This window comes from Spermophilus citellus, assembly GCF_964194105.1.
Source record: "Spermophilus citellus genome assembly, chromosome: 3".
Lineage (NCBI taxonomy): Eukaryota > Metazoa > Chordata > Mammalia > Rodentia > Sciuridae > Spermophilus > Spermophilus citellus.
This window is the reverse complement of record NC_138184.1, coordinates 4,283,636-4,427,814: the sequence shown is the minus strand read 5'-3', so window position 1 is coordinate 4,427,814 and position 144,179 is coordinate 4,283,636. Positions and strand designations below refer to the sequence as shown.

Here is a 144,179-nt window from a genome sequence, read left to right as displayed (position 1 = left end):
AGCTAAGCATCTTTATCAGGAGATAGAGATTATAAAAAATAATCAAACAATAATTCTAGAAATGAAGGAAACGATAAACCAAATTAAAAACTCAATTGAGAGTATCATTAACAGAGTGGAGCAAGTAGAAGCCAGAACGTCAGATAATGAAGACAAAATATATCACCTTGAAAAGAGTCTAGCCAACTCAGAAAGGCTGGTAAAAAATCATGAGAAAAACATCCAAGAGTTATGGGATAACATAAAAAAACCAAACTTATGAGTCATCGGGATAGAAGAAGGTACAGAGATTCAAACCAAGGGAATGAGTAACCTGCTGAATGAAATAATTACAAAAAACTTTCCAGAAATAAAAAAGGAAACAGATATACAAATTGAAGATGCATACAGGACACTGAGCACACAAAATCACAGTAGACCCACGCCAAGACACATTGTTATGAAGATATCCAATATACAGAACAAAGAGAAAATATTAAAAGCTACAAGAGAAAGGAGGCAGATTACATTCAGGGGTAAACCAATAAGGTTAACAACAGATTTTTCATCACAGACGCAGAAAGCGAGAAGATCCTGGAACAACGTATTTCAAACACTGAAAGACAATGGATGCCAACCAAGAATTCTGTATCCAGCAAAATTAAGCTTCAGGTATGACAACGAAATAAAAATCTTTCATGATAAACAAAAGTTAAAAGAATTTGCAGCCAGAAAACCAGCATTGCAAAGCATTTTGAGCAAAACACTACACGAGGAAGAAATGAAAAACAATAACCAAAACCATCAGTGGGAAGTGCCTCGGTAAAGATGGAGGGCGAGGGGAAAGATAATCATGGAGAAACAAACTAATTTTTTTTTAAAAAGGATAAAAAATCAAACATGGCTGGAAGTACAAACCATATATCAATAGTAACTCTGAATGTTAATGGCTTAAACTCTCCAATAAAGCGACATAGGCTGGTATCATGGATTAAAAAAACAAATCTAACAATATGCTGCCTCCAGGAGACACATCTGATTGGAAAAGACATACACAGGCTGACGGTGAAAGGATGGGAAAAAATATACCACGCACACAGTCCTCGTAAGCAAGCAGGGGTGGCCATCCTCATATCGAATAAAATCGACTTCAAGACTAAGTTAATCAAAAGGGATAAGGAAGGACATTATATACTGTTAAAAGGAAACATTCACCAATAAGACATAACAATTATCAATATTTATGCACCAAATAATGGTGCTGCGACATTCATAAAACAAATTCTCCTCAAGTTCAAGATTCAAATAGACCACAACACAATAATTATGGGTGACTTCAACACACCTCTCTCACCATTGGACAGATCCTCCAAACAAAAGTTGAATAAAGAAACTATAGAACTCAATACCACAATCAATAACTTAGACTTAACTGACATATATAGATTATATCAACCATCATCACATGGATATACTTTTTTCTCAGCAGCACATGGATCCTTCTCAAAAATAGACCATATATTATGCCATAGGACAACCCTCAATAAATATAAAGGGGTGGAGATAATACCATGCATTTTATCTGATCATAATGGAATGAAACTGGAAATCAATGATAAAAGAAGGAAGGAAAAATCCTACATCACATGGAAAATGAACAATATGTTACTGAATGATCAATGGGTTACAGAAGACATAAAGGAGGAAATCAAAAAATTCTTAGAGATAAATGAAAATACAGACACAACATATCGGAATCCATGGGACACAATGAAAGCAGTTTTAAGAGGGAAATTCATCGCCTGGTGGTCTTTCCTCAAAAAAAGAAAAATCTCAAAGCCCTAGAAAAGGAAGAGCAAAGTAACAGCAAATGTAGCAGAAGGCAAGAAATAATTAAAATCAGCAGAAATCAATGAAATTGAAAGAAAAGAAACTATTGAAAAAATTAACAAAACTAAAAGTTGGTTCTTCGAAAAAATAAATAAGATCGACAGACCTTTAGCCATGCTAACGAAGAGAAGAAGAGAGAGAACTCAAATTACTAACGTACGGGATGAAAAAGGCAATATCACAACAGATGCTACAGAAATACAGAAGACAATTAGAAATTATTTTGAAAACCTATATTCCAATAAAATAGAAGATAGTGAAGACATCGATAAATTTCTTAAGTCATATGATTTGCCCAGACTGAGTCAGGAGGATACACACAATTTGAACAGACCAATATCAATGGATGAAATTGAAGAAGCCATCAAAAGACTACCAACCAAGAAAAGCCCAGGACCGGATGGGTATACAGCAGAGTTTTACAAAACCTTTAAAGAAGAATTAATACCAATACTTTTCGAGTTATTTCAGGAAATAGAAAAAGAGGGAGCTCTTCCAAATTCATTCTATGAGGCCAACATCACCCTGATTCCGAAACCAGACAAAGACACCTCAAAGAAAGAAAACTACAGACCAATATCTCTAATGAACTTAGATGCAAAAATCCTCAATAAAATTCTGGCGAATCGAATACAAAAACACATCAAAAAAATTGTGCACCATGATCAAGTAGGATTCATCCCTGGGATGCAAGGCTGGTTCAATATACGGAAATCAATAAATGTTATTCTCCACATCAATAGACTTAAAGATAAGAACCATATGATCATCTCGATAGATGCAGAGAAAGCATTCGACAAAGTACAGCATCCCTTTATGATCAAAACATTAGTAAAACTAGGGATAACAGGAACTTACCTTGACATTGTAAAAGCTATCTATGCTAAGCCTCAGGCTAGCATCATTCTGAATGGACAAAAGTTGAAGGCATTCCCTCTAAAATCTGGAACAATACAGGGATGCCCTCTGTCACCACTTCTATTTAATTTAGTCCTTGAAATGGCGAGAGAAAGGGATTCAGTTTCATTTTGTTCCATATGGATTTCCAGTTTTCCCAGCACCATTTGTTGAAGATGCTATCCTTCCTCCATTGCATGCTTTTAGCCCCTTTATCAAATATAAGAAAGTTGTAGTTTTGTGGGTTGGTTTCTGTGTCCTCTATTCTGTACCATTGGTCCACCCGCCTGTTTTGGTACCAATACCATGCTGTTTTTGTTACTATTGCTCTGTAGTATAGTTTGAAGTCTGGTATCGCTATACCACCTGATTCACACTTCCTGCTTAGCATTGTTTTTGCTATTCTGGGTCTTTTATTTTTCCATATGAATTTCATGATTGCTTTCTCTATTTCTACAAGAAATGCCATTGGGATTTTGATTGGCATTGCATTAAACCTATAGAGAACTTTTGGTAATATCGCCATTTTGATGATGTTAGTTCTGCCTATCCATGAACAGGGTATATTTTTCCATCTTCTAAGATCTTCTTCAATTTCTCTCTTTAGGGTTCTGTAGTTTTCATTGTATAGGTCTTTCACCTCTTTTGTTAGGTTGATTCCCAAGTATTTTATTGTTTTTGAGGATATTGTGAATGGAGTGGTTGTCCTCATTTCCATTTCAGAGGGTTTGTCGCTGATATACAGGAATGCCTTTGATTTATGCGTGTTGATTTTATATCCTGCCACTTTGCTGAATTCATTTATTAGCTCTAATAGTTTCTTTGTAGACCCTTTTGGGTCTGCTAGGTATAGAATCATGTCATCTGCAAATAGTGATAATTTAATTTCTTCTTTTCCTATTTTTATGCCTTTAATTTCTTTCATCTGTCTAACTGCTCTGGCCAGTGTTTCGAGGACTATGTTGAACAGAAGTGGTGAGAGAGGGCATCCCTGTCTTGTTCCAGATTTTAGAGGGAATGCCTTCAATTTTTCTCCATTCAGAATGATGCTAGCCTGTGTCTTAGCATAGATTGCTTTTACAATGTTGAGGCATGATCCTGTTATCCCTAATTTTTCTAGAGTTTTGAACAAAAAGGGATGCTGTACTTTGTCGAATGCTTTTTCTGCATCTATCGAGATGATCATATGGTTCTTATCTTTAAGTCTATTGATGTGGTGGATAACATTTATTGATTTCCGTATATTGAACCAGCCTTGTATCCCAGGGATGAATCCTACTTGATCATGGTGTACAATTTTTTTGATGTGTTTTTGTATTCGATTCGCCAGAATTTTATTGAGGATTTTTGCGTCTAGGTTCATTAGAGATATAGGTCTGTAGTTTTCTTTCTTTGAAGTATCTTTTTCTGGTTTAGGAATCAGTGTGATGTTGGCCTCGTAGAATGAATTTGGAAGTTCTCCCTCTTTTTCTATTTCCTGAAATAGCTTGAAAAGTATTGGTATTAGTTCCTCTTTAAAGGTTTTGTAAAACTCTGCTGTATACCCATCTGGTCCTGGGCTTTTCTTAGTTGGTAATCTTTTGATGGTTTCTTCTATTTCCTCAATTGATATTGGTCTGTTTAGGTTGTCTATATTCTCCTGTCTCAATCTGGGCAGATCATATGACTTAAGAAATTTATCGATGCCTTCACTATCTTCTATTTTATTGGAGTATAAGGATTCAAAATAATTTCTGATTATCTTCTGTATTTCTGAAGTGTCTGTTGTGATATTGCCTTTTTCATCCTGTATGCTAGTAATTTGAGTTCTCTCTCTTCTTTGTTAGCATGGCTAAGGGTCTGTCGATCTTATTTATTTTTTCAAAGAACCAACTTTTAGTTTTATCAATTTTTTCAATTGTTTCTTTTCTTTCGATTTCATTAATTTCAGCTCTGATTTTAATTATTTCTTGCCTTCTACTTCTTTTGCTGTTATTTTGCTCTTCTTTTTCTAGGAATTTGAGATGAAGTATGAGATCATTTATTTGTTGGTTTTTTCTTTTTTTAAGGAATGAACTCCATTGTAATTGGATCTTACCCATCATTGACTACCGTTCCAGTCTACAGCCACACCTGTGGAGATTTCTTTGTCATGACAAGCAGAAGGGAGGAAGATACACCAAGCCAATTGACGGCTCTTGTTGGAAAAATTGTACAACCGATGACATCATCAGTAAAAATACTCCAACACTACCACAAGTCACTGCACCAACAGATAGTTCACAATGCATACAAGTGAGTTCACAATGCATACAAGTGACACATAGTTTAGGCAAGTTCTGCAAGCAGTTCAGTGATGGCTATTGCAGAAACTGTAGATTAGTTTTATCTTTGTCTTCACCGGCACTTGGATGAAGATAGGAATTCTAGCAATAATGGCTAAAGAAAAAATTATGTAACATTCCAGAAGGCACTAAAAGAAAACAATTTTCTTAAAAATTTACATTATCTTGAAGAGAAAAGAAAACAATTTTCTTAACAATTTACATTATCTTGAAGAAAATTATTAAATATAATGAAAAGGAAAGGTGAAAGTAAACAAACAGATCTGTTAACCTTCTTTTTTGTTTACATATTAAAACAATTCTTAACAGTTATTTACCCAATTTAAATTAAACCATTTAAATCATGTGAATAAAAAAATGTTTGGATCCATTTTTTCATGAGCGCTCATCATATATGATATATGGACATACGTACATTCAAACATATAACACAAAACACAAGTGTGCACACATAATATAATACATACAACACATAACATAATAGTAAAGGCCTTGTAACTTTTTACATGTGAAATCTCCATTGCAATGTTTAAAAACTCTATAGTCAAAAAAAAAATAGAACTGATCATAAAACATTAACCTAGGTCTGTATGAGCTCAAAAAACAAAATAGAACTTCATGATATGGGAAAGGGCAATAATAAAATAGATATTGAAAAAAGCATCCTGGTTCTGTCGCAGATGTAAGGATAGCCAAATTGGAGTTTTGGATATCAGCTGTTATGGATTTGAGCCAAATCATCTTCTTTTTGGTCTGTAGAAATCGCTTTAGTTAATCTCTCTGGAATCCAAATCGGCTGGTGTTCTCCCTGTGGAAATACACAAACAGGCCCCTGACTCCAGACAATCACTGGGTCAGGACTTTAGTTAATCTCTCCGGAATCCAAATCGGCTGCTGTTCTTCCTGTGGAAACACACAAACAGACCCCCGACTCCAGACAATTACTGGATCAGGACCTTTCCATGGTCCTGTTAGAATATCTTTCCAAAGTACCTTGGGCTTATGTACATTTTTTGGACACATATGCCTTTCTGCAGCACTAAGTCCTGATGAATCCAAATTTAAAAAGTTTAGAGTAAAAAGGGTTATTTTAAGTTTATCTTTGGGGAATATATACCCCTTCCCAATTCCGTCTTTTTGCTTTAATAAGTACATTTTAATAGTTTGATGAGCTCTTTCAACTATGCCTTGTCCCTGTGGATTGTATGGGATTCCTGTTATATGAGTAATGCCAAATGATGAGCAAAATTGTTTAAAAGAGGTAGAAGTATAACCAGGGGCATTATCTGTTTTTAACTGTTTTGGAATGCCCACAGTGGCAAAATTTTGTAAGCAATGAGCTATAACATCTTTAGTTTTTTCTCCGGCATGAAGGGAGCCCATCAAAAATCCAGAAGAAGTATCAACTGTAACATGCAAATATTTTAATTTTCCAAATTCTGGCAAGTGTGTGACGTCCATCTGCCAAATATGGTTAGGTATCAATCCTCTAGGATTGACTCCAAGATTAACTTGTGGTAAAAAGGTCACACAATTTTGACATTGTTTTATTATTTGTCTAGCTTGTTCCTTAGTTATTTTAAAACGCTTTTGTAAAGTATTAGCATTGACATGGAACCTTTTATGAAAATTTATAGCTTCTTCTAGTGTAGAGAAAATATGTATGTCATGTGTAGTTTTATCTGCTAAATCATTGCCCAAACTAAGGGCTCCAGGTAATCCTGTATGTGCCCTGATATGTCCTATAAAGAATGGATCTTTTCTGTCCCAGATTAAACTTTGTATAGTGGAAAACAAAGAGAAAACAGTAGAATAAGGGGAAATCCTACCAGCATCTTCAAGGGATACTATAGCATTAACTATATACTGACTATCAGAAAATAAATTAAATACAGAATCTTTAAACATCACAAAAGCTTGTAATACTGCATTAAGCTCTACCTTTTGAGCTGATTGTTTGGGTACTAAAAATGTAAAAGTTTGATCAGGTGTAACTATTGCTGCTGTACCATTATTTGACCCATCAGTGAATATATTTGGAGCATTCATGATAGGTGTTTTTCTTGTCATTTTTGGAAAAATTGCAGGATGCAATGACCAAAAAGACAATAAAGGATTAGATGGTAAGTGGTTATCAAATGAAACATTAGATTTGCACATGATTATTGCCCAAGTATTTAACTCATTAGCTAATTCATCAATTTGATTCATAGTATATGGAGTAATAATTTTATTGGGAGAAATTCCAAACACTCCCTTTGCTGCTTTTATTCCTTTGAGTATTAATTGTCCTACAGCCTCAGGATACCTAGTAAGAATAGTGTTAGGAGAATAAGATAAATGTATCCACAATAATGGACTTTCTTGCCAAAATACTCCTGTAGGAATATTTTTTGTTGGTAGTACAATAAATAATAAAGGTAAATTTATATCAATTCTATACAAATACATATTTTCCATATATGTTTCAATGATTTTTAATGCCTTTCTTGCTTCAGGCGTTAACATTCGGGGTGAATTTGGATCTGATGGACCTTTTAGGATATCAAATAAAGGTCCCAATTCTCCTGTTGGAATACGTAGATAAGGCCTTATCCAATTTATGTCTCCTAATAACTTTTGAAAGTCATTAAGTGATTTGAGTAGATCTACTCGTATTTGAATTTTTTGTGGACGGACCATGGTTGAGGATAATAGAACTCCTAAATAATTAATTGGAAAATTTAATTGTACTTTATCTATTGCTATCTCTAGATTATAATTTTTTAATAAATTTGTAAGTGTGGCATAACATTCTAGCAATGTGTTTTTAGCTTTGTGTGCTAATAATACATCATCCATATAGTGAAATATTTGTAGTTCAGGATTTTGATTTCTAAGTGGCTGGATTACTTTGTTAACATAAATTTGACACATAGTTGGGCTGTTAGCCATCCCTTGAGGGAGTACTTTCCATTCATATCTCTGATCAGGACCTTCATGATTTAGTGCAGGGATAGTAAATGCAAAACGTGGACTATCCTCAGGATGAATTGGAATTGAAAAAAAACAATCTTTAATATCTATAACTAAAACATACCAAGTTTTTGACAAAGCAGACAATTGAGGAATCCCCGATTGAGCAGGTCCCATAATGACCATTTCATTATTAATGGCTCTTAAATCTTGCAATAATCTCCATTTACCAGATTTCTTTTTGATGACAAAAATGGGAGTATTATGGGGAGATACAGAAGGTTGTATATGTCCTTCCGCTAATTGTTGTTTGACCAGATCATGGGCTACTTGTATCTTTTCTTTAGTCAAGGGCCACTGAGGAACCCATACTGGTCCTTCTGATTTCCATGTAATTTTTATTGTCTCAGTGGCCCTTTGTGAAAATCCAACCCATGTCTGTCTGTTCCTTGATCTATTTGTATTGGTGCTGCTATACCTTGTTCTTGTTTTTCTAATCTTTTTCCTTTCCTAAAACCTTGTCTAGCCATAATAGTGGATGCATTTTGATTGATATTATTTGTTAATGTCAAACCTAATTGATCTAAGACATCTCGTACCCATAAATTTACGGGAAGATGATCCAATACATATGGCTGTATAGTTCCTTCACATCCTTCAGGATCCTTCCAATCTAATACCATTGCGCTTCTCTCGGGATTAGTCGCCACTCCTAGGCCTCGAAGCGTTTGAGTGGCTTGTTGTAATGGCCAATGTTTTGGCCATTCTTGACGAGAGATGATGCTAAGGTCTGCACCTGTATCCAGTAGCCCATTAAATTCATGTCCTTGAATATTTAGTTTTAGCATGGGGCAAGAATCTAAATTTAAAGAAAGCATAGCCCAATCTACACCTGTGGAGCCCAATCCCTTGGAACCTCTTTCTACAGCACGACTGGAAAATTTATCATGTAGGCTTGGTATTATTAGTAACTGTGCTATTCTATCTCCTGGCGAAATTACTGATATACCCTTTGGAGAACTGGCTATAATTTTTATTTCACCTTCATAATCGGGATCAATTACCCCAGGACTTATCAAAAGTCCTTTTAGAGTAGAAGAGCTGCGTCCCAATAATAAGCCTACTGTTCCTTTGGGAAGAGGTCCTTTTACCCCTGTGGGAATGATTTGAACTCCCGTCTCTGGAGTTAGTACTGATCTGGCGGAGGCGCAGATGTCCAACCCTGTGCTCCCTCTGGTTTGTCTGATGAGGGATCTGATGGACAATGTGTCCTGGTCACTACCCTGATGGGGTTGCTGGGTTCCTCCAGTGCTCCGTATATTTGTGGTTTGGGGCCCCGGAGCATTGGGGCCCCCTGTCCATTTTTTGGCAACGGAGCCCGATGCCTTTCTCCACGATATCGTGGATAAACACTTGGTCCTTGTTCGTTTTTTGATAATGGAGTACCCTCTATGGTGGTTTGAGAACGCAATTCATTAGCCCAATGTAATGGAGTACCCTCTATGGTGGTTTGAGAATGGCATTCATTAGCCCAATGTCTCCCTCTATGGCATCATGGGCAAATACCCGGTATTCTACTCCTTTGATATCTAGTTTTGTTAAACCCTCCTCCTATGGGGCAATTCCTTTTAAAATGTCCTGTTTGTTGACAATTGTAGCATGTTCTTGGCCTGGCATATAAAGCCTGTTTTACTGCAGCTGCCACAATTTGCCCTTGTTCATTATTGTCTCTGGCATCTAAAGCCTGTTTTACTGCAGCTGCCATGACTTGCTCTTGTTCATTAATGTCTCTACATAATTTAATATATGTGTTTAAATCTTCCTGTTTCCATGGTCTAATGATATCTCTGCACCAACGATTCGCTTGGTCATAAGCCAGTTGTTTTCTTAATGGCATTGCTTGTTCTGTATTCCCAAAAACTCTGGTAGCTGTTTGAATAAGCCTATCTACAAATTCAGCATAAGGTTCATTAGCTCCTTGTATTATCTTAGATATTTGACCTTGTAAACCTCCATTTCCTTGTAAAGTCTTCCATGCCTTAACTGCATCTACAGCAATTTGAAAATATACACCAGGATCATATGCAATTTGTTGCTGCCGATCCTCATAAGGTCCCTTTCCTAACAACATATCTAGATTTCTGTGAGAATAACCAGCTGCTGCATTTCGCCTAGCCGTCTCCTTGCAAAATTCCTCATTGGCAACCTTCCATAACAGGTATTGTCCTCCATTTAGCACAGCTTTACAAATATTAGCCCAATCTGCTGGTGTCATGTTTAAGTTGGTAATGGATTCGACCAAGCTTACAGTGAAGGGTGCTTGGGGACCATAGGTTGTTACAGCCTCTTTTAGCTCCTTCACTGTTTTGAAATTTAAACCCTGGTAAATTCGCTGCCCTCCTACCTCAAATACAGGGCATACTTGAGATCCTGTCTCAGGATCCCAACTATCAACTGCGGGGGTTGGGAGTCTCCTAGCATATGGAGGTGGTGCTGTTGATTGGACACTTATGCCCTCTGGTGATAGAATGCTGTTAGTAGCAGTCTCCTGTAGAGGTGGCGCTGTTGGTTGTACACTTACGCTCTCTGATAGAAACGTGTTATTAGCAGTCTCCTGTTGTAACTTTTTCCCTGATGGCTTTTTCTGCTCTAAACTTCCTTCCTCTGTCTCACTAGCTCGAAAGACCTTCTCTTTTCTTTGAATCAATATGTCTTCTCCTTCCTCTACCTTTGTCTGAACTGAAGGCTTTGGACTAAGCAAACCAGATACGAACGTCCACAATGGCAATGTGCCAACTGGCAGAGTCCCTGGGTTGTTCTTTTCTATTCTTTTTAAATCTTCACCATGATGGTCCCACTGTGATATATCTAACAACTCCTCCTTAAAAAGCCATGGGCTACATTTTTGTATTGTATCAACGTATGCCCTGACTGCTCTTGATTTTACTGGGAAGCCTCCTTCCTCTAATAATTTACTTAACAGTCTTTCGGTTTGTTTTTTACTAATTTCTGATCCCGTATTTCTACTATAATACAACCCAACAAGATGACGCCAAACAAAACCGAGACAGAATGCAATAAAAATGGAACAATAATTCATTATATCAGCCTTTCTATCCTCCTGAAATGTGTATCCGTCCTTTCTCCCTATCTGTTCCTCAGACGCAAATAGTTTTTCCTCAGATGTGAGCGGTTTTTCTTCCCTCTCACTCATCTCCAGGGACAGGCAAGTTAAAACAAAAATGAAGCAAAACAAGAGGAAACTTAGAATGGCTACCCATCCTCTCGCCCTGCCCTCAGGGGCGAGCAGTTTACTTACCCTCAGTCGCTCCCCGTGCGAGCCACCAAATGCCGCAGTCTGGCTGGGCACAATTCAGGAGCCACTTGTCAAAAGAAACTAACTTTATTTTTAGAACTACAAACGCCAAACAAAACAGCTCCTCAGGAAAAAACCCTCAGAGCCCAACTGCCACCACCGGCTTCCCCAAGCCTCTCACCCCCACACAAACCTCACCACCTCCCACAATCCTCCTGCTCTTGAGGCTGATTGGCTGGGTCTTGTGGGCAGAGCCAAAGAAGTCCCCTAATGAGCAGCTCCGTGGTGGAGCCAATCAGCTAGATGTTGCTGGGGCCGCTGTGAGCCAATCATCAGCTGGCAGTCTGAAGGGCGGGGAAACAGCCCAATGAACATCACCGCAGAGGAGCCAATCAGCTAGATGTTGCTGGGGCCGCTGTGAGCCAATCATCAGCCGGCAGCTGGAAGTTTGCTGGCAGCTGGAAGTTTGCTGGGGCCCATTTGGCTGTGGCTCTCAACAGAAACCAACTAGCGTGAAGGCCTACACAAGTATAATTATGGGAACAGGTGACCTTATCAGTTGTTTGAAGTCCTCATCAATCAGATCACAGGACTTCTGCTCCTCCCGCTGTTCCTCTTCACCCCTCTATCTTGTCTTCCTTCCCACTCTTCTACGTTTCTATTTTGGACTATAGTAAAACAGTTTATTATGTCAGAGAACAATGACAATTTCTTTGTGCTGGTTTGAGGCTTGTCCCATTATAAATGGGCCATTTTATTTATAATGCTGAATTTTGACTTTCTGCAACTTATTGAATAAATTATTCAATTATTTGATATTATTTTAGCCCCCTCTCCATCACTGATGTTTTGTGTTTGGAATTTGCCTGGTGTCTCTTTGTACTATCTGCCATATCTTGACTTTGGAATGTTCCATGTGTTTTTTATTTCACATTTCTTTTTTACAAAGAATTGACTTAAAATTGTGATTTCTCCTCTTATTTGGCAATCTGTATTTAACTGAAGAATTATTTCCATTTGGGATTATAAATGTCATCACTTTTCCACATCATTTGTATTTTACATTGTATTTTCCTATCACGTGTTTTGCATTCCTTCTTTCTTTCTGCACACCAGACCACACTCTCTGATGCGGATGCATTATCTCATCTGCTGTGCAATTTAGACTCTTTTATTTAGGCTGCCATTGAGACTTATTATTAAATGGACATGCTTTCCTTTCCTCTTCTCCCTCTCCTCCTCCCTAACCTGGGGAAGGAAAACAGGATTACTTTTTTCCCATCCTAGGCAGAGCACACACCCACCACAGGGACCAAGCAGTTCAGATTTCAGGGATGGCAGGATCTAGGGAATGGCTGTCTCCCAAACTGGCACATGAATCCTCCCCCAACTCAGGGGACACTTGGAATGAATCCCTTCCTTAAAATCCCTCTGTTCTCCCTGATGGGCAGAATCAGGACCTCTAGGACAGGAATCCCCTGTGCTTCTCCTTTACTAGCAAAGCAATCAACCCTCCTTTTCCTTTTTCTCAAAACAGTGTCTTCCTTATTGAATTGGCAGTGAGGACAAGGACCAAGCTTTTTGTAACTCTATATTCATAAAGAGAATTGCTCACAATATAGCACAACTAAAAATAAGTACTAAATATTTATGTGAATGCTCAAACACATTTATCTCAACGTGGAAAGCATTAATAAAAACAAAATTAGTATAAATTGAAAATGTTAAGCTCAATAATATAGTTTTATATGTAAACCATTAGGAAATATTCATTTGACTATACCTAACGACAGCCACAGTAAGACCAAACATCAGAGACTCTCAGATTTTGACTGAAAAGTGCCAATACAGGGGTTATGTATATTGTTAATCTTAACTTCTTACATTTTTTACCAGAAATATATAATAAATTACAAATTAAGCCCTCCCAACAAGCCAGTGTTTATTTATATGTCTCACGTCTTATGCCTGTGTCAGTCAGTACTGTACAAAATACGTGAGATGATCAACGTAAAAAGGGAAGATGGTTTATGGTTTTGGAGGGTTTAGTCTGTGGTTGGTGGCCCACTGCTTCTGGCCACGGCAGCGCAGTACGTCACCACTAGAGCATTTGACGGAGCAGAGCACCCACTCATGGCTGGGGCAGGAAAGAGGAAGGAAGAGGAAAGCCTGGGGTCCCACAACTCCAGTACCCAACTCTCCTGCAGGACCCCACTGCTTAAAGCTCCCACAACCTGCCAAGCGGAGGACCAAGTGTTTAACACATTGCCTCTGACGACATCCTAGATCCCAGTTATAGCAATGCCCTTAACAGAGAGGAATCCTGTAAGTGTGAACAGGCTTCTCTCTTACCACCAAGCAAATCCCCATCCCAGCAGGTTTCTAAGTCACCAGGAGAGAGAGATCTTGGGTCAGCACAGAAATACAGTGAGCAGGCACATTTGAAATTCAGTGTGTTAAACCACACACTAAGGAAACTTCTCATTAAATACTGAAACTTCTCATTAAATACTGAAAATATTTTTAGCAGGTCAGTGTACAAACCAAAAAACATCTTCATGAAATTATTTTGAAAGGAAACAAAACCAATGATTCGAAAGTCATAGCCAGGTACAGAGACAGAGAGGGAGGGGAGGTCTGAGGCGGGTGAGAACTTCTGCTTGAAGAGAGGGAGTCTCAGCATTAAATTTCTTGAACAGAAGGTAAAAAAAAAGAACACACGAATGTGAGTTACACGTGAGTGAAAGAGAAGAAAATTATGCCGGAAATAGTTGAGAATAAGAATGCAGATGAAAGGGAATGGGTGGGGGGACACCTCCAGTGGGTCCAAAAGAAAAATAAACAGCAGATCTGGCACCTCGGAGAGATCCACGGGTAGACACGAATGCGAGGAGTCGAATGAGGAAAACTGCTGTAGGAAAAAACATTAGCAACATTTCATAAAAGGCAGAGATTATGAGTGAAGTGACGCAGGTCATTTAAAATCCATTCCTTTGACTACAGGAAAAAAGGATTTTTTTCTTTCTTTTCAGAGGAAAATATAGTAACCTGAATATACTGAATTATGAACTAGAGAGCATGACACGAATAGTACTGCATGGTTTCCACAGATGCTTTAGGAAATAAAAGTCCAAATATACATCAGAACTGAATGGATTTACAGATAAATTATATCTGCAACTTTAGAACAGATAATCACTCTACCATAAAACTCTTAAATAAAACAGAAAGTAAAAAATAAGAAACATATCTGTATTTTAAAAACTCACCTGTACTCCTTACAAATATCCAACAGAAAATATGAGCAAAGACTCATTCAAAACGGGATATTAGATGATCTTTTAAAATCCTTACATTAAATGTCTCTATATTTCTGCAAGGCAAAAAACGAAAACAAACACCTCACAGCAAACTACACTGCATTCATCGAAGCATATAAAGCATTTCATATAATTAAACATCCATTTCTGAGGAAACATTAGTTTTGCCAGAAGACACTTCCTTGACATTAGTTAACAAAACAAAACAAAACACAGATAGTAGCCCTGTCCTAGTGCATCCCTGTCAAGAAGTAGCTGAGATGATAGTTAATGGCTTGATATAATCACTCCAGGATGACCTCAAGTGTCAAAATGCTGCATCACACCATAAACATATATAGTATTATTTTCCAATTAAAAATGAAACAAAATAAAACCTAAACCTCTTTCAAATAAAACCTCTTAGAGGTTCCATGAGTGACAACTATAGGAGCGCGATGGCGGATGCAGGTCACACTCTGCAGGGTGCTCTGCACAGGCAGGCTCTGCACCCTGGGCAGATCTGCAGCTGTGAACACCCAGTCCCACGCTCCTCTGGCTGCAGTGGGATGAGATGCTTAAACAACCTGTCCAGCACGTTTCCATGAAACCAGACAAAGAATTTCTGGTAGGACCAGGTTGTTTAGTTCTTGACTAGGATTCCTAAGCTATTGAATATGCCATAAAATAGCAGACGAAAGAAGACTGGAGGAGAGGAATAGGCAGAGCATTTGTTCACCTGGAAAATGCCTGGTGAAGAAATCCTATGACCAATGGAGAAATGCAGTATCCAACCAAGTACACAGTAAATACCGATTATCAGTGACTTTTCAAAATAACAGCAATGATGGAAAGCGTTAGGAGTAGACCAAACAGCAGTTGTCTTGGGGGAAAATGGAACATTCTACTAAAGAATATAAAAGCACATTAAAAACAATGTTGCATAGATATCAACATTGCCCCAAGTGCTACCGAACTTAAAGCAAATCCAAAGTTGCAAGAATTTGTTTTAAATAGTGCTGACAAAATTAGTTGAAAGGTATTATTAGAGTAACATTGAAAAGTTTAGAAAAAGAATGAAAAGAATTCAGAGTAATAAGGAAAGAATGTGACTTTCACAAAGTTAATATTCACTGCTAAGTAACTAGAATATTGTTAAATGATGGTGATGTACCAGAAGATACAGACAGATGATCAGGATAAAAGAGAAAATGGAGGAGTAACCTGGGTATAAGTGTTTTGTGCATCACAAAGACTACTAAAATCAGTAGAGAAATAGTAAAATACCCCCTGACAGTGAAAGTAAATAATCATGGAACCTAAAGGTAGGTGTATTGACTCATCTAGGATGCATATTGACTCTCATGGGAAAGGAAATAAAGTACTAGACTCAGCCATGTCCATTAATGCCCTTGCAGACGGGGGACCTGAGGCTGAAGGGCAGAAACAGTGAAATGAAAGATGATGAGACTCCACGCTGCCTGAAAGTTCAAGTGCTTTTATCCTTTAGATGTGCCACACTCAGGATGCTTAGAGAAGCAACAGCCCAAACACGTTAACAGTACTTAACAACCAACACAGGTTCTCCTCGAAATGCACAGTGTTCTTCAAAAAATAAAATGCCTGCACTTGAATGGATACATCAGCACACAGCAAGCCACTGAATGCTTCAGAGCACATTATAAATAGGACCATTACAAGCATTAATTGATCATTGTAAATATGACCAATGAGAAAACAGTTGTACACATCTAATGAAGCCCCCCCAATTTTTCATTCAATGTGAAGGAAATATGACCAAGGAGACCAAGGAAACAATACTCTTCTGAAGAGCACTGACCACTCCAGAGGGTTCTTTAGCAAAAGCCTAATAATATTTTCAAACATAATTAATCTTCGAAAAAAACGATAATTATTTTAGGTGAGGAATACATTATTTAGTTTGATTTGATCATCCCCCATTATATACATACATGAAAACATCACTTTTTGCTCTCCCAAAATATGAAATTATGATGTGTCAATGCAAGAAAACGAAATATAGCCTTGTACCCAGCTATTTTACTCCCACACATACATTGGCTTTAATCAGACTCTTCAGGTATATGCGCTAGAATCTATCAAGAAATTAATTTTTGTTTGAAAAACTATGGATAAATGGCAAACAGATCAATTGATGGAGGGAGTAGGGGGCAGGGGTGGGCAGAGGAAGGGGAGGTGCTGGGGTCTGCACTACAACAAGACATAGTCCATGCTCCTGGAACTATGTCGAAATGGATTCTACTGCCATGTGTAGCTACAATGAACCAATGAAAATGTTTTTATTCATAAAATATTCCCCAAACCCCAAGTGTCCATCGTCCATCTGCTGTGTACATAAGGACAGCAAATGAAACAAGAGAAAAAGTGGGAGATTATGATCATCCAAATACTGTCCTGAAAGAGCATTTTGCTAGCTCTGTGTGTTGCATAGGATTGTGCAGGCACTACACAGGAATATGAAGAGCTCACGTCAATACAAACGCGCTTCCAATGTTTTGTTATGGAAGGAAAAAAGGTTGAGACGATAATCCCACTCTGTGACATATTTATGTGGAGAAAAATGCAGTGCGTGGCCAGGGCCGGGTTATGACTTCTGTGGGTCTGAGGCACTCGGGCCCACTCGCCGTGGTGTTGATAAAGAGAAGTATGTTAAATATGCCTGAAAGCAGGTTCCGTGCCCTAAGTCGCATCTGCTTCCTTCAGCATTCTCCTGGGCCCCTGACTCCTATGCTAGGACACCTCTGCAGGGCATGATGGTCACCTGGTGGCATGGAGGGTCCTTCAGGCCCGGGAGGGTTTCCAGGCTGTGGTCTGAGACAGCCACTTGCTGAGGCTCACTGAACTCTGAGCTAGGAGGGTGGAGAGCAGGGGACAGAGCAGGGTGGCCTGGCCTTGTCTCCTGTGGAGAGAGACCCAGTCTTCCTCTACACTCAGGCTACCCAGGCTGTGGGGACATAGAATATGCCCTGCCTTCAGCCTGACAATGATTTACTCTGGGACTAAATTCCGTCATCTTCCCCTTGATTCTTTGTCAGCTCAGACTTAATGTCTGGACTTCTGCATCCATCTCCTCACTGTTCCCTTCAGCGAGAATCTGGCCATGTTGGCTGAGCACCTCAGACAGCTGGCCACCCCCAGGATCCCGTCAGCTCCTCGCACAGCTCCCTCCAGCTCCGCGGAGTGCTGTGTGTTCACCCTGCCCAGCTTTCCACACAGACCCCTGCCATTCTGTTCACCCAGGAACCACCCTACTCCTGTTCCCCTCAGTCACTCTCTATCCACTGACCATGGGTCTGCTCCTGGGCTGTGGGTTCAGTCCTCCTTTAGTGTATTCAGAGTTGGCCTGAGCCCTCCCTGGATGGAAACCCCACTGTAGTGTCCCTACACCTATGGCAATGACCCCACTTGAAGAGTCAGTGTTGTCATCCTTGAAAAGTTTAATTTCCGAACGTCCCCTGAATGGCTCCCAGGGAATTCAAGCACAAACTTCCTCATTCAAATTCCAAATCCTACAGACCTGACCCTAGCTCAGAATCTATAATCAGCTGCAACCATCCGCATCCAAGTGTGTATATTAGCACATTAGTAAGTGGATCTTGGAAACTCCTGAAATTCTGCTTCATTCATTTATAAATAAATATCTGACTACATTGTCACTGACCTTGATGAGATCCCAAACCTGAGGGTGTGCATGTGTCCAAGTGAAGAAGAATCAAACGGGAACAGAGTAAAATCTCACGGATGGTGTGTGTCTTCTTGCTGGCCTGACTTCAGCTCCAAGAGGCAAGGAGAAATGATTTGAAAGAAACATTTCCAGTAGGAAGTCTGCCTGAGCAGATGGGGAATGAACACTGGTGGCCCCCTGTAGGGGTATCAGGGACTATATGCTGAGGGAAGAAGCTTCAGCAGACCCTCTGCTCTGTGGAAGTGACAGTTTATGGCAGTGTCTTAGTGCTGAGCCCAGGCCAGGACTCGGGCTGCTTTTCTAAGGGATGTCACTTGACTCCATTCCCTGGCAGCTCTCAGGAGGGACAGAGATGATGAACCAAGGTGGAGACTGCTGTCCCTCTCACCTGCCAGGCATGAAAAGGGGAACTAACAGGAACAAAAACACCTCTACCCCCTTGCATCTTTGAAAGAAAATAAAATAATAAAAAAAAGAAAATAATCCTAAGTGTGTCCTGGGTGGTGGGTTGGGAAGAGCAGGAGAACGGCTCTATCCTTCCAGACTCCTGGGCACCACTCATCCTGATAAACACTCAGAAAGAGAAGGAGAGGAAACAGCACTTACTGCAGGGAGAGGATGGTCTGGCCAGGCCCGCGGGTGTCTTTGTTGTTCTGGTATGTGAACAGGGGGAAGAACCCCCTGATCTCCATGTCCCCGTCCTTGGACACCTTGTGTTTCTTTCTCAGTAAGCACTGAGGAGTGGTGGAAGTGCAGGAGAGGAGGGGGAGCTTTAGGACCAAGGAGACGCAAATCAAGGCCAGCATCTCAGAAGTGTCTGCCAAGCCCTGAGCCCAGCAGAGGGGACCTGCGGTGCCAGGGAGGTCAGCCAGGTGTACATCCACCACAGGGGCAGGTGCCTGGGTCTCTGAGGGCTCATTAGGGTGTTGGGTGGAGAGGCCACTTATGTGCTCCGACTCCTTACCTCCCTGGAGGAATCGGGAACACCTTCTGCCCTGGGGCTCGGCATCTGAGGTCCTTGTCCAGGTGAAAAACACAAGTTGGAAAACATGTGTATCACCCTCTCCACCCGCAGGTGCCATGATTTCATCCAAGTCCACAGACAGCAAGGCCCCAGGGACAAATCCCTTTGGGACAACTTGATCCCAAGCCTGGGTCAAGGACCCTTTGCACCAACTCCAGTTGCAGTGATGAAAGTGGATTGCTCCAGAGGAGGCCAAGCAAGAGGTGAGGGGGAAGGCCAGAGGGCGCACGCCAGGCAGGGCTCCTCAGAAATACTCAGGCATGGCGTCCCCCACTGCCCAAGATGGGAGGGGCAGCCTCCCATACCAGTGTCCAGGGCAGCCATGGAACATCCCCTGTGTGGCCCAGCGTGTCTGCACACCAGTCCCCCCTGCAGAACCCCCAGGAGTGCGTGTGCTCCTCGTTGCCTGTGGAGCCAGTACTCACGCTGAATCCAGGCCTTCTGAGCCAGAGCCTCAAAGCCAATGCAGAAGCCAACTCACGTTTAGGTTCTAGTACACGATTTCCTTCCCTGTTTCTCAGTTCCTGTGGATTAATGTACTGTGATCATCTATTTCTCTCCTTATAGGTTGAGATTTTTCCATTATTTGTGCTTCTATTAGAGTAGGACAATAGCCAGGATGCAGCCCAGTATATGTCCTGCAAATTCTGCTTGTTCTCTTTTAATAAGAGACTGGCTCCTGTGCTGGGTTCTAGAATGTGTCTGATTGTGGGTGTGTTTAGGAATAAGTGTGAGATGAGGAGTTTCATGACTCCAATGTGGGGCTGTGGAAAATGCTGTGTCCATGGAGAGAGTGCTTTGGTCTGAGAGGTGGTAGGTCCTAGATCTTGAGCTGCGGAACCCTGGGTTATTCTTAGTCTGGTTCAGCATATTAAAACTGTATTGAGCACTCACATAAGTCCAATTGTGGGATGAAGTTTCATGGAGGCTGGTGAAAGGTAGATGCAGCAGTGCTATATAGGAGGAGGGAGCCTCGAACATCCTCCACTGGAGCTGGCAAAGGAAGGCAGAGGGCTGGGGACGCAGCTCAGTGGAGCAGCACTTGCCTGTCACACATAAGTTGATGGGTTTGATCCCAGCACTGCAAAAGATAAAGCAAAACAAAATTAAATTAAGATCCATTGTAAGGAAAGTCAAGCAATGAACAGTTGAGAGGTGATTTTACTGAGAGAAAATAAAACAACCAATCGAGCAATCTCAAAGTGGATTCACATGAAGTATATTTAAGCTCCTCAGAGAAGGCAATGATATATGAGGAGAATAAAATATTTTTTAAAAACATGCCTAATTGCAAATCAACAAGAGATAGAGATGATACATAAAGAATTTGAATCATGAAAATAAAAAGACATGCTATTTGAAACAAAAGATAGAATTTTACCAAAAAAAAATGCTTGGACAAGGACTGAGCACTGTAATCAGAGAATTAGCAAATTATAGAGTATGGCAAGGAGTTTACCAAGAAGATAGGAGAGTGGTGAGAAAAAGAGATGGAAACCAGAAAAGGAAGGGGACTGTGGGGAAAACTGCAGGCAACTCGGAGCCAGCAACCAGCTGAAAACCAAAATCATTTGTTTCTGGAAGACAGTTGATACCAGCAACAGTCAGAGGCAGCATCCTGGGAGTGGTGACTCAGAGCAGGAGATGCAGCTACCCCCCAAGGCACCCAAAGAAAATTCTCCGCTGAGTTTAAGAGAAACAGACACCACTGTGCAGCAGGTCTCACTCCAGGCAGAATGGGCTCAGAGACAACCAGTGAACCAGTGCAGGAGGAAGCCCTCTCTCCCAGCAAAGCTAGAGGGGAGATGCAGAAATAGCCAACAGCTTACAAAGAATGTTTGGAGACCCCAAGCAGAAGACTAGGAATCCCTGTAATCTACCTTCATTTTCTGCATTTCACTCTCTATTTTTTCTTTCTTTTTCTGTTTTCACCTGTCCTTGGCACACTTGAATTGAGAATACCAAGGACCAAGCAGTTAGATTCCATCTTTCCATGAGTCATGGAAACATTACAGTGAACACCATTAAAACATCATATAATCTAATTCCTCCATATTCTCACTTCCTACTTCATAAACATGTCAGACAACCCTTTAGTCCCTCCTTCCACCATCAGAAACTGTAAACCATTATGCAAACCTATTGATTATACGGGTGAAAACAACTTAACTCATCATTTCTGTTTATATGAGTGCTATAATATTGATCTCTCCCTTAAAAGTGAGGTATTGGTAACCTGTAGGTACACTATAAGACAATAGGGCAGAAGCTATAATATCTCAGATCTATACTGCAAGAGAGGAAGACACATAGACATCATGAAAAAACAAGGGGGGAAATTGCCCCAAACAAACCAAGATACTACAACAATAGAATCCCTAGATAGTGAAGTAGGTGAAATGTCAGAGAAGGAGTTTCAGAATATACATAATTAAAATGATTTGGGAATTAAAGAATGACCTGAGTGAGCAGACACAGGCAAAAATTGATCATACCAACAAAGAGAGCAAATATAGGTTGCAAGAGATTGCTTCAAGAAAGCGATAGAGATACTGAAAAAACCAACCAAACAGAAGTCCTTGAAATAAAAGAAATAATAAGCCAATTAAAAAACTCAATAGATAGTATCACCAACAGACTGGACCACTTGGAAGACAGGACCTCAGACAATGAAGACAGAATATACAATCTTGAAAATAAAGTTTACCTCACAGTGAAGATAGTAAGAAACCATAAACAGAACATCCAAGAATTATGGGATGCCATCAAAAGACCAAATTTAAGATTTATTGGGATAGAGAAAGGTTCAGAGATTTAAACCAAAGGAATGCATGATCTCTTCAATGAAATAATAGCAGAAAATTTCCCAAGCATGAAAAATGAATTGAACAATCAAATACAAGAGGCCTATAGGACACTAAATGTACAAAATTACAACAGATCTACACCAAGATACATTATAATGAAAATGCCTAGCATACAGAATATTAATAGAATTTTAAACACCACAAGAGAGAAAAATCAGATTACCTATAAGAGAAGACCAATTCAGATCTCAGCAGATTTTTTAACCCAGACTCTCAAAGTTAGGAGATCCTAGAACAACATATATCAAGCTCTAAAAGATAATGGATGCCAACCAAAAATCTTATATCCAGCAAAATTAAGCTTCAAATTTGATGATGAGATAAAAAGTTTCTCTGATAAACAAAAACTGAAAGAATTTACAGCAAGAAAACTTGCACTACAGAGTATTCTTAGCAAAATATTCCACAAAGAGGAAATGAAAAACAACAATGAAAATCTGCAAAGGGAAGGACTACAATAAAATAAAAGCCAACCAAAGGAGAAACCAAGTCAAGCTAAATACCAAAAATAAACAAAAATGACCGGTAATACAAATCATATATCAATAATAACCCTAAATGTTAATGGCTTAAACTCACCAATCAAAAGACATAGGCTGGTAGATTGAGTTGTTTTTTTTTAAAGACCCAACAATATGCTGCCCTTAAGAGACTCATTTCATAGGAAAAGACGCCCACAGACTGAAGGTGAAAGGTTGGGATAAAATATAACATCCGCATGGCCTATGTAAGTAAGCAGCGGTTTCCATCCTCACATCAAGGTTAATCAAAAGGGATAAAGATTAACATTTCATACTGCCTAATGGAACCATACATCAACAAGACATAATAATTATAAATATATGCCCCAAACAATGGACCATCTATGTTCACCAAACTCTTCTCAAGTTCAAAAGTCAAATAGATCACAACACAATAATTCTGGGTGACTTAAACACTCCTCTTTCACTACTGGATAGGTCTTCCAAACAATAGCTAAACAAAGAACTATAGAACTCAATAATATAATCGATAACTTAGACTTAATTGAAATATATAGAGTATATTATCCATCAACGAGCAAATACACTTTCTTCCTAGCAGCACGTGGATCCTTCTCTAAAATAGACCATATGTTATGCCACAAAGCAAATCCTAGTAAATACAGAAATGTAGAGATAATACTCTGCATTCTATCAGACCACATGGAATGAAATTAGAAATCAATAATAAAAAAGCTACTCCAACATCTACAAACTAAATAATACACTATTGAATTAACAATGGGTTGCAAAAGATATCAAGGAGGAGATTAAAAAATTCTTAGAAGTAAATGTCACATAATGAAATCTCTGGGACACTATGAAGACAGTTCTAAGAGAAAAGTTCATTGCTTGGAGTTCATTCTTTCAAAGAAGAAAAAGTCAACAAATAAATGACCTAACATTAATTCTCAAAGCCCTAGAAAGAACAAATCAACTCCCAAAGCATTAGGAGACAGGAAATAATTAAAATTACAACTGAAATTAATAAAATTGAAACAAAAGAAATGATTGAAAAAATTGACAAAACAAAAAGCTGGTTCTTTGAAAAAAATAAATAAAATTGTTCAACTGTTAGCCATGTTAATGAAGAGAAGGAGAGAGAAAACTCAAAAACTCAAATTACTAACATCTGTGATGGAAAAGGAAATATTATGATGGACACTACAAAAATACAGAAGATAATTAGAAATTATTTTGAAAATTTGTACTCTAATAAAATAGAAAATATCAAAGGCTTCAACAAATTTCTAGAGGCATATGATATGCCTAAACTAAATCAGGATGATATACACAATTTAACAGATCAATTTCAAACAAGGAAATAGAGGACACCATCAGAAGTTTACCAACCAAGAAAAGCCCAGGACTGGAAGGACACACAACTGAGTTATACGAGACCTTTAAAGAAGAAAAATACCAATACTTATCAAACTATTTCATGAAATAGAAAAAGAGGGAACACTTCCAAACACATTCTATGAGGCTAGTATCACCCTGATTCCAAAACCAGACAAAGACACATCAAAGAAAGAAAACTTCAGACCAATATCTGAATCTAGATGTAAAAATTCTCAATAAAATTCTGGCAATCGAATACAAAAACATATGAAAAAGATAGCACATCATGGTCAAGTAGGATTCATCCCAGGAATGCAAGGTTGTTTTTTAACATATGTAAATCATTAAATGTAATTTATCACATCAATAGACTCAAAGATAAAAATCATATGATCATCTCAACAGATGCAGAGAAAGCATTTGATAAAATACAGCATCCCTTCATGTTAAAAACACTTGAAAAACTAGGGATAACAGGAACATACCTCAACATTGTAAAGGCTATCTATGCTAAGCCCCAGGCCAACATCATTCTAAATGGAGAAAAATTGAAGGCATTCCCTCTAAAAACTGGAATAAGACAGGGATGCCCTTTGTCACCACTTCCATTTAACATAGTTCTTGACACTCCAGCCAGAATAATCAAACAGATGAAAGAGAGGATTACAGGTATGAAAAGAAGACCTCAAATTACCATTATTTGCAGATGATATGATTCTATACCTAGAAGACCAAAAAACATTCCACTAGAACTAATAAATTAATTCAGCAAAATAGCTGGATATAAAATCAACACCCATAAAGCAAAGGCATTTCTGTACATCAGTGATAAATCTTCTGAAAGAGAAACTAGGAAAACCACTCTATTTACAATAGCCTAAAAAATACTTGGGAATAAATTTAACAAAAGAAGTAAAAGGCCTCTACAATGAAAACTATAATACACTAAAGAAAGAAATTAAAGAAGAACTTAGAAGATGGAAATATCTACTTTGTTTTTGGGTAGCAGAATTAATATTGTTAAACTGACCATATTACCAAAAGCACTATATAGATTCAATGCAATCTCAATCAAAATTTCAATGGCATTCCTTATAGAAATAGAAAAAGCAATCATTAAATTCATCTGGAAAAATAAGAGGCCCGGAATACCCAAAGCGATCCTTAGCAGGAAGAGTGAAACTGGTGGCATTACTATTCCAGACCTACAGAGCAATAGTAACAAACACAGCATGGTATTGGCACCAAAATAGACCTGTAGACCAATGGTACAGAATAGAGGACACAGAGTCTAACCCACATAACTTCAGTTATCTTACATTAGACAAAGGCACCAAAAACATACATTGGAGAAAAGATAGCCTCTTCAACAAATGGTGCTGGGTAAACTGGAAATCCACATGTAATAAAATGAAATTAAACCTCTATCTCTCACCATGCACAAAACTCAATTTAAAGTAGATCAAGGACCTAAGAATTAAACCAGAGAGCTTGTGCCTAATGGAAAAAAGCAGGCCCAAATCTCTATCATGTCGCATTAGGCCCCAATTTCCTTAATAAAACTTCCATAGCACAAGAATTAAAACAAGAATCAATAAATGGGCTGGATTCAAACTAAAACTTCTTCTCAGCAAAAGAAACAATCAGTAAGGTGAATAGAGAGCCTACAGAATGGGAGCAAATCTTTACCATAAGCACATCAGATAGAACACTAATCTCTAGGATATATAAAGCACTTAAAAACCTTAATACCAAAAAACAAATAACCCAATAAATAAATAGGAAAAGGAACTGAACACACACTTCTCAGAAGAGAATATACAATCAATCAACAAACATATGAAAAAATGTCCAACATCTCTAGCAATTAGAGAAATGCAAATCAAAACTACTCTAATATATCATCTTACTCCAGTCAGAATGACAGCTCTTAAGAATACAAACAACAGTAAGTGTTGGCGAGGATGTGGGGGGAAAAAGGCACATTTATATATTTCTGGTGGGACTACAAATTAGTGCAGCCAATCTGGAAAGCAGTGTGGAGATTCCTTGGAAAACTTGGAATGAAACCACCATTTGACCCAGCTATCCCACTCCTTGGTTTATACCCAAAGGACTTAAAAATAGCATACTACAGGGACACAGCCATATCAATGTTTGTAGCAGCACAATTCACAATAGCTAAATTATGGAACCAACCTAGATGTCCTTCAGTAGGTGAATGAATGGAGAAACTTTGGTATATATACACAATAGAACAGTACTCAGCATTAAAAGAGAATAAAATCATGGCATTTGTGGGAAAATGGATGGAGATGGAGAATATAATGCTAAGTGAAGCAAGCCAATTCCAAAAAAACAAAGGGTGAATGTTTTCTTTGATATGAGGATGCAGACACATATTGGTGATTGGCAGGGGGAGCATGGGAGGAATGGAGGAACTTTAGATAGGGAAAAAGGGTGGGAGGGGAAGGGAGGGGACAAGGTGGTAGGAATGATAGTGGAATGAGTTAGACATCATTATCCTAAGAACATATATAAGATACAAATGGTGTGAAAATACTTTGAGTACAACCAATGTGTTGAAAAATTGTGTTCTATATGTGTAATGTGAATTGAACTGCATTCTTCCATCATGTATAACTGCCAATGTCTTGGCTTGGCACAGAATCACGAGCCACCACACAGCTTTGTAGATTCAAACAGCAATTCTTTATTCCCGAACTCACACCGGCCTCCACACACGCTCTGGGGCAATCCCAGTTCTCCTCCCCCCAATTCACCTGCTCCACGAGGCTTTTTTTCCAATATCCTTTGAATCTCACGAGAACTCAACGGGAACAAGCAGCAGGAACACCCTAATCCCGGCAGCAATAATCTTCAACCTCCAACTTCCCTAAAACCTCTATTGTCTTAAACCGGGAACGCCCTAAACCCAAGGACCGGGATACTTCCTCAAACCTGATCAGCTCTAAACCCGGATCCACCTTCCTTGAGCAAGGTCACCTTACATGCAATGTCAACAGCGAAATCCATTTAACATGGGGTACGCTAGCAAGGAAATTTCAATGCGTCATTTCTACTTGGCAATGGCCCTTAGCATATAACAAATCAGAATAAATAAAAAACTAAATCCAGCTATATTTTACTGTATCATGACAAAAATTGGTTTATACAATTTAAGACAGTAGAGATAATAATCTTAATACCTGCAAGACTAACAAAACTCAATACCAATTCATTCTATACAAAGCAACAAACCTTAACAAAGAAGTAAACATGGGAGCTGTTTTAATCCTATCAAGAATATTTGTAGAATGCTAAAGCAAACCTCACATCTTACGGTGCAATGTTAAAGGTGAGAATGATACAGAAGTTCATATCAATTCTGTTAGCACATTGAATGTCCTCCCAAATGGATATCATCAGAAAAAATATTAAAAGGAATGAATAAAAATTGTGTTTATCCAGATGATATTGTTGCATAAATAGAAAATCCAAATAAATTTATGAAACAGAAATTAATTTTAGAGGCAACTGAATGAAAGTTTAATAGAAAATTATTATTCTACTTACTAGTTGTGCTGTATTTGGAAAAGAAACTTTAAAGATGACATTTACAACATTTAAAAATGTGAAATAACTAGAAATAATTTTGTTAAAAATTTTTTGAAAGAGAAAAATGAAAGGCTGAAGTCAATGGACAAGTAAGACCATTCCTGGCGGGAAATACATGGCATTAGGAAGGTGTTGGTACAGTCAGAAATGAATCCACTCTGGATTCCTACGTGTCCTGGGTGGAAATGACAATGTGGGGTGGCAGGACTTACTCCTAGTTGCCGCAGTCTGCCTGGGCACAAAATAAGCAGGAGGTCACAAGCCACTTGTAGGTTCAAACAGGAACTACTTTATTGCCTGAACCCCACGGGAACACAACTGGAACTCCACCAAAAAACCACGAGAACCAACAGGAACTCAACGGGAACTTTGCGAGAACTCAACGGGAACTCAAAAGTAGCAGGCACCCGAGGTAGCAGGAGCCGCCCCACTGCCGGACAGCAGAGGTTTTATATACACAACTGAATACACAGCCTGTTTCAATCTAGCATCATCCAGTTATAGCAATCAGTCATCATCTTAATAATTATACACAGCTTAACTTAATTATCATCATCCCAGTGGCTCGATGGCGCCACCTCTCAACCACTCCTTCTGGCAAAATGCCAGGTGCCATCCTGACTTGGTTGTGGCTCTCAACATCTCCCCCTCTCTGTTTAATTAAACAACAAGTATGTGGCCTAGGGACCATGCCTGTCTAAGGTTGTCCAATACTACCTATGGTTCTTACCCATCATCGGATGAGCTGACCTCAAGGCGTCAGTCTCCTGTCTTAGGTTGGTACCATTGCAATTGGATCTTACCCATCATTGATTACTGGCCCAGCATTTAGCCATACTTATGGATAGTGGTTTTTACACAAACACCATAAACAACCTTCTACAAGCAGAAAGGGGAGGATACAAAATGCCACAATATCAAGCCATTGATGGCTCCTTTTGGAAGAATTGTACCATCGATGACACCATCAGCAAAGATACCCCAGCACTACCACAATTCGCTGCACCAACAGATAATTCACAATGCATACAAGTGATACATAGTCCAGGCAAGTTTTGCAAGTAGTTCAAAGCAGAGGAATCCATTAATATGTCCATTTCCTCCCAAAGTAAGTCGACTCCTTGATAGAGTATCACTTGTTGAGTTACATTATTCATTGATGCATCAGTTTATACAGTTTGTTGCGATAGCTATCGCAGAAGTTGTAGTTTGGTTTTATCTTTGTCTTTACCGGCACTGGGATGAAGATAGGAATTCTGGCAATGATGGCTAAAAAACAATTATGTAACATTCCAGCAGGCACTAAAAAAAATAAAAAGCAATTTTCTAAACAATTTAGTTTCCTGACTAGAATTAGATATAATGAAAAGGAAAGGTGAAAGTTAACAAACAGATCTGTTAACCTACTTTTTTGTTCACATTTTAAAACAATCTTCAACAGCTGTTTACCCAATTTAAATTAAACCATTTAAATCACGTGAATAAAAAATATTTGGATCCATTTTTTCATGAGCGCTCCTCATATATGATATATGGACATCGCACATACAGACATACAACACAAAATACAAGTGTGCACACATAACACAATGCATAGAACACATAACATAATAGTAAAGGCCTTGTAGCTTTTCACAGGTGAAATCTCCATTGCAATGTTTAAAAACTCCACAGTCAAAAAATAGAACTGATCAGAAAAACATTAACCTAGGTCTGTATGAGCTCAAAAAATAAAATAGAACTTCATGATGTGGGAGAGGGCAATGATAAAATAGATATTGAAAAAAAGCATCCTGGTTACCACCTGGGTTTGACTCTTCTTTTGATATCCCATCCTTCTTCCTGTAACTTGCATATGGATCTGAAGGTATTCCCACAAGCAAGCCCCAAGGTTTTTTTTTTTTTTTTTACATTTGAAATAGGCCTTAATGGTGTTCATTATTCATTAGCCTCCAGGTGTGGGAGAACCACTGTCGCAGATGTAAGGATAGCTAAACTGAAGTTCTGGAAATCAGCTGTTATGGATTTGAGCCAAGTCATCTTTTTTTGGTCTGTAGAAATCGCTTTAGTTAATCTCTCTGGAATCCAAATCAGCTGCTGTTCTCCCTGTGGAAACACACAAACAGACCTCCGACTCCAGACAATCACTGGGTCAGGACCTTTCCATTGTCCTGTTAGAATATCCTTCCAAAGTACCTTGGGCTTATGTACATTTTTTGGACACATGTGCCTTTCCTCAGCATTAAGCCCTGATGAATCCAAATTTAAAAAGTTTAGAGTAAAAAGGGTTATTTTAAGTTTATCTTTGGGGGATATATACCCCTTCCCAATTCCCTCTTTTTGCTTTAATAAGTACATTTTAATAGTTTTTTTTATTGTTGGTCGTTCAAAACATTACATAGTTCTTGATATATCATATTTCACAGTTTGATTCAAGTGGGTTATGAACTCCCATTTTTACCCCGTATACAGATTGCAGAGTCACATCAGTTACACTTCCACTGATTTACATATTGACATACTCATGTCTGTTGTTTTCTGCTGCCTTTCCTATCCTCTACTATCCACCCTCCCCTCCCCGCCTCCCCTCTTCTCTCTCTACCCCCTCTACTGTAATTCATTTCTCCCCCTTGTATTATTCTTCCCTTACCCCTCACTTCCTCTTGTATGTAATTTTGTATAACCCTGAGGATCACCTTCCATTTCCATGCAATTTCCCTTCTCTCTCCTTTTCCCTCCCACCTCTCATCCCTGTTTAATGTTAATCTTCTTCTCATGCTCTTCGTCCCTACTCTGTCCTTAGTTACTCCCCTTATATCAAAGAAGACATTTGGCATTTGTTTTTTAGGGATTGGCTAGCTTTTAGCATAATCTGCTCTAATGCCATCCATTTCCCTCCAAATTCTATGATTTTGTCATTTTTTAATGCAGAGTAATACTCCATTGTGTATAAATGCCACATTTTTTATCCATTCATCTATTGAAGGGCATCTAGGTTGGTTCCACAATCTTGCTATCGTGAATTGTGCTGCTATGAACATTGATGTAGCAGTGTCCCTGTAGCATGCTCTTATTAGGTCTTTAGGGAATAGACCGAGAAGGGGAATAGCTGGGTCAAATGGTGGTTCCATTCCCAGCTTTCCAAGAAATCTCCATACTGCTTTCCAAATTGGCCGCACCAATTTGCAGTCCCACCAACAATGAACAAGTGTACCCTTTTCCCCACATCCTCGCCAGCACTTGTTGTTGTTTGACTTCGTAATGGCTGCAATCTTACTGGAGTGAGATGGTATCTTAGGGTGGTTTTGATTTGCATTTCTCTGACTGCTAGCAATGGTGAGCATTTTTTCATGTACTTGTCGATTGATTGTATGTCCTTCTCTGAGAAGTGTCTGTTCAGGTCCTTGGCCCATTTGTTGATTGGGTTATTTGTTATCTTATTGTCTAATTTTTTGAGTTCTTTGTATATTCTGGATATTAGGGCTCTATCTGAAGTGTGAGGAGTAAAGATTTGTTCCCATGATGTAGGCTCCCTATTTACCTCTCTTATTGTTTCTTTTGCTGAGAAAAAACTTTTTAGTTTGAGTAAGTTCCATTTGTTGATTCTAGTTATTAACTCTTGCGCTATGGGTGTCCTATTGAGGAATTTGGAGCCCGACCCCACAGTATGTAGGTCGTAGCCAACTTTTTCTTCTATCAGATGCCGCATCTCTGATTTGATATCAAGCTCCTTGATCCATTTTGACTTAACTTTTGTGCATGGCGAGAGAAAGGGATTCAGTTTCATTTTGATGCAAATGGATTTCCAGTTTTCCCAGCACCATTTGTTGAAGATGCTATCCTTCCTCCATTGCATGCTTTTAGCCCCTTTATCAAATATAAGATAGTTGTAGTTTTGTGGATTGGTTTCTGTGTCCTCTATTCTACACCATTGGTCCACCCGCCTGTTTTGGTACCAGTACCATGCTGTTTTTGTTACTATTGCTCTGTAGTATAGTTTGAAGTCTGGTATCGCTATACCGCCTGATTCACACTTCCTGCTTAGCATTGTTTTTGCTATTCTGGGTCTTTTATTTTTCCATATGAATTTCATGATTGCTTTATCTATTTCTACAAGAAATGCCGTTGAGATTTTGATTGGCATTGCATTGAACTTATAGAGAACTTTTGGTAATATCGCCATTTTGATGATGTTAGTTCTACCTATCCATGAACAGGGTATATTTTTCCATCTTCTAAGATCTTCTTCTATATCTCTCTTTAGGGTTCTGTAGTTTTCATTGTATAAGTCTTTCACCTCTTTTGTTAGGTTGATTCCCAAGTATTTTATTTTTTTTAAGGATATTGTGAATGGAGTAGTTGTCCTCATTTCCATTTCAGAGGATTTGTCACTGATATACAGGAATGCCTTTGATTTATGCGTGTTGATTTTATATCCTGCCACTTTGCTGAATTCATTTATTAGCTCTAATAGTTTCTTTGTAGACCCTTTTGGGTCTGCTAGGTATAGAATCATGTCATCTGCAAATAGTGATAATTTAATTTCTTCTTTTCCTATTTTTATGCCTTTAATTTCTTTCGTCTGTCTAATTGCTCTGGCCAGTGTTTCGAGGACTATGTTGAACAGAAGTGGTGAGAGAGGGCATCCCTGTCTTGTTCCAGATTTTAGAGGGAATGCCTTCAATTTTTCTCCATTCAGAATGATGCTAGCTTGTGGCTTAGCATAGATTGCTTTTACTATGTTGAGGTATGATCCTGTTATCCCTAATTTTTCTAGAGTTTTGAACAAAAAGGGATGCTGTACTTTGTCGAATGCTTTTTCTGCATCTATCAAGATGATCATATGGTTCTTATTTTTAAGTCTATTGATGTGGTGAATAACATTTATTGATTTCCATATATTGAACCAGCCTTGCATCCCAGGGATGAATCCTACTTGATCATGGTGTACAATTTTTTTGATATGTTTTTGAATCCGATTCACCAGAATTTTATTGAGGATTTTTGCATCTAGGTTCATTAGAGATATTGGTCTGTAGTTTTCTTTCTTTGAAGTGTCTTTGTCTGGTTTAGGCATCAGGGTGATGTTGGCCTCATAGAATGAATTTGGAAGAGCTCCCTCTTTTTCTATTTCCTGAAATAGCTTGAAAAGTATTGGTATTAGTTCCTCTTTAATGGTTTTGTAAAACTCTGCTGTATACCCATCCGGTCCTGGGCTTTTCTTAGTTGGTGGTCTTTTGATGGTTTCTTCTAGTTACTCAATTGTTATTGGTCTGTTTAGGTTGCCTATATCCTCCTGACTCAATCTGGGCAGATCATATGACTTAAGAAATTTATCGATGCCTTCACTATCTTCTATTTTATTGGAGTATAAGGATTCAAAATAATTTCTGATTATCTTCTGTATTTCTGAAGTGTCTGTTGTGATATTGCCTTTTTCATCCCATATGCTAGTAATTTGAGTGCTCTCTCTTCTTCTCTTCGTTAGCATGGCTAAGGGTCTGTCTATTTTATTTATTTTTTCAAAGAACCAACTTTTAGTTTTCTCAATTTTTTCAATTGTTTCTTTTGTTTCGATTTCAGTAATTTCAGCTCTGATTTTAATTATTTCTTGCCTTCTACTACTTTTGCTGTTGTTTTGCTCTTCTTTTTCTAGGATTTTGAGATGAAGTATGAGATCATTTATTTGTTGGTTTTTTCTTTTTTTAAGGAATGAACTCCAAGCAATGAATTTTCCTCTTAGAACTGCTTTCAATGTGTCCCATAGATTCCGATATGTTGTGTCTGAGTTTTCATTTAACTCTAAGAATTTTTTAATTTCCTCCTTGATGTCTTCTAAAACCCATTGATCATTTAGTAACCTATTGTTCATTCTCCAAGTGATGCATGATTTTTCCTTCCTTCTTTTATCGTTGATTTTCAGTTTCATTCCATTATGATCAGATAAGATGCATGGTATTATCTCTACTCCTTTATATTGTCTAAGAGTTGCCCTGTGACATAATATATGATCTATTTTTGAGAAGGATCCATGTGCTGCTGAGAAAAAGGTGTAACTGCTTGATGTTGGGTGGCATATTCTATATATGTCAATTAAGTCTCAGTTGTTAATTGTGTTATTGAGATCTATAGTTTCCTTATTCAACTTTTGTTTGGAAGATCTGTCCAGTGGTGAGAGAGGTGTGTTGAAGTCTCCAATGATTATTGTATGGTGGTCTATTAGATTCTTGAACTTGAGAAGAGTTTGCTTGATGAACATAGCTGCTCCATTGTTTGGGGCATATATATTTATGATTGTTATGTCTTGTTGGTGTATGGTTCCCTTGAGCAGTATGTAGTGTCCCTCTTTATCCCTTTTGATTAACTTTGGCTTGAAATATATTTTATTTGATATGAGTATGGACACTCCTGCTTGTTTCCGCAGTCCATATGAGTGATATGATTTTTCCCAACCTTTCACCTTCAGTCTATGTATATCTTTTCCTATCAAATGCGTCTCCTGTAGGCAGCATATTGTTGGGTCTTGTTTTGTGATCCATTCAACTAGCCTGTGTCTCTTAATTGGTGAGTTTAAGCCATTAACATTTAGGGTTATTATTGAAATATGGTTTGTTCTTCCAGCCATATTTGTTTATTAATGTTACTAAACCTGATTTGTTTTCTTCTTTGATTATTTTCCCCCCTTTATTGTCCTACCTCCCACTGTTGGTTTTCATTGTTATTTTCCATTTCCTCTTCCTGTAATGTTTTGCCAAGGATTTTTTGAAGAGATGATTTTCTAGCTGCAAATTCTTTTAACTTTTGTTTATCATGGAAGGTTTTAATTTCATCTTCCATCCTGAAGCTTAATTTTGCCGGATACACGATTCTTGGCTGGAACCCATTTTCTTTCAGTGTTTGAAATATGTTATTCCAGGATCTTCTAGCTTTCAGAGTCTGTGTTGAAAGATCAGCTGTTATCCTGATTGGTTTACCCCTAAATGTAATCTGCTTCCTTTATATTGTAGCTTTTAAAATTCCCTCCTTATTCTGTATGTTGGGCATCTTCATTATAATGTGTCTAGGTGTGGATCTCTTATGATTTTGCACATTCGGCGTCCTGTAGGCTTCTAAGATTTGGGATTCTGTCTCATTCTTCAAGTCTGGGAAGTTTTCTCGTATTATTTCATTGAATAGATTTTTTATTCCTTTGGATTGGACCTCCATACCTTCCTGTATCCCAATGACTCTTAAGTTTGGTCTCTTTATGTTATCCCATATCTCTTGGATGTTCTGCTCATGGTTTCTTAACTGTCTTGCTGAGCTGTCTATGTTCTTTTCAAGTTGAAATACTTTGTCTTCATTGTCTGATGTTCTATCTTCTAAGTGTTCTACTCTGCTGGTAGTATTCTCAATTGAGTTTTTAAGTTGGTTTATTGCTTCCTGCATTTCTAGGATTTCTATTTGTTTGTTTTTTATTACCTCTATCTCCCTGTATAATTGATCCTTTGCTTCTTGGATTTGTTTATGTAATTCCTTATCAAAGTGATCTTTCATTGTCTGATTTTGCTGTCTCATGTCTTCCTTGAGACTCCAGATTATCTGAAGCATGTATATCCTGAATTCTTTATCTGACATTCCATCCATTTCAGCTATTACCTCTTCTAAAGTTGAGTTGACCTGCATTGCTTGTGGTCCTTTCTTGCCTTGTCTTTTCATATTGCTCGCGTTTCTTTCTGCTTAGTAAAACTGTTGTGTTTTTGAAATTTTCCCCCTATTTATTTATATTGCTCTTGTATAGTTGAAAAATCTCCCTTGCAGTGCGGGTAGTGGCTGTGCTCCTCCTCCAATTGGGGTGATCTGTCTACCATGCTGGCGGGCCGCTAGGCCTGCTCTGCCGGTCAGTCGCAGGTCTGCCCACCCTGCGGGCGCGGGTGGCAGCTCTGCTCTGGCCCCACACCAATTGTGGTGATGTGACTACCACGCCCACGGTCATTGGGCCTGATCTGGATGCGGGCGGCGGCTCTGCTCGGCCCCTACTCCAATTGGTGTGATGTGTCTACCACGCTGGCAGGCCTCTGGGCCTGTTCCGCCAGTGGGTCGCAGGTCTGCCTACCTTACGGGCTCGGGCGGCAGCTCTGCTCGGCCCCCACTCCAAATGGGGCTACCTGACTGCCACTCCGGCGGGTCGCTGGGCCTTTTCTGGACATGGGCGGCGGCTCTGCTCCGCCCCCACTCCAACCAGTGTGACGTGTCTGTCTCACCGGCTGGCCGCTGGGCCCGTTCCGCCTGTGGGCCGCCGGTCTGCCTACCTTGCGAGCTCGGGCAGTGGCTCTGCTCGGCCCCCACTCCAAATGGGGTGACTTGACTGCCATGCCAGTGGGTCACTGGACCATTTCTGGGCACAGGCAGTGGCCCCGTTCAGCCCCCACTCCAATCGGTGCGACGTGTCCACCACGCTGGCAGGCCACCAGGCCTGTCCCGCTGGTGGGTCGCAGGTCTGCCTACCTTGCAGGCTCGGGCGGCGGCTCTGCTCGGCCCCTACTCCAAATGGGGTGACTTGACTACCACGCCATCGGGTCGCTGGACCTGATCCAGGCATGGGCGGCTGCTCTCTTCGGGCCCAGCTGCAGTTGGGGTGACATCATACCACACCGGCGGGTCGCTTGGCCTGTTCTGGATGCAGGCGGTAGCTCCACTCTGCCCCTCTGGCCCCCACAGCACCCAGCAGGACCCGGACCAAGAGGCAGTTTCCGCGGGATCCCCAGCCCTGGGCCAAAGCAGCTCCGGGAGCCAGAACCCGGCCGCCCCGAGCTCGGTGCATGCTCTGCTGGGAGCGGGCTCCAAGAAGCAGACTCCACGGGTTCCCCCAGCCCTGGGCCAAAACAGTTCTGGGAGCCAGAACCCGGCTGCTCAGAGCTCGGTGCACGGTCCTCTAGGAGCAGGCTCCAAGAAGCAGTCTCCGCGGGTTCCCCAGCCCTGGACCAAAGCAGCTCTGGGAGCCAGAACCTGGCTGCCCTGAGCTCGGTGCACGCTCTTCTGGGAGCGGGCGCCAAGAAGCAGACTCCGCAGGTTCCCCCAGCCCTGGGCCAAAACAGTTCTGGGAGCCAGAACACGGCTGCTCAGAGCTCGGTGCACAGTCCGCTAGGAGCAGGCTCCAAGAAGCAGTCTCTGTGGGTTCCCCAGCCCTGGGCCAAAGCAGCTCCGGGAGCCAGAACCCGGCTGCTCAGAGCTTGGTGCACGCTCTGCTAGGGGCGAGCTCCAAGAAGCCGTCTCTGCGGGTTCTCTAGCCCTGAGCCTGATCTATCTGTCTGTGAGACACAGGCAAATAACAGCCTGAAATCACCTGCTCCATAGCTGAATAAGCTGAGATCAGTAGAAAACAGGGATGATTACATCAGTTCTCCAAGATGGCGGCCGCTGGCCTCCTCCGTGGACCGACCGGTGTGGAGAACCAAACTGGACCGCTTCCCTCCTCCGTCTCAAACCCAGAACTAAGCTCTGAGCGCAGCCATTGCACCACTGGCCGGAGCCCACAGAATCCGCAGTGCTGCACCTCCTTGCCGCCACCTCGCCGCTTCCCAGCATGCGCTGCAGACTCCCGCCGTGGGGCAATCCGCTGAACAAGCCGTGCGACCCTCCATGTGGAGAAATCACCCGCGACCAAGCCCCCGCCACCGATCCTCACGCGGTGAAAATCCCTCCACTAGATTCTGGAGCACCTCAATTTCACTGGAAATTCCCAACAAGACAGCCTTCATCTGTTTTAACTCGTCATTCTCCCGCACAGTGATGCGGCACACGGGGGAGATGCACTCCCTTTGCCGCCATCTTCCTACCCTCCATTTTAATATTTTGATGAGCTCTTTCAACTATGCCTTGTCCCTGTGGATTGTATGGGATTCCTGTTATATGAGTAATGCCAAATGATGAGCAAAATTGCTTAAAAGAGGTAGAAGTATAACCAGGGCCATTATCTGTTTTTAACTGTTTTGGAACGCCCACAGTGGCAAAATTTTGTAAGCAATGAGCTATAATATCTTTAGTTTTTTCTCCAGAATGAAGGGAGCCCATCAAAAATCCAGAAGAAGTATCAACTGTAACATGCAAATATTTTAATTTTTCAAATTCTGGCAAGTGTGTGACATCCATCTGCCAAATATGGTTAATCAGTCCTCTAGGGTTGATTCCAAGATTACCTTGTGGTAAAAAGGTCACACAATTTTGACATTGTTTTATTATTTGTCTAGCTTGTTCCTTAGTTATTTTAAAATGCTTTTTAAAGTATTTGCATTGATATGAAAGGATTTATGAAAATTTGTAACTTCTTCTAGCGTAGAAAAAATATGTGTGTCATGTGTAGTTTTATCTGCTAAATCATTGCCCAAACTAAGGGCTCCAGGCAATCCTGTATGTGCCCTGATATGTCCTATAAAGAATGGATCTTTTCTGTCCCAGATTAGAATTTGTATAGTGGAAAACAAAGAGAAAACAGTAGAGGAAGGAGAAATCCTACCAGCATCTTCAAGGGATACTATAGCATTAACTATATACTGACTATCAGAAAATAAATTAAATACAGAATCTTTAAACATCACAAAAGCTTGTAATACTGCATTAAGCTCTACCTTTTGAGCTGATTGTTTGGGTACTAAAAATGTAAAAGTTTGATCAGGTGTAACTATTGCCGCTGTACCATTTTTGACCCATCAGTGAATACATTTGGAGCATTCATGATAGGTGTTTTTCTTGTCATTTTTGGAAAAACTACAGGATGTGAAAACCAAAAAGACAACAAAGGATTAGATGGTAAGTGATTATCAAATGAAACATTAGATTTGCACATGATTATTGCCCAAGTATTTAACTCATTAGCTAACTCATCTATTAGATCCATAGTATATGGAGTAATAATTTTATTGGGACAAATTCCAAACACTCCCTTTGCTGCTTTTATTCCTTTGAGTATTAATTGTCCTATAGCCTCAGGATACCTAGTAAGAATAGTGTTAGGAGAATAAGATAAATGTATCCATAATAATGGACCTTCTTGCCAAAATACTCCTGTAGGAATATTTTTGTTGGTAGTACAATAAATAATAAAGGCAAACATATTAATTCTATCCAAATGCATATTTTCCATATATGTTTCAATGATTTTTAATGTCTTTCTTGCTTCAGGCATTAACATGCAGGGTGAATTTGGATCTGATGGACCTTTTAGGATATCAAATAAAGGTCCCAATTCTCCTGTTGGAATACCTAGATAAGGCCTTATCCAATTTATGTCTCCTAATAACTTTTGAAAGTCATTAAGTGATTTGAGTAGATCTACTCATATTTGAATTTTTGGTGGATGGACCATGGTTGAGGATAATAGAACTCCTAAATAATTAATTGGAAAATTTAATTGTACTTTATCTATTGCTATCTCTAGATTATAATTTTTTAATAAGTTTGTAAGTGTGGCATAACATTCTAGCAATGTTTTTTTATCTTTGTGTACTAATAATACATCGTCCATATAGTGAAATATTTGTAGTTCAGGATTTTGATTTCTAAGTGGCTGGATTGCTTTGTTAACATAAATTTGACACATAGTTGGGCTGTTATCCATCCCTTGAGGGAGTACTTTCCATTCATATCTCTGATCAGGACCTTCATGATTCAATGCAGGGACAGTAAATGCAAAACGTGGACTATCCTCAGGATGAATTGGAATTGAAAAAAAACAATCTTTAATATCTATAACTAAAACATATCAGGGTTTTGGTAAAGCAGACAATTGAGGAATCCCCGATTGAGCAGGTCCCATAATAACCATCTCATTATTAATAGCTCTTAAATCTTTCGATAATCTCCATTTACCAGATTTCTTTTTGATGACAAAAATGGGAGTATTATAGGGAGATACAGAAGGTTGTATATGTTTCTCCACTAATTGTTGTTTGACCAGGTCATGGGCTACTTGTATCTTTTCTTTAGTTAGGGACCACTGAGGAACCCATACTGGTCTTTCTGATTTCCAAGTAATTTTTATTGTCTCAGTGACCCTTCCTGAAAACCCAATCCAAGTCTATCTATTTCTTGATCTATTTGTATTGGTGCCACTATACTTTGCCCTTTTTCTCCTAATCATTTTCCTTTCTAAAACCTTGTCTAGCCATAATAGTGGGGACATTTGAATTGATGTTATTTGTTAATGTTAGTCCTAATTGATCTAGGAAATCTCATCCCCATAAATTTATAGGAAGACGATCCAATACATATGGCTGTATAGTACCTTCACATCCTTCAGGATCCTTCCAATCTAATATCATCACACTTCTATGGGGATTAGTTGCCACTCCTAGGCCTCGAAGCATTTGATTGGCTTGTTGTAATGGCCAATGTTTTGGTGATTCTTAATGAGAGATAATGCTAAGGTCTGCACCTGTATCCAGTAGCCCATTAAATTCATGTCCTTGAATATTTAGTTTTAGCATTGGGCGAGAATCTAAATTTAAAGAAAGCATAGCCCAATCTACACCTGTGGAGCCTAATCCCCTGGAACCTCTTTCTATAGTACAACTGGAAAATTTATCATGTAGGCTGGGTATTACTAATAACTGTGCTATTCTATCTCCTGGTGAAATTACTGATATACCCCTTAGAGAACTGGCTATAATTTTTATTTCACCTTCATAATCGGGATCAATTTCCCCAGAACTTATCATAAATCCTTTTAGAGTAGAAGAACTGCATCCTAATAATAAGCCTACTGTTCTTTGGGGAAGAGGTCTTTTTACCCCTGTGGGAATGATTTGAACTCCCATCTCTGGAGTTACTACTGCTCTGGCAGAGGCGCAGATGTCCAGCCCTGCACTCCCTCTGGTTTGTCTAATGAGGGATCTAATGGATAATGTGTCCTGGGCACTACCCTGATGGTGTTGCTGGGTTCCTCCAATGCCCCATATATATGTGGTTGTGGGCCCCGGAGCATTGGGTCCCCCTTGTCCGTTTTTTGGCAGTGGAGCCCAATGTTTTTCTCCACAATATCATGGGTAAACACCTGGTCCTTGTCCATTTTTTGATAATGGAGTACCCTCTATAGTGGTTTGTGAACGACATTCATTAGCCCAATGTCTCCCTCTATGGCATCATAGGTAAATACCCAGTATTCTACCCCTTTGATACCTAGTTTTGTTAAACCCTCCTCCTATGGGGCAACTCCTTTTCAAATGTCCTGTTTGTTCACAATTGTAGCATGTTTTTGGCATGGCACTCAAAGCCTGTTGTACTGCAGCTGCCAAGTCTTGCCCCTGTTCATTAATGTCTCTACATAATTTAATATATGTGTTTAAAATCTCCATGTTTCCACAGTCTAATGGCCTCCCTGCACCATCTATTTGCTTGTTTGTAGGCTAGTTGTTTTATTAATGGCATCGCTTTTTCTACATCCCCAAAGATTCTGGTAGCTATTTGTATAAGCCTATCTACAAATTCAGCATAAGGTTCATTAGCTCCTTGTATTACCTTAGATAATTGACCTTGTAAATCTCCATGCCCCTGTAAAGTTTTCCATGCCCTAATCGCAGCTGAAGCGATTTGTGAGTATATGGCAGGAGCATATCTAATTTGTTGCAGCTAACCCTCATAAGGTCCCTCTCCTAACAACATATCTAGATTTCTCTGAGGATAACCAGCTGCTGCATTTTGCCTAGCCGTCTCTGCAAAATTCCTGATTGGCAACCTTCCATAACAGATATTGTCCTCCATTTAGCACAGCTTTGCACATACTAGCCCAATCTGCTGGTGTCATGTTCAAGTTGGTAATGGATTCGACCATGCTTACAGTGAAGGGTGCTTGAGGACCATAGGTTGTTATAGCCTCTTTCAGCTGCTTCACTGTTTTGAAATCTAAAGCATGGTGAATTTGCTGCCCTCCTGCCTCCTCAAATACAGGGCATGCTAATATTTGAGGTCCTGTCTCAGGATCCCATCTATCAACTACAGGGGTTGAGGGTCACTCAGCATATGTTGTCTCCGTATACATAGGTGGAGCTGCTGGTTGAATACTTACACCCTCTGGTGATAGAAAGGTGTTAGTAGCAACCTCCCATTGTAACTTCTCACCTGATAGCCTTTCCTTCTCTAAACTTTCTTCCCCCGTCTGACTAACTTGAGAGACTTCCTCTTTTACTTGATCTAAAATGCCTTCTCCTTGACTAAACAAACAAGATTGTACCAACGTCCATAATGGTAATGTGCCAACTGGCAGAGTTCCTGGGCTTTCCTTTTCTATCCTTTTTAAATCTTCACCATGATGGTTCCATTGTGATATATTTAACAACCCCTCTTTAATGAACCATGGGCTACACCTTTGTATCATCTTAACGTATGCCCTAACTGTTCTTGATTTTACTGAGATGCCTCCTTCCTCTAGCAATTTACTTAACACCCTTTTGGTTTGGTTTTTACTAATTTTTAATTCCATATTTCTGCTATAAAGATAATGCAACCCAACAAGATAACACAAAACAAAACCGAAAAAAAACCGAAACAAAAACGGAACAAAAATTCATTGTATCAGTTTTTCTATTTTCTTGACATGTGTATCCGTGGTCTATCTCTATCTCTTCCTCAGGGCCAAACAACTTTTCTAGCATCCTATTTATTTCTAGGGGCAGGCAGCTTGAAACAGAAACGTAACAAATCAAAATAAGAACACATTGTTTTTTGAAATGGTCACCCATTCTCTTGCTCTGCCCTCAGGGGCGAGCAGTTTCACTTACCCCCACGCTTCAGGCGTTCCCCGCATGGGCCACCAAATGCCGCAGTCTGCCTGGGCACAAAATAACCAGGAGGTCACGAGCCACTTGTAGGTTCAAACAGGAACTACTTTATTGCCTGAACCCCATGGGAACACAACCGGAACTCCACCAAAAAACCACGAGAACCAACAGGAACTCAAAAGTAGTGGGCACCCGAGGTAGCAGGAGCCGCCCCACTGCCGGACAGCAGAGGTTTATATACACAACTGAATACACAGCCTGTTTCAATCTGGCATCATCCAGTTACAGCAATCAGTCATCATCTTAATAACTATACACAGCTTAACTTAATTATCATCATCCCAATGGCTTGCTGGTGCCACCTCTCAACCACTCCTTCTGGCAAAATGCCAGGCACCATCCGGACTTGGTTGTGGCTCTCAAAACCTAGTGACATCAAGCATTGTTTGTCATCTCTATTTCCTTAAAACCAAAAGATCATCTTGCTCATGGTGGTTCCTAGATTAGTACTTGCCCCTCAAGTGAATTTAGCCAGGCAGTTGTTTATAGGGGTACAGTGTAGTGAGATAGTCAGGTGTTCTCTGTCCTACCAAAATTCTTATGTTGGAACTTAGCCACTAAGGTGACGGTATGAAGATGAAGGTTTTTTGGTGGTAGTTAGGTAATGAGGACTCACCTTCACTAATAAGTTACATGTCATTATAAACAAGGGTTGGGGTAGTTTGTCCTTATAGCCAGGTGCAGACACAGCAATAGGAACCAGCCCTGAGCAGAAGATCCCCTTTGCCAGACCATGTATGAACTGACTCTTTGATCTTGAACTTCAGGTGGCAGAACTGTAAGTCACAAATGTTGTGCATTCATGAATCATGCACTCTAATGTGTTCTATTTTTCATATTGGGAAAAAAATAACACAGTAGGTCTTTTGGCTTTGCTTGAGATAGCAAGAAGTTCCCATAAATATTCAAGATAAGATAAAAGAGGAAACAGTAGCTTTGTGAGACAGAAAGAACTCTTTGAGAATCATTCCTGCTATGAATTCATCAATTCACTGTCTATAGCAACAGGAAGGAAAATTTGGCTAAGCTTGTCCAGTAAAATTCTATGAGGGTGCCTTGGAGCAAGAGAGAATTACTGACCCAGGACTGTTGACACTCTGCATTTCTCACCAGACATGGACCAGTGTGTGAAGTGTCCGGCTCCTCAGTATGCCAACACGGAGCGAACCACCTGTCTCCAAAAGGCCGTGACCTTCCTGACCTGTGAAGACCCCTTGGGCATGACTCTGGCCTGCACGGCTCTCTGCTTCTCTGCACTCACAGCTGCTGTCCTTGGGGTCTTTGTGAAGCACAGAGACACCCCCATAGTCAAGGCCAACAACAGGGCTCTCAGCTACATCCTGCTCATCTCCCTCACCTTCTGTTTTCTCTGCTCTTTGCTCTTCATTGGCCGTCCCAGCACAGCCACCTGCATCCTGCAGGAGACCACATTTGGACTGGTGTTCACTGTGGCAGTATCCACGGTCCTGGCCAAAGCTGTCACTGTGATTCTGGCCTTCAAGGTCACTGTCCCAGGGAGAAGGATGAGGCGGTGGCTGGTGTCAGTGGCACCTAACTTCATCATTCCCAGCTGCTCCCTCATCCAGCTGACTCTCTGTGGAGTCTGGCTGGGTACCTCTCCTCCCTTTGTGGACACAGACACACACTCTGAACATGGCCACATCATCATCACGTGCAACAAGGGCTCAGTCACTGCCTTCTACTGTGCCCTGGGATACCTTCATGGTGGCCTTCCTGGCCAGGAACTTGCCTGACTCCTTCAATGAAGCCAAGTTCCTGACCTTCAGCATGCTGGGGTTCTGCAGTGTCTGGCTCACCTTCCTCCCTGTGTACCACAGCACCAAGGGCAAGGTCATGGTGGCCGTGGAGGTCTTCTCCATCCTGGCCTCCAGTGCAGGGCTCCTGGGTTGAATCTTTGCCCCCAAGTGCTACATAATTCTCATAAGACCTGACAAGAACTGTTTGAAAGATCTGAAGGACAGAAGAAGTTCTATGGGAAATAGGCATTCTGAAAGTTAGCTCAGATGTCTCTGTTACATTTTAACAGTTCTGGGAAAGCACAGAAAACCCAACCTGACTTTGCATTTCTGATCTTATACAGTAAGTAGAGCCACTTAATTTTTTCATCAACAAGATCTGTCTCCTTTTCAAAAAGAGTGATGCATAAAAGTAACCACAAGCAGCCATTTATGTTCCCAAACAGAATATTATCTCAATGTAGTGGCTATTCCTGAACAGGTTTACTTAGAATTATTTGATGTATTTAATTTATTTATTTGCCAACTGTAAAGATTAATATTTAGATAAAATGTTTAATATTTAATGCTTATTTTCTGTTTCCTTTTTACTTCTTCTGTCGTGTGTGTGTGTGTGTGTGTGTGTGTGTGTGTATCAATGTAAGTTCTGTAAAATATTCACTATTTTTTCTGAGTGCATTTTTTAGTCAGTGAAATTCTTTTACACCCATAGAATACATTATCCACAGCTTCTTTTTCTCACTTCTTTATGTTTTTATTCATGCACTAGAGTCACTCCTACTTTGGGGCTCATTTGGACATACTCATACATGGAAGGAATATTAATTTGCTTAATTTCAGTCCCCAGTACCTCCTCTTTCCTTTCCCTCCTGTCTCCCCATTTCCCTTCCTCTATTCTACTGGTCTTCTTGCTTTATGTCTATAGATTTTTCTAATTAGTGCTTTATAGATGTACATAAAGGTGGAACTCTGTGGAATATTCATGTATGTACGTAGCACGATGTGGTCCATTTCGCTCCACAGCCCTCCCCCTCCCCTTGCTCTGCTCCACTGACCTCTCTTCTCTTTTCCTGGGACTCTCCCAACTCCTTTTCCCCTGTGGTTGACCTTCCTTCTGCACGTAAAGAAAACATTCGACCCTGCCTTTCTGGGTCTGGCTTATTTCACGAGGTGGGATGTTCTCCTGCTAGAGATGTCAGCGGCATCTGTCCCTCTCTTCTTTATGCAGAAGTGTCTGCCTGGGCTTCTGCAGGCTTGGGTAGTGGCTCGAACTGGACTTCATAGTCCTAGAGCTGAGACTGCAGCTCAGAGGCAGAGCACCTGCCCAGTAAACATACGTTGGATCCTTAGCACTGGAAGCAAAAAAAGAGAAAGAGAAAACAACACGTTTTAGTGAAAAAAAAACATAAATTTTAAAATAGAAATAGGAAATGAAGGAGATGATCATGTTAAATGAGATAAACAAGACTCAGAAGCACAAGTGTCACATGTTTTCAGTCATATGAGGAAGTGGAGGAAGGGGAATGAAGAGGACATGAGCATGTGGAAGGGACACTATTAGTGCAGAGGGAGGCAATCCAAGGAGGGTGCGTCAAGGGAGATTCTCCAGGAACAACAGCTGACAACCACCTACTACTTATTTTTTGGAGAAATGGACAGGAGGAGTGCACATGCTCCAAACATGAGGAAATGATGCGAAGGTAGCAATGCTAAGTACTCTAAGTTGGCCATTACCCATTGTGCACACGAATGGAATTATTACTATACCCCACAATATATACAGTCATTACATTTCAGTTGGAAAGAAGAAAAATTCAAATAACTAAAATTGCATAAAGTAATCAAAAATCTTTTCATAAAACTCAAGATCAACCATCAGACTTCTTCCAAATAATTATTAAAATGAAAAACAATAATAGAGAGAACCTACAGAATGACAAAAAACTCAGAAATGTCACCCCAATGCAATATGTTCACTGTATTTGGGTCCTAACACAAGCAAAACTAAGTGAGGAAATATAAGAAATTTGTTAAAATTAGTATAAGAAATGACTATGTGATGGTATTACGGATTCACTGAGTTTTTATGTGCGATAGTGTTTTGTGATTATATGAGGAAAAGGTTTGGGTAAAAAACTCAGTTATATTTATACAAAGTAGGGTACTTAGAGGTGAGATATTAGAAAAAAAGGATGATTATGCAAGTCCCAGGTTAAGAATCAGGAAAAGGCAATGCAGTTCTTGTTAAGGCATAAGGTTCATGGGAAAGGAGAGATGCTCACCCGGGGCCAGGTGTGGAAGAGGCTTTAATGCCAACCTAAGAGTGGGTGCCCGGGCTTCAGCTGGATGGGAGTTGTATGTGAATATCAAAGATGATGTTGCACATGACAACTGCATGCAAAATGCAAATGTAAAACCAGACAAGTGGGATAATATCAAACTAACAGGCTTCTGCACATCAAAGGAAGCAATTAGCAGAGAGAAGAGGCAACCTGCAGAAGGGAAGAAAATATTTACCAAGTGTTTGTCTGACAAAAAACTAACATCAGAGATCCACAGGAATAAAACAACAGAACAGCCAACAATCTAATCATATGACTAAAAATGGGTAAATGATCTGCAGAGCCATTTCTCAAAAGATGATACACAGAGGATCAAAGAACATGACACCAGAGTTTCAAAGAGACACCTGTACCCCAATGTTGATTGGAAACTGTCCACCACAGTCAAGATATAGAATCAAGCAAGGGATCCGGGGACAGACAAATGGATAAGAAAATATGGTATATACAAACAGAAGAGTATTATTTATCCAAAAAAAAGATTAAAAGTGAGTCATTTGTGGTACCATGGATGGCACTGGGGACATTTTAGTCATATTTACAATGATCAATTAATGCTTGTAATGGTCCTATTTATAATGTGCTCTGAAGCATTCAGTGGCTTGCTGTGTGCTGATGTATCCATTCAAGTGCAGGCATTTTATTTTTTGAAGAACACTGTGCATTTCGAGGAGAACCTGTGTTGGTTGTTAAGTACTGTTAACGTGTTTGGGCTGTTGCTTCTCTAAGCATCCTGAGTGTGGCACATCTAAAGGATAAAAGCACTTGAACTTTCAGGCAGCGTGGAGTCTCATCATCTTTCATTTCACTGTTTCTGCCCTTCAGCCTCAGGTCCCCCGTCTGCAAGGGCATTAATGGACATGGCTGAGTCTAGTACTTTATTTCCTTTCCCATGAGAGTCAATATGCATCCTAGATGAGTCAATACACCTACCTTTAGGTTCCATGATTATTTACTTTCACTGTCAGGGGGTATTTTACTATTTCTCTACTGATTTTAGTAGTCTTTGTGATGCACAAAACACTTATACCCAGGTTACTCCTCCATTTTCTCTTTTATCCTGATCATCTGTCTGTATCTTCTGGTACATCACCATCATTTAACAATATTCTAGTTACTTAGCAGTGAATATTAACTTTGTGAAAGTCACATTCTTTCCTTATTACTCTGAATTCTTTTCATTCTTTTTCTAAACTTTTCAATGTTACTCTAATAATACCTTTCAACTAATTTTGTCAGCACTATTTAAAACAAATTCTTGCAACTTTGGATTTGCTTTAAGTTCGGTAGCACTTGGGGCAATGTTGATATCTATGCAACATTGTTTTTAATGTGCTTTTATATTCTTTAGTAGAATGTTCCATTTTCCCCCAAGACAACTGCTGTTTGGTCTACTCCTAACGCTTTCCATCATTGCTGTTATTTTGAAAAGTCACTGATAATCGGTATTTACTGTGTACTTGGTTGGATACTGCATTTCTCCATTGGTCATAGGATTTCTTCACCAGGCATTTTCCAGGTGAACAAATGCTCTGCCTATTCCTCTCCTCCAGTCTTCTTTCGTCTGCTATTTTATGGCATATTCAATAGCTTAGGAATCCTAGTCAAGAACTAAACAACCTGGTCCTACCAGAAATTCTTTGTCTGGTTTCATGGAAACGTGCTGGACAGGTTGTTTAAGCATCACATCCCACTGCAGCCAGAGGAGCGTGGGACTGGGTGTTCACAGCTGCAGATCTGCCCAGGGTGCAGAGCCTGCCTGTGCAGAGCACCCTGCAGAGTGTGACCTGCATCCGCCATCGCGCTCCTATAGTTGTCACTCATGGAACCTCTAAGAGGTTTTATTTGAAAGAGGTTTAGGTTTTATTTTGTTTCATTTTTAATTGGAAAATAATACTATATATGTTTATGGTGTGATGCAGCATTTTGACACTTGAGGTCATCCTGGAGTGATTATATCAAGCCATTAACTATCATCTCAGCTACTTCTTGACAGGGATGCACTAGGACAGGGCTACTATCTGTGTTTTGTTTTGTTTTGTTAACTAATGTCAAGGAAGTGTCTTCTGGCAAAACTAATGTTTCCTCAGAAATGGATGTTTAATTATATGAAATGCTTTATATGCTTCGATGAATGCAGTGTAGTTTGCTGTGAGGTGTTTGTTTTCGTTTTTTGCCTTGCAGAAATATAGAGACATTTAATGTAAGGATTTTAAAAGATCATCTAATATCCCGTTTTGAATGAGTCTTTGCTCATATTTTCTGTTGGATATTTGTAAGGAGTACAGGTGAGTTTTTAAAATACAGATATGTTTCTTATTTTTTACTTTCTGTTTTATTTAAGAGTTTTATGGTAGAGTGATTATCTGTTCTAAAGTTGCAGATATAATTTATCTGTAAATCCATTCAGTTCTGATGTATATTTGGACTTTTATTTCCTAAAGCATCTGTGGAAACCATGCAGTACTATTCGTGTCATGCTCTCTAGTTCATAATTCAGTATATTCAGGTTACTATATTTTCCTCTGAAAAGAAAGAAAAAAATCCTTTTTTCCTGTAGTCAAAGGAATGGATTTTAAATGACCTGCGTCACTTCACTCATAATCTCTGCCTTTTATGAAATGTTGCTAATGTTTTTTCCTACAGCAGTTTTCCTCATTCGACTCCTCGCATTCGTGTCTACCCGTGGATCTCTCCGAGGTGCCAGATCTGCTGTTTATTTTTCTTTTGGACCCACTGGAGGTGTCCCCCCACCCATTCCCTTTCATCTGCATTCTTATTCTCAACTATTTCCGGCATAATTTTCTTCTCTTTCACTCACGTGTAACTCACATTCGTGTGTTCTTTTTTTTTACCTTCTGTTCAAGAAATTTAATGCTGAGACTCCCTCTCTTCAAGCAGAAGTTCTCACCCGCCTCAGACCTCCCCTCCCTCTCTGTCTCTGTACCTGGCTATGACTTTCGAATCATTGGTTTTGTTTCCTTTCAAAATAATTTCATGAAGATGTTTTTTGGTTTGTACACTGACCTGCTAAAAATATTTTCAGTATTTAATGAGAAGTTTCAGTATTTAATGAGAAGTTTCCTTAGTGTGTGGTTTAACACACTGAATTTCAAATGTGCCTGCTCACTGTATTTCTGTGCTGACCCAAGATCTCTCTCTCCTGGTGACTTAGAAACCTGCTGGGATGGGGATTTGCTTGGTGGTAAGAGAGAAGCCTGTTCACACTTACAGGATTCCTCTCTGTTAAGGGCATTGCTATAACTGGGATCTAGGATGTCGTCAGAGGCAATGTGTTAAACACTTGGTCCTCCGCTTGGCAGGTTGTGGGAGCTTTAAGCAGTGGGGTCCTGCAGGAGAGTTGGGTACTGGAGTTGTGGGACCCCAGGCTTTCCTCTTCCTTCCTCTTTCCTGCCCCAGCCATGAGTGGGTGCTCTGCTCCGTCAAATGCTCTAGTGGTGACGTACTGCGCTGCCGTGGCCAGAAGCAGTGGGCCACCAACCACAGACTAAACCCTCCAAAACCATAAACCATCTTCCCTTTTTACGTTGATCATCTCACGTATTTTGTACAGTACTGACTGACACAGGCATAAGACGTGAGACATATAAATAAACACTGGCTTGTTGGGAGGGCTTAATTTGTAATTTATTATATATTTCTGGTAAAAAATGTAAGAAGTTAAGATTAACAATATACATAACCCCTGTATTGGCACTTTTCAGTCAAAATCTGAGAGTCTCTGATGTTTGGTCTTACTGTGGCTGTCGTTAGGTATAGTCAAATGAATATTTCCTAATGGTTTACATATAAAACTATATTATTGAGCTTAACATTTTCAATTTATACTAATTTTGTTTTTATTAATGCTTTCCACGTTGAGATAAATGTGTTTGAGCATTCACATAAATATTTAGTACTTATTTTTAGTTGTGCTATATTGTGAGCAATTCTCTTTATGAATATAGAGTTACAAAAAGCTTGGTCCTTGTCCTCACTGCCAATTCAATAAGGAAGACACTGTTTTGAGAAAAAGGAAAAGGAGGGTTGATTGCTTTGCTAGTAAAGGAGAAGCACAGGGGATTCCTGTCCTAGAGGTCCTGATTCTGCCCATCAGGGAGAACAGAGGGATTTTAAGGAAGGGATTCATTCCAAGTGTCCCCTGAGTGGGGGGAGGATTCATGTGCCAGTTTGGGAGACAGCCATTCCCTAGATCCTGCCATCCCTGAAATCTGAACTGCTTGGTCCCTGTGGTGGGTGTGTGCTCTGCCTAGGATGGGAAAAAAGTAATCCTGTTTTCCTTCCCCAGGTTAGGGAGGAGGAGAGGGAGAAGAGGAAAGGAAAGCATGTCCATTTAATAATAAGTCTCAATGGCAGCCTAAATAAAAGAGTCTAAATTGCACAGCAGATGAGATAATGCATCCGCATCAGAGAGTGTGGTCTGGTGTGCAGAAAGAAAGAAGGAATGCAAAACACGTGATAGGAAAATACAATGTAAAATACAAATGATGTGGAAAAGTGATGACATTTATAATCCCAAATGGAAATAATTCTTCAGTTAAATACAGATTGCCAAATAGGAGGAGAAATCACAATTTTAAGTCAATTCTTTGTAAAAAAGAAATGTGAAATAAAAAACACATGGAACATTCCAAAGTCAAGATATGGCAGATAGTACAAAGAGACACCAGGCAAATTCCAAACACAAAACATCAGTGATGGAGAGGGGGCTAAAATAATATCAAATAATTGAATAATTTATTCAATAAGTTGCAGAAAGTCAAAATTCAGCATTATAAATAAAATGGCCCATTTATAATGGGACAAGCCTCAAACCAGCACAAAGAAATTGTCATTGTTCTCTGACATAATAAACTGTTTTACTATAGTCCAAAATAGAAACGTAGAAGAGTGGGAAGGAAGACAAGATAGAGGGGTGAAGAGGAACAGCGGGAGGAGCAGAAGTCCTGTGATCTGATTGATGAGGACTTCAAACAACTGATAAGGTCACCTGTTCCCATAATTATACTTGTGTAGGCCTTCACGCTAGTTGGTTTCTGTTGAGAGCCACAGCCAAATGGGCCCCAGCAAACTTCCAGCTGCCAGCAAACTTCCAGCTGCCGGCTGATGATTGGCTCACAGCGGCCCCAGCAACATCTAGCTGATTGGCTCCTCTGCGGTGATGTTCATTGGGCTGTTTCCCCGCCCTTCAGACTGCCAGCTGATGATTGGCTCACAGCGGCCCCAGCAACATCTAGCTGATTGGCTCCACCACGGAGCTGCTCATTAGGGGACTTCTTTGGCTCTGCCCACAAGACCCAGCCAATCAGCCTCAAGAGCAGGAGGATTGTGGGAGGTGGTGAGGTTTGTGTGGGGGTGAGAGGCTTGGGGAAGCCGGTGGTGGCAGTTGGGCTCTGAGGGTTTTTTCCTGAGGAGCTGTTTTGTTTGGCATTTGTAGTTCTAAAAATAAAGTTAGTTTCTTTTGACAAGTGGCTCCTGAATTGTGCCCAGCCAGACTGCGGCATTTGGTGGCTCGCACGGGGAGCGACTGAGGGTAAGTAAACTGCTCGCCCCTGAGGGCAGGGCGAGAGGATGGGTAGCCATTCTAAGTTTCCTCTTGTTTTGCTTCATTTTTGTTTTAACTTGCCTGTCCCTGGAGATGAGTGAGAGGGAAGAAAAACCGCTCACATCTGAGGAAAAACTATTTGCGTCTGAGGAACAGATAGGGAGAAAGGACGGATACACATTTCAGGAGGATAGAAAGGCTGATATAATGAATTATTGTTCCATTTTTATTGCATTCTGTCTCGGTTTTGTTTGGCGTCATCTTGTTGGGTTGTATTATAGTAGAAATACGGGATCAGAAATTAGTAAAAAACAAACCGAAAGACTGTTAAGTAAATTATTAGAGGAAGGAGGCTTCCCAGTAAAATCAAGAGCAGTCAGGGCATACGTTGATACAATACAAAAATGTAGCCCATGGCTTTTTAAGGAGGAGTTGTTAGATATATCACAGTGGGACCATCATGGTGAAGATTTAAAAAGAATAGAAAAGAACAACCCAGGGACTCTGCCAGTTGGCACATTGCCATTGTGGACGTTCGTATCTGGTTTGCTTAGTCCAAAGCCTTCAGTTCAGACAAAGGTAGAGGAAGGAGAAGACATATTGATTCAAAGAAAAGAGAAGGTCTTTCGAGCTAGTGAGACAGAGGAAGGAAGTTTAGAGCAGAAAAAGCCATCAGGGAAAAAGTTACAACAGGAGACTGCTAATAACACGTTTCTATCAGAGAGCGTAAGTGTACAACCAACAGCGCCACCTCTACAGGAGACTGCTACTAACAGCATTCTATCACCAGAGGGCATAAGTGTCCAATCAACAGCACCACCTCCATATGCTAGGAGACTCCCAACCCCCGCAGTTGATAGTTGGGATCCTGAGACAGGATCTCAAGTATGCCCTGTATTTGAGGTAGGAGGGCAGCGAATTTACCAGGGTTTAAATTTCAAAACAGTGAAGGAGCTAAAAGAGGCTGTAACAACCTATGGTCCTCAAGCACCCTTCACTGTAAGCTTGGTCGAATCCATTACCAACTTAAACATGACACCAGCAGATTGGGCTAATATTTGTAAAGCTGTGCTAAATGGAGGACAATACCTGTTATGGAAGGTTGCCAATGAGGAATTTTGCAAGGAGACGGCTAGGCGAAATGCAGCAGCTGGTTATTCTCACAGAAATCTAGATATGTTGTTAGGAAAGGGACCTTATGAGGATCGGCAGCAACAAATTGCATATGATCCTGGTGTATATTTTCAAATTGCTGTAGATGCAGTTAAGGCATGGAAGACTTTACAAGGAAATGGAGGTTTACAAGGTCAAATATCTAAGATAATACAAGGAGCTAATGAACCTTATGCTGAATTTGTAGATAGGCTTATTCAAACAGCTACCAGAGTTTTTGGGAATACAGAACAGGCAATGCCATTAAGAAAACAACTGGCTTATGACCAAGCGAATCGTTGGTGCAGAGATATCATTAGACCATGGAAACAGGAAGATTTAAACACATATATTAAATTATGTAGAGACATTAATGAACAAGAGCAAGTCATGGCAGCTGCAGTAAAACAGGCTTTAGATGCCAGAGACAATAATGAACAAGGGCAAATTGTGGCAGCTGCAGTAAAACAGGCTTTATATGCCAGGCCAAGAACATGCTACAATTGTCAACAAACAGGACATTTTAAAAGGAATTGCCCCATAGGAGGAGGGTTTAACAAAACTAGATATCAAAGGAGTAGAATACCGGGTATTTGCCCATGATGCCATAGAGGGAGACATTGGGCTAATGAATGCCATTCTCAAACCACCATAGAGGGTACTCCATTACATTGGGCTAATGAATTGCGTTCTCAAACCACCATAGAGGGTACTCCATTATCAAAAAACGAACAAGGACCAAGTGTTTATCCACGATATCGTGGAGAAAGGCATCGGGCTCCGTTGCCAAAAAATGGACAGGGGGCCCCAATGCTCCGGGGCCCCAAACCACAAATATACGGAGCACTGGAGGAACCCAGCAACCCCATCAGGGTAGTGACCAGGACACATTGTCCATCAGATCCCTCATCAGACAAACCAGAGGGAGCACAGGGTTGGACATCTGCGCCTCCGCCAGATCAGTACTAACTCCAGAGACGGGAGTTCAAATCATTCCCACAGGGGTAAAAGGACCTCTTCCCAAAGGAACAGTAGGCTTATTATTGGGACGCAGCTCTTCTACTCTAAAAGGACTTTTGATAAGTCCTGGGGTAATTGATCCCGATTATGAAGGTGAAATAAAAATTATAGCCAGTTCTCCAAAGGGTATATCAGTAATTTCGCCAGGAGATAGAATAGCACAGTTACTAATAATACCAAGCCTACATGATAAATTTTCCAGTCATGCTGTAGAAAGAGGTTCCAAGGGATTAGGCTCCACAGGTGTAGATTGGGCTATGCTTTCTTTAAATTTAGATTCTTGCCCCATGCTAAAACTAAATATTCAAGGACATGAATTTAATGGGCTACTGGATACAGGTGCAGACCTTAGCATCATCTCTCGTCAAGAATGGCCAAAACATTGGCCATTACAACAAGCCACTCAAACGCTTCGAGGCCTAGGAGTGGCGACTAATCCCGAGAGAAGCGCAATGGTATTAGATTGGAAGGATCCTGAAGGATGTGAAGGAACTATACAGCCATATGTATTGGATCATCTTCCCGTAAATTTATGGGTACGAGATGTCTTAGATCAATTAGGTTTGACATTAACAAATAATATCAATCAAAATGCATCCACTATTATGGCTAGACAAGGTTTTAGGAAAGGAAAAAGATTAGAAAAACAAGAACAAGGTATAGCAGCACCAATACAAATAGATCAAGGAACAGACAGACATGGGTTGGATTTTCACAAAGGGCCACTGAGACAATAAAAATTACATGGAAATCAGAAGGACCAGTATGGGTTCCTCAGTGGCCCTTGACTAAAGAAAAGATACAAGTAGCCCATGATCTGGTCAAACAACAATTAGCGGAAGGACATATACAACCTTCTGTATCTCCCCATAATACTCCCATTTTTGTCATCAAAAAGAAATCTGGTAAATGGAGATTATTGCAAGATTTAAGAGCCATTAATAATGAAATGGTCATTATGGGACCTGCTCAATCGGGGATTCCTCAATTGTCTGCTTTGTCAAAAACTTGGTATGTTTTAGTTATAGATATTAAAGATTGTTTTTTTTCAATTCCAATTCATCCTGAGGATAGTCCACGTTTTGCATTTACTATCCCTGCACTAAATCATGAAGGTCCTGATCAGAGATATGAATGGAAAGTACTCCCTCAAGGGATGGCTAACAGCCCAACTATGTGTCAAATTTATGTTAACAAAGTAATCCAGCCACTTAGAAATCAAAATCCTGAACTACAAATATTTCACTATATGGATGATGTATTATTAGCACACAAAGCTAAAAACACATTGCTAGAATGTTATGCCACACTTACAAATTTATTAAAAAATTATAATCTAGAGATAGCAATAGATAAAGTACAATTAAATTTTCCAATTAATTATTTAGGAGTTCTATTATCCTCAACCATGGTCCGTCCACAAAAAATTCAAATACGAGTAGATCTACTCAAATCACTTAATGACTTTCAAAAGTTATTAGGAGACATAAATTGGATAAGGCCTTATCTACGTATTCCAACAGGAGAATTGGGACCTTTATTTGATATCCTAAAAGGTCCATCAGATCCAAATTCACCCCGAATGTTAACGCCTGAAGCAAGAAAGGCATTAAAAATCATTGAAACATATATGGAAAATATGTATTTGTATAGAATTGATATAAATTTACCTTTATTATTTATTGTACTACCAACAAAAAATATTCCTACAGGAGTATTTTGGCAAGAAAGTCCATTATTGTGGATACATTTATCTTATTCTCCTAACACTATTCTTACTAGGTATCCTGAGGCTGTAGGACAATTAATACTCAAAGGAATAAAAGCAGCAAAGGGAGTGTTTGGAATTTCTCCCAATAAAATTATTACTCCATATACTATGAATCAAATTGATGAATTAGCTAATGAGTTAAATACTTGGGCAATAATCATGTGCAAATCTAATGTTTCATTTGATAACCACTTACCATCTAATCCTTTATTGTCTTTTTGGTCATTGCATCCTGCAATTTTTCCAAAAATGACAAGAAAAACACCTATCATGAATGCTCCAAATATATTCACTGATGGGTCAAATAATGGTACAGCAGCAATAGTTACACCTGATCAAACTTTTACATTTTTAGTACCCAAACAATCAGCTCAAAAGGTAGAGCTTAATGCAGTATTACAAGCTTTTGTGATGTTTAAAGATTCTGTATTTAATTTATTTTCTGATAGTCAGTATATAGTTAATGCTATAGTATCCCTTGAAGATGCTGGTAGGATTTCCCCTTATTCTACTGTTTTCTCTTTGTTTTCCACTATACAAAGTTTAATCTGGGACAGAAAAGATCCATTCTTTATAGGACATATCAGGGCACATACAGGATTACCTGGAGCCCTTAGTTTGGGCAATGATTTAGCAGATAAAACTACACATGACATACATATTTTCTCTACACTAGAAGAAGCTATAAATTTTCATAAAAGGTTCCATGTCAATGCTAATACTTTACAAAAGCGTTTTAAAATAACTAAGGAACAAGCTAGACAAATAATAAAACAATGTCAAAATTGTGTGACCTTTTTACCACAAGTTAATCTTGGAGTCAATCCTAGAGGATTGATACCTAACCATATTTGGCAGATGGACGTCACACACTTGCCAGAATTTGGAAAATTAAAATATTTGCATGTTACAGTTGATACTTCTTCTGGATTTTTGATGGGCTCCCTTCATGCCGGAGAAAAAACTAAAGATGTTATAGCTCATTGCTTACAAAATTTTGCCACTGTGGGCATTCCAAAACAGTTAAAAACAGATAATGCCCCTGGTTATACTTCTACCTCTTTTAAACAATTTTGCTCATCATTTGGCATTACTCATATAACAGGAATCCCATACAATCCACAGGGACAAGGCATAGTTGAAAGAGCTCATCAAACTATTAAAATGTACTTATTAAAGCAAAAAGACGGAATTGGGAAGGGGTATATATTCCCCAAAGATAAACTTAAAATAACCCTTTTTACTCTAAACTTTTTAAATTTGGATTCATCAGGACTTAGTGCTGCAGAAAGGCATATGTGTCCAAAAAATGTACATAAGCCCAAGGTACTTTGGAAAGATATTCTAACAGGACCATGGAAAGGTCCTGATCCAGTAATTGTCTGGAGTCGGGGGTCTGTTTGTGTGTTTCCACAGGAAGAACAGCAGCCGATTTGGATTCCGGAGAGATTAACTAAAGTCCTGACCCAGTGATTGTCTGGAGTCAGGGGCCTGTTTGTGTATTTCCACAGGGAGAACACCAGCCGATTTGGATTCCAGAGAGATTAACTAAAGCGATTTCTACAGACCAAAAAGAAGATGATTTGGCTCAAATCCATAACAGCTGATATCCAAAACTCCAATTTGGCTATCCTTACATCTGCGACAGAACCAGGATGCTTTTTTCAATATCTATTTTATTATTGCCCTTTCCCATATCATGAAGTTCTATTTTGTTTTTTGAGCTCATACAGACCTAGGTTAATGTTTTATGATCAGTTCTATTTTTTTTTGACTATAGAGTTTTTAAACATTGCAATGGAGATTTCACATGTAAAAAGTTACAAGGCCTTTACTATTATGTTATGTGTTGTATGTATTATATTATGTGTGCACACTTGTGTTTTGTGTTATATGTTTGAATGTACGTATGTCCATATATCATATATGATGAGCGCTCATGAAAAAATGGATCCAAACATTTTTTTATTCACATGATTTAAATGGTTTAATTTAAATTGGGTAAATAACTGTTAAGAATTGTTTTAATATGTAAACAAAAAAGAAGGTTAACAGATCTGTTTGTTTACTTTCACCTTTCCTTTTCATTATATTTAATAATTCTCTTCAAGATAATGTAAATTGTTAAGAAAATTGTTTTCTTTTCTCTTCAAGATAATGTAAATTGTTAAGAAAATTGTTTTCTTTTAGTGCCTTCTGGAATGTTACATAATTTTTTCTTTAGCCATTATTGCTAGAATTCCTATCTTCATCCCAGTGCCGGTGAAGACAAAGATAAAACTAATCTACAGTTTCTGCAATAGCCATCACTGAACTGCTTGCAGAACTTGCCTAAACTATGTGTCACTTGTATGCATTGTGAACTCACTTGTATGCATTGTGAACTATCTGTTGGTGCAGTAACTTGTGGTAGTGTTGGAGTATTTTTACTGATGATGTCATCGGTTGTACAATTTTTCCAACAAGAGCCGTCAATTGGCTTGGTGTATCTTCCTCCCTTCTGCTTGTCATGACAAAGACCTCTCCACAGGTGTGGCTGTAGACTGGACCGGTAGTCAATGACGGGTAAGATCCAATTACAATGGTACCAACCTAAGACAGGAGGCTGATGCCCTGAGGTCAGCTCCTCCGAAGACGGGTAAGGACCATATGTAGTATTGGACAACCTAAGGCAGGCACGGTCCCTAAGCCACATGCTTGTTGTTTAAACAGAGAGGGGGAGATGTTGAGAGCCACAGCCAAATGGGCCCCAGCAACCTTCCAGCTGCCAGCAAACTTCCAGCTGCCGGCTGATGATTGGCTCACAGCGGCCCCAGCAACATCTAGCTGATTGGCTCCACCACGGAGCTGCTCATTAGGGGACTTCTTTGGCTCCGCCCACGCAACCCAGCCAATCAGCCTCAAGAGCAGGAGGATTGTGGGGGTGAGAGCCTTGGGGAAGCTTGTGGTGGCAGTTGGGCTCTGAGGGTTTTTTCCTGAGGAGCTGTTTTGTTTGGCATTTGTAGTTCTAAAAATAAAGTTAGTTTCTTTTGACAAGTGGCTCCTGAATTGTGCCCAGCCAGACTGCGGCAGTTTCACTGCTGTAGAACAACATACCAAATACTGGGTGACTTCAACAACAATCATCTGGTGTTCACCTTTGTCAAGGATGAGGATTCCAAGATCAAGGAATGACCTGATAGGTTGTCAGGTCAAGGTCTGCTTCCTGATTCATGAATGGACAAGGATCTTCTCGGTGTGCCTCCATATAGCAAGCTCTCTGGAATTTCCAGGGACACTGATAAGAGACACATCCTCATGACCCTATTTCATCCTAACTACCCACCAAGATCTCATGCTCTCACAGCATCACATTGGATGGAGGATTTCAACATATGAACTGGGTGTGGGGGCAAAGACAAGCATTCAGTACATACAAGTCATTGTATTAGATTTGAAGAAAATCATTGTTGGATTCTTATCCCTAAAGACCTCTATGCCCTCTATTCAGGTTGCAGTCCAGGAACTACCAGTATGTCCTGTCGTTGGTTTTTGCCATTGAAGAGATCAACAGGAACCCATATCTCTTACCCAACGTATCTCTGGGATATGAGTTCCATAGTGTCCTGCACACTGATCAGTGGACACTGGAGAGCTCTTTCACTTGGCTTACCGGAAGGGTCAAGTACATCCCTAATTACACCTGTAGAAAGGAGAGCACGTCCGTAGCAGTAATTACAGGACAAACATGGACATCTTCAGCCCAAATTGGAACACTGCTGCAGCTCTACAGATTTCCACAGGTGAGGGTGGGAGGGATGGGGAGACATGAAACCATTATCTAAGGGTGCCATTGCCAGGGGAATAAAGAGAGTGACAGGAGAAGACTGAGTTATGCCTGTTATCAGAGTGTATTGTCTCTAAGGCGGTACTCCAGCACTGGAGGGAAATTATATACACTTGGTTTGAAATATACAGGGAGAAGTGGGGGAAACATATAAAAGGGCTTCCCTGAACACAGAGATGAGTCAGTTCTTTTATAGGATACTGTGAGCAAGTAGGAGTTGATTAGAAAACTGGGACAAGAAAATCTTCACTTGTACCACTTAAAAAGGTTGTACAACACCTGTCAGTTCTGAGAGGGTGCCTGGTGCCAAGCCTCTTCCTCACATGGCTTCCATGTCCTTCCCCTTCAGCTCACCTTTGGGCCTTTTGAACCCATCTTGAGTGACAATGGCCAGTTTCCTTTTCTCTATCAGATGGCCCCCAAGGACACAACTCTGGCCCGTGGCATGGTGACCTTGATGGTTCATTTCAGCTGGAACTGGGTGGGGCTGATCATCTCAGAAGATGAGAAAGGCATTCGATTTCTCTCAGACGTGAGAGGAGAGATGGACAGGAATGGAGTCTGCATGGCCTTTGTGAATATGATCCCAGTCACCATGCTGTTGTATTTCACAAGAGCTCACCAACAATGCAACCAGATCATGAAATCCTCGGCACGGGTGGTGATCATTTTTGGTGACACAGAGTCTCTTCTGGCTGTGAGTTTTAATAGATGGGACAATGTAGTCACACAGAGAGTTTGGGTCACCACCTCACAATGGGATGTTACCAGTAGTAAGAAACCTTTCATCCTGGACCCATTCCATGGTGCACTCATTTTTTCTCACCACCATGGGGAGATTTCTGGATTGAAACATTTTATCCAGACAGCGAACCCTGCCAAATACCCAGAGGACACATACCTTGCTACATTGTGGTGGATGCATTTTAACTGCTCAGTCTCAGAGTCTGAATGTAAAACACTGGAGAGCTGTTCTTCCAAAGGCTCCTTGGCATGGTTACCACGGCGCCATTTTGACATGGCCGTGAGTGACGGGAGTTACAACATCTACAACGGTGTCTACGCCGTGGCCCACACCCTTCACGAGATGCTCCTTCAACAAGTAGATGGGCAACCAGTGAAGAATGGGAAAGGCCCAGTGTTCTCCCGCTGGCAGGTAATGTCTCCAATTGGGGGGTGTGAACTTCACCAAGGCGTCATCCTTGAAGGGCTCCACAGGGGCTGCAACCAAGAAGTGCAGGATCCTTTCCCCAAACACAAGCACTTCTGTACTCTTGTCACTGCTATCAGGTAAATCTGTGCCTGGATGGCAAGCAAGAACCAGATGCCGCTGGCCAGGGGGAAAGGAGCTAGGAATGAAGATCCGTGTTCAGTTAGAGAGCGCCTCAACGTCCTGCCCGCCCACTGCTCTCAACAGGAGAAGCCCCCTTCCAGGACACCCTTCAGGGACAAGCAGAGAACTAGCTCCCTAACTGCCTGGAGGACGCTGAGCACGATGGACAGTTTGCAGAAGGGGTCTCATGCAATTCTGCACCACTTCAGGCTCTGGTGGCCTGACCTGGCTGACAGGTGCTCTGAGGCCCAGGAGAGGAAATGGGTGTGGAATAGCATGCCCACTGACCATGCAGGTGTGCCTGTGTTTGGGCCTCTCCTCCCGAGGCTGACCAATACTGTAGAAACACTCTGACTATACCAGACAGAATTCATACCAAGTCCATGTTTTACTCCATCAGGTGCCTGTAACAAAGTTGAATTTTTAGGAAGGGATAAAAGAAAATGTGCAGCATTCAGTAATCCAGGTTTCTTATTAACACTGGATCCCTCTCTTAACTTGGTGCTTCTCTTTCAGCTGCACCCCTTTCTGAAGAACATCAAATTTAACAATCCTGCAGGGGACCCAGTGAGTATGAATCAGAAAGGACAATTGGACAGACAGTATGACATTCTTAACTTTTGGAATCTTCCGGAAGACCTTGGACATAAGATGAAAGTTGGAACATTTTCCTCTTATTTACCACAGGGACAACAACTGTCTCTATCTGAGGACAAGATAGAGTGGGCCACAGGAGATAGACAGGTGGGTTGGTCCTGATCACAGTTCTTTGCACTACACTTAGAGAACCAAAAGTATATGATGGGTCATGTGGCTCTCCAGAGGTTGTTAGTAAATGGCCACATCTGGATGTTTTTTGCATCATATTTCACCTTTCATGATTTCCTTAGTGCCTTTCTGATGGGTGGGAAACAAACATGTGCATTTGACCATGGGTTTGTAAATGTCCACATGTATCACATTTGCCATGTAGTTGGTCTTTTATCAATTAATTTTGGGTAGGTATATTTATTTTTTGAGAGAGAGAGAATTTTTTAATATTTATTTTTTAGTTTTCGATGGATACAACATCTTTATTTTATTTTTATGTGGTGCTGAGGATCGAACTCAGGGCCCAGCCCATGCCAGGGAAGCGCGTAACCACTTGAGCCACATCCCCAGCCCACAAAGTATATATATTAGTGGTCCAATACTCTAAAGCATTACAGTTATTATGGGACTGGGTCAAAGTTCTCTCTTGCCAACATGTATTTGAATTTCCTCGACTCCCAACTCAGCCTGCTGTGTGAGCTGTAGACCTGGATTCAGGAAGTTCCCTCAGGAGGGAAAGCCTGCCTGTTGTTTTGACTGCACTCCCTGCCCAGAGGACGAGATTTCCAACCAGACAGGTGAGTGCATGCCTTAGGAGAAATTCCTGGGATCTCCTATATCCCCCAAACCACACAAGGAACTTCCAATTGATATGGAAGAGAAATGCAGGGACAAAATTCTTCCTTGCTTAAGTTAAAAACTCAGGTGTGATAATCAATAATACCACCCCATGAAATAATAAACCTCCTGTCCCTTGGACCACATGCTTTGACTCCACATTCTAGACCCACCTCACACAGTGTAGTCCCAGGAAATGTCTTTTGACACTGAACAGTAGCCTAAGTTTCATTTCCACCTGTAAATTTAACACATAGTTTTATTTGTGTCCACTTTCAGCTTCTTGGAAGGTACATTTGGTTCACATTGAAGATGAGGGTCTTGCATAGCCTCACTTTCTCAGTACACAACACTGTTCTTTTTTTTTTTTGTATATTAGACTTTATTTTTTTTTATTGGATGTTCACAACATTACAAAGCTCATGACAAATCATATTTCATAGATTAGAATCAATTGGGTTATGAACTCCCATTTTTACCCCAAATACAGATTGCAGAATCACATCGGTTACACATCACATTTTTACATACTGCCATATTAGTGATTGTTGTATTCTGCTACCTTTCCTATCCTCTACTATCCCCCCTCCCCTCCCCTCCCATCTTCTCTCTACCCCATCTACTGTAATTCATTTCCCTCCATGTTTGTTATCCCCTTCCCCTCGTAAACTCTTATATGTTATTTTGTATAACTATGAGGGTCTCCCTCCATTTCCATGTGATTTCCCTTTTTTTTTCTCCCTTTCCCTCCCGCCTCATGTCTCTGTTTAATGCTAATCTTTTCTTCCTGCTCATCCTCCCTGTTTTGTTCTTAGTTGCCCTCATTATATCAAAGAAGACATTTGGTATTTGTTTTTTAGGGATTGGCTAGCTTCACTAAGCATAATCTGCTCTAGTGCCATCCATTTCCCTGCAAATTCCGTGATTTTGTCATTTTTTAGTGCTGCGTAATACTCCATGGTGTATAAATGCCACATTTTTTTTATCCATTCATCTATTGAAGGGCCTCTGGGTTGATTCCACAGTCTAGCAATTGCACAACACTGTTCTTGATGCAGGGCAGGTGCTCAGAAAGGTTGTATTTGAGTTGAGGAGTAAATATTGCTGCAATGTAGAATGGCTATGGTACAGCGTACTCCCAGTAAGTAGGCTGTACTTCCTGCTCTCCCCTAGCTCACCTGAGTGAGAAACAGCACATAGAGAGGTGAACTCAGGGTATCCGTTACACTGCACTAGACGCAATCACAAAAATTCTAGTGTGTCATGGGTGATGCCATCTACATGCTTGAAGGTTGGCATGGACTTCCTGAAAGTGGTGTAGTGTCTACTAATGATGATCACTGAGGGTGCACTAAGAATTGGTGAAGTATTAGAAATGGCTAATTACAGGGAGTCACCACTTCATCTGATAGCCAGAGAACCTAACAAACATACACAGTGCAACCTCACATAAAAAGGTGGTTGTGAGTGTTGGGAGAGGATGTGAAAAAGGAACACAAGTCTACTTTGAGCTGCTCAGATTTGACATTAAATGGTGATACAGGAACACCTAGTCTAGAGTGGGGATTTTCTACTTTTTGTGACTGATATGTAGCCTAATTTGTAACACATTTCACATTATTTCAGTTGATTTAAAGTATACTTATTCTGACAACATAGTCCAGTAAATGAGCAGTTTGAGTGAAGGTTCTCTCTTGCACAATCGGTATGTGGTAAGCTAGTTGCTGGCTCGTGTGCATAGCTCCCACCAGCTTCAATCCCTATGTGCTTGGGAATTTAAACATACTCTTCTAAACAGACCAGGGGTTATAAAATACCAACTATGTGAGAAAGACTAATTCTCTTTCAAGAAAAATTTCAAAAACCAGACAGAAAGTGGGTCCTCTATAAAGGTCTACCAAGAATTGTTAGCGTCATGAAGATTTAAGTCAACCTGAAAAGCTGCAGTGTCAAGAATGGTTGTCAAAGATGTCAAGAAATAATCTGAACAACCGCATATTTATGTCTTAGAAGTGTTTTTTAAATGTTTTACATGAACTATTGTCTAAAAACTCGAACACATTTTTTTGTGGCTAACCACTTCACTGGTGAATGCTATCAAACATTCAAGAAGACACAGCAGCCACTTAGTCAGAAGCCTCAGGGAAGTGAAAATCACAATGGCAACGGGCTGCCGTCTCACCCTAGTTAGAGTAGTGCTATCCAAAATAAATAATAGCAAACTCTGGCTAGGATGCCGGGAACGTGACCACTTATCCATTGTTGTTGGCAGGAAGTACATGAGTACAGCCAGCGTGGAAAACAGGATGGAGTTTTCTCAAAAACCTAAGAAAGAACTACAAATGATCCAGCAGCCCCAGGACTGAGCACAAGCACAAGGAAAAAAATTTAGCTTGCTTGAACGATATTTTTACTCCCATGTTTTGCACTTTTCATGATAGTCATAATATGGAGTCAGACTCACATCAGTGTGTGAATGGATAATGGAAATGTGGTACATGTGCACAGTGGAATATTACTCAGACAAAAAGAAGAAGGAAATCCTGCCTTAGAAGGAAATAGATGGAGAAGGAGGACTTCATGTTACATTAAATAAGCCAGACCCAGAAAAATAAGCATCTCATTTTCTCTCTCATTTGTGGAAACAAAACAAAACAAACAAACAAACAAAAAACCAAGAAACAAACTTGACCTGAAAATGAAACAGTGACTATTTGAAACTAGGATGGTTACCTGGAGAGACAGGGGAGAGGATTGAAGAAGGGTGGATGGATCCAGTTCCTGCAGACTGGATGCATATGAGGGAATATCACAGGGAATCCCATTAAAATACACAATTAATATGCACAGACAAAAGCAAGATATACAAAGGAGTAGGGAAATTCAATTTCTTTATGCTAATAGGTTAACTTTCGTTGTCAACACTGAAAAGCTCATTAGAAGAAAGGAAACATACAAGCCACTCTCCTTGAATGAAATTCACATATGATTAAAAACGAAAAGAAAAGAAAAGCAATCCTACCATATTGTAGAAAGGGACTATATCATGACCAAAACTGGTTTATACAATGTAAGTAGACAGAGTCCCAGAAAAAGAAACAAATTATAACCAAACACCTGCAAACGGTTAATAAAATGCAGTTCCCATTCCTTTTGCACTAAATCCAGAGAAACAACTCTTAGCACAGGAGTAAGAAAGATGGGTTTAAATCCTACCAAGAGTGTCCTGGAACAGCACAGCAGGCACAGTGCACCTGAGGTCAGGTTGAGGACAAGAACAGGACGAGGCCGCGCACCACCACACCTGCTCAACCCCACAGCAAGTCCTACCCACAGCTGGTCCCAGAGGACTGAGGCAGAAGGAAGACCATATTGGAAAGGAAGTGACTCACGGTGTTCATTCAGATGATATTGTTGCATGAACAAAAAAATCCAAATGATTAAGGAGTTAGTCATTTATTTTGGTGGGAACGGACTTTCTATTTCCTGGGTGCAAAGTGCTTGTTTCCATTACTAGTCTTGTTGTTCTCAAAAAAGAAAATTTAAAAGATAACACAACATTTAAGCTTGTGAAATATATAGAAATAAGTTTAATGGCAATCTTGAAAGAACTGAGAAGAATGAAAGAAGACTGAAGAAGTGGACAAATAAGGCCCGTCCCTGGCTGGAAAGACACAGCACTAGGAAGGTGGCCGGGCTGGCTGTCACAGCTGGTCTGCGGGCGCCATGCCGTCCACTCCACACCTGCATGTTCTGGGTGGACACTGCAGCTTTGGGCTGGGAGGACTCACTCCCCGTGAAATCGAGTACTGTCATCTCTAGATGCTTGTGACTTAGCAATTCATTTCCTTCCGATGGTCTAACAAACTTATCCAGACCATATTTGGGGAGAGAGGCAGGTGTTTTATGTCCTCCCAAACCCATATGTTGAAACTTAGCCCCAAGGTGATGGTATGAGGATGTAGAGCTTTGGGTGGTGTAGGATCATGCGGTTTCCACCTTCCTTAATAAGATCAGTGCTACCAGAACCAAGGCCTGGGGACTTGCACTGACAACCAGGTGGGGACACAGCAATAGCCACCTTCCTTGCAACAGAGACAGCCTGTGTCAGACCATGGACCAGAAGCTCTGCCAGCCTGAACTTCCTGGGTTCCAGAAGTGTTAATGGTAAATGTGTGCTTTCATGAACTGTGAGCTCAAAGTTAGTTCATTATTGTATCTTAAACACAGTAAGAAGTAGGTATGGCTTTGTTGTTAGATAAGGAAGATGGTCTCATGAACATGCAATGCAAGGTAAGTGGATGAAAGAAACAATAGCTATGTTTTCCAAACCATAAAGAAGATGGGGAGTGTTGACTGGGAATCATTCCTCACACAGCTCTTTCATTCACTATCCAAAGCAACAAAGAAGGACACTTTGGCTAAGATTGTTCAGTGCTCTACTTTGAGAGGGCCTAAGAGTAAGAGAATTACTGACCCAGGACTGTTGACACTCTGCATTTCTCACCAGACATGGACCAGTGTGTGAAGTGTCCGGCTCCTCAGTATGCCAACACGGAGCGAACCACCTGTCTCCAAAAGGCTGTGACATTTCTGGCCTATGAAGACCCCTTGGGCATGACTCTGGCCTGCACGGCTCTCTGCTTCTCTGCGCTCACAGCTGCTGTCCTTGGGGTCTTTGTGAAGCACAGAGACACCCCCATAGTCAAGGCCAACAACAGGGCTCTCAGCTACATCCTGCTCATCTCCCTCACCTTCTGTTTTCTCTGCTCTCTGCTCTTCATTGGCTGTCCCAGCACAGCCACCTGCATCCTGCAGGAGACCACATTTGGACTGGTGTTCACTGTGGCAGTTTCCACTGTCCTGGCCAAAACTGTCACTGTGATTCTGGCCTTCAAGGTCGCTGTCCCAGGGAGAAGGATGAGGCGGTGGCTGGTGTCAGGGGCACCTAACTTCATCATTCCCAGCTGCTCCCTCATCCAGCTGACTCTCTGTGGAGTCTGGCTGGGGACCTCTCCTCCCTTTGTGGACACAGACACACACTCTGAACATGGCCACATCATCATCACGTGCAACAAGGGCTCAGTCACTGCCTTCTACTGTGCCCTGGGATACCTGGGCTCCCTGGTCCTGGGGACCTTCACGGTGGCCTTCCTGGCCAGGAACCTGCCTGACACCTTCAATGAAGCCAAGTTCCTGACCTTCAGCATGCTGGTGTTCTGCAGTGTCTGGCTCACCTTCCTCCCTGTGTACCACAGCACCAAGGTCAAGGTCATGGTGGCCGTGGAGGTCTTCTCCATCCTGGCCTCCAGCGCAGGGCTCCTGGGCTGCATCTTTGCCCCCATGTGCTACATAATTCTGAAGAGACCTGATAAGAACTTTTTGAAAAATGTCAGGGATTAAATAAATCTAAGGGGACTAAGGATTCAGAAGATTGCTTCATATGTATGTATTATCATTGACAGTTCTGAGCAAGAATGGAAAAATACCACCCTGATTTTGCTTTCTGATACTATGAAGTAGCAAGGGTCACTTAACCTCTTTACCAACAAGATTCACCTCCCTTTTGAAAGGATTACTACTTAAAACCAACCATAACCAGCCACCTGAGCTCACAGATGTGAATGCTATCTCAGTGCAATGGTTATGCCTGAATGCATGAATGTTTACATAGAATTATTTCTGCCTTGTACATGCTAAGTGTCTGACACTATAAGGTTCATAGTTAGATAAAATGTCTGATTTTAAATGCTGATTGTTTTCTTCTCATATCCTTGGTGTTTTATATACATTAATGTTATCTTGGTGTTCTTCTGTATGCATAATCAATCTTGCAAAGTTAGTTTATATGTGTATAACACACAGTCCAAAAATTTTTTAACAAAAGATCATTATTAAACAATTTTGAAATACTGTCCTGGCCACACACTAAGTTCAAATACAAGTGGACATGGTTCTGAGAACATGTGTTTTTCCATTGAGTTACTGATTCATGTTATTAATTTGGCTTTAAATTTTTTTGTGACAATACTAGACTGGCACTAGTATTTTCAGGGAACAGATTTTTATCTACTGAGATGAAAATGTTGTAACAAAAATTAACTCCTTTAAAATCTACAAATCAATAACATCTGGCACATTCACCAAGTGATTCAACCACCCTTTCTAGTCCCCAAGCATTTATTAACATAAAGCCAAGGTCCTTGTGCATTGAGCACTGATTTCCAAGACTTCCTTTTCCCTGCTTGTGCAACTGCCAATCAGCTTTCTGTTTCTATTAACTATTCTGGATATTTGGCATAAATAAATTCATATACCAGTGCAACTTATAGTTTGTGACTTCTTTTCTTTAGCATAATTGCCCCAAATTCATGCATATTGTAGCAGATATTCTTAATTCCTCCTCCTCCTCCTCCTCCTCCTCCTCCTCCTCCTCCTCCTCCTCCTCCTCCTCCTCCGTGGGTAATTGCACCCAGGGCCTGGGGCATGGTAGGCAAACGACTTACCACTGAGCTACATTTTGATCCCCTCTCTTGGTTTTTTCATGTCCTAAAATTTTAATTGATTAGAATTTCAGCTTCTAAAAGACTCTACAATGGGGGTCCTGCCCAAGTTATAAAATGTATTGGAAAGGAAGAAATAAAACTGGTTGTTTCTCACTGAAAGAATTAACCCAGGCCACAGCTTATAGAGATTTAATTTAGTGAGGTGTATAGGTTTGGGATATTATATGAGAAAAGGAAAATGTTCCCATGCATATGCTGGATCTATATGGACTGGAAAGGATAGCTTTGGTCACATAATCCTACTAAAGGTGGGCAGTATTCACTGGAAGTCATTCCTTCTGTGGCATTCTTTTATGTTCTGTCTCCAGCAAGAAAGTCAGTTTGACCCAACATGCCTGCTTCTCTACTGTAGAGACCTGAGAATGACAGAAAGATAAATGACCTAGACTAAGGGCGCCATACCTTTCTTATCAGATGTGGGGTGACCCATGCTTATCGTCAAGGTACTAGTACTGAGAGAGAGCACCGCTGCCCAGGGAACCTGAGCTCTCTGACTTAAGAAGGCCACTTTAGGACACCTCTGGCCCATGTGGCTCTCTGCACTCAGCCTCTAAACATCGGGAATGGCTCCAGTGAGGCACGGAGACACTTCCATTGTCAAGGTGAAAAGCAGGCTCTCGGGGCACCTTGCTTCTCTTCTCCTCTTCTGTGTTTGCTGTTTCTTACTCTTAATGGGCCACCCCAACACAGCCACCTGCAACCGCCATCATACTGCATTAGAAGCTGGTGTTCACTATGGCTGTTCCCACTGTTTTGGACAAAATGATTCTGGCCTTCAAGATCACTGCTTCAGGGAGAAGGATGGATAGTCTCTGTCCTCAGAAGTGCCTGCCTCCGTGTCTAACATTTGACCCCTGGGCTGTCTCTGTGCAGCCTGGCTGAGAACATACCTCCCTCTATGGACACAGACACACACTCTGAACATGGCCACACCATCATCACGTGCAACAAGGGCTCAGTCACTGCCTTCTACTGTGCCCTGGGATACCTGGGCTCCCTGGCCCTGGGGACCTTCACGGTGGCCTTCCTGGCCAGGAACCTGCCTGACACCTTCAATGAAGCCAAGTTCCTGACCTTCAGCATGCTGGGGTTCTGCAGTGTCTGGCTCACCTTCCTCCCTGTGTACCACAGCACCAAGGGCAAGGTTATGGTGGCCGTGAAGGTCTTCTCCATCCTGGCCTCCAGTGCAGGGCTCCTGGGCTGCATCTTTGCCCTCCATTTCTACATTATGCTCATAAGACCTGAGAGGATTGGATCGTCTGAAAGATTTAAAGAATAATGAGATTTCCAGGGAAACAGACGTTCTGAGAGTTCATCTCATAAGTCTCTTTCACATTTATAGGATATTGAATCAAAAAGAAACCCAGTTTTGGATTCCTGATTTTAAAGGAACAGTAACTAATTAAATTAAAATAAATTGGCCCAGCTCCTTTTTAAAAAGAGTCATTTTGTGAAAGTACCCTCACTGGCCGTCAGGCTGCAAGCCACAATGCTATCCTACAATTAAGGGTGTCCTTGAAATCATAGTACTAAACTAATAGCTGTATTTTATTCATTAATTGGCTGACACTTATACATATCTATATTTTGATAAAATATCTCAATATGCTTGTGTCATTTTCTGTTTTCCTCTCTTTAGAACTGGTTATTTTATTGTTTGCATAACTTTTACCTGAATAAAACTCGATTAGGATAAGCCATAGCTAAGCAAAGAAAGGTGTTGAAAGTAGGAAAGTGTTAGAAATAATGGACATAATCAGTTTTTGAAGAAGGCAAGAAAGATTGGACTCCAGAATTGATAAAACTTGACCGTGGCCCAGAGATCCAGAGGAGAGGCCTGCCCGCCACACTGCAGCTGGAGATAGGGAGGAGGATATTGAATTAAAAAGATTCACCACACCATGACCCAATATCCAAAGGAGAGGCCTGTCCCAGGCCCAGAGATACACAGTGAGCCACTCTACGCTGGGGTTCATTATTCACCAAAGCGTGGCTCCACAGCCCAACATAAGGATACATATAGGCTCGAAACTACCACTGCCACAAAATTGGGGTATCACCACTTGTATCAAGGGACAACAATAAGGACATTGTAACAAACCACCAAGGTCCTTGTGGGCCTGACTGCACCAGAGGTTTCTCTACTAGGGAAACTGTACTAGCAGTTATCCTGTTGCTGAGGTAACAGGGAGTCTTGCATAGGGTTGCCTATCTCTTGTTTTTCCTACTAACAGCCAAATTCTTATGATTACCCCTTCACTTGTCATATAATCTAATTCCTCCATATTCTAACATCCTACCTCATAAACATCTCAGCCAACCCCCCAGTTCCCCCTTCCACCATCAGAAACTATAAACCATTATGTAAACCTTTTGACTATAAAGTAGAAGATAACCTAACTCATCATTTCTGATTATAGTAACAAATGTGTAAATATAAAAATAGAAGCCAACTGATTCATGGCTGCACGTTGGATACATTGAGTGCTGTAATATTGATCTCTCCCTTAAAAGTGAGGTATTACACTGCAAGAGAGAAAGACTCAGATATCATGAAAAAACAAGGGAGGAAATTGCCTCAAACAAACCAAGATACCACAACAATAGAATCCATAGATAGTGCAGTAGGTGAAATGTCAGAGAAGGAGTTCAGAATATACATAACTCAAAATGATTTGGGAATTAAAGAACAACCTAAGTGAGCAGATACAGGCAAAAATCTATCACTCCAACAAAGAGGTAAGAGAGCGAGTACAGGTTGCAAGAGATTACTTCAAGAAAGAGAGATACTAGAGAAAAAATAAATAGAAATCCTCAAAATGAAAGAAACAATCAGCCAATTTAAAAACTCAATAGATAGCATCACCAACAGACTAGATCACATGGAAGTCAGAACCTCAGACAATGAAGACAAAACATACAATCTTAAAAATAAAGTTGACCTCACCGTGAAGATGGTAAGAAACCACCAACAGAACATCCAAGAATTATGGGATACCATCAAAATACCAAATTTAAGATTTATTGGGATAGAGGAAGGTTCAGAGATTCAAACCAAATTTCCCAAGCATGAAGAATGAACTGGAAAATCAAATACAAGAGGCCTATAGGATACCAAATGTACAAAATTACAACAGATCTACACCAAGACACACTATAATGAAAATGCCTAGCATAGAGAGTAAGAATAGAATTTTAAAGGTTGCAAGAGAAAAAAATCAGATTACCTATAAGGGAAGATCAACTCAGATCTCAGCAGATTTTTCAACCCAGACTCTCAAAGCTAGGAGATCCTGGAACAAGCTCTAAAAGATAATGAGTGGATGCCAACAAAGAATCATATATCCAGCAAATTTTTTAATATTTATTTTTTAGTTGTAGTTGTACACAATGCCTTCATTTATTTACTTTTATGTGATGTTGAGGCTCGAACCCAGGGCCTAGCATGTACCCAGGGAGTATAAAAAGTCAAACTCAGAAACAGAGTCAAATGGTGGTTACCAGAAGCCGAGCAAGAGGGAACTTGGGGATTATGGGCTAAAGGAATTAAACTTTCATTTACACAGGAGGAATGAGTTCAGGAGATCTGCTGGAGTGCTCATTACAGCTAATGAAAAATATTTTATACTTAAAATGTGCTGAAAATGCTAGATTTTCAGTATTGGAATCTTGACTAATAAGTATGTAAGATAACATATATGTTAAAGAGCTAGATACAGTCATTCCTAAATACGTAATCTCAAAATATCTTGTGTAGAATATAAATGTATTCAGTTTGTACTTGTCAACAAAAAAATTAAATAAAAATGAGTAAATAAAATGCTATCACAAATGTTTTCTGTGAAGAATGGTATCAGGAAAACATGACCAGGGGAGACGAGTGCTGTGTGAAGAGCGGGCCGTGGAAGCTGGGCCACATGGAGCAGACAACCATGAGACTTGTGCAAGAATCCCCAGGGGCAGAGCTCAGAACAGCAGGCTCAGGGGTAAGTGGTCTCAGTTCTGTGAAGAGGTCAAGGTGAGCTTCCCAGCTTGTCCTCCATGCAGCCTATGCCCTGTCAATCATGAAGCCCATTTATTCCAGGAGGACACTGAGACCTGAGAGTGCTATTAGATGTGAGTGGCACAGGAAGTCTTCACTGACTGACCTCAGCCCTTCACCCTCTTGCTAAAGCATCATGTGCAATCACACTCCTGGGTGTTTGGTTGATTCCAACACCAGCTCATTCAAACATGCCCAATTTCTCACACAACTAGCCCTGGCCCCTGAGGTCACCGGGTTACAGGGCCCACTGTCTCAGGATGTGGTGGTCCCCAATGCCTTGTTGAAACATGATGAAATCGCAGGCCCCATAGGAGTTCCAAACATGTTTTTCAACTATAGTTTTCACCAAGTTCCAGGGTGACAGGTGCAGAGCCTCAGGGCACCGATCCCCAGAGCTCCTGGATGGACTAACGGGAAGCAGAGAAAAGACAGGGACACCAGAGCTGCCTTGACCACAGGACACTAAGGGCAGGGTCAGAGCACCAAGTCTCCCTCAGTAGTCCCCTTTGCTCCTGGTTGTGCCCAGGCCTGGCCAGCTGCTCCTGCATGTGCTTTCCCAGCCGGAGGGCATGGAGTGAGTGGGGATTTTCTGTGCCCTACTCAGGGTCTGACCCTCCCTGCAGAGCTGAGACTGTGGACATGATCCAGCCCCCACTCCTCACCTCACACTGTGCACTAGGCTCTGTCTCTGTTTGGGCAGAGCCGGGCATGGTGTTCTTTCTGGTTCTTCTCTTCCTGCTCCCACAGCCTGTACATACTTCATGGGTGGAGATTCAGAATTGTTTACAATACTTGAGGCCAGCTGTCTACAGAGATGGAGACCTGGTCCTCAGTGGGTTTTTCCCCCTTTACTACATGAACCAGGATGCAGACTTATCCAGGATATCCTTTTTACTCCAACCAAAGACTGAGGTGAGAGCTACTAGGTAAGTTTCTAGACCGTGTGTGTGTGTGTGTGTGTGTGTGTGTGTGTGTGTGTGTGTATTAGGTATGGTCATGATTTTGTGTAACTGGATTTTTTTTTGCTTGTGTGTGTGTGTGTTTCCCCCATGAGTTATGAAAACTGTGCACAGCAATGGCAGAAACATGAAACAGTGAATTCTGAGGTCTTTTCCTTCTTTTTTTAGTTTTCTTTTATTTTGTGCATTATAATTATACATAATAGTGAGGTTCATCCTGAAATATTTGTAAATGCATACAATATAATTTTCTCCATTCCACTTGTCTTTTATCTTTCCACAACCTTCCATTTTCATCTTTTGCTCTATGATACCTTTTCACATTTCTATTGGTGCATTACAGCTGTACATAATGGTGGCATTCGTTGTTACATATTCCTGCCTGCACACGAATATCAGTATAATTTGGCCACTATCACCCTCCATCACGTCTTTCTCCTCCCCTCCTCCCACCTCTTGGTCCCTTTCCTCTACTGATCTCCTTTCCATTTTCATAACATCTCCCCACATTTCTTTTCCTTTTTCCTGTCTAACTTTTAAGTATGAAAAAAATGTGACCCTTGACCTTCTGAGTTTCTCTTATTTCACTTAACATAATGGTTTCAAGTTCAATCCATTTCTCTGTAAATGACATAATTTCATTTTTCTCTGTGGTTGAATAAAACTCCATCGTGTGTATGAACCATATTTTCTTTCTCCATTAGCCCATTGATGGATACCTATGCTGGTTCCATAGTTTAGCTATTTTGAATTGTTCTGCATCACTGAATAAGAGGACTTTAGTTCTTCAGGGTAAATACCAAGGAGTGGTATACCTGGATTCCATGCCTAGTCTTTTGAGGAACCATACTGATTTCCATAGTGATTGTACAATGAACAGTCCCATCAAGAGTGTAAAGTGTTCCTTCCTTTTTCTCCCCATCCTCTCCAACATTTACTATTATTTGTGATCTTGATGACTGCCATTCTGACTAGTGTGAGATGAAATCTCAATGTAGACTTGATTTGCATTTCCATAATTGCTAATGACATTGAAAGATTTTTCATATATTTGTTGGCAGTTTGTATTTCTTTTTTTTGAAAAGTGTTTGCTTAATTAATTTGCCCATTTATCATTTGTGAGGTTTTGGTGTAAAGTTTTTTTTAGTTCTTTATACATTTTCTGTATTAATCCTCTGTCAGAAAAGTAGCTAGCAAATATGTTCTCCCATTCTGTAGGTCTGTGCTATAAAGAAGCTTTTTAAGTTGATACTATCCTATTTAGTCACTCTTGCCATTATTTCCTGAGCTTTAGGGGTCCTATTGAGAAAGTCGTTGACCGTGCCTATATGTTGATGTGTTGACTCTATGTTTTCTTTGAGAAGTTGCATATTTTCTGACCTAACTCCTAGGTCTTTTATCCACTTTGAGTTTATGGTTGTGCAGGGTGAGAGATAGAGGTCTAGTTTTGTTCTTCTAAATATGGAGAACCTGTTTTCCCAGCACCATTTGTTAAAGGCTGTCTTTTCTCCAAAGAATGTTTTCAGCACCATTGTCAGGGATCAGATGACTAGATGTGTGGGTTTGTCTCTGTGTCTTCTGTTCTCTACCATCAGCCTACCTATCTGCTTTTAGGCCACGACTGTGCAGTTTTTGTTACTATAGCTCTGTAGTCGAATTAGAAGTCAGCTATCGTGATGCCTCCAGCATTGCTTTTTTGGTTTAGAATTGCTTTGGTTATTCTTGGTCTTTTTTTCCCTCCTAAAAAAAAGACTTTAAGACTTTTTTTCTGGGTCTGTGAAGAAATTCATTGGTATTTCAAAGGTGATTTCATTGAAACTATATATTGTTCTAGATAGTATGACATTTTAACAATACTAATTCTACCTATCCGTGAACATGGGAGGTCTTTCTATCTTCTTGAGTCTTCTTTAATTTCTTCCTTCCATGTTCTATAATTTCCATTGTAAAGACCTTTCATTTTATGGTTAGTTTTGTTCTTAGGTATGTCATTATCATATATTAGGTCTTTTTTTGAGACTTGTGAATCTATACTTTTTTAAAGACATAGGATAAAATTCAGCATCTATTGAGACCACTCCTTCAGTCTTATCTCATTGATCAGGCACTGGGGACATTGGAGGGAGTTGCATTTTTTTCAAAAGGTGATCCCGTAGAAGTGGAGAATAAATCAGTTCATCAGAGGCTGAGTGAACAGGGACTGGTGAGGGGTGGGAGAGGTGGATCTATGGTGCTAAGTTACAGTTAGACAAGCAGGATTGACTGGTGTGTTCTTACCAGGAGGATGACTACAGACAACGATGATGACTGTGTCCTTGAATAACTCAGAGAAAGGGTTCTGCATGTTCTCACCATGTAAAGAGAGAGACAACTGAGCAGACATGTGTAACTGGACCTAGACACTAAACAACGCGTGCGCACATGAAAACCTCACATGGTACCTCATAAATATGGACAATTTTTATATTTTATCTCTCAGTTAAAACAATAAGTTTAATTTAAATTTAAGCCTTTGAAAACATTTCCTTCATTTAAAGTATCAGAACAAGTAAGACAAAATGCTTAAAGGTAAACAAAATTTTTGATTCATTGTTATTAATTTAATAGGACAAAGATAAAAATCAATAATTGGACAAACTCCAGCTGTAAAATTTCTCTGCTCTATGTAGCCCATATCAAAGTAGTCCTTCATGGACTGAAAAAATATTTTTATCAATTATTTATGGAAAAATAAAAACATTTGACCATATGTTTTAGTGACAGAAAATATCCTTGAATAGCAATGATACAGATAAAATTATTGGAAATAATGGGAAAAACAGATGTAATTAAAATAAAACATTGTTTCTTGGTAACTGCTTAAAAATGTTTCACCAATGAGGAAAAACACTCCATTCACAATATCCTCAAAAAAAAAATACTTGGGAATCAACCTAACAAAAGAGGTGAAAGATTTATACAATGAAAACTACAGAACCCTAAAGAGAGAAGTAGAAGAAGATCTTAGAAGATGGAAAAATATACCCTGTTCATGGATAGGCAGAACTAACATTATCAAAATGGCGATATTACCAAAAGTTCTCTATAGGTTTAATGCAATACCAATCAAAATCCCAACGGCATTTCTTGTAGAAATAGATAAAGCAATCATGAAATTCATATGGAAAAATAAAAGACCCAGAATAGCAAAAACAATGCTAAGCAGGAAGTGTGAATCAGGCGGTATAGCGATACCAGATTTCAAACTATATTACAGAGCAATAGTGACAAAAACAGCATGGTACTGGTACCAAAACAGGCGGGTGGACCAATGGTATAGAATAGAGGACACAGAGACTAATCCACAAAGTTACAACTATCTTATATTTGATAAAGGGGCTAAAAGCATGCAATGGAGGAAGGATAGCATCTTCAACAAATGGTGTTGGGAAAACTGGAAATCCATATGCAACAAAATGAAACTGAATCCCCTCCTCTCGCGCCATGCACAAAAGTTAACTCAAAATGGATCAAGGAGCTTGATATCAAATCAGAGACTCTGCGTCTGATAGAAGAAAAAGTTGGCTCCGATCTACAGATTGTGGGGTCGGGCTCCAAATTCCTTAATAGGACACCCATAGCACAAGAGTTAATAACAAGAATCAACAAATGGGACTTACTTAAACTAAAAAGTTTTTTCTCAGCAAGAGAAACAATAAGAGAGGTAAATAGGGAGCCTACATCCTGGGAACAAATTTTTACTCCTCACACTTCAGATAGAGCCCTAATATCCAGAGTATACAAAGAACTCAAAAAATTAGACAATAAGATAACAAATAACCCAATCAACAAATGGGCCAAGGACCTGAACAGACACTTCTCAGAGGAGGATATACAATCAATCAACAAGTACATGAAAAAATGCTCTCCATCTCTAGCAGTCAGAGAAATGCAAATCAAAACCACCCTAAGATACCATCTCACTCCAGTAAGATTGGCAGCCACTCTGAAGTCAAACAACAACAAGTGCTGGCGAGGATGTGGAGAAAAGGGTACACTTGTACATTGTTGGTGGGACTGCAAATTGGTGCGGCCAATTTGGAAAGCAGTATGGAGATTCCTGGGAGAGCTGGGAATGGAACCACCATTTGACCCTGCTATTGCCCTTCTTGGACTATTCCCTGAAGACCTTAAAAGAGCGTACTACAGGGATACTGCCACATCGATGTTCATAGCAGCACAATTCACAATAGCTAGACTGTGGAACCAACCCAGATGCCCTTCAATAGATGAATGGATAAAAAAAGTGTGGCATCTATACACAATAGAGTACTACGCAGCAATAAAAAATGACAAAATCATAGAATTTGCAGGGAAATGGATGGCACTGGAGCAGATTATGCTTAGTGAAGCTAGCCAATCCCTAAAAAACAAATACCAAATGTCTTCTTTGATATAATGAGAGCAACTATGAACAGAGCAGGGAGGAAGAGTAGGAAGAAAAGATTAACATTAAACAGAGACATGAGATGGGAGGGAAAGGGAGAGAACAGGGAAATTGCATGGAAATGAAGGGAGACCCTCATTGCTATACAAAATTACATATAAGAGGTTTGAGGGGAATGGGAAAATTAACAAGGAGAGAAATGAATTAGAGTAGATGGGGTAGAGAGAGAAGATGTGAGGGAAGGGGAGGGGGGATAGTAGAGGATAGGAAAGGTAGCAGAATAAAACAGTCACTAATATGGCAGTATGTAAAAATGTGGATGTGTAACCGACATGATTCTGCAATCTGCATTTGGGGTAAAATTGGGAGTTCATAACCCACTTCAATCTAATGTATGAAATATGATATGTCAAGAGCTTTGTAATGTTGTGAACAACCAATAAAAAATAAAATTAAAAAAATTAAAAAAATTTAAAAAAAATAAAAAAAATTAAAAAAATAAAAAATAAATAAAAATGTTTCACCAATATTCAGTTATAGAGTTCCTACAAAATAAATGATTAATAAAAACCGTATATAGAAAATCACAAAATCAAACCATAAGCAACAATGAATATGAACTAAAACACCAATAGTATAAAATATTAAGTCTAAATAATTCATGAAAAGGTGAATATTTAAATAAGATTGAATAAATTTGAATATTTAAATAAGATTGCAATTTAAGATATTCTAAAAAAACTAGGTCAATTCTAAACAAAGAAAAGAAAATCATAAAGATTAAACAAAATATGAATTCTGTTAGAAAAAAAAACAACAATGGCCATATTACAATTCAACAACCAATATTTTTGGAAAATCTACTTAGAGAAAAGCTTCAAATGTTCAAACATAAAATGAGAAAGAATTTACTAAAGAGAAAGGGAAATATTTTAAGTTGAGTAATCAGTTTGAAGACTATGGAAATAAATTGGATGTTCTCATCAAATATTAACTTTCAAAGAAAATATAATTGGATAAAACAGCTGTGATAAGATGAAGGAGAAGAATATAGAAAGCATCCACTCTAAGTGCCCCATGTGGAGTGGTGTAGAGGATCCTGATCCCAGTGGTTTGAAGAACTGGCAAGTGAGCCCCCCTTTGAAACACTTGCAGACACATAGAGTCCAAGTGCTTGCGTCTTGGCGTCTGCCTCTAACTAGACACAGACCACAGGTTGGGAAGCACCACGGCCTTTGCTAAAGGGTTTGCCAAGGGGAGAGTGCAGCCCTCACTCGAGTCCCCAGAGGAGGACACCTTGTTCTCTTGTGCATACACTGATGCACCTCCCATTTATAGGACACTGAGAACCAAATCTGCCCACTGGGCAACTGTATGACCCAGGCAAACGTCACCTCACCCACTCACGATGCCCTGCAAGGCTCTCAGTTTGCTTCCTGAGGGGGAAAGAGCCACTGCATGTCTTCCTGTGCTGGGAAACCTTCCTCACACCAGCTCCATCTCTCAGGGAAGGAAAATCTCTGAGGTGGATGCCTGAGTCTAACCCAGATTGTCTCTGTGCTTGACAGAGGAGTTACCCTGGATGACATGATTGGACTGTTTTCTCTAACTCTTCTTCTGTGTTTAGCTGGTTTTGGAAGAACTACCAGTATGTGCTGGCTTTCTACTTTGCCATGGAGGAGATCAACAAGGACTCCCACCTGCTCCCCAACCTGACCTTAGGTTTCCACGTCTATAATGCCTTTTCCAGTGACCAGTTCACCTTGTGGAGCACTCTGCTTTGGCTGTCTGGAAAAATACAGACTCTCCCTAATTACAACTGCCAGACACAGGGCAAGTCTGCTGCCATCATTGCAGGGACCGTGTCAGCATTCTCGGCTGAGATTGGAACCCTTCTAGAGCTCTACAGGACCCCACAGGTAGGTGGCTATAAATTCTGGAGAGAAATTTGGGTCTCTTCCAATCACAGTCCCTCACATCTCATCAAAGGGAAATTTGACTGCTGGGATTCCATATCCCATGAGGGATAAAACAGATCCCAAGGAATTGTACAGGTTGCAAGGTGCCTCCTTTTCTTCCATCTGTATTCCCACTGCTTGAGATGAAAGCACATGGGGACCTTGCGCATTGACTTTACGGGAAGTCACGTCCTTTCCCGAATGATGTGGGGCAGGACATCATGGTCTTCCCTGTGCTCAGAAGGAGGGAATTGGGCAATTTCTCCAGCATTTGTTATGGTTTAGATATGAGGTGTCCCCCAAAAGCTCATGAGTGGGATGATGCAAGACATTTTAGAGGTTAAATGATTGGGTTATGAGAGCCTCAACTTAGTCAGTGCATCAATCCACTGATGTAACTGGGTGGTGACTGTTGGCAGGAAGAGTGGCTTTTCTGCACCACACTCTTCTTCCATGATGTCCTGCCTCACCTTGGACCCAGAGAAATGGGGCTGACTGTCTATGAACTGAGAACTCTGAAACCATGAGCCCCAAAGTAAACTTTCCTCCTCTAACTGTTGTTGTCAGATCTTTTGATCACAGCAGAGAACATACTGACTGAAACCGCACTCCTTCCCTTTCCCCAGCAGTAATCCATTTGTGAGCCCTCACCTGGAAAATTCTGCCGTGCTATGCCCTAGAAAGCAACCCCATGTCCAGTTGAACTTAGAATCTTGATATCTTTCTTTGCTCATTCAGATCACGTATGGACCTTTTGATCCCATGCTGAGTGATAAAGACCAGTTTCCATCGCTCTATCAGATGGCCCCCAAGGACAGCTCTCTGGCCCATGCGATGGTCTCCTTATTGCTGCACTTTGGCTGGACGTGGGTGGCGCTCTTCATATCTGATGATTTGAAGGGAGAGCAGTTCCTGAGGGATCTGAGAGCAGAGATGGTAAAGAATGGTATCTGTGTGGCCTTAACAGAAAAGCTCCCTGTCACTAAGATAATGTATGGGACAGGGGATATCACCCTCCTGAGTAGGATCAGAGTCTCCTCTGCAAACGTGCACATACTCCACGGTGAAGCAGGGAGCCTCGTCACCGTGGACATGGCAGCAGACTTCTTTTTAACCACAGGGAAGGTGTGGATCATGGCAGCCAAGCAGGAGATCGTCCTGCACGAGATGAACCACATGCTGCACTCTTTCCACGGGGGCTTCTCCTTCTCACCTCACAAGGGGGAAATCCCTGGCTTCAGACACTTCCTCCAGACAGTGACCCCTTCCCACTACCCGGAGGACTTTTACTTCAGTAAATTGTGGTTGCACCTCTTTCATTGTTCACCGGCTGGGTCACTATGTGGACAAATTTATAATTGCCCTCCAAATGCATCCTTTGAGTTTGTGTCAGGAGTAATTGACATGATGACCCTGTCTGACTCCAGCTACTTCATCTATAATGCTGTGTATGCAGTGGCCCACGGCCTCCATAACATGCTTGTTCAGAAAACTGAAATGGGATCTTTAGAAGACCAGCTTAGGCTTCATCCCTGGCAGGTAAACCTCCTTCAGAACCAGGTCATGCATGCAACTGAGGGCATCCGTGGGTATTATACTGACATATCGCATAGCCATGTTTTCATCTTAACATCAAAGAATCAGGAAAAATGAAATATCAGTTCTTTGACACTGGATATATTACAGATAATTGTCATATACAGATAATTGGATATGTACAGATACTTGTTATCTGTATCAGGAGAATTCTGCTAGAGGAGGCTGTGGTTTCCTAAAATTAAAAAAAATGTTACATCAAAAATACTTGCAAATGTAAGATAAAATTATGTAAAGTATCCAAACACAGCCCATGACAGAACAGATAGGGCAATAAGTAATCAAACCTATACATTTCCTTAGAGTGCACACAAATGTAGAGAATACTGACATGGTGAACACATCTGTCAACAGCTGTTCCACCTAAAATACTATGTCCCAAGTCCTTTAGGAGATACATTCAGTGAAAAGAGAGATGAGAAATGGCTCCTACATAGTATCCTAAAATGACTCTGGAGAATGAATCAGGTTTTGACATCACTATTTATCAAAAATTTGGAACAAGCTTGGGAAAGGGATTATGGTTCCATTTTTAGATGTTATGCCACCAATGATGCCTGTCAGCTCAGGCTATTTCCCTGGGTCCTGTATGGATTTTTCTGAATTTCCACCTGGCTTATCTGAATTCATAACCCATTCAAGGAACACATTTATAACCTCTCATGAAAAGGGACAAATTGTTTAATGAAATTTATCAAGTAAATCAATTAAATTTCATTTACAGAGGTGGTTAAATATGTACGTGTGAAATGTTATGCCATCGAGTTTAATTTACCATCTGTATATTTTGACTAACAATAATATTTGATATGCCATATTGAGTTTATTTAGATGTGATTCTAAGAAAACTAGTTGACTTTAACAAGATAAACTCAATGACATAATTGTGGATTATTTAGAATGCTTCGGCTCCATAAAACTGAAGACTTAAACAACATTTATTTTTATTTTATTTTTTTTTAAAGAGAGAGTGAGAGAGGAGGGAGAGAGAGAGGGAGAATTTTTAATATTTATTTTTTAGTTCTCGGCGGACACAACATCTTTGTTGGTATGTGGTGCTGAGGATCGAACCTGGGCCGCACGCATGCCAGGCAGGCGCGCTACCGCTTGAGCCACATCCCCAGCCCCACAACATTTATTTAAAGAACAACAGGCATTTATCTTCCCAACATAGTGTCACGGATCCCAGAGATTCAGTGTTACCATACTCTATGAAAAATCATTATAAACTGGAGTTTCAATTTTTCTATTTTAAGGCAAAGACCACTACCTGAAATATTACAAGATGGAGACATTTTCCAAAAAAAGGTTGAGGGCGTAGAGAGAAAACAACTCACATCATGCTTTCTTAATCATTATCGAAGTATAATTGACACATAAGCAATGCTCATATTCAATGAAACATTCTCATGATTTTTGACATATTCATGCACTCATGCTACTAACACCAGCAATACATCAGTCCATGTTGTGACCATTTCAGTGTGCAAAGATTGACTCCTGAGAAGCCCTAAATGGATCTGATTGGTCAAGATTGCAAGGAGTCCATGCCAAGGCCACCCTGGTGACATCATCCAAGAATTTTTTTGACTGGATTCATTCACTCCAACATTGTTTTCAGAGAAAGAAGGGTTTTTCCCAGTTGAATCCATGAGATGGTAGCCACCAAACAGAACCGAGACACTAATGCCAGTGACTTCAGAGTGAGGGGAGGTGGAAGAGAAGGACTTCCTGGTACATATGGTTTTCCATCTTTCATTTGGATGAACTCCTCATGTCCAACTCTGCCTCCTGCAGCTGCATCCATTCCTGAAGAACATCCGGTTTACCAACAGCGCTGGGGACCACATCTCCCTGGATGAGAAGAGCAGCCAGATGGCCCAGTATGACATCCACAACGCTGTGAATTTCCCTGCTGGTCTTGGGCTGCTGGTTAAAGTAGGAGAGTTTGTCCCCAGGAGTCCACTGGGTCAAGGCTTGGTCATCAGTGAGGAGATGATAGAATGGCCTATTGGATTCACAGAGGTACGATCCCAGTTCAGTGTTGGGTACATGGGAGGGATCTGGATGGGGCCCTGAGATGAGCCTGACCGTGACCTTTAACCTGGCACTAAACTCACCCCTGCCATCTGTACTTGTAGTATGTTTCTTCCGTTTGCATATTTTAAGCTGAGCTCTATACAAAGAGCAGGTTTATAGAAGCGATCGCTTTTTTAGTTTTTGTAATTAGTTCAAACAGCAAGTGAGAGAATGAAATGAACAAAGTTAATGAATGGAGATAAAGGGGTAACAATGGAGATGAATAAATACCAAAAATGTCCCTCCACAGATCCTGAAACCCTTTATTAAATATGGCCTGGATTTTCATTATGCTTTTATGCCCTATGAATATGAGTGAACTGTGGACTCACATCTTTGTAGAGACCATTCCCATCCTCTTTTGGCATTTTATACCATTCAGTCCTCAGCCTTTCTTCTACTCAACATCCCAATGTATTGGCAAGATTTTATGTCAGGTTTTGGCCTTGGGATGATCCCACCCAGTGTTCCAGGAGACTGAAGTAACAATCATGATGCATTGTTCATTGGTACCAGTGGTGCCCAGCTGGGTGGGGTGGTGCATGCACATAATCCCAGTTACTTGGGAAGCAGAGGCAGAAGGATCACAAGTTCAAGACCAGTGTGAGCAACTCTTCAAGACACCATTTCAAAATATAAAAATAAAAATGGCCTAGGAGTATAACATCATTGTATTTCAGTTGCCTAGAATTCACAAGACCCTGGCTTCAGTCCCCCACACTGCAACCAACCAACCAACCAACAATCCACGCCAGGATGATGATGCCCACAGCAGAATAGACACAAGCCATGGTGTTAATGCCCTCTCATCACTTCTCTCTTGACCTTGCTCCTTTCAGCAGCTACTGTCAACAGTACTCCTACTTTGCTTTATGGGTTCATTCTTAGCATGCCTAATATTGGGATTCATTATGCCGTATTCATCCATGGCCACAGCATAGTTCATCAGTCTCCTTCCCCATTGCCTCCCTTCCCCCCTCCCGATTCCTTGTCCCTTGCTCTACTCTACTGGTTTCCATTCTCTTGTCATAGTCATTCATTATTATTTTAATGAATGCATTCTACTTCCACATGAACACCGGGTTCATTTGGGGTGTATTCACATATGGACAGAGCAGACTGACAGAATTCATTCCCAATACTTCCCATGCCCACTGCCCCTCCTCCCTGTCCATCCCCCTCTCTTCTCTGTAGTCTCCCTTCTATTTTTGTAAGTTGCTATTTTTGTTCTCCCCACCTCCCAGCCTCTCTCCACACATGAAATAAAAATTTCAACCCTTGACTTTGACTCTGGATTATTCCACTTAGCATGATGTTCTCCAGTTCCAGCCATTTACCAACAAATAACATAATTTCACTCAACATTATGACTGAGTAAAACTCCATCATGTATATCTGCCACACTTGTTATCCTTGTGTCTGTTAATGGGCACCTGCCCTGATTTTATAATCAGCTATGGTAAATTATGCTGCTATAACCTGGAATAGGTGAGTCATACAGTAGTTCCATCTGGGTTTTGCGGAATCTGTAAAAGTACTAATTGTCAACTTCCCCCACAGTGCATACATGGACCTTTTCCTCCACATTCTTGCCAGTAATTAATGTTGTGTGTGTTCTAGATGACTCCCAGTCTAACTGAAGTGAGAAGAAATCCCAGTGTAGTTTTGGTTTCATTTTTCCAACCAAGGATGAAGGTCTGGTAAAAATACCATCAAGCGTAGAAACTCTTGGAATCATCGGCACATAGAACCTTGTATCCCAGAGCTCTGGGGGAAGAGGTTAAATACAAAGAGGGAAAAGGCTGGGGTTCAGCTGGTGATGCAGGAAAGAAAATGACCAGGAACCTGGAGAATATTTAGTAAAACAAAGTCAAGGTAGCACAGGTATCCAGGTCAAGAAGCCGAGGCCATGTCAACACGGTGGGAGTGGTGGACGCTGTGGTGAGGACTTCCTGCCAACATCAAGGATCTCTTAGGAGACTCAGGGACACCTTTGAAGCCGCAGGTAATCTGCAGAATCATGACTGCGGCTCTTTTCCCTCAGACTCCTCGATCTGTGTGCAGCCAGAGCTGTCCCCCGGGATTCAGGAAGATCCCCCAGGAAGGAAGGCCCGTCTGCTGCTTTGCTTGTGTGTTTTGCCCAGAGGGACACATTTCCAATCAGACAGGTAGGTGATGCGGGAGGAGCCCATGGTCACTCTGCCTTCTGACCAGTCCTAAGTGAGGACACCAAGGCTGTTGGCCTCACACTGGGGCCACAGCGCACCCTGCTCTCCATCTTCCCGCTCACTCACTCTTTCACTCTTTCCGTGTTAACATGGAAAAGAGTTGCCACCCGGTTAGGTGTCAGCTCTGTCAGCAGGGCTTTCCCTGTTAGGCACCCCTGTGGTGCTGATCCAGTGGTCACAGTCCTTGACCATCAGTGCGGGTGAGACAGTGTCCATCTGAGATTTCCCAGCGCACCAGGCAAAGTCTGTCCATGCGTGTAAGATGTCAAATGCACAGAGCTCCCTGGGGGGTGCACGGAGGCCTTGAAACCAACACTTTTGCATACCAAATGATAAGTATATAAATCATCATAAAAAATTCTATTCTGTTTTGTGCCATGTCATGAACTCTGAACAGTTTTGTGCCAAACACACATACTTAATATAAATATAGCTATAATGTCAGATTATATAACATAGAACAAGAAAAGGAAGAAGTGAAAATATGAAGTCACAGCATCCTAACAAGACACGATCTGGGATCCCTGAAGATAAGTTCTATACGCATCTCCAATTTCAGGAATTTTATGTCTAAATTAAATATATTCCTGGAAAATAGAAAACATAGCATTACTCATTCAAAAATATTTGTGTTTTTCAAGATATCAATAATACACATTATAATGACTTGAGCCCCCATAAATACTGTTCAATTGCCATCATCTTAACAGTAAGAATCATTTTATTTCAATCACATGGCAAAGTCAATAGATGTCTTCAGGTAAAAGTTAGCTAACAAAATCTCACATTGAATTTTTTTTTTAAATACCAAATAAGTGTGTAAAATAAGAAAGAGAAATAAAGGCACACAGGCTCGGCACCCATTATGCAACATACACACACTTGTGTGTGCCAGGCCCTCACAAGATGATGCCAGGAGCCAGGAGACAGGTGCCAGGAGCCCTGTTCACTGTGACAAGGAAGGAGAATCTCCAGGAATATGAGAAACAGCCACTGTCAGTTAGTCTGGAATTCTGTATTACTGCCTGAGCACTTCTTATGAAACCTAAATCAGACTGTCAGCAGGGAAACTGCCAGCTGGTTCCATCATAAAATAGATCTAAGCACAGACAGGGCCATTCGTGAGCCCACGGCAGAGGCTGCATCCTTGCTGTGAGAGTGGGTGTGAGCACAGGGCACCCAGGACAAGACACCCATGACCCACCACCTCACAAAGGAGGGTCGCCACCCACACTGTCTGTTTTAAATGAACAGAAAGGTTTAAAGATATGCCCTGTTCTTCAGTAACCACATTACTATATCAATTAATATAAAAACAATCACATAGCAGCCATATATTCCCATTCAAAATTCAGATATTTCAATCACTCTCTTTTCAGTACTTATATGGAAAATTAGACCAAAATATTCACAGGAAATGATCATTTCCAATGAGGAAAAATTTTAAACTATCACCAGAAATTACGGTAGTGACAAAGGTAGAATGTACCAGAAGGGCTGCATCACTGACTTCTCCATTGGGTGTAACCAGGAGAGCTTTCTTAGGGGAACAGTAAATGTCGTAAGTGTGTCAACCCGGGGCTCAACAGGAGCAAGACTGTGGGCAGGCAGAGAGAGGGCGGAAGAGCCAGGTCCTTGGGGACACTGCGCAGCCCAGGGGGGGCTACCTCAGCCCACAACTTGTGGGGATCCCATTGGAGTGGGTGTGGTCTTCTCGTGGAGTCAGGAAGAGAGGAAGTTCTCTACATATCTCAGGACTATGTCAGGCAGCTGTTCTCACCGTGATAGTGCAAAAACAACCATTTCCTTTAATTTAAAAGTGAGGATTTTGTGGAAAAGAAACAGTGAACCTGTGCTTTTTCCCCAGATGCAGAGCGGTGTGTCCAGTGTCCCGCACACGAGCACCCTAACAGTGAGGGGAACCGCTGCCTCCCCAAGGTGGTGACCTTCCTGGCCTATGAAGACCCCCTGGGGAAGACTCTGGCCTGCACGGCTCTCTGCTTCTCTGCACTCACAGCTGCTGTCCTTGGGGTCTTTGTGAAGCACAGAGACACCCCCATAGTCAAGGCCAACAACAGGGCTCTCAGCTACATCCTGCTCATCTCCCTCACCTTCTGTTTTCTCTGCTCTCTGCTCTTCATTGGCCGTCCCAGCACAGCCACCTGCATCCTGCAGGAGACCACATTTGGACTGGTGTTCACTGTGGCAGTTTCCACGGTCCTGGCCAAAACTGTCACTGTGATTCTGGCCTTCAAGGTCACTGTCCCAGGGAGAAGGATGAGGCGGTGGCTGGTGTCAGGGGCACCTAACTTCATCATTCCCAGCTGCTCCCTCATCCAGCTGACTCTCTGTGGAGTCTGGCTGGGGACCTCTCCTCCCTTTGTGGACACAGACACACACTCTGAACATGGCCACATCATCATCACGTGCAACAAGGGCTCAGTCACTGCCTTCTACTGTGCCCTGGGATACCTGGGCTCCCTGGCCCTGGGGACCTTCACGGTGGCCTTCCTGGCCAGGAACCTGCCTGACACCTTCAATGAAGCCAAGTTCCTGACCTTCAGCATGCTGGGGTTCTGCAGTGTCTGGCTCACCTTCCTCCCTGTGTACCACAGCACCAAGGGCAAGGCCATGGTGGCCGTGGAGGTCTTCTCCATCCTGGCCTCCAGCGCAGGGCTCCTGGGCTGCATCTTTGTCCCCAAGTGCTATGTCGTTTTATTAAGGCCACATAGGAGCTCTCTACGTGGGTCCAGAGAGAAACTTCATTGTGGGAGTAACAAGCCTTTTTGAGTATTAACTCACATTTGCTAAAGTTAACAAGTGGCCTTGAGAAAATTCTACTCAAATCTAAGAGTCTGATTTCAAGTTACAATGTGGGATTTCCTTCAAAGTCAAGAGACTCTCTCCTAATGCTACAGTCACTATGAAATACAGCTGTCAACTTTTCAATTTTTAATCTAACAGCATTTTTTCATTTCCTCCAATTAATTCTTCTCTTACTGCTTAATCATGTGTAGTATTCACCTGGGTGTAGTATTCACCTTTACGTGTCTCCCACTTGGATTTTTTATCTGTTGTCTTGATTTGCATCATTGATATCCATAAAAATCCCTTTTCTTCATCTAGCCATAATTACCCAATGATTCAAGAGCATTTATAAAACCTTCTTTCAGTCTTTCGGTAATTTGAAATGTTCCTTTTTAATACACCAAATTCCTATATGAATATCACCATGTTTTGGGACCCCTTGATATGTTACATTAATTTAACCCAGGTTTTGTTCATAGAGAAACCACACTTTTGTTAATCAAACTAAATTTGGCCCTAGGGGACCTCCATACAGAGTCCTTAAGATGATGAACGGCAACCTAGCTTAGTAGTCAGCCTAAGGTAGAGTGTACTTCTTTGTAGTAATTGGCTGAGCAGCAGCCAATCACAGCAGCCAAGCCCCTGGGCGGTCACTATTCAAACTTCACTGAAAAAAGGCAAATGCATGTACTGATATATCTGATTGTTTTGTACAGAAATTTATGATATGGAAAGATTTGCTTTGATAGATGTCTAAATTTACACTGCGTTTACCTTGCGTCTACTCTGCCCCTAGAAGTCCACCTTCCTTCACCTTTTGTTAATTGGTGGGTGGGCCTCCACAGCCAAGCACTTACTGGAGTTAGACCTTAGGTCTGTCTTTCAGCCATTCCTCCAGGATTGCTCACCCTGTTACCTCTTACCCTATATCTAACCATTTCCTCATGCTTTCATTGCTTTCTGTGACACCCCCATGTTGCAAAAACATAAAGGCCCTTACAAAGTGCGCCTTTTCTCCTGTTCGTCTGTCATTCTTAGTTGATTTCTCAGGCCCCAGCCTAGGAAGGAAACTTGTTTTCTCCTCTAAATACATTGTGAACATAGTAGCCCAGGGTCTGTCTTTGAGAAACCTGTGGACACACAACAATTTGATTTCAGGTGGGCGTCGAAGGAAAACATAGCATGCAGTATTAGAAGTTTCCTTCTGTTCTCTCCAAGGTGGTTTTTGCAGCTAAGGGGGAAGAGTCTCCCTGTGGTGGGAGAATCACACCAGCCACTTAATGATGAGGTTAGAAATTGGGTCCTAGGAGCAGGAAGGGCCAGGGTGAAGAGGTAGAAAGAAGAGCATCAGGGCTGGGATACGGCTCAGTTGGTAGATGGCTTGCCTCGTATGCACAAGGCCTGGGGTTCAATCCCCAGCACCACAAAAAAAAAAAAAAAAGAAAGAAAGAAAGAAAAGAAAAGAAAAGCATCACCAGCAGGAGAACATCCTAACCAAAGGCCCTGAGGCGGGGCTCAGCTTTGAAGTGTGTGTGAGGGAGGCAGAGTGGCTGGAACCTACGGAGGGGAGAGAGGATATGAGAAGAGGTAAGTGGGGCACAGGTTTACCGATCATCGTGAATTTTATTCTAAAAGCAAAGGAAGTCATCGGCAAATTGACAACAGAGAGGGTGGAAGTGGTTCTCAAAAATGGCCTCACTCACTGTATTTGAGTTTTTTTTTTTTTTTTTTTAAAGAGAGAGGAAAGGGGGAGAGAGACAGGGAGAGAGAGAGAGAGAGAGAGAGAGAGAGAGAATTTATTTATTTATTTATTTTAGTTCTCGGCAGACACAACATCTTTGTTGGTATGTGGTGCTGAGGATCGAACCCGGGCCGCACGCATGCCAGGCGAGCGCGCTACCGCTTGAGCCACATCCCCAGGCCCTGTATTTGAGTTTTAATGGACTTGGGCAAAAAAAAAAAATGTGTGTGACATAAAATCTCTCTTGAATGAAACCTGATGGCTTTTAGTTTAAAGATTACTAAAACAGGCAATACTGAAGATTAATTTCAGTAGCATGGTAAATACTATAGATGGGGTGGACATCAGTTGCTCTGGTTGGGGTGCGGTTCTTCTCCCAAGGGTTCGTGTCTTGGAGGCGTGGTTCTCAGTGTGGCAGTGTTGAGATGGTGGGACCTCAGGAGGTGGGACCCAGTGGGAGTTTATCACTGGCCCTCCCCTCACCCTGGCCTCCTGTCCTACCATGGTCTCTGTCTCTCCCATGCATTCCCACCACTGTGATGGCATCCACCATGAGATGATGTAGCCAAGGGGACCTAGCCAGAGCCAGTGCAATGCTGGTTGGACTGTCACACTCCAAAACTGTTAGGTAAATAAACCTCTTTTCTTTATAAGTACCCAGTTTCGGGTATTTCATTATAGTAACAGAAAACTGACTAAAACATCAGTGTATATATACCCAAAGAATGAGTATAACTAGCTGGATATGCTCAGTAAATGTTCAAAGAATAAGAAACTAGAGGGGCAATAACAGCAGAACTGAGTCAAGTCCTCGGAGACATGGTACATGGGAGCAACTATATTTTAAAGACAAGGGAGGATGGAAAGCACTTGATTTCAGCAGGAGGCTACAAAAACTGAGCAACCCAGAGTCCGTCTTGTAAAATTATGAAGATAGAAATGACAGGGGCACAGTGGTAGAATGCTTCTGAGTGATGATCTTTACCTGGTTTGGTCAAGTTGCTGACGTAAACACTCTTACCTGTCTTTTGCAAGGTGATACCTGTGTTTTCAACTCTTTAGGTTGTCAAGAGAAGAGAGTACTTGCTTGAAATTTTACCAAAGAACTCTTTTCTTGGATTTTTGATGAAAATAATAGCTGTAGAAAAATGAGTCTGGCTTTAAGAAAAATGCAAGTGAGGACTTTGAGATAAGAAATGCAAAGATATACATATTCGGGTTGTCAGACATGTCATGAACTAAAATGCTTGACATTAAGAACTATATGCCCCTGATATATAACTCATTAGAATAATTAGAAAATAAATGTTTAAAAAATAACTTTATGCCCCAGTGTGCATGTTAAGTCTTCTGTTTTAGGGGAGAAGAGTCAGGGTATAGTGAGTTATTACAAAGATTTTTCTGAATGGGGTTAAAAATTTCAAGAAAAAAAACATTGTTCACATATTAATTATTGTCACTAGCCAATCTCCCAGAGTGACCCAATAGCTTAGTCATCCTCTCTAAATAACTATTGAAATAACTAACCAAAAATGTCACATAAAGCCATATCCATTGCTTACTGCAGGTCTTCTCCACGTTGGGTGGTATGAGCCATCAGGGAAGTAGGTTGCTCTACAAAAGGGAAGTACACTGTGCCCTGTGGTGAGCAGAACGACCCCCTCAAGTTATGCGTGTCCTAGTCCCAGGAACTTAGGAATACGGTACCTTCCTTCCGATTCCGTGGCCCCTCAGGAAGCCACTGGACCCTCTCACAGCCTGGCCTACAGTAATCATCAAATACGGGGAAAAGGGAACTGTCCTGAGAATGTCAACCTCCTTTCTGTCCGTCCCTCTGAGGGAGTGAGTGGGGACCCCCATCTGGTCCACACTGCAGGTCGTGTGCTAAGAGGCTGCTAAAGTGGATCGCTGGGGCGGGAACTGTGTAGATAGTGAGAGACAGAAACGAGAGGAACGGGAAGGTGGATGGCCTGTGGAGGAGGATGACAGAGGGCAGAGGGCAGAGAGCACGTGGAGGAGATTAGCCTTGCCAATGACCAGCGGCCAGGCCCAAGGAGGGGGCGAGAGGAAGTGGATGGTTCACATCACCTGCCACCAGGAGACAGTGGCCAGGTCTCCTGCAGGACACTGATGGCGGGAAAAGCCCGGGCAGCGACCAACCCGAATAGTTCCATTATGGGCACAACAGGGGAGAGACCCAGCCACCAGGAGCGACCCAGAAGGAAAAGGCGGGCAAGGGCTGGGAATGTCAGTGAGACAGGAATCACCAGCCTGTCCTCTCCCGGGGGGTGGTTTGTCCCTCCTGTGGGATTCGCGGCCTTTCTTTGCAATGACAGGTGAACTGCTCAGAGCCAGAATAGATGTGGGGGGAAACGATCAAGAAGGACCCTTGGCAGGGTCGTGGTGAAGATGCAGCTGTTGAAGAAGGCAGTCGCCATCGGTGTGAGGGGGACAGACGAACGTGTGCCTGTTCCCTGAACGAGCTCCTCCGATGGGACCTTCACAACTCGTGGAACTGTATCTTTCAAATTAGGCGAAGTTTACACAGAAAATTCAGCCCTTGTAGCTGCAGAGCTCGTGGGTGCCAAGCACACTGCAGGTGTGGCCATCACCGCACCTGTCCCCAGCGCCTTCTCCTCTCCTGCTCTGTCGCCCTTAAACACCAACCCCCACCCCACCCTCTGCACCCTGCGTCTCTCTGAACCTTCTCACTTTCCATGTTTCAAAGGCACATGATTTGAAGGTTGAGCCTCATTTGCTGGTGGCTCTTAGTGAATCATTCCCTCCATGAAGGACGGTTCTCATGGGTGTGTGTAAATCTGTATTTCAAAACGCTCAGAAACTTGCAGCTGGAAGTGTGGCTCCGCAGCTTTTCCTGTGATGGACCCAACGTGAAGGTGGTTGGCTGGGTTCTCAGGGGCCACGGCTCAGCCCCACGGCTACAGGACCAAAGCAGCCACAGGCGACGGGCATGGCCGAGAGCTTCATGTGGGCCCTGAAATTTAAGTTTAAATGCCACTCACACCTTACTAAATATTTTTCTTGTGAAGTTGTTTCCTATAATGAGGTCTCAGCCTCCTACTGCACTGGGAGGGACCCCAGCTCACAATAAGCTGTCACGTGTTTTATGCACAACTGGAGGAGTGGAGCTTGCAGGCTCCAACAGAGGAACGGTTAGGAGACGGAAACGCTAACGACCTGACTCAGTCAGCACATATCACATATGTGTGTGGAAATATCACACTCAAGTATGTACCGTCTTACATATTAACCAACTTTATAACGTTTAAGGGGGTGGAACGTTGTTACTCTGATCTTATCGTCACACACTGCATACATGTGTTCAAAGGTATCCGACTGTACCTCAGGAGCACATGCTGTTAAAATGACAATAAAAAAAATCATAAAGCCAGGCATGGTGGTATGCACCTGTCATCCAGCTACTCAGCTGGGTCAGGTGGGTCACTGGAGCCCAGGGATTAGAGACCAGCCAGGGAAACATGGCAAGATCCCATCTCAGAAAATAAAATCACAAATGCAAGCCACTCTGACTGCAAGGGCTCTAGAAAATCAGACAGTCAACTGCAGTTTACTAGCTCTGGATCTAAAGGAATCCAGAGAAAACAGGAGAAATCTCTATGTAAAGGTAACACAGAGGTGGCTGCCACACTGTCACCTGCTGTAAGAGATGTGTCCTTCTCCCTCCTCGTTTCTGTCAGCACCTGGGGTAGGTGCAGGTGCTCAGTAACTGCTGTGGTTCAGACGAGGGTCTCCCAGGGCCCACAGATGGAGGGTGGTCACCAGCCTGAGGAGCTCTGGGAGTTGGTGGGGCCTCCAGAGGCCTGGGGGAGAAGTTAGGTCCCGGGGACATTGGGACCCTGCCACTCCTTTCCTCTCCCTTCCACTTCCTGGCACCACGTGGTGAGCAGCACCCTCCATCACCTGCTCTTGCCAAGATGGGAGCCTCATCACAGGTCCAGAAGCCACAGGGCCAACGGAACCTGGACCAAGACCTCCCAAACCAGAGGTTGAGCAAACCTTTCCTCTTTATGCTTATTTATTACCACAAAGGAAAGGCAGCCAACAGGGGCATGAACCCTCTCCATCCACCTGGCCCCACCCCCACTCCCCTCCACACACATGTGCAGGTTCTTGGACACCTGGAAAATCCATGTTGCAGATCCCATGTGGGATAAATTCCTATAAATACAACTTATGTTTGAGCATTTAACCATCCGAGCCCTTTTGCTCTCAAAATCCCTAGGATTATCAAATTAAAGGTGAAATTCATCTGAGGGTAAAAACATTAAGTGCTAACATTCGTATGAATATGGCCAATTTATACAGTCAGATAAAAGGCACTAGAAGACCACCACCAAGTGTCCCCTGGGGAGCAAACCACCTCCCCATTGAGGACCCTGCTATAACTGTTATTCCTGTTCCCAGATAAATTAAACATTGTGTCTTGTGTCTAGAAATAAAGCAAAGTGATAAAAGTATTGTACCTGCCTATTTCAACACGCACTTAGAAATCCAGATCTGCTGCTCTAGTGGAATAAAATGTAAGTTTCCTTGAACCAAAATAAAAAAAAAACCTTTTAAGACTCACCACAAAGGAAAAACTCAATTCTCTTATCCACAGCTCTGACAACAGGCAGGAAACTGTACAATCTTATTTGCTACTTTGCTAAGAGCCTCAGGGTTTCCAGAGGGCAGAATTTCCACAGTTGGGCCCAGTGTCTGGCTCACACTCTGTAAGAAACACACAATTCCACAGGGTGTCACCCACTCATTGTTCCCCTTGCAGAACCTTCTGGTCCCCTCATTGCACACGGCGCCCAAAGGTAAAGACCAGGCAAGTGGATAGAACATTGCTAACTTTGAGATGCTGTAACCAAACCAGCAGCCACAACACCAGCCCTATGTGCTTAATAAAACTTTAATAAGTAAACTGAAGCCAAGCCACAGAACGAGACCTGGAATCCCAACCTGTGCACTCAGTGGCGAGCACGTGGCGGGGTGGGTACGAGCCATGGTTGAGCAGGGACACTTCAGGTCTAGAATGAGATCTGCCGGGGATGGGGGCAGTTGCCATTCCCCGCTTCGAATTGTCTTGGTGGCACTCAGAAATTACCTTGAAATGGTCTCCTGACACTGGCCTGCCCAGCCCTGCCTGTTGGAGCACACATACGAACATCAGTCTTTCCTACTTCTCGGTTCAAGAGCCACTGAGGGCTTCACTTCTTGGTAGAACCGCCATCACCACGCTCCCTGTCGGAGTCACCCAGAGACAGCCTGCCACCAGCCTCTGTTCTTGCTGGGGAGTTAGGTGACTCGGGGTGAACCGGCCACCCCAGCTTTCCATGATAAAGACTCTCTCCTGTCCCAGTCTGGATTGTCTTTAAAGAAAAGGGGGACAATAGAACAACACGTCCCTGAGTGCCACCTTTCCATTCCCCAGAACGAGCCGAGCCCAGGGAACAGAGGAGCAGGCTGGGCAGGAAGTGCAGTAGGTGTCTTCTTGAGGGCCCTGGCTGTCTCTCAAGCACACTGGGACCAGGACAAGGGAATGTCATCTGCAGAAAGGTGCTTAGGGCCGCTGCTCCCTGGGACGCGGCTCATCCAAGCAGACTGAGTGCTTGATGCTCACCACGCCCCTGCGTCCACGCCCAAAGGAGAATCGACTGGGGCAGAGCGAGGGAAAGGACTCGCGCAGTCGCTGCTGCTGGGCAAATCCCCGTGAGGGAGGAAGGCAGGCAGTGAGGGGCAGGGAGACGGTCACCACTAGACCTTCTCATAAACGTTTCTCAGTACAGCCTGGTGCCTTGAAGGCCATCTCTGGGTACTGACTTTGGCCTCTTGACAGCCTGTCCCACTGCCCTAGTCTGACTGATGCAGGGAACGGACAGCTGGTCACCCTAGCTAGATGCTCTATGGACCGGCATGAGCCTGGGGAGCAGGAGCAGGTGGAGAGCCACCAATCAAAAAGTCCATTCCACTAGAGCCTTTCTCTAGCCCAGAACACAGAGAAGATGCCGGAAGACTCTCCAGCTGCTTTCCACCATATTGAGGTTGGCAGAGATGGCTAATGGATGGAGACCCTCTTCGACCTCACACAGGATTGTCTTCCTCTGGACTTCTCATTGTGTGAGGTACTTAAATCACTCTATAGCTCATGACCATATTTTCCAATCAGAAACCCACTGAGCTTCTGGACCTCACAACTCAGCCTCTGGGGGCACCTGAAGGATGAATGAAAAGCACCTGCTTCAATTATCACTTCTGTTTTGTGCATGAGGAAATTAAGTTCAGAGTAGTAAAGCCACTTGCCCAAGGTCACCCAGTAAATTCTACAAGTAGGACAGGATCCCTGCTATGCCTGATCCTATAGGTCTAGATTTTAGATACCACCTGACTCTTTTCTTTCAAGGAGACTTCAGGGAAGGCTTAGGTCCAGATGAGGCCCCCCTGGTCACGGTCCCATAGCACAGATCACTCCTCTTTCCTAATACTTGATACACTTGTCTGCCTTCTCTTTGGGGTCAGGCTGCTTCAGCTGCTGCTCACACTCATAGAGGAGTCTGTGTCTGTCGACAACTCCCCAAGATTGCCTTTCTCAGGCCTAATTCTGGAGCCCCAGAGAAGGGGGCCCAGGATGTCCAGTCCTGAGCAAAACACATGTGACTTGGCAAGAACAGCCGTTAGAAGAGTGTGACCGCAACACGAGCTGCTGGCCCAAAAGGGTAGAGTGGCTTACATACGACAGAAATTGATTTTGGTTCCATGTAAAAGTCCAGGGGCGTCATTCTTGATCTATATGGTAATTTCCCTCAACTCCATAGTTTGCAGACTCTGATGACACCAATGTGTGCCCCCCAAACCTTTTAAGGTCGTCTCCATCCCCAAGAGCCGGGAGGAGGAAACTACATGCAGAAGTGGGGGTTTGGCCCCACCTGGGAGTGCCACCTGCGGCTCTTATTCCTGAGCTGGTGCTCAGTTGTGTGTCCACACTTAGCTCTAAGGAAGCTGGCAGACGCACCCTGGCTCCAAGAGGAAGTGGGTTTTGGTAAAAGTTTCTTCCACTGTGGGGTGGGCAGTGCCCACAGGACACTGGAGCAGGCAACACAAGGTCCCCCTGCCAGTCATGCCTAATGACCTTAGAGAGCTCCCTCGGAGTTGCCTTGGATGCCCACCAGTGTCTGGAAGAGTCATTCACCCCAGTCACATGCAGATCACCCCCTTAGAGGCCACCTCCCTCCTGGCCATGCGGGGGCCACAGGTGTGTACAGTGGCCACTGCCTGAACAAGCTTCATCAGCAGGGGTCTCTCTCACTCTCCCGGAGACACACGGGATGTCCTGGTATTTAGTGATACAGGCATCCCCGTGTTTGTAGTTCCCAACTGTCACCGCGTGGCACCAGCCTAGGTGGCCATCAACAGACAGACAAGTGAGTTAAGGAAATGTGGCGAGTAGGCACAGAGGAGCTCAGCCAAAACCAACAGGAAAATGATGTCATTTGCAGCAAAATGGGTGGAGCGAGAGAGCCTCGTGTTACGTGAAAGAATCCAGACTCAGAAGGTCAAGGGTCATGTTTGCTCTCATACGTGGACGTGCAAGAGAAGAAACGGGAAAGTGAACGTCGTGAAAAGAGAAGGGACCAGCAGAGTAGAGAAAGGGCATCTCGAGGGGGAGGGAGGGAAGGGAGGGGAGGGAGCGAACTTGACCAGATGAGCAGGCACAAGTGGGCCTCAGTGAGTCTCACTACTGGGCATAATTACAGTGGACCAATAAAAAAAATTTTTAATAATTTTTTGCTAAAAATGTATATTATGTTGAGGCATAAAGGTTAAAAATGAAATTGACTTTTATCATTCTTGGTTCACTTTTCCACAATAGGGAAATAGAAGTCACAAGATTACACTCACCAAATTCCTTCTTTGTAGTTATTCAAAATCAAATTTCCATCAAGAGCCTCCTACCAAGAAAACCTGATGATCCCAACGCTGCGCACCGGAGCTCATCCAGCGTTCACTCCCAGGCCCCTTGAGGACCCGTGTTCAAGTTGGATGTGGAATAGAAGCCACGGATTTGCACAAACTCAAGTCCACCATCATGGAATGAATAGTTATTGCATGACTATTGAGCCAGGCATCCTGCTGCCTACAGTGTGCTAAAGGGAACACAGAATATGGAGAATGTGAAAATACACTGCTTTATTCTCTGGACACTGAGAACTGTATTCAGCTCACAGGCTCTGCTCGCATATTTACAAGGCTTCTGTCTCCTCCAGATTGTTCAAATGCCAACCAGCAGCAAATGCTCATTGACCACACGTGGGTTTGCTGTGGCCTCGCCACACCTGCACGCAAGATGCTCTGATGGTACCACCTCCCCTTAACACTCTCCTGCCCTGCCCTGGTCTCGTCCCCTTCCCTAGCAGCCCTGTTCTGCATTCAGGTTGCTTCCCCACCCCAACCCGGATCCCACACATGAGCAACAGTGACACTGTCCTTCTGAGCCTGGCTTCCTTTTGCTTAACATCAGTCCTCCAGCTCCATCCATCTTCCTGCACCTGACCTGTCTCCCTGTTCTTGGTGGCTGAGCCCACTGCGCTCACGTCCACATTTGCTCTGTCCAGTGTTCTGAGAGGCAGCCAGGCTGACTCCACAACTTGGACTTTTTAAACTTGTTGCCTCTTCTAACATTTCAGGATAGCTGGTTTCAGAACGGTTCAAAGAAAGGTAGAATCAACAGTTACCTAGTTCTTCAAAATTAAGTGACAAGGTTACATGCTAGTGACAGACATTACTATTACACAGATTTAATCCCAGAAAGTAGCTGTGGGTCTGATTCTGCCGTCAAATGCACACTGAAAGGCTGTTCTTCCCCAGTTTCCCGTTCGAAGCCACCTCGTAAGTCTGTGGTTAACACTGCCACTTTGTTGTTGGCTGGGAGCCAGTCCCTGCATCCGGGCTCTTCACCAGCTTTGTTCCCCGGGGAATGTTTGGAAGACAGTTCTGGTTGTCATGACTGGTGAAAACTGTCTCCAGCATCTAGTTAATAGAAAATTGCTTATTTGGGAGCAAATAATGCTAAAAACAGCCCCTTCCAAATAAGCAATTATCCAGCCTGAACTATGGGTACTGCCGAGCACTTTGGAAATAACAATTAGATGAAGGCAAAGAGCAATTAATTGACCATATTTTTCATATTTGCTTCCAAGAAGTTTATAACCCAGGGAGTTGTGACCAGCACTCACACATGCCAGCATCTGTGACACAGGGCATGGCATGTGAGGGGCAGGTCAGGCTGTCCAGACCTTAGTGAGCTGAGCAGCCAAGGCAGAGTCCCTCGGGAGTCTGAATGAGGAAAAGGTTTAGAAAGGGGAGGCCAATGGCTCTCTAAGAGAAGACCAGGGATGGGAGAGGGAGGGAGGAGAGGAGCAGCCTTGGTGTGTGGGGGGGAGACGTCCAACACAGAAGCCAGCGCGAGAGCTGGCCTGCTTTTTTGTCCACTTGCGACCTAGACCAGAGAGCATCAGCAGCAAGAGGGGACCATGGACCGGCACTCGCCGCCCGCCCAGGAAGGTTGGTTGCATTGTTTGGAAGTTTTATTCATCCAAGTCCTGACATCGCACAGTATAAAACATTGCTCTGCATACACACAGTTCAAAAATATGCAATGCCCCTGAACTGTAACCTTAAGGGAATCACATAATGGTAAAGCCAGCAGGGAGAGGTGGTCACAGCCTGGTCACATTGTTGCCACGAGCAGATGATATTTGAGCTCATTAAGCAATAAAAGCCACATTCATCCGTCCATGACCCCAAAACACACATCAAACCACCAAATCTCAATTTATTTGAAATTTCCTCAAGTAAACTCTGGTGACTCTTGCATGTGATTTTAACGTGGACAGTCGTTATAATTTAAAACATTTTTGAAAAATGTCCTCTGATAAAGTCTGGTGACCATGATGGGTTGATTAGTGTGCTGAAACAAATACACCCCAAAATCAATAATGTTGGAGAAGAAATGAGAAATGGAGAATCAAAACAAATAGCGCCAAGCCCTTGCCGTGGCGGGCTGAGACTTGTGAAAAGCGACACTAGGAGACAAGATGGTCTTTAGCCCAGGTATACATGTAGGTTCAAAGATTCACCTGGCAAAGAAAGTTGGGGTGGTGGCAGTGACTTGCCCAGGATTTCTCCTGACAATGTGTCCCTAGACAAGGGTGGTGGCTGCTTCTGCCCTGTAGGAATTCAGCCCCCATTTCTGTGTTTCCATATGGGCTGTGTGGAAACAGCGCTCCAGCGCTGGTACAAGACCTCGACACCAGCAGAGAAGCCAGAGGGGGTTTGTGAGGGGCCTCCAGACCCCAGCTCCGGCATCCCAGGCAAGGTGGCAACGGCTGGAGGAAGAAAATCCACCAACTTTCCCCCTCAGTGAAAAGCATCTTTCCAACACCTCGTTGCACTTAATTGCACATGAATGTGGGTGCCATACCTCCTGCATACCCCGTTCTTTCTCTGGAAAGAAAAGCCAAAATAGCCAAGTGCAGACTTTTCATGGGAAGGGAGAGAGGGTGGTGTTAGTGTAGTCACTGTGCAGCCACATGAGCGTGTGGACACAAGCCAGTTCTCAGTCCCCAGCTGAGGAGCGGGGAGGAGCTGCATCAGTCAGATGGACAGGGTGTCTTCAGTGACCGAGTTCCGAGGACTTCCCTGGCTCCTCCTACAAGGCAGAGGGCAGGGGAGGTAACAAGGAGAGAGGAGAAATTCATCCCTCAGAAATTAACCAAAACTTCCAGCTTCCCTAGAGACCAGCTAGGAATTCTGCAAGGCCCAAAGCTCCGTAAGGGCATCACGATACCTGAGAGCCTTTGGCTCATTTTAAGAGTCACCCCGGTTCTTCCCCTTGCCCTCCCTCCCCGTCCCCAGCCCCTCGCCGTGCTCTCGTGGTCTTCTCCTGTTCACTGGTTGGTCTGTTAATTGGTGCAGTAAGTTATGTATAGAAGTGGGATTCACTGTCATCCATCCAAAGATGTACGTGGAGAGTTTCATCCTGCGGCTCCTCCCCTTCCCACCCCCACCCCTCGACCGTCCTCCACTTTACTGCCTCCCCTTCTCTCTTCACAAGTTCCCCCATTTTTGGACCTTTTCACAGACATTGATATTGGGCTTACCATTCTGGTGTGGGTAGTGGAGCGAGACATCTCTGTACTTTCCGTTTCAACACCCCTCTGCACCCTGCTAAACCACTTCTTGTATTCCATTCGCACCTAGAAGTTTGAGAAATAGAGGAGCTTGTGTTACAGACAGAGCTTGGGCCAAGAGAACGCTGATGACATCGGACACCATAAGGACTTGATATATGATGATGATGCAGGTGATAATGAAGGTGATGGTGATGGTGGTGATGGTGGTGATGGTGGTGATGGTGGTGATGGTGGTGATGGTGGTGATGGTGGTGATGGTCGTGATGGTCGTGATGGTAATCCTCAACAGTTAGAGGTACGCATCATTAATTTGCAGATGAGAAAATTGAGGTTCAAGGAGAACAGGCATACTGCCCAAGGTTACATAGCAACCTACTCGGTAGTAGACCCGGGATTAGTGATAAAGTCTCTCTGAGCTTGTGGTAGATTTACCAAATATTCCAGTGTCCCTCCTCATTACAGGAGGATTATTCATCCCCTCCCTGGTGAGCTCAAATATAACCATGCAGTTTCCTTTGAACAATGAAATGGTAGCAGAATAGATGGACGTGTTCCACAGCCAAGCAGAAATATTAAGTGGGGTAAGCCTCATTTGGTTGTGATCTCTTTTCTCTCTGCCATGAGACCAACAATATTGTAGGCAGGGAGCCATACCATAGCCTGAGTGAAGACCATGTAGACCAAGCCATACTCATGCAGCATAAACAAGAAATGAACTTTTATCACTGTAAAACACTGAGACGGCGAGCGGGGGGTATTAGGAAAGGACTATTTGTTAATACAGCATAGTCTACCTTATCCCGACTGACACATGTTTTTAAGAGATATGTCAGGATGCTAAATGGGTGAAACCCCGAGGGCACAGCATGCTCAATGAGCCCCCGAACCCCCTTCTCAAATACAAGGCAACATCTCAGTACAAATATGAAAGGCCAAGGAAAGGCAAGAATGCACACAGCCATTCAATAGGACGAGGGGCTAGGCTGGGAAGACCAACACTTAGTCTTACCTGGCGATTAAGGAGGCAGTGAACCACGAAGAGCAAAACCCCCTGCAGGACATTGGTGATGGTGAACAGGTAGGCAATGACCAATCCCACCGTCTGCCCAACTTCTTCAACCATGAAGAAACCAAGGCTCCAGGAACACCCCAGCACAAACAGCTGAGCAATGGCCTTAAATGTCATGACCCTGGGGAAAGAGCAACAGTAGCTACAGCTTAACTGAACACGGCGAGTTTGGTGAGCACAGGGCCTCATCTAACCCGATAGCAACCTTCAGTTAGTGACTGACACAAGGTCTGCACAGCCTGAGGGTCAGGCAGGTGATGGTGATGGTTCTCAAACACCTCTGCTAAGAATAATGCTTTCTCCCACCCTCGGAAATGATTTTTCTGCAAAGTCTTCTACGTGGCCTTACTGGAAGATCTGCAGAAATGCCTTCTAAAATTTGTGTTGAAAGATTTTGGATGAGAGTGATGTCCTGTCTTCAGAACACAATGCAACAAAGAAAAATAGTATTCGATAAGATGGAGTGGGGCTGCCCTGGCCACTGGCTGGGAGAGATGGCACGTGAGTGTGTGTGTGTACACATGTGTGAAGCATGAACCTTCACTTGCACATACACACACAGGGGATGGGGAAACAGCAAGAAGAGAGAGGCTGACGCTCCAGGACTGAGAAAACGGAGGACAAAGTGATGTTAAGTTGGTCGATAAGTGGATGAGACCAAAGTCAAGGCCCAAGGCTGGAGAGATTCTGCTGCAAGTTGTACCCATATCCCTGCCACTCTCGGGGAAGCGGGGCAGTTGGTTGGTTGGCTCATAATGGCCGTGGGAAGAGTAATGTCCACCTCATAGGCTGGAGTTTATTGGTAAAGGCCAGTATCTACCCTTGTTATGATGGAGAATTTAGATGGCACCACTGAGAACAGTTTCTACAATCAAGGAGAGTGGGTTCCAGAGGTAGTGGACTCTCAGAGGTTAGAAAAAGGATAATATTGATACTCTAGCTAGCAATTCAATATGAAGAATGTTATACCAAGGAGACATTCAATCAATGTTTCTTGAATAAACAAATAAAGCAATGGATCAAACTATCTGAAAATCATGGTGTTTACTTCTTTTGGGGAGGGGGTCAGGGGGCATTTCTGGACTTGAAACTAGGCATTTGTTTGTGTTAAGCAAGGCCAGGCCTCCACCACCAAATGTCCACAGCCCAGTTTGTACTTCTGTAAATTGTCCCTCTTTGTCAGGAATGAGAAGAACGTCTGACTTTTGTCTGGGGCAGAACCCAGGGCCTCTGTGTCTACACCAGCACCAACTACCACTGGACTACACGCCCGGCCCCGTGTCATGTTTGTGAATAGGCTTACTCTTTCCTGCCGGACAAATCCGTGGCTGTCACCAATTCCAGTAACTTCTTACCTGGTGTCCTGAATGGTGGAAACCTCTTTATTGAGGGAGGAAAGTTTGCTTCTCAAAATCCACAGAATTTGGAAGTACAACACCAAGTTTATCTGTGGAAACAGCATAGAAAAAAAAATGGCTTGGAATTTTCTTTCAATTCCATTTCAAACAACCCAACTTGAACTGGAGCTGAGAATCTTTTTCCCAAAGGACACCAGCTCCGTAGGGTCACCAGGGACATGCTCAGGTCTATCACGTGCTGCCCAGGGCTCAGTCCTGCAGTGCTCCATAACTTATCATCCAAATGACACCCGGAGAGGGGGAGGCTGCTACCGACACCTACACCAGGCAGCAGGTGTAACCGGGATGTTCCTGGCAAACAGAAGACTGGGTTGTTCTGTGCATTTTATTGAATGAATGAGTGCAGGGCTTTCTAAAGGCTGCAAATGCAGCAAAGGGCTATGTTATTCAAAGAACAGCTGGTGCACTAGGAGAAAGCCATGGCAACACTGATGGCAATATTTTCAGAAACGGAGTTTGGTCATGTTGAGCTGCATTTTCTTATCTTTATCTCATTTCCACTTTAGCTGATAAGAAACACTCTCTATGCTAGGTCAACTCAGGGCCAGCATGCCCATAAATAACTGCCACCTACCAAGATAATGAGGGCCACTGGCCCCATGAAGCTCCAGATGAATCCTTCATCGAGCTTGAGCCAGCAGCTGTGGAGCAAAAGGCAAGCATTAGCTGGGCTTCCTCCAGAGGGGAAGGGGTTTACATAGAGGCTCCTGGAGCAAGATCCCAGCAGCACAAAGAGCCACTGAGTTCAGACCTCAGACTTCAGGCTTTAGACATTGACCTCATCTGACACGAGCTGTGTGCACCGAGTTTTGGCTTCCCTAAGTGTAAAGTGCGACTAATCAAAGCACTGGGAGATTAAGTGGCTGTGCACTAAGGCTTGAAGTCAGGTAACACCAGTGATCCAACCTTGCCTTTCTTCAATACTGCACTGGCTATTCTGGGTCTTCTTCCTCTTCCATGTAAACTTTAGAATCAGTTCATCAATATCCAGAAATACTTTGGTGAGCTTTGGATTGGGAAGGTGTCAGATCTACAGACTTAAGTGGGAAGAACTGACGTCTTGACTGCGCTGAACCCTCCTATCCATGAACATGGGATATCCTCTCCATTTATTTCAATCTTCTTTGACTGCCCTCACTAGAGTGTTGTAGTTTCCTCACACAGAACTTGTACGAAAGATTAGATGTAATTGTGTGTGAAGCTCAGGTTCCGTCAATGTAGTTACTATGGCAATAATGATTGTCATAAGGAGACAGAGAGTAAAAAACAATAATTTAACTATTACCATAAAATAACCAACACTAATTGAACATTCATATCTGAAGCTCTGTTGCTCAACCACTGTGTGTCCTGTCATGACGGATGTTGGTAAAGGTAGTATAATTTATTCTAGAAGGAGACCTGGCAGTGTGAATCTGGAAAAAATAACAAGCTTCAGCTAACAGGGGGCAGAAAAACTTCCACACCTAAGTTCTAGCACAAGGATTGCAAACTAGAAGCCCCGGGCTGAATCTAAACTACCACTGTCTTTTTGAAACACAGCTGCACTCTTTCGTTTGCATACTGTCAATGGCTGCTCTCACAGTAGAAAAAGGCAATCCCGAGGGGTTGCCACAGCAACCATAGGACCTGCAAATCCGAAAATAGTTACAGTCAGTCCCCTGATGGCAAAAGCTCATCCGCTTCTGCTCTTCCCTACAGTTTGATCTCCTGGATGATCCTGGCAGGGTACAGGATTCAAACTAGAGGCAGGGCATCTCCTTCAATTCAAGAGGGACAATATCGCGCAGGATGTGCCGGAGCATGCACAACCCCTTCCCAACCCAAGCACCACCACCAATGTCAGCTGCTCCGAGACACTGTTCTGCACAGAGCTCTGCAAACCTCTGCCGCGAGGCAGCAGCAGAACACGGCTGCTGAGGGCACCGCCTGGGAATTCTGGCTTCCTCCCTTTGTAACTCTGAACTTGGGGAAAAGCATGAAGTGCGGAAAACCCCAGATGCCTGTGCATGGGGTAGTGAACTGACAAGTTCATATTCGGTCAGGGTGAGAATGACATGAGCTGCCACATACAGGAAGCATGATCTCCGAGCTGTCACCGGCCTTTGAAAGTTGTGTCAGTGGTTATTCTTTGTGGTTTGGAAATTAATCTCAACCCATTCCACCTATTTTTTTTTCAAACTCCTACCGAACACATTGCCCTCAGGTTCTGTGTGGAGCCATGGATTTGCTTTACCTCTCCCTAAGTTTCCAGAAGTTGTATTCAAATTTTTGTGTGCATATGAATTGGTTGGGGGAATGGTTTTCTGGTCTTCATTATCAATGGGATCTAACCCCAGAGATGGTGACAACCACTGCTCTAGGAATTTCCAAAGTAAAACAGTACTGGGGCTTCAAGGAGGACTGGTTTGAAGAATGATTCACCATTTTCATTTCTAAGCTCACGTGGACTGCAAATACCCTTCCCACCACAAACACACATGGCGCTTACTGAGTATATGTGCCATAGTTTTGGTGTCCAACTATCGCGGACACAGTGACAATCACAGCTGGGATGCCGTAGCCCAGGGGGTACATGAACCTCTTCTTGAATCTTCCCGAGCTGGTGTAGTTGGCCACTTTGAGATTCCTGACGGTGAGGAAGAGGTGTAGTCCTTCCAGGAGCATCCAGAAGAAGGAGGCCAGGTAGAGGTAGTGCAGCACCCCTGCAATGATGGAGCACAGCATCTGGAAGGGAGAGAGGAGCTGGCTGGGGCCACCGGCGGCTGCACCTGACTGTCCTCAGCACGCACCATTCCCTGGGTGCCCGCTGGGAGTGTCAGTTTGAGTACCTGTACAATACATTTCTTGGGAACTTCTGCTGGCCATCGAAATTTGCTCTCTGAATGCACACAGCAGGCCAGAAATACCAAGGAACAAACGAGTGGGGAGCACCCGCCAGGGTCCTAACGGAGGAGAGTGTGCTGATAAACTCTGCACATGCGCCCTACACTGCCCCCGGAGGTCCTACTGGAATTAACCTCCAGTGGCCACAGCGGAAACTCACCCATTGGTTGGCTTTCTGTCCATCTGTCTCATTTCCCCTCTCGGGTCAATGCAGCCTAGATCAGTTCCAAACAAATAACAACTCACACTCAAATTTCCACTGCAGGATCCGTCTTTACACAGAACATTAGCAAGTCCATGGAGAGCCGGCACGCACCCTGCACCGCAGCAGCCTCAGTACAAGTAAATGAATTTTTAGGACAACCTTACTTCACATTCCATAGATGGGCTCAATGGGGTCATAAGCCAAAGACATTCATAAACAATAGACACTGGTGGATTTCCAAGCGTGTGTCCACTTTTGATCTAGAAACATCTGAAGTACCACACTTTGGAAAGCACTTTACTAATTTATACATATATATGAATTTTATGTGTATATATACAGCCTTTGAGGGACACTTATCCAAATCACAGCACCTAGGAAAGTGGCATTTCCTTTTCTGCTTGAATAACAATCTTATATGTTCAGAAAGGCAGGGGAAACCGTGGTGAGCACGAAGGGGGGAAAATGGAAGACGCAGCAGAGAACCAAAGCAATTTATTCACAGTTTCCCGCCACTCCCTGGTTAGAGAGAGACTGAATTTTTTCTGATTTAATGACAGAAATTTAATGCTCCTTTTTCATCTTTGTTTAATTTCATGGGTCAATCTGGCTGAGCCACACTGCCCAAATATATGGCCAAACATTGTTCTAGATGTTTCTGTGAATGTTTGCAGATGGGATTACCATTTAAGTTGGTGAGCTATGAGAAGAAGCAGATTGGCCGCCACAATGTGGGTGGGCTGTGTCCTATCAGTTGAAAGCATGAGTAGAAGAAAGCCTGGGTGTCCCTAGGCTAGAAGGAATCTGCCAGCAGGCAGCCTTCAGACCAGAATGGCAGGATCCTCTGGGTCTCCAGCCTCCTGGCTCACCCTATGGCTTCTGGATTTGACAGCCGCTCGTTCGTAAAGCAGATCCCTCCCTCTCTACTCTTAGGCACATTCTACAGCCTCTGTTTCCTGGAGAACTTTGGCCACCACAACCTCCTAATTACCAAGTCCAGCAGACTCTACTTGACCTCTGGGAAGAACTCAGCTCGCCTCGTTGACAGTTCTTGTCCTTTGGCTCCAGGATACCTTCTGTTCAGGAATTCTCCTGACTCTGCTCATCTGTGAATATCTGGGCAAATCTCGCTGTTCTGAGTGTTTAGGTGTTGGTCTTCCACAAACTCCAGCCTGGATCCTCCTCACATCGCCCTGTACACCCTGAGCTCACCAACGCCTGTCCTGAACTGCCTCCTTTGTGGAGGACATCCTGAGGTCACCCACACCCCAGTCTCTCGGGGATGGAGGCTCCTGCTCCCAATTGTCCTTGTGTGTCTCAGTCCCACGTCCCCCCAGCACACCTCACTAGCAAATGCAGGCAGGGGAGCGTTGTCTTAAGTTTGGGTTTATTTTTGGTGGAACGTGATGACAGTGCGTGTCTGTGGGTACAACGCTTACGTTGTGTAATGTGGTCAAAGGTCATCACGTCCGGGTGATCAGCACGTCAGTCACCTTACTCATGTGCGTGTCTTTGCCGGGAAGGTGCTGACCACCCTCTCCTCCTGTTATTTTAAATGTGCACGGTGCTAGCTGTGGTCACCCTGCTGTGCAGTACCACAGCGGGACTTGGCGTCCCCGAGTCTGTCACACTGCAATGTCCTCTCTGCCCTCAGACCTTTCGCTGCAGCTTAGTGAACGACATCACCAACCCCCTCACCAGTCTCCCAAACCGAAAGCCTCAGACAGGACACGGCTACTTCTGCTTTCTCCCAAGCACGCCACTTCGGCGCCCATGGAGGCGCTGAGTCCTAACCACGGCACTTTACATTTCTTCTGTCCAACTCGCCCCCCCCCCCCCCGCCCCTCGGTTCCCACTCTGCCACCTCCTAGCGAGCCAGCCTCGCCCCTCCACGTTCTTTCCGCTGCTAGTTTCCTCTCACCCCACTTTCCTTCTCCTTCCCTGCGTCCACCTGCAGCAGGACCCAAGAAGCTGCCCTCTGGCTGTGGGCCAGCTCCGGCCGGTCATCTGTTTGTGTACCTCAGGTCGCTAGCACACACCAGGCCTATGGGCTGGCTACATCCCGGCAGCCATGGTGCCACAGACGCAGGTGAAGCTGCACAGCCCGGGCCACGGGTGCGCAGAGCTGGAGGCGGCACTGTCTGGCCCTGCACAGAACTGGGCCAACCTGGAGGACGAAGCCCAATCCTGGCCTTTCCGGCTCCAGAGCCATGGACTCCCCACATTCTCCCTGGAGGTTCCCTCGGATGCCCATTCAAACTGGACGGGCCACAGCCTCCTGGAACTCAGAAGGAGGGTGGCCAGTCAGTAAGGAAGCCAGCTGACCAGTGGGCCCAAGGCACAGGCCAAATACTTCACACGCCCCCAAATCCTCTGCTGACTCCCGCTTCAGATCCTCCAGGTCCGTGGTTTCTACTCCCTGGAAGCCTTTCTTCTGCCCTTGACCCGTGAGCCCCAGTTTACCCTTGAGAGCCCTCGCACAGCCCGCTGTAAAGTGTGTCTCCGAGTCTCCGGCTGGTCGTACACTTGTGTGAGTCCAGAACTAGACACCTCGGAGCTCAGACCTGCACTTCACGGGCCACACCCAGTCCAGAAGAACCTTCATGCTCTCAACAGCACCAGCTCTTAAAATGTAAAAGCTTAAGACGACAAGATGCCATCTCAAAATAAAAAATAATAAAGGACTAGGGAGACAGATCGCTGGTACAGCAGCCCTGGGTTCGATCCCCAGTGCCAAACTGGAAGAAAAAAAAAAAGAGCAGGGTCTTAATACTTTATTTCCATTGGCCAGATTAGGTCACATGGCCCAACCTCACTGCAAAGGACACTGGGAAAAGCTGTCAGTCTCCTTCAGTGTCCTCCACACCTGGCAAACTCATCCACCTGATTGCCACTGAGTCACCTCATCTGCACTGGTGTCTTCCTCAGAACCCACAGGGACACAGCACTGAGGCCCTTGTTTGTCACCCTGCACAGTGACAGTCCTCTAGGCTGCCTCACACCTTCCTAGGCTGGGAGCTCCCTGTTCACAAAGCGGTTCAACAAGGCTCCTGGTACACAAGGATTCTTTGAATATCAATGAATGAATAAATTCAGTAACAGGTGGGTGACTACAGAGCATTATATCAGAGCAAGACACTCTCAAGATGACCAAATTAGCTGGGCATGGTGGTTCACACCTGTAATCCTAGCGGCTCGGGAGGCTGAGGCAGGAGGATCACAAGTTCAAAATAGGGCCAGGGATATGGCTCAGTTGGTAGAGTATTCCTGAGTTCAAACCCCAGTACAAAAAAAAAAAAAAGACGATAAGTTAACTTTATCTTAACTAGAATATCACTTTTATAACTTTGAACACATTCTTTTAAAATCTTATCAGAGTAGTGGCTAGCACTGAGGGTGACCTCTGACCAAACCACCCGTGACTGTCAATGCGTATCATGGTGAAATACCCTATGGCAGGCTTTTTTGTAAAGGTCCACAAAGAAAATATTTTAGGCTTTTCAGGGCCATCTCTACAATATGCAAACAGATAGGTATGACTGTAATAAAAATGACATTACAGTCCAGAGGGTAGGCCAGATTTGCCGGAAGCCTATTTTTTTCCAATTTCTCCCTATATTCAAATGAGGAAAGTGAGGCCAAAAGAAGCTAAAATCATGCCCAAGGTCACACAGCTAGTAAAAGTAAACTGTATTTGGATCCAAACTATCTCCAGAAACCAATTATTCTTTCTTTTTAAAAAAAAAAAATTAAGCAACAAATGACTAAGCATATATACTTATGGTATAAAACAGGGTGTTTTGAAATATGTATACATTGTGGAATGACTATGTTAATTGACACGCCCAACACTTCACAAATGGACCATCTTAACGGCAGCATTTGTCTTCTCGGGAACAATAAGTGTGCTTTGAAACCTTCCAGTTGGAGGACCACAGTCTTTGGGGTTAAAAGGAGCCTAGAACCTGTAGTTCCAGTCCTTCCTGACGGTGACTGGGGTGACGATGAGCATGGTGACTAAGGCCAGCTCCGGCCTTCTTCACATTCCTCATGCTCGGTCCTGGCTGCCGGAACCCCACACCTAGGCCCCACTGCGGAGGGGAAGTTCAGAAAGGGAAGTCAGAGCAGAGCTGTTGGGCAACACGGTGGCTGCTGAGAAGAGTGATGTGTTGCAGCTTGGAAATAACCAAGAAAGCAGCTTCGCGTCTCCCACATCCAGAACAAGAGCAGCGGTGGGGGTACGCATCCCTCAGCTCAGCTCAGCCTCGGTCCATGCCATGCGGCCATAGCAAAATCCCACAGTGATGATCACAGCAAACAGAAATGTGGCTCCTGGTTCTGGGAGAACCAGGGGCCCACGTCTAGCAAGGGCTCTGTGCTGCATTGCCCAGAGCAGAAGGGCAAAGAGCCAGGGGGGACAAACTTGTTCTTTCCCAAGGAGCCACTCTGCGGTAACAGCATTAATCCATGGACGAGGGCAGTGCCCTCCTGGCCTCATTGCTTCTGATAGGCCTCACCTCTTCCTAAATATTTTATTATTATTATTGATTATTATTATTAGATTGCTGCATCTTCTGTGAATCATACACAGCTATGGGCACAATATGGAGTTTTAATACATGTTCACAATGCATAATGATAAGATTGGGGTGATTACCATTTCCATCACCTCAAGACATTTGTCATTTCTTGTGCTGGAACCATTCTAGATCCTATCAGCAGTTTTGAAATATTCAATTAGTCCTTGTCAACCAGCTATTCTACTGCGCTGTAAGGGCCCACCCCTTAACACTGTTGCATTGGGGATTCAGTTTCCAAAACTTAAATTTCGGTGAACGTGTTCAAACTATAACAAAACCTTTCCATGATGTGAGTTTCAAAACAACATGTTGTGCACAATAAATGTTACCATTTTCTTTGTTAATTTTAAATAACTTTAAGTAAATAAGATGAGAAAGTCACTTCAACAAGGTCATGCAGAAAGTAGGATGATTAGTTGAGATCAGAGAGGCTAGGCCACTGTCCATCAGTGTCTCAGCTGCTCCCTCACCCCTAATTCCAGAGCACAGATTTGTCTCTAGGAAAAGGCTTCCCAGCCAAAAGCTACATTTCCCAGAATTCTTTGCAACATGGTGCTACCTTGTGACTAGGCTCCAGCCCATAGGATATGAGAGGAAGTGATATGTAGCACTTCCTGGTGCAGTTCATATTAACCTCCCCCTTGGACTCTATCACATGCTCTTTTCCCTTCCCAGTTGGCTAAAATAGGAGGCACTACAGGATGTCCCTGGAAACTGAAGGGAAGATAACAGCCTCCTTCAGCCTGAGGGTGGTCAGACACCCTGCATATCTGTCTGCTCACCCTCTGCTGATAGATAGGGAAAGATTAACTCATGCTGTGCGAAGCCTCTGACACTTTGGAGTTCAGTCATGACAGCAGGTGATGTCCCCCTATCTAACACCATCACTCAATGGGCACTCAGAAAGATGGTCTCAAAGTTACACAGGAGGAGAGATGAACAAGGCACACTTCCCTCTCCCAACACCATTGATGCTAGTTAACATCTCCTCACTTAGGATCAGATGCTGGATTTGACTATGACAAGGAGGTAATTTGATTAAATCACCTACCTCAGGCTCAGTCCTGTTGATGCCCGTGAGGAACAGGAAGTGAGCCAGGAAGAGGCACAGAGAGAGCTGCAGGTGGAGCGTGGTACTGGTGTTCTGGATGGGCCGGCACAGGAGGAAGGTGAGGACCGCCAGGAGGAGGCAGAGCAGGGAAAGTCCCAGCCCCACGTAGGTGATCACAGTCAGCACCAGATCCTCCTACAGGCCATCCAAGAGGGGCATGTTAGCACTTCCAACTCTGCTGTTGTTTTCCTACAGAGTCATCACGCTTCCTAGTCCAGTCCCTGAAACAAGCAACTTAACACAAGACTTGGTGTTTGCAAAACAGGGAGAGTTAGAGCATTTTCCACGCCGGACTGATGAAGAACCACTCACCAGATGGGTACTGCCCAATAGAGGTATTGGACACAGCTACCCTGTGTATTGCTGTAAATTTCCTAGTAGCCAAAATGAAAAATTTAAAAAGAAACAGATGAAACTAATGACACTTCGAGTTTGATTGATCGGTTACATCATCCACATTTCACGTATCTGCCTGTGGCTGGTGGTCTCATTAACAGCACAGCACTCGGCCCTGGTCTCCAGGGAGGCTGGCTGGGGACTAGGTCTTGTTCTGTGTCACATCCTCAATGCTCAGAACAAGTCTAGCACCCAGACAGTACTCGAGAAATGAATGAAATGAGGCCGTGTATGTGAAGCACACAACACAGTGGAGCTAAAAGGACCTAGGGGAAGAAGTGAATTAAGCTTCTTTCAACCTGAGTTATCCCAGACTTGGTTGCGAAATTCAGAGAGCTATGGTGTGTCATCAGTGACAGTCATTGCCTGCCTTCTGGTGTGACCAGGGAGGTTAGGCTGTAACCCTCTTTTGCAGGGTAATAGATTTGCTTTCAATCCCAGATCCCCTTGGACCTCCCCTCTGGAGAGGCTGCCAAACCAACTTCCCAGTGGCCAAGGGCTTTCCTTGTTGGCTTGAGCTCACCCCACCCATACTTGCAGAAGTGCCCCCCGAACACAGCTGAAGACAAATGACGACAGTGAGTGTATACCCCAGCTCCCTCGCCACTCAGGATGACCCTGAGGTGCGTGTCCCACACTGCCTCCTGGGTCTCCCAGGGGGAATAAGCTCAGGTGACCACAGTGGTCACTGGCTTGATAATCTTCTCTGTGCCCTCTTCTATCCTTCCCCGTTTCTCTTCCCCAGCCCCTCCTGGTGTCTCTCAGAATCACCTCTCAGGGAAGCCACCTGACTCCTTATTTTAGAACCTTTTTCTAAGCTATGCAGAAGATGAGCCCAGAGCTTCCAAGCAAGGGAACTCGAAGCCTTGGTACCTTGGGCGTCAGAGCCACGAGGACAGCAAAGCTGGACAGGTGGAAGCACTTGCACCTGGTGTGGGAGTCATTGCTGCCCACATGGAAGCAGCCCTCGGTGGACCAGCTGCCCCCATCCTTCGACCCTTCCCAGTAGACGCAGAGATGCTTTGCCGTCTCACCACCAGGCTGGAAAGAGAAAAGCAGGAACACGGATCTCTTTCCCGTGTCCCTATTTCAACGTCGTAGCTTCATCCAGTGTACTGAGTTGGAAAGCAGATTCAAAAAACACCTTTGGGGTTATTCTACATTGATTTATTCTCCCTTTCTATGGCCAGCTCAGTATTCAGGGCATTGACCCTTAAGAACTGCTTCCCCCAGGGCTCTGCCGAGAGATCCCTGGGTGAGCGCAGAGACAGGGCGAGTGTCTCCTTCACACCCCCTTTCTGCTCTGAGCTGTCTCCCTCTCCAGCGAGGTGGCCCTTCCTCCTGCCTGCCTCCAGCGCCCACCGTGCTCAGGAACACTCATGTCCCGTGGCCTTCCCAGCTTCAGTAGGGGAAACTTCACGCTGTGAAAGTCCCTGGGGGCCTCAGCATTTCTCTTCTTTCACAACTTCACTGAGATACGTTGACAAGTAAGAATTGTGCGCATTTAAGTTTGCGTCACGGGGTCTGACTACATGCGTACACTATGAAGTGAGTGCCAGGGCGGAGCTAATTAGCCTATCCGTCCCCTCCCACTTCCTTTGGGGTGAGGGCCCTGGAGCCCTGCTCTCTTGGGAGATTTTGACATACAACGCATTACTAATAGCTCCAGTTGCCAGGCTGGACTTCTGCCGATGAGGCATCACGGCTCCGGCACTTGCCCACCCTATAACTTCAAGTTCATTCTCTTGGACCAACATGTCCTTCTACCACCCGGTTCCCTGGTGACCACCATTCCACTCTCAGTTACTGTGAATTTGACTTTTTCTAGATCCCATACCTAAGTGAGATCATGCAGTATCTATCATTCTGCATCTGATTTATTTTATTTAACAAAATGTGCTCCAGGTTGAGGCACGCTGTGGCAGAGGGCAGGTTCCTTCCTTCCTAAGGCTGTACACCACCCGTGAGGTGACCTTCACATTCCCGTCATCCACTTGTCTGCTGGTGGACACTGGGGTTGGTTGGAAATAGTGCTGCCGTGAACGTGGGGTACGGAGGTCCCCTCAGGTGCTGAGCTCCGTCCCTCCATGGATGGACCCAGTGTGGGGCCTGCTGGATCCTGTCCTAGTTCCGGCTTTAATCTTGTGTGGTTCCTTATCCTGCCCCCACAAGGTTGTTCTGATTCGCATTCCCATAGTAGTGTTCACGGCCTCCCTTTCCCCACATCCTCACCAGCAACCATCTTTTGGCCGGGTTCTGCTCACCTGAGTGTGTTGAAAAGTCAGGAACGTGGGTTCAGACAGGTTGACCTTGTCACCAACAGTGCCACTCACAACCTGGGAGTTCAGCCTGGCTCCCAGCTTCCTCCTTCTATCACGGAAAAAGGATCCGTTCAGAAAATTCCCAAGAGATCGATAAGTGATCAGAGCAACTATGCTCTTGTCTGAGAAAAGAGAGGAAAGTGGTGTTAGGGAGTGTCCACGTTGAAGGAGTTGCTACCCGCATGTCTGACGTCTGCTGTGCACACACTCCCTTGGAAATTCCTTAAGTGGAACATGCACTGTACTAGGAGAGGTGAGGGGTGCACAGTCTGGGAAGTGTGAGCATAACATTCGTGTCATGTTTTAATAGGTGTACGTGTAAAACAAGCCCATTGATGGGCCATAACAATGCACGTGAGCCCTCAGGCATCAAAAGCAGAGTCAGGTCAGGTGAGGTGCACCTGCCTGTAATCCCAGTGGCTTGGGACTCTGAGGCAGGAGGATCTCAAGTTCAAAGCCAGCCTCAGCAATTTACTGAGGCCCTGAGCCTCTTGATGAGACCCTGTCTCTGGGGGGCTGGGGCTCAGTGGCTAAGTGCCCTGGGTTTAATCCCTGGTCAAAAAAAAAAAAAAAAAAAAAGCAGAGTCACGAGGCTGGATGCTGGGCCCAGAGGGGAAAGTGGAGAATGGAACCTCAGTCCCACCCTCCAGGTCCACTCTGGGTCAGCCAACTCCATGGAAAGGCGTGCGGGGCGACTCATTCCACTAGATGAGCTCCTTTGCACCCCTTTCCTGTTCTCCCCCTCCCTCTCCTCCTCTCTCTCTGGTCCTGTCTCCTGCCCTCCCTCTTCTGCCTCCCTGTTCATGCATGGACAGTTTAATCCATGTGTTCAAGATGCTCCGCAGCCTGGCGGAGCCTCCTAAGCCACTATTACTCATGGGCCACCTCCCACTTGGGGCCAAAGCCACTCACCACCTACATCATCATTAGCTCCATAGTGAGAATCCACTCATTTTTGCTCCTTTCCTGCCCCACTCCCACCCCAAGCTCACATTAAGGAGCAAAGACTAAAGTGGCCAGGAACTTTCCGGAGTGGATTAGCAGGCACCTCACTCTCAGAGTAACCAGGTCTTTCTCTTTGAAGAGGTTTGTATTCATTCTTCATTCCTTCACCCATCAGATACCTATTAAGCATCTACTGTATGTCAGGCATTATGATACAGTCCCAAGCAGAACAAAGTCCCTGCCACCAGAGAGTTGGCATTGCAACGGGAGAGACGGACAGTAAACCAACAATTAACTAGAAAGTTCCTACATGGTGTAGGTGCTTTGCACAGACCTACGGTGAGGGGTTAGGCAGGGTGGCAAATCCAGCCTGCCGTCTGTTTATGCAAATAAAGATTTATTGGCACAGCAGTGTTCTTTCTTTGACATATCTGCGGCTGTTTCTGAGTAGTTATGAAACAGATCTCCTGGCCCAAAAAGCCTAAAATATCTGCTGTCTGGTCCTTTTACAGAACAGTTTGGTCAACCTGTAAGGACAGAGATAAACTGGGTGTCTGTTTTAAATAGTGTGTTCATAAAACACTTCCCAAAAGAAACAGGTTGAGGCAACAACCAGCCTCCACGGCCAGGAGCTAACTTGTCAGACCACCACATGGAACCGCTCGTGGCCCCACGGGGGTCTCAAGGAAGCGTGCCGGCGGACCCCCATCCAGACCTCATGCTTGTGACGTCATCCCCCAGATTGCCTGGTCAGTGGTCAAGGGAGATCCCTTCATCCTCCATGCAGATCCCCCCAACTGGAAAACTTCGTGAGTCCCCCCACCCATCGGCCAGGCGCCTGGAAATGAGTTAACGCCCAGCATCCAGGGCCTGGAGGATGCGCTTCAGACCCAGTACCTCCTGTGGTGTCCTTGAAGGCGCCAGTGCAGTTGAGGTCCATTGTGTTGTTCCCAGCCTCCAGCAGAGTCTCCTCCCTGCACCTCTTGGTTTCATAGACTGGAAACGGCAAGAAAGTGACCTCGCTGGGCTGACCTCGCATGCTCAGAAGCCTGCAGAAGCCCTACTCTGGGAGATTCCCTTTTACGCACTTTTCTCTGTACCTACTCATGATGGGTCGTTTGTGTGGCCAGTCTGTCCACCCTGGGAGATAACAAACTCCATGATTCATGGGCACTCACTATGCCTGGTCCCAACACCCTTTATGGTGGCCATAAGGAGTCATTAGTATTCCTTACCTAGATCAAACAGGGGGTTTTCGCCCTTTCCTGGAGAATCAATATTCTTATTCAGTATTTCCAGTTCCACACGCTTAAGTAGGATGGTAGCCTTTTCTGCAAAATCCTTTTGGCTCTTATTTTTCGACAGATCTTCCTTTTAAAAGAAATAAAGCTAATTAGACTCTCACCAAAACTTAAGAAATCAGGAACATGCTACAGCTGGTTGGGTGAGCCCAGCAAGGCAACCACGTTTGCTGATCTGCTTCGGGGTGGCATGGGCCATCCTCCCTGCGGGACCCAGGTCTTCCAATGGCAGCTGAGGCACTAGAGACCGTCCCAGAGCTTCTCGTCTCTCAGGACACCTGGACCTGCACGGTTCCTGGTTTGGGGAGACTGCCCAAGGCGCCCTGGATGTTGAGCAGTATCCTTGGTTTCCATCAACCAGGTAGCTACCTCCTCACACTGTGACCATGAAAAGTACCTCCAGAGAATTCCAAAGGCCCCTGGGACAGCAGGCAGCTTTGCCCCTGTGAGAACCACTCTGTCTGAAAGCCACAGGGAGCCACAGCAGGGCTTGAGCAGAAGAGCATGCTAAGACTGACCCAGGCCCAGACTTCACCTCACTCACCCAAACGTTCTGCTGTGAGTTCATGTTTCCATCCTTGTTCTCTGGGGAACAAAAGTAGCCATTAGTAGGCACATGGAAGAAAGCGTTCTGGCTCACATCCCTGCTTCCAGTCAGCCTCAGATTGTGCCTATTCCTGACACTCCTCTAAGTCCAAAATGTGTTCTGCAATAGAATTTTGAAAGGGAACTAGGATGGGGCTTCCAGTTCAATCATTCAATCAACAAGATGTCTGAAGCAGCTACTTAAAACCCAGCATGAGGCTGAACCACAAGGATACAGTGTAGTCAAAGAGACCTGCCGTGCTCCCTTGTGGAACTTGCAGACTGCAGGAAAGTCATTAAGGAGATAATCACAAGTAAGCGAAGAAATTGCTGCAATCGATGTTCTTAAGTAGGGTGAGGTGACTTGGGAGCACACTATAGAGCTCCCAATCCCCTGGGGGGTGAGAAAAGGCTTCCTAAAGGAATCAGTGTCAAATGATAACAGAAACTGCTGCCTACACATCATACAGAAGTTTCCTTCACATACACTGTCTCATTGAAGGGAACAGAAGGTTCCAGAACAGGCCTCCCTAAGGTAGTGCCCCATGTTCATCGAGCCTTCCTGAGTGCCTAGGACGGCTGAGTATTTCACATGCATTAACACCGGAAGGGCAGGTGGGGTGTGCTGATTTGCCAGGGCTGCTGCATGTAACGTAGTGCCACCCACTGTACCGTCTCTCAGTTCTGGGGGTCACAAGTCCTGTGAAACCTCTTCCCCTTGACCAAGTCAAGGTATCGACAAAGCTGAGCTCCTCTGAAGGCTCAGGGGAGAGTCCTGCCTGGCCTCGTCCGGTTCCTGGTGTCTGACAGCCATCTGTCACCACCTCTGGCTGTGATGCTGTGACTCAGTCTCTGCCTCCCTCAGCAGGGGGCCATCTTCTCCTGGTGTTTGTGGGTCCAAATTTCCCTCTTATCTTAAGGACACCAGTTATGTTGGGTTTAGAGCCCACCCTGATCTAGAGTGGCCTCGTCTTGATGAGGTTCCATCTCCAAAGGCCCTGTTTACATATAAGTCACATTTACAGGTCCCGGATAGAAAGGAATATGGGAAGAACCCTGTTCACGCTTCTGAAACTGCTCCTGGTGACTCCTGCCTGTGAGACCTCTTCCCCTTGACTGTGGACTGGATCTGGGGACCCATTCTGATGGACAAATACAGGATGTGCCTTCTGGGACCAGGTTATAAGAGACCCAGACTCCAGCTCCTTCAAGTTCTCGCCTGCTACAAGAAAGAGAAATCCGTGACTCCAGGTAGTGGGGGCCACCCTCCACAAACCTCCAGGGAGGAACTGAGAGCTGCAGCAACATCCTCTAAGAAATGGAATCCTGCCAGCAACCTGTGAATGAGCTTAGACGCAGGCCCTGCCCCAGCCTAGTCTTCAGATGACACCGTGGCCTGGGTAATTTCTTCATTGCAGCTGTGAGACACCTGGATGCAGAGGACCCAACTAATCCCTGTTGGGCTCCTGACCCACAGAAGCTACGAAGCAATCCATTTCTGCACAGTTTTAAGTGACTGCGTTTGGGGATAACTTGTTATGCCTTGACACATCACTCACACAGTATATTCTGTTGCTATTCCCATTTACAGATTATTCGTTTTGGTCAAATTCCATACATAAAGGAGCCGCCACTGAAGTGCAGTCAGCGGAGCTCAAGACATAGAATTATACGAGGACTGAACGAGTGACTACGTTGGGGGCACCAAGAGGTAAATTGCTTTTTTTTGGAGAAAAAAGCCACAAATGAGAGGAAGTCTAGAGCCAACCTTGGCATTGACTGGAATCAGAGTACAATGCAAGCTCACAAGAAGGTGTGGTATACAGACAGACAGACAGAAATAGGAATCGAATTTAAGATCAGTGAGAGGTAAAGAAATGGAGACGTTTAGAAGACAACTGGAGATGTCCTGTTTGGAAGCTTGGGAATGAGACCCACGTTGGAGACATAAATTTGTAAAGCGTCCACATGAAAATGGATGACTGATGCCCCTGGGCTTGGGGACATCTCCTTGTGAAAGATCATCAGGGTCAACAAAGGGATGCGGATGAGTTAGGAGAGGGCTCTGAGCTCTTGCCCTGGCCTGAGCTGTTACAGGAGCACATGTACATGCGTGCACGCGCGCGCGCACACACACACACACACACACACACACTCCTTTTCCATGGTAGAAAGCATTTGGAAATTCTCACCGTGACATTCTGCATGTTCAGTGTCAAGGGAACCAGAGAGCCAGTGGAAGAAAGAGCGCTGAACCACACAGACGCAGAGGTAATACCCGATCTTTTTACTACAGAACATTTCCTTGCACTTTGCCAACTCGCTCCTACACTCGTCAGCATCTGTGAATCAGGAGAATTATGTATTTTTATTCTCAAAGAACTATTTCATTTTTTCCCTGCCCAAGGAATCTCAGTTGCCCAACATCGTTTACAAACACCAAACAACATCTCTTGTTCTCTAAAAGGATGAGTCAATATTTTAAAGATGACTTCAGAATGTTGCACATTTATAAAAATGTGCAAGTGTTTTATAGAGTGAGAAAAGTCGATTCTATCATGCAAGAGTAACCAGGAAGACTGCAAGGTGGGGAGCGGCTCAGCCGCCAAAACTACCATGAACCTTGACCAAACAAGGAGACACTGGCATGTGAATAAATGGAAATGACAGTGGGGTGGACTAGGAGGTCCAGAAAGAGACCCAGGGCATATGGATCTTTGGGGTACGGAAGAGTAGTATGTCAAGTCGCTGGAGTAAGGGAGGTGCGGCTTGTGATGCAGCGTCAGTTTGTGAAATCTACTCAAAACCCATCCAGCAGCAAGGACCTGGAGTCGGGGGGGGGGGGGGGGGGGAGGGCGCTCACTGCTGGAAAAGGCTTCAGCCCAGGGGGGTCCTGGCTTAGGTCTTGTGTGTCCCGCCATCTTTCTGCTGACAGACCAGAGCTGAGCCCCCAAACCCCAGGGAGACCCAGATAGAAGCTGCCCTGGGCCAGTGACTGACACGTGCTCTCTCTATTGAAAGGACTCGGGGACGAGTCCCCCTGGAAAACATTGTCCTCACCCATCGGTCTTCTGAGGAGCTCCGGGTTTTTTATGGGCTCTGAGTTTGTGCCTGGTGCAGGACAGCTATCACTAACGAGTGGCGGGAGCGGAACCTCACAGTCATTTACCGTCACACTTGAGGTAGGATGTGTGGAAGATTCTCCCCAGCCACGAGTACTTGAACCCGTTTCTGCAAACACAGTGGGTGCTGTTGAAGCAGATGGCAGTTTCAGGGCAGGGAGGGCAAGAATCTGCAGAGATCACAGAACCCGATTATTCCCTTGTCATCCACTCATCCGGGAAGTACTCCCTCACTGGCCACCTATGATGGACCAGAGGCGCTGGCCAGAAGAATGTGCTCTTGGGAAGCTTTTGAGTGTCCATCTCACTGCTGAGTAGAGAGCTCACAACGCCCGCCCCTCCCACTTCTGCCCCCGATACCAGCGCTGCCACTGCCAACTGCCAGCACTGGTGTTCTGTAAAAAACACCCAGCTTTGTTATTACTTTAAAAAGTAAAAACTGGCGTCAGTGAGGATATGGAGAAACTGGGGTACTTGTGCACTGCTGGTAGCAATGCAAAATGGCATAGCCTCCCTAGAATACTATAGTGGGTCCCCTAAAAATTAGAATTACCACATGATCCAACAAGAGCTGAAAGCAAAATATCAAAGAGATTTGCATATCCATGCTCACACCAGCATTATTTACAAGAGCCAAAAGGTCCAAGCAACCCAACTTTCTGAGGTGGATGAATGGACAAATAAATGTGGCATACTCATACCATGGAATAGCACTCAGCCATAAAAAAACGAAGGACCTTCTAATACCCCTCCAACATGGACATTATGCTGAGTGAAATAAACCAGTCACAAACAGACAAATACTGTGTGATTCTGCTCGAAGCAGGTCCCGTGAGCAGTCAAATTCATAGAGACAGTAAGTGTGCTGAAGTGTGGAAGGGAAGGGGGAGCTAGCGGTTAGTGGACAGAGGTTCAGTTGGGAAGATGAGAAGGTTCTGGAGATGCACAGCAGGAGAGTGCATTTAATGCCCCACAGAACTGTGCACATGACATTGGCTGAAAAGCCAATGTTAAGGTCCCATCCATACACTCATTCCAGGTCCCAATCTCCTTTCTCCTGGCCTCTGGCCATAAACTCACCTCGAGAAGTCTGCGCCTCTGATCCTGATGAAGCCAGCAAGACACTGACAGCTGGAACAGACACAGGAGGGTTAGTTCTGCTGGGGTCCCTGGGCTCTTCCGGGTACCGTGTGGCTTTGCCTGATTCCTGGGCCTATGTGCCATCCCCGCCTCAGGTTTCTGAATCTTGTTCATGACTAGCGTGTGTTTCAAAACTCTAAATCTTGAAGCCTGCTTCATCAATCCTTCATTTACAAAACACATTTTGGGGTCAATCCTAAGGACACCTTGCACAGTTCTATGTCCTGAAGATCTCTTAGGTTTTTTCTCCTATAATTTTAGCTTTCTGTTTTGCGTATTCACCAGTGACTCATTTTGAGGCTTTTCTTTGCATAAAATGTGAGCTTTTGGTCAAGGTTTTGTGATGCTTGGTCTCCTTTGGATTTGCAGTTGCCTCAGAACCTTTTGTTGGAAGGGCTCCCTGGGGATCCCACCAAGGAACTTAGAATGTGAGGTTACAACACGACAGGCACGTGCAGCTAGAGGTGGGAAATGGCACATTTAGAGGAGAAAACAAAGGTAGGGTTTCTGCGACACTCACCTGAGAGCAGGGCCAGCCACCTGCTTTCCATAGCACCGGCCTGGGGGAACAGCGATCGAGGGTCTCTGGGGAGGAGGCAGGAGCTCCTGCGATGAGAAATCCCGAGAGCACCAGCCTGTGAGGGTCACAGGGGTGAGCATGTGCAGAAAAAAGAAGTCGCAGACTGTTGGTAGCAATGTAATTAGTACAACCATGTGGAGAACAGTGTGGAAGTTCCCCCGAAAAACTAAAAATAGATCTAGCATGTGATCCAGCTCTATGGCTTCTGAGTCTGCGTCCACAGGAAATGAACAGCCCACCCAGAAGGCAGCTGGCGCCCATCGCTGTGTGGCTTGCTATGTCGCTGCCTACCATAGCTCAGGTGTGGAGTCCCTGGGTGATGGTTGAAGAAACGTGGACCATATGCACCACACAATCTTACAGCCCCAGTGAGGAAGAAATGTGCAAAGAAATGAATGGAGCTGGGGGTATTATGGTAAGTGAAATGAGCCAGACACAGAAAGACAAGTGCTGCATATTTTCTCTCCTAGGTGGAAGCTAAAAAAGTGACCTGAATACGGGGTAGTGACTGCAAGAGGTCAGGTGCTGCAGGTGGGGAGAGGGAGGTCACAGGAGGTTGGATCTGATCAGTGCACACTGTCACTGAAGGCCACTAAAGGACAGCAACACATGCTAGTCATGAACAAGATTCAGGAAAAGAGTTCCCCTACATGGGGACATTCACCCTGGTTTCCTCATCTGTCGATTCATGTGGCTGCTCCAAAGAAGCTGTAAGCATGATTGAGTGAGTATTTTTAAAGAATCCTGACCTTTCAGAGACTCGTGCTGAAACATTTGCTGGTGAAATAAAAACATGACCAGGATTTACCCAAGAAATAATTAGGTAGAATGAGTGTTTTAGGCAGCAAGCGGGAATAAAGAGGAAGCAAGATCAGCCGGCAGCGGATCACAGCTGGGGCTGGTGAGGGGTCCGCGGGGTTCGCTATGCTTTTGTTGCTACATTCGTACATGATCAGAAGGTTCCAGAACAAGAAGGCGTGGGGGCGGGGAGATGATCATGGAAATATATTACTAAGTAAATAAATAAATAAATACCAAAAGGCAGTTTGCATGCTAACATTTGTGAAAAATAGGAGAGATGTAGGAAATGCCAGCACACTATAAACGATTAGAAATAGGTATACATTTATTAATAATGCATTTATGTAACAGGAAAAATATCTCCCCATTTTGCAAAAATGTTAGCATCCTGTATACAGTGAGATCTATGCATGTGTGACGCTCTGTGCAACGTCACACACACACATGCACAAACAAATGCACTGAATGCATAGCATATTGTGCTTCTGTGTTTGCATAAAATACTCCCAAAGCAAACATAAGAATTCACAAAAACAATTGCCATTGAGAAAGAGCTATGGATCCAGGAAACTCAGATTTCACCATTTGTTTTGCCTCTTGAACCAAATGAAAGTCTTTCATATTCAAAAATTCATTTCTAAAGGTCATAATAGTAGAAGTGCTCTACCTCACCCTCAGTGAGCCTTCCAAGACTTTAAAAGGCATTTTATTCAGCCATAAAGAAGAATGAAATTATGTCATTTGCAGGAAGATGGGTGGAACTTGAGCACGATATATTACATGAAATAAGCCAGATTCGGAAGTCAAGGGTCTCCTCTCCTAGATGGAAGCTGCAGAGAAAAAGGAAAGAAGGTTGTGGGGGGTGGACCTCATGAAAATCTAAGGGAGACAGTAGAGAAAAGGGACTTGGGGAGTAAGGGGAAGGTACAGGAGTGATACTGGCCAGATTGTATTGTTATGTGGTGGCAGGTGCAGAAATGTAACCACAAATCCCACCATTGTGTACAACGTAGAGCACCAATAACAAATGCAGGAAAAGGCATTGTGTTTGCCTAATGGGTATCATTATAAAATTTTAAAAGCACCCTCCTGAGAGCATGTAATGGAGGAAAGTTCTGGTGCATACACCAAGACAAAGTGCTGTGCAAACCTGCTAATCCACCCAAGTGGAAGCGGTAAAGCCGCCCACGGAGACAGAGACGGGGCTGAGTAGGTGGAAGGAAACCCCGCCTAAAGCATTCGAGTCAGGGCCGAGCCAACAGCTGGAAACCGTGAACCAGTGCCACACGGGCTCTCAGAACCACCCTGGACGCACCTGAGATCAGCACACGACGTAGAGCCCGATAGAGAATAGCACGCTGCAATCACAGATATTAACGGGAGATGACTGAGTGACTTCATATTTCCTTTTATTAACTGTAATTCTAAATTTGGGGCATTGCCTTAGCAATAAAGCATTCAGTGTTTCCATGGGAAAGGAAACAAAACGACTTTCAAACACGGTTTCCCTTGGCTGCTGAACCCTCCTCCCTGCTCCTGTTTGGATGGGCACATTCTGCTTTGCTCTCCCGGTTTGGGATCCGTCAGGGCCTGCCTGTTGATAAAGTAGTTGTCTCCCAGAGCATCGCCCACTGGGTGCTGGCCTCACACATCAGTACACAGGAGATCCTGAGCCCCAGGTCTGCAGCTACAGTTGAGTGGTCCTGAAGTTGTGATGTTGCCTCTGTTATGGTTCAGATATGAGGTGTCCCCCCACAAAGGCTCATGTGTGAGACAACGCAAGAATTTTCAGAAATGAAATGACTAGGTCGTGAGAGGTGTGACCTAATCCCTGGGTGAATCCCCTGACGCATTAACTGGGCAGTACCTGTAGGCAGGTAGGGTGTGGCTGGGGGAGGTGGTCACTGGGGCTTGACTTTGGGGTTTTATGTTTCTCCCCTGGTGAGCAGAGCCCTCTGCTTCCTGGTTTTCACGTCCTGAGCTGCTGTCCTCTACCACCTCCTTCTGCCATGACGGTCGGCCTCACCTTGGACCCAGAGCAATGGAGTTGGTAGACCGCGGACAGAACCTTAGAAACTGTGAACCAAAATAAACTTTCCCTCTAAATAGTTCATGTCGGGTATTTTGGTCACATCAATGCAGCTGATAAAACAGCCTCCTAGCCTTTGCTTCTCATCTGCAAAATGGAGCCAAGAAGAACAGACTTCACTGCATGTGAGATGACCTTCCATAGCATGCAGCATCTGCCTGCACATGGCAAGGACTGAAGAGGACTCGGAACAGTGATGGTGGTGGTGGTGACAGTGGTGGTGACGGTCCTGATGGTGACAGCAGTGGTGATGGTGGATGTAGTAGTAATGGCAATGGTGAGGTGATAGTGATGGTTGTAGTAGAGCGGGAAATCATGGCCATGGCGATGGCAGATGTGACATAATGGTTGTGGTGGTGGTGGTGGTGGTGGTGAAGGTGATGGTATTGGTGGTGATGGTGATTATGGTGATGGTGGTGATGGTCGTGATGGTGGTGATGGTGGTGGTGAAGGTGATGATGGTGGTGTTGATAGTGATGATGGTGACGGGTCAAGGCGGTCCCCCTCCCTCTGTCTTGACAAGGTCACAGTGAGGATGAAAGTGTTTGGCAAGACTGCACTTGTGGGAAACCAAAACCATGAGACCCTTTTTTTATATATAATTGGGACTTTTTATTTTATACTCATAAACCTAACAGAAGGCATGAGTATACTTATTGGTAAATCAAATTAAATTCTAGGTGGCCAAAAATATAACAGGTGGTTCATGACTTAAAAGGCTGTTTTACTATCTCTCAGGGCATTGAGGTCAAAATAGAAAAATCTCAACAATCATTCTGGGAAAAGCTACAGGAACTTTAGGCATCACAATTGATTATATCAACTAAGAAACCAAGCTCATATCTTCAGTCTCTTAAAAAGCCTAAGCAGATAGTTATTATGCCTATTACATGAAGCCCACCATATATAGCCTGTTTGATTGAGGATAGGTTATGATATTCATCCAGGAGAGAAAAGGCTAATAAAAAATATATTTCCCTTCTAACAGATCCTCCTTTACCCTCCCCAGGGATTTATGATAAGCACAGTTAATGTCAGCACAGGGGGACTGACATACAGAGCCTTCCCTTAGTTAAAGATTACAAATATTTAAGAACTGCTGTACTTTGACTAAGGAACAAAGAAACTCTCTGAGAAAGTAGCTCAACCAGTTTTATGAGAATGAATGTAGGCACCTAGAATATATTATAAGACTGTTATAAGGGGACTTTAGAGGGGATCTTAGAAATAAAGTACAGGTGTGCTTTAAACGTAAAGGTTAACGACAGGTTAGGAGACATAGGGTCTGGTTACGTAGTTTACATCTGTTAAACAAGGAAATGTTACATCCTGGGAAATCTGAAAATTGTAAATTGATGACGCATTTTATTAATGATTCTGTACCCATAATGATGAGAAAAGGCAGAATAAAAAGAGACCCAGAGAAAGCAGTTTTAGAGCTTTCTCTCTGGAGATTCTCCAACAGGACAGCTCCTTGTCTCATCCCTTGCGCCAACACCACTCATCCTTCAGGACCCCCTGGATCCCGCTGGGGCAGGACTCCAGCAGGTGATGGTGATGGTGATGATGGTGATGGTGATGGTGGTGATGGTGATGGTGACAGTGATGATGGTGATGGTGATGATGGTGATGGTGATGGTGATGGTGATGGTGGTGGTGGTGATGGTGGTGGTGATGGTGGTGATGGTAGTGATGATGGTGATGATGGTGACAGTGATGATGGTGATGGTGATGATGGTGACAGTGATGATGGTGATGATGGTGATGATGATGGTGATGGTGATGGTGGTGATGGTGATGGTGATGATGGTGATGATGGTGATGGTGATGGTGATGATGTTGATGGTGATGGTGACAGTGATGATGGTGATGGTGATGGTGATGGTGGTAATGGTGGTGATTATGGTAATGGCGGTGATGGTAGTGATGATGGTGATGATGGTGACAGTGATGATGGTGATGGTGATGATGGTGACAGTGATGATGGTGATGGTGATGATGGTGATGATGATGGTGATGGTGATAGTGATGATGTTGATGGTGATGGTGACAGTGATGATGGTGATGATGATGGTGATGGTGGTAATGGTGGTGATTATGGTAATGGCGGTGATGGTAGTGGTGAGGGTGATGCTGGTGATGGTGATGGTGGTGATGGTGATGGTGATGGTGACAGTGATGATGGTGATGGTGATGATGGTGATGATGATGGTGATGGTGATAGTGATGATGTTGATGGTGATGGTGATAGTGATGATGTTGATGGTGATGGTGACAGTGATGATGGTGATGATGATGGTGATGGTGGTAATGGTGGTGATTATGGTAATGGCGGTGATGGTAGTGGTGAGGGTGATGCTGGTGATGGTGATGGTGGTGATGGTGATGGTGATGGTGACAGTGATGATGGTGATGGTGATGATGGTGATGATGATGGTGATGGTGATAGTGATGATGTTGATGGTGATGGTGACAGTGATGATGGTGATGATGATGGTGATGGTGGTAATGGTGGTGATTATGGTAATGGCGGTGATGGTAGTGGTGAGGGTGATGCTGGTGATGGTGATGGTGGTGATGGTGATGGTGATGGTGATAGTGATGATGTTGATGGTGATGGTGACAGTGATGATGGTGATGGTGATGGTGATGGTGGTAATGGTGGTGATTATGGTAATGGCGGTGATGGTAGTGGTGAGGGTGATTGTGGTGATGGTGACAGTGACAAGGGTGGTGGTGATGGTCATATGTCCCATACACCTTCCCTGACTCTAATTACAGCCACAACTTTCACGCTAAAGACGGATCCCTTACTCGCTGGTAGTGGTAATGAGAATTAACAAGGGTCCTATGAAGTCCCCACAGAACAAAGTCGTGGTCTGAGGAGGCCCCCGTGGAACCTCTGTTTTACTTATTTATTTTGCAGTCCCAGGGATGGAACCCAGGGCCTCATGCATGCTGGCAAATCCTCTACCACTGCGTCACATCCCCACCCCTTTTCTTAATGTTTTTTTTTGTTTGTTTGTTTTTTCTGAAACAGGATCTCACTAAGTCATCCAGGCTGGCCTCAAACTTGCCACCTCCAGCCTCGGCCTCCCCATCATGCCACCAAGCCTGGCTGGAATCCCTGGTTCTTGATGAGCCACAAATCAGCAGCATCTTGTGAGTTAGAATCCTGTGTGTCAATCAAAGTTTGCTACAAATATTTCTCTCAGCCCTTCCATTACCACTTCCTGAAATCATTTCTAGAGCTCCACTGTGGGCCAAGCACCTTACTGAGTGCTCAGTTACGAAGTATTTAGTCAGGTGAGCTTTCTGTCATTGAAATCTGACAACCATCAAATGATTGAGATCTTAATCATCTCCCCATCTCCAGGTGAAGAAATTGAGGTTTAAGGAAACTCATCCCTTGCTTCAAGTTCCCTCTGCTGGGAAAACACCCAGCTAAGACTCGGATGAAGTCTGCTGGAGTTCCAGAGCTCAGGCAGGACCGTGTCCCGAGGGCACACGACCCGGCGCCTAGGCTAGACGCTGACCCAAGACACTAGGGAAAGCCGGAGACCCCAGGCTCTGGCTGGAGACATCTGCACTCACTGTTTCCCAACACAGAACCCAGGAGGTGCCTGCTGGCACTCTGCCTGGGACAGTAGTGCCTGACTGGACCCTGGGGGCCAAGTCCTGGCCCTGGAGTTGGCTGGGCACTTCCGAGGGCCTCCCCACCCCTCACTTGTTTGGCCCTTTGGGATTCATGCTTCTCCTCCTTTCAGAAAGAGCCACTCTAGAATGTGCTGTGGGTCTGAAACTCTCATGTAAAGAGCCCTTGACCAGAGGTGGACAGCTCTTTCCCCAGTCCCCATCTAAACAATCTAACTAAAGCTAGGGTTTTCATGTGGAAGAGGTGACAATGTGAGTCAGAGAAGCTGAGGCCATTAATGATGTAAATACTGGAAAAATTCGGGGCCATGATCCCATGTAAAAAATCCACCACACGGGGCTGGGCGAGGCGCTCAGTGGTAGCAAGCTTGTCCAGCATGCCGGAGCCCTTGGGTTCAAGGTCAAGTACAGCCAAAAAAAGAAAATTCATTTATGTGATAGAGACAGAGAGAGAACTGAACCAAGTCTCAGAGAATGACCCTCACTGCCTGCAGCCTGTGATGCTTTAGAATGACAGTCCCTTTATTTCCTCTGTAGCAATGCTGGTGTGACCCACCAGGCTGACCTCACGGCCACTCCTCCAGGGGTCCTCCCCAGCTGGTTCAAAGAGCTTAGCCTGTAAATGCCTCTGTCTGTGAATAAAGGACACTGCCTTCCAAGGTGACCCTGGCATTTAATTGTCCTGATGTGTCCATACGGGGCAAGGTGTGTGGAAGCTGTGGATCCCTCACCTGACCTCAGTAGACCTGAGCTTTTAACCCTCTTTCCTCATTTAAACAACAAATTGGCTCTAAGCCACATTTGCTTTAGACTCTTCTTCCTACAGTCTTGTCATCTCACCTCTCCTGAAGCCCCTGAACGCACAGCTTGCCTGAATGTGCCAAAGCACCCCGGTAGCTCCCCATTGCCACATAACACCACCCACACTCCTTGACCAAGCAGGAGGAGAGAACACAAGGAAGACGCCCATGCAGCAAGAGCTAACGTACATGGCGTGGAAGTCCTGCTTGACCCTCCCAGAGCCAGCCAAGATCACAAGCAGAACATCATCTATTTGCCATGGGAAGTTACTAAACCAGGACCTGCTTACCTCAAAGACGGAAAGTCCTGGCTTCTCACCCCGTCGGGTAACTTCTCAGTGCTAGTGAAAGAGGAAGCTTGCCCTACTTATCTCTAGCAGTTTCCCAAGGAATCCTGTGGTTGGGCAAAAGGGCTGGGTTGTTTGCTGGGGCATTTGCATAATGCAAGACCCATTAGTTCTCTCTTCCTCACCATAATTTAAACAGTGCATTTCCCCGATGGATCACAAGGGCCTTGGAAATAAATGTGGAAGTGGTGGTGGTACTCAACGAGGGGAAGATAACAGAGTGATGTGAGTTCCCATCAATTCCAAGGAAATGGATCCAACTTTGAAGAGGTTCCTTTAATTCTTAACGTGAGAGCTGAAGGGCAGAGTGTGGGAGGGAGACAGGGCATCTCTGTGTTACCTGGCACCCATGGTCCCTTTCCCACGTTACCATTTTGGGGAAATACCCTAGTACTCGTACGTACCCTTGGTCTTTGAGGCGGCCCACCTAATATAATCACAGTCCTCGATTAGGCTGGTAAATCTCTTCAGTGGTCTCTAGAGTAGGGCTGGGAAACGGGTCTGGATTCATATTTTAGTAAACTCCAGCACAAATATGGCAGACACCCCTTGCCTTGGCAAACCCAAAGACACACCTTGCGATCTCCTGAACATTTCTGACACAGGCCTTGTTATTCCCGACAGCAGCATCTTCATTTCTGTTTCCCACTTCATTCTATGAATTAATGAGTCTGTGCAATAAAATATTCAAACAATCTTCCTAGGCTGGTAGTGAGCACCTCCCTGCGACTCTCAAAGTGTTTGCCACATGGTGTTTTGAAGGGCACATGAAAAGGTTCTGAAGTGGAGAGTATCACTTCTTCAAAATGCAAAACCGAAATGCCCAAACCCAGGAGGAACTCCTGACACCCTTCAGATGTCTGTAAAAAGACTGTAATTATCAAGTTCTGGGTGCTCAGAGCACAGTGCAGCATGTGCATGATACCCGCCCAGGCCATGGGAGAGTTCCCACCTTTGAGCGTGGTTGTCCCCACCCCGGCCTGAGCTTGGCCGCGACTGGCTCTGACCAATGAGCAATAGCTGATGGGGAGGAAAGGTGCTCGCCTGCAGGAAGCCACGCTGGTGAGGATCAAGGCACGGTCCCCAGCTGCCCTTCCCTCGGTGGCCAGCCTGCCAGATGTGTGAGAGAGGCCACGTCAAACAATCCCTTCAACTCGATAACCCACCAAATGGCCACAGACCCAAGAAAGAGCCCATCACAGGCCATCCGAGCCGGTCCACCTCAGAACAAAGGCCCATCCCCACCACAAAATCATGGGCAAAAAAGACATAAAATAAATAAAACATCAGAGGTTATTTAGCAGGTGTGGGGTTGTCTGGGAATCAGTGTTAGAAACAAATATTCGTGAAGATGAGATGCGGGAGAGCCTTGGGCTGGGCCCACAGGGACAGGTTGTCTTAGGGTTTGCAGTGGTTACCCTGCAAGAGCTTTCAAAAAAAGAGGAATCCCAGTGCCCGGGGGTCCTTGGCAGCTCTGTGTGGCACCGAGATTAGGGCTGTAGTGACTGTTTCCGGTCCTGATGTGTGTCTGTCTGCCCTGTGAATACTGCACCACACCCCATGTCCCTCCCTTCCTGCTTCAGATTGGAGCCAGCGTGCGTTGAGCAATAAGCCCACTGCCTCATCTCCTTGAAGTCTGAGCCCAGAATTAGCAGGCAACAGGGGGCTTCCCTGGGGATGGGCACACAGAGCCCCTCCTCTTGGGGCCAGCAGAAGTTGAGTGTGGAGTGACCTGGGGGGATGAGGCCAGCAGCCGGGACGCAGGAGACTCAGGTGAACAGGCAGAGTGGCCAGTGGAAGCCATCTGTGGCTGCCCTTCCCAGAGTGTCCGTGTCCCTCCCAGCCAGTGCTGGGTCCTCTCCCAGGAAGACCTCAGTTCCACACAGGGACACCCCTGGGTTAGAGACCCTTTACTCTCTGTGGCTCAGTTCCTGTTTCCTCCCCATCCCCAACTCTGAAGTCATTCTTTGGCAAGCAGAAATAGCCCATCTAAAGGAGTAGGCCCCAGGTGGCCTGACGGGGGACAGGTCAGCTGCCCCTCTCCTGCCTTGGTCATCATCTGGAGAGACAGTCGTTATCAGCATTTGCCCAGAGAGTGGAATAGGGCCTGGCTTCTCCCTGAAGGCACAGGTTAACTCAGGGGGAGGTCTGGGGTGCTTTGGTGATCCTGGTTCCCTCACAGAGCTTTTTTGCCGTCTACCCAATTCCCTCCCACCAGTTTATATCCCCACTGGGGCAACTCCTGGGCATGGACCCAAACACCACGCTGTCTCACTGGGGAGTGGGTCCTCTCCACCTATAGGCATCTTGGTTGCTCAATTTGCTTTAGGGCCTGCACATCTGGCGTGTGTGTGTGTGTGTGTGTGTGTGTGTGTGTGTGTGTGTGTGTGAGATGCTGTTGGTGCCATCTGTGTACCCCTCTCAGTTTGGCCTACACTTGTGGGTACACTTCAGTGGGGACATCAAGAATGCAATACTTACGAATTGTTGCATGATTTTAAACATGAATAAAACTGTTACAAGGAGGAAAGTAAATGGGGAGGGTGGTCTGTTACAAAGCCTGAGGTAACTGATCTGCTTCCCGTGGTGGACTGGAAGGAATTCTTTGCACAGGCGCTGTCAGCCCTGGAACTGGGGGCCATCACCTCCCAACCACAGCCAGGGGAACACTAGTTGGTCCCAATGTCAACCAGCAAGCTGAGGGGCAGCCAACCAGGGAAGTCCTTCTGGAACAGGGGTCTGTATTGGTGTCAACTGACAGATCCGCTCAGCTTGTCTGTATTGAGAATTTGAATTCAAGGCCACCAAGAGAGATACAGACACACAGTAAAGTGACCCCCGAGCAGTGAACAAACCAAGAGATAACAAATGCAGAAGCCATCAGATAAGGTCTGCCGAGGACCTTCCTCTTCTCACTCCACTTTGGACATTTCACCTTGCCTGGGTACGCACATCACAGAGCCGTGGCCATTCCACAAACTCAGGGAGCAGATACTCACTCTAGGAAAGGTTTGATATGATGGAGTCACCTCTCAGAATTTAGTGACTCTCTAACACTTCACTTTGGACAACTGTGGAAATGAATCTGCTCTCCACCCTCTGTACCCTGCTCTGCACTGACAGGTTGTATTTTCAAACTTCATCACCGGCCCCTCCTGTGCTCTGTCCTGCAGCCGAGTTTGGCCAATGGAAGACCTAGAAGGGCAGGAGGGCTGGAGGGGCCAAAGGTGGGTGTTCATTTCCCAGCTCCCTCCTCCCTGCAGGAACCACACATTGAGCAGGTTGGATTCTTCTCTTGCAGACTAAATCCCCCTCTGCACTGCTGTAACCCTTCAGGCCAAGGAGGGGTAAGATCCAGCACACGCCTACCTGGACCCATTTCCTACACACCTGCTCACACCTACATAAGTATCCTCTCATTAAATCCTCCTCGTTTTAACTCATCCCACTCAGCCAGCTGCTTCTTCCCAGGTCGGTAACTAATCCACACCCTCCCATCAGCTCTGTTCGTTCTGGCCAGAAACCAACCTCTCTTATCAACTGTCATGGAAGAGGAAACCACACTTCAAGAAAAACGGAAGTACCCTCATTCCACCACACAACACAAATGCCACTTCCTCCTCGCCCGTGTTCATAAAGGGTTGTTTCTTGGCAAACCCCCGCCCCTTGCAACAGTGATACCCAGTGTGTGGACTGGCCAGGAATGTGGTGCAGGAACAGGGTGAAAAATCCAGTAGAGTCCAGAATCCGAGTCCTACAGAATGGCAGCCCAGATTGAGACCAAAATGGTGCTGTTTAGTGTATCTTCCAAATGCTCTTTGCAGCTGTCTCCCTGGATGACAATGGATCCTGCCTGCAGGTTAGATCATCACCCGTGTTTCACTCCTGCCCAGTGTGCTTGGTGCCTCAGGTAGTATCAAAACGTGGCCACACACTCTTTGACATTCTTCTCTCTGTAGCTGAAGTCTATGTCCCTTCCCCTTGAATCTGGGCTCCGTGACTCCTTGGCTAATAGGAAATGATGGAAGATATTCTAAGCAAGCTTCCAAGTCCAGCTCTTCAGAGAGCAAGAGCTTCCACTTCTTTCTTTGGACCTGTTCTTGGGACGCAGCTGCTATGTGGTGAGGAAGCCATGCAGCCACATAGAGAGACCACGTGTGGGCACCGTGGACAGAGGGACCAGCTGAGGCCTCAGCCATCAGCCAGAATCAATGCCCAGACACATGATCAGCAGTCCCTCAGGTGACTCCAGTGCCCGGCGGTGCTCCTTGGAGCAGGGACCAGGTGTACCTGATAGACCAAGCCAACATTTCTGACCTGCTGAGTGCAGCCACACACTAAGAAATTGAAGATGACTGTAAGAAGGAAAAAAGGAAAAGATAAGGGTTGGGAAACCTTCAAGATAATTCAAGGTGCTGAATAAAGCATCTTTACTCAGTGCTTGCTATGTGCCTTGGCACTTTTCAGCAGACTTGGCATTTACTAACTCATTTTGTTCTTAACAACTATTAGGAACTCATTTTTCAGGTAAAGAAACTGAGATACAGAGGGGTTAGGGGCTTTCCCAGAGTCATACAGCTCACTGGAGTTGGCTGCAAATGCGTGGTCCTGTTTATTTCCTCCTCTTTGTAGAGAACTATTGGAAGGAGCTGCCAAATCTTGCTATATCTGCCCTTTTGCCTCCCATTCTCTCCTCAAACTCACTCTGGTCAGGATTTAGCCTGTACCATTTATTCAGCTTGTACCATTGCAAGGAAACTGTGCTCATCAAGGTCACTGCCAAGGTCAACTCTGAAGGTCCACTTTCATTTGCCTTCTATGTACAAATTGTACATGGACAGTTTTCAAATATATTTCTCCAGACTTGGTCTCCTAACTGAGTAAATGTATACACTTGTTTACTTACTGGATATTCCCCAAAATAGGCATCTCCACCTTAACTGAAACAGAATTCCGGATTGTCCTTTCCAAACCTCCTCCCCTGCCATGATCTTCTATTCAACATGAGAATCTCTGACATCAGCACACTTCAGGAAGAGAGTGACCCCCAGTGGTCAAGTGTATAAGATTTCTAGGGAGGAGAGGGGACCCGTGCACCCTTACAGACAGTGTGTGCCTGAGGTACTACAGTCCAAAGATGTGAGCTGGTGTGGTGGGTGCACGCACCTGGGCACATGCTCCCTCCCACCTTAGGTCATCTCTAGTTACTGTTAATGCCTGATGTGATGGAAATGCTGTCTAAATAGTTGCTGTGCTGCATTATTTAGGGACATATTTCTAAGCTTAAAAGCACTATATTAAAAAGTATGTTCACAACTATGAAAACCACTGCATTCCACACTCAGCAAATCAGTGGGGATATTAAATGACCATCAAGATCTTTAGGAAGAGGAAGGCTTTCCAGAATGTCTAAGAAGTTTGCAGCAGCATCTGAAACACAATTTTTTTTTTTTTTGCAAGGGGTGGGCAGTGCCAGGGATTTAACCCAGGAACATTCTGAACCACTCAGCCATAACCCCAGCCCTTTTTATATTTTATTTTGAGACATGGCCTCACTAAGTTGATCAGAGATTGCTAAGTTGCTGAAGCTGGCTTTGAATGTATGATCCTCCTGCCTCAGCCTTCTGAGCTGCCAGGATCACAGGCGTGAGCCACGTGCCCTGCTGAAACATGGGTTATTTAGGAGTAGGCTTATTGTTTCATCAAGGTTGTGTTTTTCTGTATAGTTCTCTTTGTGTTTTCATTAGTGCATTGTAGTTATAGTGACAGGTGGGTTCATTTTGGCATAATCATACAGGCATGGTATGAATTAAATGCTATACAAGAACTGTTCCATGCTGCTCTAAACCGTAGCATCTTGACTTTCAAACAGGTACTTAAGGTGCTCCTGAATTTAAGGAATGCTTTCTCCTATTGAATGGTCATGGAAGTGTGCTCTACACTGTTGGGGCCCCCTCCTAATCCCCATGGGGGCCCCCTGTTGCTTTCTCCAGAGAACTGGCATGGCAGAGTAAGAACCCCCTCACCTGGAGGCCGCACACCACCCCAGTGCCATGGGGACAAGAACTGACTGGCACGGCATAGGGGCCCCCCCAAGTCAACCTGGCTGGTGCTGGCGGGCGACCCGTGCTCCAGGGCTCCCAGGGCTCGGGGCCACAGCCTTCCCCAGGACTACCCTCACCCTGCCACCCTCACCCCCTACGCAGAGCACTCTGGAAGTCCTGAGCACAAAACCCCACGCCGGCCTCTGCTTTCAGCCAGCCTGACCTCACCGTCACTCGGAGGTGTGAGTTGTGAGAAATGTTGGGGCAATCTCACTACCAGGTGAAGATCATGTTCTAAAACCGAGGTAGAACACCTGCTGCACACCTGGCTGCACACCTGGCTGCACACCTGCTGCACACCTGGCTGCACACCTGGGCTGGCTCATCACTGGATGGACATCACAGAGTGTGCTTACACACCTGGATGGTGAGCCTCTGCACCCCAAGGTGTAGCCTAAGGCCATGATGAAGAAAAGGCAGGAGATTAAATCAAGCACAAGGAAACAACGCAATGGTAAATACGTGATATATGAGCTGCTGCCAAGAAATGGCAGATTATTTTAAAGTCAGCATTTTTATATGTAAACTCAGTTACACTAAAATAACAATTAAAATCACCGTAAATGGATAACCAGGGACAGTCAGTTATCATCATTATCAAGTATTTTGTATTATCCATAATTATATTTGCTATAGTTTTTTCATGGTGCTGGGAATAGAACCCAGGAGTGCTCTGCCACTGAGTCACGTCCCCAGCCCTGTTTATTTACTTTTTTTAAAAAATTTTGAGACGGAGTCTGCCTAAGCTGCCAGGTTGGCTTCAAGCTTGTGATCCTCCTGCCTCGGCCTCTCAGGAGGCTGGGCTGGCCAGTCTATACTGAACATTCATGTGACTGGTGACGCAGTCAGTTTGCCACACCAGCGTCACCACACACAAGGGATGCTCCACACTCTGGCATCACTGTGGCTACAACACCATGGATCAACAGGAGTTCTTCAGCTCCACGATGGTCTTTCAGGACCACTGTGGTATGTGTGGTCCCTCGCAGACCAAATGTAATGCACACAGGACCGTAGGTAGCTGTGTTCTTAGCAGAATTAATACAGAGTCATTGTTTTTTAGAAACATAAGCCAAAGGGACCCTTCTGGATGACCTTGCAAGTCTTTCCATTACCTCTAAAAGCAAGGGGGGTCCCCAGACGGCAGAAATGCAGAACTACGTCCTGTTCCCGTGCAGCAGATCCACGTTCTTTTCCCTGGATGGGCTCAATCCACAGACATCACAGGCAATCAGTGACCTCCTTCTGCGGCAGGCAACAGAGCCACAGAGATAAGCCAGACAAGGATCCCAGGTGGAAACAAAATAAATGCACCTGCCTGCACCCCACATGCTGAGTATTGAAGACAGAAGAGCCCTGATTTCAGCAGGATGGGAGGAAATGTCAAGTCGGAGGCACTGGGAGGGCGTGCAGTTGATAACAGAAAGCCTTCCTGTGAGCCGTGGAGAGCTGTGGAGAGCTTTTTGTATTCATCACCACTTGATGGACACTTGGGTTGTTTCCAGGTCTCGTTATTGTGGACACGGAGATGTGAAATACTGTGGATGTGGCAGTGTAGGCGTCTCTTGGAGATCCCGATTTCAATTCCTAAGTAAACTTCAAATTACCATCTTCTGATGGCAAGTTGTGTGTATGTTGAGGAAGTGTCGGCAGCTTGTGCAGAGTTCCAAATGTCTTTCTTTAATCAGTCACTAAGGGATGCACATCAGCTTCCCCTTCGGTGATCTATGAGGAAAGTTCAAAGCACTTAAATAGTCGTCTTCAAATTTTAGCTTGAAGATGTTCTTTGCAGTGTTGTTTGTGGCTCTGAAAACTCGGAAACTGGTGAGATGCATAATGATGTTTGGACTTTGAGGACCCTGAAGCCACCCAGAAAGTAGCGCCCTAGAAGGCTTGAGGAGTTGAAAAGGCGTTCACGTCATGACAAGTAGGAAAAGAAAATTCCAGACCAACCCAGCACACCTGCCTGAGCCACCCCGAGAGGACTTCTGCTCTGACACCAGAGTTTCCCTTTGCCAGTGCTGCACATCGCAGGTGGGACAGAGACTAACAGCAGGGGGTGGTGAGTAAGCAAGGCCAAGATGCTGTGTTTTCTGGAAAAGAGACTGCAGATCTGCCTGGAGATACACCATAGGGGCAGGAACAACACCAGGACCCTCAGCCACAAAGTTTAAGGAGACAAAAAAAAAAAAAAATGAGTACTGAACAGATTCTCTGCCATGGCAATAGTCTAAAATACCAAAATCCACCCAGGAATGTCTACCCCAACCCAAACAGAACCTGAGGTCAACCCATATGCATTTCAATGTGTCTGTTTCTATTCTTGATACCTAAAGTATACACCATGATGGATTTCAATTTATCTTAACCCACACAAAGAAAATTGAAGTGCACCTATTTCCAGGGCACCCCGAGATGTTTCAACACGTCCACATTGTGTAGGGTTTAAGTCGGGATGGACAACTATCTCCTCAAACATTTTTTTTTTTTCTGGAGGCCTCCACCCCTGGCTCTTGGACTCTGGGGATCTGGAATACTGTGAATGAGGGTGCGTAGCTGCCTCTTTGGGGTGTGAATTTCAATTCCTGTGGCCACATGCGTAGCAGTGGGATTGCTGTATCAGGCCCTTGTTCAATTTTTGAGACTCCTCAAAAAATTAAAACTAGAACTATATTTGGAGGTTCCTCAAAAAATTGAAAGTAGAACCATCACATGAGGTTTTCATACACAAGGCAAGATGGTGACAGTCAAGAAAGCCAACGTAGCCGTCTTCCCCTGGAGCTATCTCGTGTGTGTGTGTGTGTGTGTGTGTGTGTGTGTGTGTGTGTGTGTGACAAACCCCTCCAATCCTCTCTCAGCAAATTTCAGTCTGCGTGATTGTGACCTGCAGTCCCTATGGGGAAGCCTTGGGCTCATCACCCTGACTCCACTCTGTGCCTCTGATCCACGCCCGCCCCAGGGTCTGCCCGCCCCCTCCCCTGCTCTGCCTCCATTCCTGGGACCTCCACTACGTCTGCTGATGGGAACTGCAGATGGGCGATGCAGACACACATGCAGGTGAGACCACTCGGCATTGTCTCTGTCTGTCTCATTTCACTCAGCAGAGTGTCCTCTAGGTTCATGGGTGTTCCTGCAAATGGTGGGATTTCTTTCTTTTTTAAGGTTGCTTAGCATATTTTATTTGGGGGTGCTAGGGAGAGAACCCAGCAAGTACTCTGTCGTGGACCTACACCCCCACCCAAGGCTGAATACTGCTTTTAATGGTTATTTTTTTTCTCCATAAGTTGATTTTGTAATATTACTGATGGGGTTAACTTCTATTAGAACCTGGAAGGTACCATTTTAATAATCATGGTTTGAGGATGAATGAAACATTTACATTTGAAACTGTTCTGAGTCCTAAAACCTTTACTTTTCAAATTTTCAATATTTTTTCACCTACTTTAATGTTCTGAGAGATAAAGGCACAGTGTAGACAGTCAATAAATGTTTCTCAAGTATTGTGGGTTGGGAGGGGACCATGAATTGTTTGGATTACGACAGCCATTGTCACAAGGGGAGAAACCTTGCCGTTTTGTCGCCTCTTCCCCCCTCTAGTCGTGACAATTGAGATCACAGGGGTTTGAAGGAACCCACCAGAGTCTCACCCACTGGCCTGCTGATGGGAACTCAGATAGACACACAGTGGGTGTTGTTCAGCCCTAAAGCAGAAGGGAACCTGCTGTTTGCAGCACCATGGGTGGAACTGGAGGTCATCATGGCTGGCGAAAAAAGCCAAAGTCAGAAGGCAGGTCCTGCAGGTTCTCACTCGCGTGTGGGTGTTCAAAGAGCCGTGGGATGCACAATAGTGATTACTGGGGACTGAGAAGGGAGGGGACGTTGGATACTGGGTGCGAGAACACAGTCAGGAGGGGTCAGTGCTGGTGTTCTGCAGCACCGTGGGGTGACTGGTGCACAGCAGCCTGTTGTTGAGCTAGAAGACGGAGCTGAACACTCCCAATACGAAGTCGTGGTAAGATGAAAACTCTAATCACCCTGATTTGGTCAGTAGGCACTGTACGCGTGTACTGAAGTGTCACAGCTGGAGAAATAAAACCCAGAATCAGCAGGTGAGATGGCATCAAACCAAAAGCCTTCTGCTTAGCAAACGAAGCAAGAGTGTGAAGACGACCTCTGACAGGGGACTAATATGCAGAATACATAGAGAACTCCAAAAATCAGCACAAAATAACCCAATCAGTAAATGGGAAATGAACTTAACAGACATTTCTCAAAAGAATAAAAATACAAATTGCCAACAAATACATGAGAAAATTTTCAATATATTTGGCAATCAGAGAAATGCAAATCAAAATATACTGAGATTTTTCTCTCTCCCTGCTTAGAATGGCAATTATCAAGAATACAAATAATAAATTCTGTCAAGGATGTGGGGAAAGGTACCCTCGTACCTGGCTGGTGGGGCTGCAAATTAGTGCAACCCCTCTGGAAAGCAGTATGGAGATTCCTTGAAAAACTAGGAATGGAACCACCGTATGATATCCAGCTATCCCACTCCTCAGTATTGATCCAAAATAACTAAAAATCAGAATACTATAGGGAAAGCTGCATTTCAATGTTCATTGAAGCACAGTTCACAATAGCTAAGTTATGGAACCAGCCTAGGTGCCCATCAACACATGATGGATAAAGAAAATGTGATGTATATACACCATGGAATATTACTCGGCCATAAGGAAGAATGAAAGTACAGCATATGCTGTTCAATGGATGGAACCGGAGAACATCACACCAAGTGAAAGAAGCCAGACCCAGAAGGTCAAGGTCAAATGTTTCTCTCATGGGCAGAAGCTAGAGAGAGAGAAGGAATTTTAAAACAGGGATCTCATGAAGACAGAAAAGAGAAAGGCCACCACAGGAAGGAAGGGTGGAGGTGTCGTGGGCCAAGAGAGGAGCTGTGGGGTGGAAAGACCTCACTGTGCTCCCTGTATGTGAGAGTGTCACCCCATGTTGGGTATAATGATACACTGACCAAAAAAAAAAAAAAAGTCCTAATGTGTCCCAGAAGCATGTACAATTATTATGCTAATTTTTAAAGGTTTCTTTAAAAATGTTTAATGAAGAGGAAACGTTAGCCACCCAGATTTTATCAGGACCCTTTGCCTACATGTATCAAAAGATCACACTGTGCCATACAAATGCAGACAACTATCAGACAGCAATGAAAAATGCTGTTTAATGAGGGAGAAAGAGCCACTGCCCTGACTTGATCATTACGCACCGGGTCACGTACTGCGTCACCACACGGCACTCCTACAGCTATGCAATTAAACTTTAGAACAAGATTTCGTGTGGCTGCCGTCACAGCTTACCTTGGAAACCCAGAGTTCCTGAAGGTGACAGCATTTTGGACCAACATGTGACAGTGGCGTGGAGCCAGACCAAGCCCTCTGTGAGTCAGGAGGATGGCGGTTAATGGACTGTCCATCCTTCTGGCTCCCAGGAAATGAGGCCAGAGACCTCCTCTTAGCTCCAAGTGCCTCTACCAAAGGCAGGACTCCCCAGCCCAATGGCCACTTGCTGAGTCCTTTGCAGTTGCTATAAATACTGCCTCTCAGCGAACCACTGGAGGCTGGGTGTCCCCAAGCAAAGACACCATCGCAGCCACTGCATCTTGGTGGCCCCATGGGGCTGCCAGGCTGCTCACTGCGCCCAGCTGGAGAATGCCAGGCTCTCCTGCACCCGCCCACAGGTGAGCTTGGGTGTGAAAGGAAAGTGACCACAACACTCGGAGCGACCAAGAGATCTTTTTGCAGCAGTGCAACAGAGGAGAAAAGAGAGAAAGAGAAAGAGAGAGAGAGAGAGAGAGAGAGAGAGAGAGAGAGAGAGAGAGAGGAGAGCATTGCTCAAGGGAGACAGAGAGATCAAGAGAGAGAGACAGAGCAAGAAAACAAGAGAGCAAGAGAGCAAGAGAGAGAGGGGCCCATCAGAAGGGAGTTTTTATAGCCCAAATCTAACGGGGCCTCTGGGTCTGCAAGCTGCCTTGTTGGCACGAGGAGGGGTTGAGTGTTCAGCCTTGAGTGGGGGTTGAATGTTCAGCTTTGACGCAAACAGATGATAAAGGACCAGACAGAGTGGGGTTTGAGTGCATGGGCCATCCTGCAGCTAACATTTGTTCGGCCTGCCCTGAAGATAACATAGTTCAGCCTGTCCTGCACCTAACAGGGTGGGCTCCTGCCACCAGGTGAGGACGCAGAAGTGGACGCAGAGAGAGGGAAGCGCGCGCACACAGGCACATGTGCGCAGGGTTTTGAAACTTCTGCCTGAGCCCCAC

At 43.7% G+C, this 144,179-nt stretch overlaps 3 protein-coding genes and 1 pseudogene across 4 annotated transcripts in view; 2 read left to right on the top strand and 2 right to left on the bottom strand.

Annotated features, from left to right (window-relative positions):
- Positions 1 to 19,396, bottom strand: part of LOC308645568 (vomeronasal type-2 receptor 116-like) — a gene marked incomplete at both ends in the record, with an annotated part of 40,124 nt that extends 20,728 nt beyond the window's left edge. Inside the window, 2 exons of the mRNA XM_081287773.1 lie at positions 18,994 to 19,121; positions 19,352 to 19,396. Coding sequence (XP_081143899.1) covers positions 18,994 to 19,121; positions 19,352 to 19,396 — 173 coding nt within the window. The remainder of the gene's footprint in view (positions 1 to 18,993; positions 19,122 to 19,351) is intronic.
- Positions 19,397 to 43,686: 24,290 nt separating this feature from the next.
- Positions 43,687 to 44,590, top strand: LOC308645566 (vomeronasal type-2 receptor 116-like; annotated as a pseudogene). The gene has a single exon. The product of its transcript is annotated as a vomeronasal type-2 receptor 116-like (transcript).
- A 1,427-nt stretch (positions 44,591 to 46,017) lies between these two features.
- LOC308645565 (uncharacterized protein) lies at positions 46,018 to 89,413 on the top strand (the record flags this gene model as incomplete). Its single annotated transcript, XM_081287772.1, has 13 exons — positions 46,018 to 46,028; positions 59,670 to 59,961; positions 60,355 to 61,161; positions 61,855 to 62,082; positions 62,603 to 62,726; positions 67,277 to 68,157; positions 69,747 to 69,775; positions 70,206 to 70,589; positions 80,390 to 80,681; positions 81,459 to 82,259; positions 84,114 to 84,341; positions 86,440 to 86,563; positions 88,491 to 89,413. 13 exons carry the CDS (start codon positions 46,018 to 46,020, stop codon positions 89,411 to 89,413), a joined length of 5,124 nt encoding a protein of 1,707 aa, XP_081143898.1.
- An 11,758-nt stretch (positions 89,414 to 101,171) lies between these two features.
- Positions 101,172 to 131,711, bottom strand: LOC308644775 (putative adhesion G protein-coupled receptor E4P). The gene is made up of 17 exons (XM_081286451.1): positions 131,685 to 131,711; positions 123,991 to 124,105; positions 123,411 to 123,461; positions 122,378 to 122,500; positions 121,401 to 121,550; positions 119,168 to 119,208; positions 118,558 to 118,693; positions 118,220 to 118,318; positions 116,321 to 116,499; positions 114,930 to 115,097; positions 113,601 to 113,795; positions 107,370 to 107,605; positions 105,453 to 105,519; positions 104,816 to 104,907; positions 103,401 to 103,581; positions 102,359 to 102,454; positions 101,172 to 101,907 (listed from the first exon to the last, which is right to left on the bottom strand). Exons 2-17 carry the CDS (start codon positions 124,019 to 124,021, stop codon positions 101,872 to 101,874), a joined length of 1,881 nt encoding a protein of 626 aa, XP_081142577.1. The 5' UTR covers positions 124,022 to 124,105; positions 131,685 to 131,711; the 3' UTR covers positions 101,172 to 101,871.
- Positions 131,712 to 144,179: the final 12,468 nt, after the last annotated feature.

What these genes read in the sequence shown, in the direction of transcription:
- LOC308644775 (XM_081286451.1), bottom strand. Translation starts at nt 124,021, where the DNA reads ATGGAAAGCAGGTGGCTGGCCCTGCTCTCAG. An exon ending in TGACTTTTCAACACACTCAG is followed by an intron (nt 115,098 to 116,320) that starts GTGAGCAGAACC and finishes TTCTCTTTCCAG; the next exon opens with CCTGGTGGTGAGACGGCAAA. An exon ending in ACTGCCTCCTTAATCGCCAG is followed by an intron (nt 102,455 to 103,400) that starts GTAAGACTAAGT and finishes TCAAACTTCTAG; the next exon opens with GTGCGAATGGAATACAAGAA.